This window comes from Dasypus novemcinctus, chromosome 5 (genome assembly GCF_030445035.2).
Source record: "Dasypus novemcinctus isolate mDasNov1 chromosome 5, mDasNov1.1.hap2, whole genome shotgun sequence".
Classification (NCBI taxonomy): Eukaryota; Metazoa; Chordata; class Mammalia; order Cingulata; family Dasypodidae; genus Dasypus; species Dasypus novemcinctus.
The window spans coordinates 134,054,870-134,199,048 of record NC_080677.1 but is presented as its reverse complement, the minus strand read 5'-3'; the positions used below and the strand labels follow the sequence as shown (position 1 = coordinate 134,199,048).

The window sequence follows — 144,179 nt, the reverse complement described above, 5'->3', positions numbered from 1 at the left end:
TACATACCTGGTGTTTAATCCAACCTGTCTGAAACCCAAGTAGGCTTTCTGTCCATTATGAAGGAGGTTGCTCTTGCACTGCCCTATAAAAAAGGAGAGAAACAGAAGGCAGAGTCCCTTTCTGGAATGCCAGTAAGTCCAGAGTGACCTGACTCAAGAATGTCCATGCAGGGATAAGAGACGGGGGACAGTAGACCCCAAGAAACCAACTATATTGTGTGATAGAGAATTCTCCCCAAGCCATGTTACATGACAGTATGGCTGAGGATTCAACACATGTCTTCCTACCAAGTTAACTTTAAGTTTCTTTAGGAAAGGAACTAAATTCTATAATGTATCAATGCTCCATGCTCTGCAAATTGAGAATAAATCTGAAATACACATCTTGCATTCTCCCCCAGATTCTCATATGAATGAAACCCTCATATCCCACAGTCACACCTACTACTGAGGATAATAAAATATAAATAATGCATTACAGTATTTAAAACAATATTTCCTATTTTTCATTATTTGTTTCTCCCAATCCAATGGGATTAATAGGGCAGGTAGAGATGTACCCATTTTAAAAATAAGGAAATTGGGGCTCAAGGAGGATAAGTGACTTGCTTAAATTTGCAGTTAGTAACTGATGGAGCCAGGACTCAAATCCAGGTCTTGTGACTTTGGACTAAAATTCCTTTCCATTTTATATTCTGCTTTATTCCCTCATGTATGAATCTGTAAACCATTAGTTCACTGCTTCTGTGTTTAATCTCCCTTTATAAATCAAGAGTAAAAGCTTTGCAAAAAGTTTCGATTCACTTACGTTTCAGCCTGAATAAAATGCTTCACCAAGGCTTACATTTCAAATTCACTGTGCTCTACCACTTGAGTAGATTTCTTCCATTATACTCAACAAGTCGACCATGTAATTGATCAGTGGCTATTACTCTCTGGAGGATTATAGTGCCATCATATTTGGGGAGTACAGTTATACTTTAGTTTTCATTTTAAGTATTTAAATAGAAAAAGTTGTGACATTTGAACATAAAAAAATCTTTAAATTAAAATCTGAAATTGTGTTCAGTTCTTATTTTTTATATCTGGTATTAATGCAACTCTCCATTCCCACCCCAGTTCTTTGGGTAGGATCTTTTTCTAGAAAAATATAATAATTTAAGTATGAAATCCTCTTTCATACTATCAGGGACTCAACATTGTCCCTACTTGGCAGAAGGACACAGAGTTGTATCATGGATGAGCAATAAATACCTAGATGTCTTCTGATTTGCTCATGCACACAGAGGTAGACTTGGAAAAATAAAGGATAGTTGTAAAGAAAACCTAAAATTCCAGATTTGAATAACTTCATGCAGTTATGGAAAGTAAGCAATTACCAATTAGCAAGCTGCCATCCCTCCTCCTAACAACACTCTGTATATTTGAAGTGCTTTCTGGTTTTATAATGTGATCCCATCTTTGTCATCACCACAACCTACTGCAAAAGTAATGGCACATGTTGCTCATTTCAAAGGTGTTCAAAATATCAGCCCAAGATGTAGAGTTACTAAATTATGGAACATCTCAGACAATCAGGCTTTAATACCAAAGTTCTTTTCTGCTATATTCTATTGTGTCTTAGGTCAGGTTCTCCCAGAAAGAGACCCCTAGCTGAGGGTTTGGGCACCAGTGACTTATTAAGGAAGTGCTCCCAGGAGAGACCATTAAGATTGTTGAGAAAGGAAGAGAGAAAAGAGGAAGAAGCCAAGTAAGGGTGTGATTTTAGGCTGAGTCCCAGCCTCAGCCTGATCTCATGGGGAGTCCTAGATTATTACCCAGCTCTAGAATACTAACCTTTTGTACTTGCCACACCAAGTCATTGGCCCTAGATTGCCCTGAGGGAATGTGAACTCCCAGGCACCTCTGGCTCTCTGTAGGGTAATGCAGTACCTAGTCCAAGGGCTAGACTCTGAAGGAGTCACAACCATGAGCCATTTGCTGCTAGGTTTGCCAGATAAAATGCCGACTGTCCAGTTAAATTTGAATTCAGACACACAATACTTTTTTGGGACATACTTCTACTAAAAAATATTTGTTATTTATCCAAAATTCAAGTTTATTTGGATGTCTTGTATTTTTCTTTGCTGAATCTGGCAACCCTATTTTGCTGCAAACCTAACAGACTTAGGAGATTTGGGAGCACTGTACTGGCAAAGAGAAAAGGAGGGGTTCTGGATATGGTACCAAGAATGTCCACCACCAGGCTCTTCTTAAGGTTCCATATTGCCTTGCTATGTCAATTTATTTCATCTCTCAATGCTTTTTGGCATCCATAAATTCTCTAGACTGACCAGGGTACCCTGAATGACAAAGTCTAGAGATGGCCTGTTTTACCTCTCCTAAGAACAAAACTTGCTATCTAATGCCGTAATCCCATTCTTCAAGGTCAACACCCACCTTTTCCATGCAGCTCTCCCTGTCCACTTAAGCAAGAAAGTCTCCATTGAGGGTGTTCATTCTCTTTTTCATTCAACATTTAGTGATCGCCTACTTGATACAAGGATTTCACAGGGGATAAAACATTCTACAAGGTGTGATTTCAGTCTTCTTTTTGAGGGCAATTTGTTGCAGGAAATTGGCTTACCCGTTCCTTACTGTAAATGTTACACCTGTTCTATTGTAGATGTTGCAGTTGTTAGATGTTGCAGTTGTTCCCTATTATTGTAGATGATGTTGCAGTTCTAATAGCAAGCAGCTGCTTGGTAGTTTCCAATAAATACAAGGTGGAAACTAGGGTCAAGTCTTGCAGTTCCAGAAGCTGCGAGCCCCCTGGTCCCATCTTTATCTCCTCTCTTGTGTCTCTCTCTCTCTGTACCTTTATTTCATTAAGTTCTGCATTGCCTTCCCTTCAAGCACACCTATGTCTGAGCTGGTTCTCAGCAGCAATTTTTTTTTTTTTAAATCACTGTGCTGTAAGGTAAGTTTTTTGCAGGGTACAATGGGAATACAGAGTATGGTGATGGGCTTTTTGGGTTTGGATCGGAGAAAAGCAATGAATGAGAGGGATTTATTTAAGACAGTGAAGACTAAAATCACCTGGGAATATTTTAAATATACATTCCTGGGATCTTCTAATCAGCCAGGTTCAGAGACTATTGATATAAGATGAAACCCATATTTTGTTCGTATGTTGGATACCACGGTAGTAGAGGAGAAAGAGAAGTATGGGGGAAAGATAACTAGTTTTGGACAAGCAATTCAGTCATCACCAATCTGCCTGCAGCTTCTCAGGGGGGCCTCTGAGCCCTATGTGTTTCATCCTACCCTACTGCTTGCTCATAGGTTGCAATTGCTGTGAGAGGGCATGGCTCACATACTTTAAGTGATATGTTCCCAGAAAGTTATACTTAACACAAGTTGAATCAACTTTTAAATTCAGTTTAGCTTTTTTTAAGTGAATTCTCAGAGAAACACTCCATCAAAATTAAAATCATCTCCTAATTTTGTTTTTTAATATATTGTTGAGCTATAGCCAACAGTTCTTCTATTTGCCAGTTAGAATCTGAAAAACTCTTTGTTGTTCTGAAGTAAAAGTAATATTCAAAGGAGTTCAAACTATAAAAATCTATGTAAAAATGAGATAAGTTACACAACTCTGGATGTTTAGACTTAGTTTCCTGTGCTTGTTTTTCAGTTTTCTTAGATTTGTGTCTGGTTTAGCAGGCAGTTGCAGGGCCCAGTGTGTACCCCTGTAGTTTCATTTGTCTCAAGGTAGTAGTCAGCCCTCAGAGTCCCCACCCTGGGAGTCCCCCTTCATATGCTATGCTTTGCCAAAACACTCTTTGGACTTTGTTCTAAAGAAGGATTACTATGTCTTATACTATTTTATATAATTCTAATTTAATGCCACCATAAACTCAGATGCCTTCTGCAAAAAGTATGTATATATATATTTTTTACTGTGACTACGTGGTTTATCTTTTCAGTTGAAACTGTATCAAAGTTTTTAGACATTCAAAGAATTTAAATATTCTATATTTCCATATAATACAGTAGAGCAATGTCCTTTGCTACCTCTTCTGCCCTAAAACCAATCAAATCTAAGAAGAACATAAATAAGAAAGGGAAATCTCATCTTGATGAAATTGAGAAGCATCTCTGCTTTACCACAATACACGAAGAAGGCTGCTGTGCTCAATGAAAACTGGACAAGAGGAAGAGATATCCAGCCAACAGATACTGTCTTTGCAGATCTCAACATGGTAGAAAATTTTCACACACAAAAAAGATGTACCACACACCCTGAGGGTAAAACCAATAATCCTTTGTTCAGAGATCTTGGTGCTTGGCTAGCTACAAAAGCCTCCCTGAATCCATTTTGAAGCCAGAGTATTAGAAGAATTAATGGTGGATGAGGAAATGTGTAGACAGACCATTTTTACTAGAAGAAAGCTGCTGCCCTGGCCAACACAGTAGATAAGAAACCATGCATGACAGTTAACACCAGGCAGCTCAGGAGCACTCCAAGTCCATCACGACATAGCTCTGCCCACACACACACAACGTCCACGATGAGATAGGAAGGAAATGATCACTGGCTGAAGTTATACTCTCACAGACCATCTGTGAGATGTCTCAAATTCTTAGTCCCTTACTATAAACCAGAACTAGGATTAATTCCAAAGCGCACAGAATGGGGCCTTGGTTGTAAAAAAGACCTTCTGGGCATCAGTATAATGCCTCCTTTACCCTGTTTACAGCCTTTACCTGAGTCATCAGTCCTCATTAATCCTCATGATGATTCATTATTTGATGGTCACCCAAATCTCAGCACCTTTTCTCAGATTACTCAAAGGACAATCATCACTACCATGGCATATTAAACAGAAAGAAACTACTTTTTGTAGTAGACTTAACAAAAGAAATTCACCCAGATGAAGTCAAATTAGAAAGGGAAAAACAGGGAAGCAGACTTGGCCCAATGGATGGGGCATCCACCTACCGCATGGGAGGTCCACGGTTCAAACCCCGGTGCTCCTTGACTCATGGAGCTGGCCCATGCACAGTGCTGATGCATGCAAGGAGTGCCCTTCCACACAGGGGTGTCCCCCACATAGGGTAGCCCCATGCACAATGAGTGCGCCCCATATGGAGAGTCGCCCAGCACAAAAGAAAGTGCAGCCTGCCCAAGAATGGTGCTGCACACATGGAGAGCTGACACAACAAGATGACACAACAAAGGGGAGACGTAGATTCCTGGTGCTGCTGATGGGATGGAGGCAATCACAGAGGAACACACAGTGGATGGACACAGAGAGCAGACAACCGGGGAGGGGGGGGGAAGAGGAGGAAAGGGGAGAGAAATAAATAAAAAAATAAATAAACCTTTAAAAAAAAAGAAAGGGAAAAACAAATACATGTTTTTTAAATACATGTTAATTAAAATTTTAATGGACTGAACAAACTTGAAGAATCTGATTGGCAAATAAAAACATACCATGGGACTTCTGAAAAGATGGGTCAGAGTAGGCAGGCAGGGTTCAACTCTCTCACAAAAACAATGGAGAAAGAGCAAAAAGCTAGTTGAGGGATCTGCTTTGGGGGTCAGCAAACCAGAACAGAGTTGCACAACACCCAGAAGGGCGAGGGACAGAAAGATGAAAAACATGAATGAGTTACTAAACCCCCACAGCAGCAGGATATGAAACCCTTCCCCCACCCTCAAGATTCACAGCCTGGATATAACCCATAGCTCACTGCAGCCAACTAAGAGGGGAATAGCTATCTTCCTCCTTAAGAAGAAGGAGGATGTGGCAGAGGGTGGAGAGTGGTTTCTCTTCAGTGAATTTGACCAGCAAAGGCCAGTTTGAATCTCATCTCCAGCGTGACAGAAGCAATAGCAAGAAGAGATTTGTCAGCAAGTACCTTCTGATGGTCAGCCAGGAAGCTGCAAGGAGTAAAACTGCTTTTAAGTCTCTCTTGTCCTGAATCCCTGGGAGAATATCTGTGCCCCATCAGTAGGTCCCTGACCCTATTTGATAACTTAAGCTGGGCAATTTTTAAGACTCAGAATAGTTTGAACCAAAAATCAGAGAAGAGCCATGAAACAAAACCACTAGGCAAGAGAGTAAAATTGACTATCAGAGTAAATTCACCAGCATATTCAGATGCCTAGACATCAGCAAAAAATTGCAAGTCATACTAAGAACCAAGAGGGGATGGAATAACCAAAGGAACAAACCAAATATCCCGATAGGATACAAGATTTAAAACAACTAATCAATAATAATCACACTAAACTCCTAAATCAATTCAAAGAGTTGAAGGAAAATATGACTAAAGAGCTAATAGATATTAAGAAAACACTGGGGAAGCAAAAAGAACAATCTGAAAAACTGCAAAGAAATGTGACAGAGCTTATGGGAATGAAAAACACAACGGATGAGATTTACAGTGTAAACTGTAATCCATGCAGAGCAACAGTGCTCCACAATCAATGTATTTACCAAATGCAATGAATGTGCCACAATGATGAAAGAGATTGTTGATATGAGAGGAGTGGGGCAGGGTGGGATGTGGAGTATATGGGAACCTCTTACATTTTTTAATGTAACATTTCTTGTGACCTATTTATCTTTTTTAAAAAAGGTAATTAAAAATTTTTTTAAAGAAAAAAATAAAAATGCATTTGAGGCATATAATAAATTTGAATTGATTGAAGACAGAGTTAGTGATATCAAAGACTGAACAACTGAACTTGAAAACACAGTAGACCAGAAAGAGGGGGAAATGGGGAGGGGGGAATGGATCAGGGTCTCTGGGAATTGAGTGAAAACACACAAATATATGTGTTATCAGTGTCCCAGGAGAAGATAATGAAAAGGGGCAGAAAGAATACTTGAAAAAATAATGGCCAAAAATTTTCCAATCCTTATGAAAGACATAAATGACAATATCCAAGGACAATGCACTCCAAATAGAATAAATCTGAATAGACCTACTAAAAGGCAACCACTGTTTAGAATGACAAATATCAGAGAAAAGAGAGGATTCTGAAAGCAGCAAGAGAAAAGCAAAGCATCATATACAAAGGAACTTCAATAAGACTAAGTGTTGACCTCTCATCAGAAACTATGTGAATGAGAAAACAGTGGTATGATGTATTTAAGGTACTAAAAGAGCAAAACTGTCAGCCAAGAATTCTGTATCTGTAAAGCTGTTCTTCAAAAAGGAAGGTGAGATTAGAGTCTTCACAGACAATCAAAAATTGAGAGAGTATATTACCAGAAGACCAGATCTACAAGAGATACTAAAGGGAGTACTGTAGGCTGAAAGGAAAAAAACAAGTGTAGAAATGAAGATTATTAGAAAGGGTAATTTAAAGGGTAAAAAGACAGACAATAGTAAAGTATGACAACAGAAAGTCAAAGGATAAAATGGATGAAGTAAGAAATGCCTTTATAGTACTAATATTGCATGTTAATGGGTTGAATTCCCCAATAAAAAGACACAGACTGACAGAATGGATTAAAAAAAATATGAGCTATCTATATGCCATCAACAAGAGACTCACCTCAGATGTAAGGCTGCAACCAGGTTGAAAGTGAATGTTTGTGAAAAGATGTTCCATGCAAATAGTAACTAAAAAAGGTCTGGAGTAGTGGTACTAATATTGGACAAAATAGATTTTAAATGTGAAGCTGTTAAAAGGGATGAAGAAGGTCATTACATATTAATAAAAGTGGCAATTCACCAAGAAGAAATAACTATAATAAATATTTATGCACCCAACCTGAAGTTGGTTCTTTGAGAAGATCAGCAAAATCGACAAACTTTTAGCTAGAGTCATAAAGAAATAAAGAAAAAAGATGCAAATAAATAAAATCAGAAATAAGAGAGAGGATATTACCACTGACACTGCAGAAATAAGAGAGATTATAATAGGATACTATGAACAATGTACACCAAAAATCTTGACAATGTAGATGAAATGGACAAATTCCTAGAAATACACAAACCACCTATACTGACCCTAGAAGAAATAGAAGACCTCAACAGACCAATCACAAGTAGAGATTTAAACAGTCATCAAAAACGTCCAAAAGATGAAAAGCCCAGGACCAGATGGCTTCACAGGAGAATTCTACCAATTACTCAGAGACAATCTAAAACAAATCTTGCTCAAACTCTTCCCAAAAAATTGAACAAGAAATAATGCTACCAAACTCACCCTATAAAGGCAATATCACCCTAATACCAAAACCATATAAAGATACTGCCAAAACAGAAAATTACAGACCAATATCCCAAATGAATAAAGATGCAAAAATCCTCAACAAAATACTTGCAAACCTAATCCAAAAGCACATTAAAAGAATTATACACCATCATCAAGTGGGTTTCATCTAAGGTACGCAAGGATGATTCAACAGAAAAAATTAATTAGTGTAATAAACCACATTAGTCAATTGAAGAAGAAAAGTCACATGATTACATCGACCGTAGCAGATAAAGTGTTTGACAAAATACATCATCTTTTCTTGATAAAAACACTCCAAATGATAGGAATAGAAGAAAGGTTTCTTAACATGATAAAGCACATATATGAAAAACCCTCAGCATTGTACAGAAACAAATGACTGAAAGCTTTTCCCACTGAAATTAGGAGCAAGACAAGAATGCCCACTGTCACAATGTTTTTCAATATTGCACTAGAAGTTCTAGTTAGAGCAATTAATCTAGATAAAGAAATAAAGCTCCCCAAATAAAAAGGGAGAAGTAAAACCTTTGTTATTTGCTGATCATATGCTTATATCTAGGAAACCCTGAAAATTCAACAACATAGCTACTAGAATTAATAGATGAGTTCATAAAAGGGGTGGGGTACAAGAATAGTATGCCAAAATAATTAGTATATCTATATACTACTGAGAGCAATCTGAGGAGAAAATCAGAAAAAGAAAATCCACTTATAATAAGAACTATAAGAATAAAACATTTAGGAATAACTTAACCAAGGACCTAAAGAACCTGTATTCAGAAAACTACAAAGCACTGCTAAGAGAAGCCAAAGAAGACAAATAAATGGTAGGGCATTCCATATTCACAGACTGAAAGACTAAATGTCATTAAGACATCAATTCTACCCAAACAGATTTACAGAAACAACACAATCCCAATAAAAATCCCAAAAGCCTTTTTTTGCAAAAATGGGAAAGCCAATTACCAAATTTATTTGGAAGGGTAAGTGGTCTGAACAACCAGAAACATATTAAATAGGAAGAATGAAGTTGGAGGACTACCACTTCCAGACTTTAAAGCATATTACTTAGCTACAATGGTTAAAAAGAAATGGTTAAAAAGAAAAACAGCATGGTACTGGCATAAAGGTAGACATATCCATATCAGCAGTGGAACCAAATCAAGATCTCAAGTAGAACAGCCCATTATGGTCAAATGTCTTCTGACAAAGCTGTCAAGCCCATATAGCTGGGCCAGAACAGAACAGGCTATTCAACAAATGGTGCTGGGAGAACTGTATATCCAAATCTAAAAGAAAGGATGAGGACCCCTATCTCACACCTTATACAAAAATTTAACTCAAAATGGATCAAGTACCTAAATATAAAAGTTACAATCATTAAACTCCTAGAAGAATATAGGAAAATATCTTCAAGATCTTGTAGGTAGTAGTTTTTTGAACTTTACACACAAAGCACAAGCAACAAAAGAAAAAAATAGATAACTGGGATCTCCTCAAAATTCAACAATTTTGTTCCTCAAAAGACTTTATCAGAAAGTAAAAAAGCAGCCTACACAATATGGGAGAAAATATTTGGAAACTACATATCCAATAAAGGTTTGATATCCATGTTATATAAAGAGAGCATGCAACTCAATGCAATGATAAAAAGATAAGCAACTAAATTTTAAAATGGGCAAAAGATTTGAATAGACATTTTCCAAAGAGGAAATACCAATAGCCCAAAAGCACATGAAAAAATGTTCAACATCACTAGCTATTTGGGAAATGGAGATCAAAACTACAACTAGATACCATTTCACACCTCATATTAATAGAACGGCCATTATTAAAAAAAAAAACAGAAAACTGTAAGTTCTGGAAAGGATGTGGAGGTAAGAAACACTCCTTCACTGTTGGTGGAAATATAGAATAGTGCAGGCTCTGTGGAAGACAGTTTTGCAGCACCACAAGAAGCTGAATATAGAATTGCAGTATGATCCAATAATACTATCCCTAGAAATATATTCAGAACTGAAAGTAAGGTTGTGAACTGATATTTGCACACCAATATTCATAGCAGCAGTATTCACCATTGCGAAAAGATGGAAGGAACCCAAGTGTCCAGCAAACAATGAATAGATAAACCAAATGTGGTATGTACTAAAATGGAATATTATTCAACTGTAGAGTGAAGGTTACTAGGAAATAGACTGTGGGTTGAGAATGAGAGTTGATGTTTAACGTATATAGCATTATTAATAAGGTTAATTGTAAAAGTGTTGAAATTAATAGAGTATATGGTAACACATTATAGTGAATATAACTAGCACTGCTAATTATAAATATGATTGTGGCTGAAATGGATAGTCTGTCTGTGGATGTAAATGTCAGTTGAAAGGAAGCTAGAGAATAATCCAGGGACTGTATAACAGTGATTTCAGTGGTGGATGAATACTGTGGTTAATTGCATAAATATAAGAATGATCTACCTTTATAAAGTGCTAAGAATATGGTGATACATGGGAAAATTACAACTAATGTAACTTATAGACTACAGTTAACAGTATTATTGTAATATTTTATAGCAATGGCAGGACCATATTTCAATCATAAGGGACAAGAATAGGAGGGTATAAGCGGGTATGGGATATTTTACTTTTGGAGTAATGAAAACACTTTAAAAATGACTGAGGTGAGTAGGAAGTAAGATGGTGGCTGACTGAGCTTGCCTTTCAGTCTCTCCTGGGAAGAGGCAGCTGGGCGCCGCTGGAGGTTCTCCAAGAACAGGCTTTTTCGGGATTTTTGCAGGGCAGGAAGTGTCTGAACATCGATTTGGAGGGAAGGTGCTACAGGGAACACTTCACAGTTGCTGGGTTTTCTCATCCTCCACTCCCTCATTTCTGTGTGAACTGATTTAGACTACCTACACTCTCCCCTTTCCCCTACATCTTGATATCTGCCATCATCTACTGTCTCTCCTATATTCCACCTCCCACCTCCCTTTCTTTGATCCATAAAGTGTCTAACTCTTAATTTCTAATACCTTTGTTTTGTCTTCTGTCTGTTATCCACTCCTGAAACTATTACCTTTCTTTTCTCTTTCCCTCTCTCACGAAAACAATAGCTTTCTAGCTCATACCATATTCCTCCCATATTCACTCATCTACCTCATAATAGGTACTCTACCTACTGCTATAACTCTACACAATTTACATGAATTTAACCGCCATCCTCCCAGATCTCATATTCTTGCTTTGTTAACATATATCACCAATACTACTTTACACTTTTCCCTTGCTTACACAGTTGCCTTTCCCCGGCACTAATACTTTCCTTTAAAGTGAACTTAACCAGCAACAAGAAATTAGAATAAGAAGAACAAAGGGACAAAGAGAAGATATAACACTTATGCAAAAACAACAGCTAATTAATATCCAAGACTAGACAAAGAAGCTAAGGAGCTGATTAAACCTGTCAAGATAAAATGATGACGAGATAACAACAAAAATCTACAAACCAAACCAGTATTAAGGAAAACATGGCTGAATCCAATCAACAAACTAAAAATCAGGAAGGGGAGCAGAACTTCGCACAAGCAATGAAAGATCTCAGAACATTTATCACCGACAAATGAAAGAGGTTAACAACATGAAGACAACACTTGGAGGGGAAATTGCAGACATATGCAAAAACATAACAGATATGATGGGAATGAACTCCACAGTTCAAGAAATCAAAAATACACTTGCAGCAAATATCAGCAGACTAGAAGAGGCAGAGCAGAGAATTAGTGATGTGGAAGACAGTACATCAGAAATCAAACAGATAGTAGAAGGGGTCGATAAAAAGATAGAAAAAATCCAGCTAGGACTTAGGGACCTGAATGACAATGCAAAATGCTCAAACATACATAGTATAGGCATTCCAGAAGGAGAAGAAAAGGGAAAGGGGTCAGAAGGAGTGTTGCAGGAAATAATGGCTGAAAACTTCCCAAATCTACTGAAAGAGACAGATGTACATATCCAAGAAGCACAGCACACTCCAATAGCATAAACCCCAACAGGCCCACCCCAAGACATATACTTGTCAAATTATCCAATTCTCAAGACAAAGAGAAAATCCTAAAAGCAGCAAGAGAAAGGAAAACCATCACATACAAGGGAAACTCCATAAGATTAAGTGCTGATTTCTCATCTGAAACCATGGAGGCAAGAAGGCAGTGGTATGATATAGTCAAGGTACTAAAGGAAAAAAATTTCCAACCAAGAATACTCTATCCAGCTAAACTAGCATTCAAACATGATGGAGAGTTCAAAATATTCACAGATAAACAGAAACTGAAAGAGTATACCAACAAGAAACCTCCTCTTCAAGAAATTCTAAAGGGAGTTCTGCAGGAAGAAAGGAAAAAACTGGACAGGCAAAGTTGGAGGAGAGTATAAGAGCAACAAAAAAAGACAAAAATAGAAGGGAAAAAATACAAACAAAATATCACAAACCCAAATCCAATCAAAATATGGCTAACACAAAAAAATTCCTTGAAAATAATAACACTGAATGTCAACGGATTAAACTCACCTATCAAAAGATTCAGACTGGGACATTGGATAAGGAAATATGACCCATCCGTATGCTGTCTACAAGAGACACATCTTAGACCCAGAGACGCATGGAGATTGAAAGTGAATGGCTGGAAAACAATCAGACAAGCAAACAATAACCAAAAAAAGGCAGGAGTAGCTATATTAATATCAGACAAAATAGACTTTAAATGTGAAACAATTGCAAGAGACAAAGAAGGATACTACATTTTAGTGAAAGGGAAAATCTGTCAAGAAAATCGAACAATCATAAATATTTATGTTCCTAACAAGGGTGCCCCTAAATACATGAGGCAAACGCTGGAAAAACTAAGTGAAACAATAGATACATCTACAATTATAGTGGGGGATTTTAATACACCACTATCAACTCTGGAAAGAACATCTCAAAAGAGAATCACTAAAGAAACAAAACATTTGAACAGTATATTAGAGGAGCTGGATCTAATAGACATATATAGATCATTACACCCAAACACAGCAGGATATACATTTTTCTCAAGCGCACATGCATCATTCTCCAAGATAGACCATATGCTAGGCCACAAAGAAAGGCTGAATGAATTTAGAAAGATTGAAATCATACAAAACAATATCTCTGACCACAGTGGAGTCAAGCTGGAAATTTGCAAGGGACAGAGGCCCAGATTTCACACCACGATTTGGAAATTAAACAGCACACTCTTAGAAAAACAGTGGGTCAAAGAGGAAATCTCAAAAGAAATCAATGACTACCTTGAAACAAATGATAATGGTAACACAACATACCAAAATTTATGGGATGCAGCAAAAGCAGTACTGAGAGGGAAATTTATAGCCATAAATTCATATATCAAAAAAGAAGAAAGAGCAAAAATTGAAGAGCTAACTGCACATTTGAAGGAATTAGAAAAACAAAAACAAAGTAACCCAACAGGAAGAAGAAGGAAGGATATAACAAAGATAAGAGCAGAACTAAATGAAATAGAAAATAAGAAAGCACTTGAAAAGATAAACAAGACCAAGAGCTGGTTCTTCAAGAAGATCAACAAAATTGACAAACCTTTAGCGAGACTAACAAAGAAAAAAAGAGAGAAGATGCAAATACACAAAATAAGAAATGAGAAAAGCGATATCATCACCGACCCCACAGAAATAAAGACTATCATAAGAGGATACTTTGAAAAACTATATTCCAACAAAAATGACAATTTAGAGGAAATGGACAAATTCCTGGAAACACATAAGCAACCCATATTGATGAAAGAAGAAATTCATGATCTTAACAAACCAATCACAAGCAGAGAGATAGAATCAGTCATTAAAAACCTCCCAACTAAGAAGAGCCCAGGGCCAGACAGCTTCACAGGTGAATTCTACAAAACATTCCGGAAAGAACTAACACCAATCCTGCTGAAACTATTCCAAAAAATCGAAACAGAAGGAACATTGCCTAACTCCTTCTATGATGCCAACATTACCCTAGTACCAAAGCCAAACAAAGACACCACAAGAAAGGAAAATTACAGACCAATTTCTCTAATGAACCTAGACACAAAAATACTTAACAAAACACTTGCTAATCATATTCAACAACACATTAAACAAATTATACACCACGACCAAGTGAGCTTTATTCCAGATATGCAAGGATGGTTCAACATAAGAAAATCAATCAACATAATACACCATATAAGCAGATTGAAGGAAAAAAATCACATGATTATATCTATAGATGCAGAAAAATCATTTGACAAAATACAGCACCCTTTCTTGATAAAAACACTCCAAAAGATTGGAATACAAGGAAATTTTTGAACATGATAAAGAGTATATATGAAAAACCTACAGCCAACATTGTTTACAATGGAGAAATCCCAAAATCCTTCCCTCTAAACTCAGGAACAAGACAAGGATGCCCATTGTCTCCGCTCCTATTTAACATTGTCTTAGAAGTACTTGCTCGAGCACTGAGGCAAGAACCAGATATAAAAGGCATTCAAATTGGAAAGGAAGAAGTCAAAATGTCATTATTTGCAGATGACATGATCCTATACATAGAAAACCCTGAGAGATCTACAAAAAAGCTTCTAGAACTCATAAATGAGTTTAGTAAATTCACAGGTTATAAGATCAATGCGCAAAAATCAGTAGCATTTCTGTACACCAATAATGAGCAAGATCAGGAGGAAATCAAGAAACAAATACCATTCACAATAGTAAATAAAAAAATCAAATACTTGGGAATAAACTTAACTAAAGAGGTAAAAAACTTATACACCGAGAACTATACAAGACTGTTCAAGGAAATCAAAGAAGACCTAAATAAATGGAAGAATATTCCTTGTTCATGGATAGGAAGACTGAATATTATTAAGATGTCTGTCCTACCAAAACTGATCTACACATTCAATGCAATCCCAATAAAAATCAACACAGCCTTCTTTAAGGAACTAGAAAAACTAACTATGAAATTTATTTGGAAAGGAAAGAGGCCCTGAATAGCCAAAGACATATTGAAAAAGAAAAATGAAATTGGAGGAATCACACTACCAGACTTCCAAACATACTATAAAGCTACAGTAGTGAAAACAGCATGGTATTGGCATAAGGAGAGACACACAGACCAATGGAATCAAATTGAAAGCTCTGATATAGAACCTCACATATATAGCCATATAATATTCAATAAAGCCACCAAACCCTCTCAACTGGGAGAGAGTGGCCTATTCAACAAATGGTGCCTGGAGAACTGGATATCCATATGTAGAAGAATGAAAGAGGATTACCATCTCACACCTTATACAAAGATCAACTGAAGATGGATCAAAGACCTAAATATAAGAGCCAAGACCATAAAAACCTTGGAAAGCAGTGTAGGGAAACATCTACAGGACCTTGTAATAGGAAATGGATTCATGAATATAACACCAAAAGCACGAGCAGCAAAAGAACTAATAGATAAATGGGACTTCCTCAAAATTAAAGCCTTCTGCACCTCAAAGGAGTTTGTCAAGAAAGTAAAAAGGGAGCCCACACAGTGGGAGAAAATATTTGGCAACCATATATCTGATAAGAAACTTATAACTTGCATATATAAAGAACTCCTATTTCTTGAAAATAAAAAGATAAACAACCCATTTAAAAAATGGGAAAAAGATTTAAATAGACACTTCTCTAAAGAAGAAATACAAATGGCTAAAAAGCACATGAAAAAATGCTCCAAATCTCTAGCTATCAGGGAAATGCAAATCAAAACTACAGTGAGATACCTTTTTACTCCCATAAGATTTGCAGCTATGAGAAAAACAGAAGAATACAAATGCTGGAGAGGATATGAAGAAAGGGGAACATTCATCCACTGCTCATGGGAATACAGGATTCAACCATTCTGGAGGACAGTTTGGCAGTTTCTCAAAAAACTAACCATAGATTTGCCATATGACCCAGCAATACCACTGCTGGGTATATACCCAGCAGAACTGAAAACAAGGACACAAACCGATGTATGTACACCAGTGTTCATAGCAGCATTGTTCACTATTGCCAAAAGTTGGAATCAACCCAAATGCCCATCAACAGATGAATGGATCAATAAAATGTGGTACATACACACAATGGAATACTACTCGGCTGTAAGAACAAATACACTACAAACACATGTGATAACATGGATGAATCTTGAGAATCTTATGTTGAGTGAAGCAACCCAGGCATTGAAGGACAAATACTACATGACCTCAATGATATGAAATAAGCAAGCTGCCTCAGAGAGCTAGAGACTGAACAATAGGCTTACAGGAAATCGGGGGGTGGAGGAAGGATGTGAGCCAACGTCTGCAGGGGTGGAATTTATGATGAGCTGGCAGTAAGTATGAACACAAAGAAGAGATAAAATGGGGGCAAGGGGTTGCCTTTGGGTGGGGCTATGCGGGTTTGAGGGGGGCTGGGGATGGGCGGATGGGTAATATTGCCCAAAAAGTGGGGGGAGGAAGGGGTAGCATACGAACATAGGAGAGTGTCAGGTGTTGGTTGAGAGTAAAATGCTGAGAAAATCGTATCAAAATATAATTAAGAGGGTTACTTGTTTAGGATGCTCGAAGGGGATGGTCTGATGCGGGACAGGCTCCTGGGAAATGTCTGAATGCTCATTTTCCCAGAGTGGGTGGTACCATTGGGTAGAGACCCAAGTAGTGAGAGTGGGGGTGGACCCACATCCTGGGGAGGACTAATGCCATCAAATAGAGGGAACCGTATCTCTCGAGAGAAAGGGTGGCTCCCAGGGCATTGGGGCAGTTGAGCAAGTTGGGCCCTGAACACTGTTGCAAGTGTCTCTGGACGTGGCTCCTTGGGAAATGGAGGTTGGCTGTCACTGTGGGCACCAAGGGGATGGGAAAATGGATGTTAAATGTGTGAAAGCAAAGTAAATGTGGGGTAAGAGAGGAGTTTCACGAGAGTGCACAGGGGTGGATATAAAACATGTAATATTACACCATAAACATATAGGGGACGACAGACTAATAATGTAAACCATAATGTAAAACATAGGATAACTAAAAATTTAGAAAACTGTATATCCTAAAGTATGGACCACAATGTAAGCGCGGATGTGGCCTTGTTTGAAAGCTATTGTCTCAGAGTCTGTACATCACTTTAAGTAAATATGATATGAATAAGTTATAAGAATATCACTGTGGAAGGGAAAAGGTTCTATGGTGGATGTGTGGGAGTACTGTATATTGTATATATGAATTGCTGTGGTCTAGGGCTCCTGTGAAGAGAAGTTCAATAATTAGGAAAAAAAAGAAAAAGAAAAAGATAGGATGTAGAATTTTTCCAAGTCAACACGTATTCTGTACCTGACCTTTAAACCCATTGCCTTATCCCATTTTGTTAGTAAGGGATCCTGACATTATATTGGGCTTCAATTTTCGGGAGGTTTTGGATCACAGAGTGGTTCAGCAGTGGCAGCGGAGGAATACTGGTATAGGACACTATTGACAGGTGATATAGGGCTGACAGGGAGCTATACAGGGCATATGTCCTGGGTGCATGGTAATGTTTGGATATACTCATCGTGGCAACAATTAAAAACTAAAGCTGGGGGGGGGGTACTGGGTTCCTGGCCGCCGGGGGTGCTCTGTCGTGGCCCCTAGGGGAGCAACGGCAGTCCCCCAGGTGCAACAGTAAGGACCAGGAAGGAATGAGGGTCCAACAGTGAGAGCATGATACTAATGACTATGCTTGTGAGCCTATATGCCTGAAATAAGAACAAGGCCTAGAGCAGCACTGTGCCTGGGAATTTCCTCCTGACAGCCTTCATGTTACTCAAATGTGGCCAGTCTCAAAGCCAAACTCAGTATGTAAATGCAATGCCTTCCCCCCAGCGTGAGACATGACACCCGGGGATGAGCCTCCCTGGCACCGAGGGATCACTACCAAGTACCAACTGATGATGCAACTGGAAAATGACCTTGAATTAAAGGTTCAATGCGGATCAGCAGAATATCACTGTCTACATATAATAACATGACTTTAAATTGCTGTTTGACCTAATGTAAGGGGGAAATGGAAAGGAGAAATGAGTTTATATGGCTACGAGTCTCTAAAAAAGAGTATGGAGGCTTTCAGAAGGATTGCCCTTAAGCACAACTGAGCAGAGTCTAAGAGACAGATAAAGTAGATACAACCCCAGGTATTCGTTCCTTTGAGGGCTAAAGAGACCCACGGGTTCTATGGTCATGGCAGATGGGGTTTACTGCCATGGCAGATGGCCCTTCTTTGGAGCTGGTGTTTCTGCATGATGGAGCTGGACTCAGATGAGATCTCTTTGCACAAGACTTTCATGCTACTTTACTGGAAATGTAGTTGGTGTTGGGGTTTAAGATATACTTAGGGGATTTGAATCTCTGGACTGACAATATGATAGCCAGGCCCTGAGCCCCAACAGACTTCAGCTCCTACAATCTGATTTATTGGACTCACCTCACTCAGCTTAGATGGAGTTGAAGAAGGACAACCACCACACCATGGAGTCTAGAGGGCCTACAACTGAAAGCAAGAGGATTGCATCCAGTATCCATGTGGAATCTGAGCCTCCTCTTGACATAGAGGTGCAACGGACACAACCAATCCACAGAGAAAAGGTGGCATTGGAGTGGGGAAAGTGGACATGGTGGCTGATGGATATGGGGAATGGCAGGAAGAGATGAGAGGTGGAGGCGCCTTTGGGACTTAGAGTTGCCCTGGATGGTGCTTCAGGGACAATCACCGGACATTGTAAATCCTCCCAGGGCCCACTGGATGGAATGTGGGAGAGTATGGGCCATGATGTAGACCATTGACCATGGGGTGCAGAGATGCCCAGAGATGTACTTACCAGGTGCAATGGATGAGTCATGATGATGGGAGTGAGGGTTGCTGGGGGGGGAGTGGTGGGGTGCGGGTGGTAAGGTTGAATGGGACCTCATTTTTTTTAATGTAATATTTTTACAAAATCAATAAAAAATAAAAATGACTGAGGTGATGACAACACAACTGTGTAATGAAAATGAGAGCCACTGAGTATACACTTTGAATGGACTGTACAACACATGGGACAGTATAACACAGGGAAACCAGGGATGGATGATGGACTATGGTTAACAGAATAAATATGAGAATGTTCTCTCGTGAAGTATAACAAGTACATAATACTAATACAGGTATTAATAATCAGGTGAATTGGGAGAAAAACACACCAAATATAAGATATAGGCTAGAGTTAGTCACAATATTTTAAAGATGCTCTTTCATAGTTGTAACAAATGTTTCACAACAATGCAAGTTGTCAGTTATAGGGTGCTATATAGGAGCCCTGTATGATGATAGGTATAAAATGATGATATTGATAAAATAATGTTTGATGTTGATTTTTTTTACCAAATCAAAAGTCCAAATAAATTATCTTTATTCTGTACATATCATCCAACCAGTCAGTTTAGGCACTGCCTCCTCAGAGGTACTCTCCCTCCGATATTTTTTTGCACCACAGAATCCTGCTCTTTTCCTTCCTAATACTTCATCACAATTCAAAATCAGTTTCATTTGGTGTAATTTAACATGTCTTTTATCCAGGGTACATAAAAATGTTTGGATAATTTCATAGTGGTTACAATTAAAAACAACAACTGAGGGAGTGCTGAGTTACTAGCAAGTGGAGCTCTATCACAATTCCTAAAGGAACAACAACAATCCCCCAAGTGCAACGCCAAAGACCAAAAAAGAAGGAAGGTCCAACAATGAGCCCTTGATACTAATGACTGTACTTGTGAGCCTGTGCACCTGCAGCTCCTGCAGGGTGCCTAAGAGTTACCTCCTGAGAGCCTCCGTGTTGCTCAAATGTGGCCATTCTCGAAGCCAAACTCAGCATGTAAATGTGTTGCCTTCCCCCCAGCGTGGGACATGACTCCCAGGGATGAGCCTCACTGGCGCCAAGAGATTACTACCAAGTACCAGCTAATGATGTAACTAGAAAATGACCTCGAATAAAAGGGTCAACTCAGACCAGCAGAATATCTCAATCTACATATAATACCAGGAATTAAAAATGCTTTTTGACCTGAATAAAAGGGGGAAATGGAAAGGACAAATGAGTTTATATAGCTATGAGTCTCCAAAAAGAGCTGGGAGGTTATCAGAGGGTCACCTTTATGCACACCTGAGCAGAGTCCCAGAGACAGATAAAGTAGATACAACCCCAGGTATTGGTTCTTCTAAGGGCTACAGAGACCCACAGGTTCTATGGTCATGGCAGATGGAGTTCAGTGCCATGTCAGTTGGCCCTACTTTGGAATTTTTGTTTCTGTGTGATGGAGCTGGACTCAGATGTGATTTTTGTCCACAAGCCTCTCCTGTTACTTTTACCGGAACTGTAATTGGTGCTGGGGTTTAATGTATACCCAGGGGACCTGAATCTCAGGACTGACCATGTGATAGCCAGGCCCTGAGCCTCAACAGACTTGCAACCCCTACACTCTGGTTTATTGGACTTACCCCACTCAGCTAACATGGAGGTGAAGAAGGTCAACCCCCACACCAGGGAGCCGAGGGTGCCTACAACTGAAAGCAGGAGAATTGCATCCAGCATCCATGTGGAATATAAACCCCCTCTTGATATAGATGTGGAGTAGAAACAACCTTTCTAAGGTCCACAGAATGGAGGAATAGAATATGGAATAGAGTGGACTTACTGATATTCTATTCATGAACTATTGTGATTAGTAATCAAAGAAAATGTGGCATTGGTGCGGAGAAAGTGGCCATGGTGGCTGCTGAGGGTAGGGAGTGGGAAGAAGAGATGTGATGTGGGGGCGTTTTCGGGACTTGGAGTTGTCCTGGGTGGGGCTGCAGAGACAATTACCAGACATTGTATGTCTTCCCATGGCCCAATGGGTGGACTATGGGAGAGTGTGGGTTATGATGTGGACCATTGACCATGAGGTGCAGCAGTGCTCAGAGATGTATTCACTAAATGCAATGAATGTCTCATGATGATGGAGAAGGTTGTTGTTATGGGGGGAGGAGTGGGATGAGGGGGGTGGGGGTTATATGGGACCTCATATTTTTTTAATATAATGTAAAAAAATAAAAAATAAAAATAAAAAAAATCAGTTTCTTTAATGTACGTAAGTGCTTATTGCCAACTTCTCCTCTACACTGTGAGTGCCATGATGAATGGGACCATACCTGGTTTGTTCAACCCTGTATTCCCAGAAAAGTTTCAATAAATCAATGAATGGAGCTCATGGCTGATTGCACCAATATCCAGTGATGGACAGGGAGAACTAGGACAGAAGCGCCAGCCCTGTGCTATCAACAGCAAGACAACAACTGGGATTGACTCTGTTCAAGTCAAGCAGCCAGGTACGGTTCGTAGCTTTGACCCCTTTGTTGGTTATTATTTTCCTTACTACCTATGTTCTTTTTAGAAAATTCAAAAATTCTTACTTTGTTCCCCAATAAATCTACACACTGTGTGCCAGTCTCAGCAAACTTTCCTGGCTGCTTAAGAAGCCAAAGCACTACCAACTAACAACTCCTCCTTTCTCCACTTTCCTCCTGGCTTCTACTTCTGTCACCATTCTCCCAAATAGGGGCGCTTTATTTTCTCTAGTCCTACCTAACGGGAAATGTCAAATAATTTTTGTAATAAGCAATCACATATTTGCCCTCAAGTGTAAGGCGAAGAGATATTTCTCACCAATGTTTAGTCATACCACCTATGTAAGCAATCAGCAAGCAGATATCCAAATAATGTGGACGTTTATAAGAGAACCACAAATGGAAAGCATTCATCCAAAAGTTGCTTAAACATGGTAGGCACCAGTGATAGAACGGCCCAGCACCCGTCATTCTCTACCTGTGTGTCTTTGCTAACTTTTTAAAATATTCATCACATCTGACATTTTATAACTATTTACCTGTTTATTTTCTCTCTAACTGTCCACTAAAATATGTATGCTCTATTAGAGTGAGGACGTTGTATTCACTGTTAGATGAATAGCACCTGGTATACAGTGGCGTTAATACATTTTTAAAATAAGAATAGGAATAAAGGATAGGAAAAAAATAAATACCAGAGTCTTCTCTTTATGGAGTTAAGATTTAGCAGGGAAGACAGACAAGTAATTAAGTAATTATTTGAGTACTCAATGGTGATAATTTTCTTTATCTCTCCTTTTGAAGCAATGTAGTCATATGAAAAGCTATTTAAATTTCTAGTAGTATCTTTAATTTTATTTAAGAGATAACTGTGTAATGACTGTCAGAAATTGCACTGTGCAGAGAAAGAGTAGACTAACCTCCAGGCCCTGACAGAGTCTATTACCTTAAAATGGCACATGAAATATAGTTAATAATAAAATCTGCTATCCAAAAGCTGATTATCAAGGGAAAATAGAGGAAAAACTGATCCACCAATGGTTGTAAAGTGTGTTTTTAAAATGGAGAACTATTAGGGAAGAGACAGCAATACCAAAGTAGTTATTAAACGAAAAGGGTCAGTGATCTGTGGATTATTGAGAATAAGAATAACTCTGCACACGTCCCCATAGCGTCAGAGAATGCCAGGGTACTAAGGCTAGCACAACCCTTAATGTTCTAAAGAAGAGCCTCAGGCTTCAAAACTAAAACTCAATATATTTTTGTTTAATAGTTCTTCATTTCAGAGAAGTTGTTCTGTCCAAATTATTATAATTAGAAGTTTGGGTTCTTAAAGATGTTGGTTAATATCTATAAACAAAGTATCAATATATTTATACCTAATAATCTGCTGCAAATGAGATTAGGCAAACTGAAATCAGAAAACAATAGGAGAACCAGTTTAGTTTCCTTGGTGGCTCAAATAAATCCCATGCGATGGTTTGGGATAAACAATGGGAATTTATTAGCTCATGGTTTTAAGGCTAAAATAAAGCCCAATTCAAGGTGGCATCAAGGTGATGCTTTCTCCCCAAACACTGTCCTCTTCTGGGACTGGCTGCCAGTGATCCTTCTCCTGGGCTCCTCTGTCACAAGGCAATGCACACAGTAGCCTCTCTTGGCCTTTCTGTTCTCTTCCAGGTCCTGCTGAATTTCATTTTCTGGCAGCTCCCTCATAGGGTTTCCCTCTATCTCTCTGAATTTCATTCCACTTATAAAGGACTCCAGTAGGACTAAGACCCATCCTGAAAGAGGTGGGCCACAACTTAACTGAAGTAACCTCTTAAAAGGTCCTCCTTACAATGGAGTCATACCCATAGGAATGGGTTAGGCTTAAGAACATGTTTTTCTGGGGTACATATATCTTCAAACCATGACAAGAACCTCTAGTCTTAGGTGAGAGTCCACAATCTTAAGAGCCCTGCTATTAAGGTGATACTACATCCACTCTCTGGCCAAGCAACTCAGGACTTTTTTCCTTCCTAATTGTTGGTCCCTATTGATAATGCTATTGTTCCATCATCAGTCCTCACTTTCTTTCACTATTCTTTCTCTAACCTTTCTTCTTTTTCCTTCACCTCTCTTTATCTACTGATTTTTTTTCTTGCACAATGAGAATTACATTAAATTTGTTAAACCACCATGCTTAGCTTTTATGGATGCCCACAAACATTCAATACATAACCTGCCTTCCAAAGAAATTACAGGTAGTCCTCTGACTGAGGAGTGGATTTTAAATGCAGCTAAGGAGATAGTCTATAGATAAAGGGGACAGAGGACACACAGAAATTGGAAAGAAAATCTCTAATTCCCCAAGTCTCTTTCCAGGACCTGGGAGATGAAACTTTCAAAAGTAAGTGCTTATTTATTAAAGAGCTTTCTGCAATAATGGCATAACATTTGTCTCATTCTAAAAGACACTGAAATTAATATAGTCACATTATTTGTGGTCTCTTCTGTGTGGGATGAATATAGATACCTATAAATCTTTTAGACATGACCAGACAGCGTCAATAAACTTGAATGATGGTACAGCACTAACATAATTAAGAAGAATTAATCCCATAGACTCTGCTGCAACGATAGGTGTGTTGTCCATAAGAGCCTTGTCAGCACTTCAAATATTTCTCCACTGACAAAGATTGGACATTTGGGAAGACTAAATATATATTGTCAGACACAGCCTGACAAAATCTAGTAAGATGATTCAACCTCCCCACCTTGGGAGAAAATAAAAAGTCTGTTAGGAAAGCAGAGGGGGAGGCAAAGCTTATCTCCCCATAACCCAAAAGTCAAAGAAAGGTTAATTTCATAAATATAGCTAAGCAAGAAGTGACCCAGAGTGACTCTACTGTGTGAACAAAACAGTCTAGAACATGATACTTAATTTTGTGATCTGCTGAATAGAGTCAGGTCCCAAATTATTTCAGTATATGAGGAGATAAGGCATTTTTACCAGAATGTCAGTCAAATACATCCCTAAACACACCCTTTAGTTCCGCTGATATTTTTTCATACCAAGACTTTCTTGATGAAGGAAGCATCATATTGATTTACATTTTGGCATAGTGCCTTATCTCATCAAGGACTGGTAATAAACAATTTCCTGCATGCAAATATCAGCCTCTGTGCACCATGAGATCTAACCTATAATATTCCCCTACCTACAGGAAAATGAAGAAGTTCTCACTGAAGTAGAAATAATGTGGCATGGCATTCAAGATCCTCCCTGATAGAGCCTAACACATCTTTCCAAACTTATTGCCCACCATGGTCTCCACACTACCTAGTACCCTTCCCTGGGCATCATTCTAAACTATATCTTCTACTTGCTTGCCTGCTTTTGCCTGCCAAAGCTGCTCCCCATGCCTATTTATACTTAACAAAATTCCACACATTTTCAAATTCTCCCTCACAGGCCACCTGCTCCATGGAATCTTCCTAGACACTCTTATATATTCAGGTATATGTACCTATAAGAGATACACAGTAATATTTGTTATTTTCTGGTTTTGCTTTTCATTTGTTTGGAAAGGGACCTGAGATGAGAATGTGTGTTATACATTCTACAGTTCATTCTACAAGTTGCTTTCTTACCTATTTCTTCTAAAAGATATTTCCATTTTTATATTGGTATAGAGAGCTGCCACACTTTATTTCAACTGTGGCATATACTTCCTGGTACAGGTATACCACAGTTTAGACATTTCCTCATGGCGGACTTTTGTATTCCTTCCTATTTCTGCTATAGCACACAATGCTGCTATTAATCTCCCTGCACCTAACTCTGTGCACATGTGTAAATGGTCCTCCAGGGTAGATAAGTAACAGGATTCCTCTTTTCTGCATTTAAATCAATACTGTCAAATTGCCCTTAAAGCAGCTGTACTAATTTATTCACTCACCGGCATGTAAGTCCTCACCTGGAATATGCCCACCCCACTCCTATCTTGATCCTTTTTCTCCACCTCACACACTGCATTCCAAATCTTGAGCCCTGCCACACTTGGCCAGGTACTTGCCTGCCTCAGCCTCTGAGAGCTATCCTGCCAGCCTCACCTCTGCCTGGGGCTCTGCAAAAACCATCCCAACCCTCTACCTCAGCCTGGAATTGCTCCAAAACTTGAATGTCACTAAAATATAAATCCCATGAGGGCAGAAACTTGGTCTGTTTTGTTCACCACTGAACTCCCAGAGCCTAGAACACTGCCTGAGACACACACAAAGACTGCTCATAATTTTGAATGTCTACTGCCAGTAGTATATTAATTCCAACTTTTCAACTACAACTAGACCACCCAAGTGATCAATCATTTATGATTGAACCCAACTGAAGGATAATTGTGAACCTAAAGAGAATCTAACCACACACCACACATACACACACTGAAAGTTCAGTTTCCCCATCAATTCTGAGCACTTATTTGCTCACATTCTGATGTTTGCGCCCCCTCATGAATGTCCACTGCCTATGACCCCTTTGTTTGCCAATACACTCTATAGAAGCCTTCCCTACCCAGATTTCAAATTTTTCTTTCCCCAGCTGCAAATTTCATAGGAGAAGATAATGTTGCAGCCACATTCACCTCACTTGTGCCAGAGACACCACACAGGGTTGCATGCAGATAGGATAATTCCCCTCCTCTAGTCTGTCATACTCTATCGTCTGCTCCCAAAGCACTCCCTCTTGCCCAAAGTCTCAACTTTTTTCATAACAACTACAACTTCACCTCTCCCCTGCAGCCTATGTGTGTTGAGGGTATTGTAGGAGAGGGTGGTAAACAGGTGAGGAGTTGGTACCTGTAAGATCTCTAGACCATGTTCCTGGGACAGACACCCAATGTTCATGTCCCTGCATGCAAGTCTTACCCCACATCAGTCCAGAACCTAATTCTAGATTAGTATCTTCCTCTTTATCTCTTGCCAGAAACACTGAGGTCCAATCATCACAATATGCCTTACCTAAACAAGGATGCTGACAACTGTCAACAAGGGCACTTGGCTAAGTTTGGATACTTTTGATGAAAGGAATCACTCTTTCATATAATGCTCAATCAAAATATGCCTAAATGATGCGTGAAACTTAGCAGGTGATTAATCAATATTTATTAAGAAATGAATGAATATGCATGAAGAGTTGTGGTATTTTTTGAGAACTAAACAAGGGAGAAAAGAGGATTTTTGTAAAGCTCTTGTCCCCCTGAGGTAAGAGTGAGGGGTGAAAAAGACCATGAGAAAAAGAAAAGACTGTGAGACCCTGGGCAAAAATAATGCTGCCCCAAGTGGACCACCTGAAGTGAAAGACAAACTTTCTAGCATCTTCCCTGTTCCCATCCCAACGTACAATTGCACATTTCTTGTGGGGCCTCAGGCTGACCACCAGCAGAGAACTGTACCCACAGACCCTGAGAAGGTGATGGTCCAGCAGAGCAGTGTGACTCAGAGCAGCTTTGGTAATACATTTCATCCATTACAAGGATGACTGCTACACCAACGAGAGTTCAAGAGGGAAACCTCAGCAGGCAGGCGAGGTCTCCCTGTGGGGGTAACGGGTGGGATGGGGGGAGGTAGTGGTACAGAGATAAAGTCCCTCATAGAGTAGCTAAGAGGCATCTATTTGGACATTAATGTTAAAGAGCTGCCTTGGTATTAACAAGCTGGTAAATCATGGACCTTTAGGTGACACATACAAATAATAGCCCTTTAGGGAAACGGACTTGGCCCAGTGGTTAGGGCGTCCGTCTACCACATGGGAGGTCCGCGGTTCAAACCCCGGGCCTCCTTGACCCGTGTGGAGCTGGCCCATGCGCAGTGCTGATGCACGCAAGGAGTGCCCTGCCATGCAGGGGTGTCCCCCGTGTAGGGGAGCCCAAAGCGCAAGGAGTGCACCCGTAAGGAGAGCCGCCCTGCGCGAAAGAAAGTGCAGCCTGCCCAGGAATGGCGCCGCCCACACTTCCCGTGCTGCTGACGCACAACAGAAGCGGACAAAGAAACAAGACACAGCAAATAGACACAGAGAACAGACAACGGAGGGAGGAAGGGGAATTAAATAAATAAATAAATCTTTTAAAAATAATAATAATAATAATAATAGCCTTTTAGAGTGTGACCACTCAAAGTGTGGTCCCAGGCCAAGAACAAAGGCATCTCCTGAGCTTGTTAGAAATACAAAATTTTTGTTTCTACCCCAGACCTATAAAATCATAATCTGCATGTCAACAAAATGTCTAGGTGATTCATATGTACATTAAAGTTTGAGAAAATCTGCTTTAAAAAGTACATGTTCTCTCATGGAGCTCAGTAGTGATTAGGGAGTTTATTTTTAAACTATCATTAAAAAGTGAAGAAGAAAGTACATTCTGCTTAAAAATAATAATAATAGATTATATTCCTTAAAAGCTAGAGATGGATTGTTGCAGGCATGCCTTGAATTCTGTATCTGTAGCAAAAGCTGTTTTCTCCACAGAATTGTTTGTGTAGGTTCAAAAACATTTACCTAAAACCTAACCGCATTTTCGTAACTTATCCTGGACCCTGGTGTGTTAATCTGGCCAAATAGGAAGGCAGAAAGCTTTCAGAAACATTGTGTAGCTACCCTGATGTATTTAGGAACAACTTGTCACTTATTCCTTCAAAAAAGAAATGCCTTTTCTGAATAGATTTGATTGAGAGCTTTCCTTACTGGTGAAAATGAATGAACTTTCAATATGTATTTCCCTTCCTCCCTAGTTCAGCTATTAGTGTCCTTAAGACCTCTTTTGGAATATTTCTTTTAAAAAACGTGAGAGGTTTGGGTACCTATGAAGAAGGGCTTAACGAATTTAGAGGTGGGGAAAGGATTTCAATAGCATCCAAAATCTAGGAATACTTTGGGATATGTGCATATATATCACAAACATCACATTAAACCATGAGTATTTAAGAGTCCATGTCAGAGAATCCAAATAAGGAGAGTTCTGTCTAAGTTGGGATGAACATGGGCCGTGCAAGTCCACACCGGGCCAGGCAAACGAACAAGCAGTCAGTGAGGCAGCTTGGGCAATCAGTCATCTCTAAACCTTGATGCAGACCAGAAATAAGAATGCCATCCAGCTGGAGAAGAGGCAGAAGGGGAACAAAACACACACCACTGCACAAGATCAAGGCAGTCCACTCACTCCTCTCCTACTCACGGAGGGGTCATTCCACAGCAGAACATTCCCAGAACACAATATCTAACAATTGGTTGAAGGAAGGGAGGAACAGAGTAGCACCATGAATGCCATCATTTGCAGAATCCCAAAGGTGAATGTTCACCAGTTAATAGAAGGTTTTACAAGCATAGGCAATAGGCATAACCGAGCCAATGTTGGAAATCAGGGAAGTATATCTTTTTATAAATCCCAACTCACTACCCATTCCCTCCTTTGTACATCTATTTTCCTCAATCCTTGCATCCCAGAGCACTGCATGCAGACTGCCAACCCAGCTCCCCAGTAAGAAACACTCTACAAGAGTTTACATCAAGGTGGGAAGAGAAAACTCAAGTGGCAAACAGTCACAGAAATAATAATAGCTGACATTTGTTGAGCACTAATCTAAATATTCTGATTTTATTAGCTCATTCAATCCTCACAACACCACTGTAGGATGATATAGCCCATTCTCCTCATATTACTGATGAGGAAACTAAAGCACAGAGAGGCAAGAACTTGCCAAAGGTCACAAAGCTATTAAGTAGTGGAACTAGGAAACACAATCACTGCTCAAAACCACGACACTATACCATGTGATGAAGAGATAATGACAACGAATTGTATAAGAGGTTCAAAATTGGGAGATTATGGGTGGTAGTGTCAGAAAATTTGGAGGACCTAAGATCGGAGCTCAGCTTAATGTGAGTTGCTTTATGTACTTCTCTTTAAGTCTCATCTTCTTCAGCTGCACTTTGAGCAATAGACCTTTTGTCCCTCTCCTCCCCTAGAATGAGAACTTTTTGAGTGCTAGGACAAATCTTTAGTTATTTTTATGCTCCACATGTGCCCAGCACAAAGGCCTCAGTAACTGTTTAAAAATGAACTAGATAAGTCATCTGAAAATAGGAACCAAAATGTGCCCTAACAAGTTTTATTTTCAAGTCCCTTTAGCTTCCTTCTAGTAGCCTGCAGTTTCTCTTGCCTCTCAGCTGCTTGCATTTTTCCACTTGATATAAAGAGATGAATAAAGAGAAAGAGAGAAGAAACCACCTGTGTGAAGAGTGAGAAATGGAGATAATTTGGGGGGTGGGGGGAATGGGACTAGGGAAGAGTGGCTAAACTGTGTGCCTGAAATATGAACCCTGCCTAGAGCTGCAGGGTGCCTAAGAGTTACCTCCTAAGAGCCTCCATGTTGCTCAAATGTGGCCACTCTCGAAGCCAAACTCAGCATGTAAATGCATTACTTTCCCCCCAGCGTGGGACCTGACTCCTGGGGATGAGCCTCCCTGGAACCGAGGGATTAGTACCAAGCACCAGCTGATGATATAACTAAAAAAAGACCTTGAATAAAAGGGTCAACTCAGACCAGCCGAATATCTCAGCCTACATGTAATATCAGGTGTTAAAAATTGCTTTTTGACCTTGAATAAAAAGGGGAAATGGAAAGGACAAAAGAGTTTATATGGCTATGAGTCTCCAAAAAACTTGGGAGGTCAACAGAGGGGTAACACTTACACACGCCTCAGCAGGGTACCAGAGACACCAAAGTAGATACAACCCCAGGCACTGGTTCCCCTGAGGGCTACAGATGGCAGATGGCTCTGGAGTTCAGTGCCATGTTAGCTGGCCCTCCTTTGGAGTTTGTGTTCTTGAGCGTGATGGACTTGGACTCAGATGTGACATTTCTACACGACTCTTCTTCCACTTTTACTGAACCTGTGGTCAGCACTGGGGTTGGTGTATATTCAGGAGACCTGAATCTCTGGACTGTCCATGTGACAGCCAGGCCCTGAGCCTGAGCAGACTTGCAACTCCTACCCTCTGGGTTATTGGACTTACCCTGGCCAGCTAACAGGGAGATGAAGAAGGTCAACCACCACATCAGGGAGCCAAGAGTGCCTACATCTTCAAGCAGGAGAATTGCATCCATCATCCATGTGGAATCTAAGGCCCTTTTCAATATAGAGGTGGAGTGTATATTACCATCCCAGGGTCCATAGGATGAAAGAATAGAGTATGGATTAGAGTGTACTTACTGATTTTGTACTATGGAACTATTGTGATTAGTAATGGAAGAAATTTTAGCACTGATGTGGAGAAAGTGGCCACAGTAGCTGCTGAGGGTAGGGAGAGGGATGAAGAGATATGATGTGGGGGCATATTCAGGACTTGGAGTTGTCCTGGGTGGTACTTCAGGGACAGATGCTGGACATTGTATGTCCTGCCATGGCCCATTTGGTGGACTGGGGGAGAGTGTAAACTACAATGTAAACCATTATCCATGTGGTGCAGCAGTGCTCCCAAATGTATTCACCAAATGTAGTGAATGTCCCATGATGATGGAAGAGGTTGTTGATATGGGAGGAGTGGGGTGAAGGGGTGTGGGGGTATATGGGAACCTCTTATATTTTTTTAATGTAACATTAAAAAAGAATAAAGAGAGAGAGAAAAAAAGAAACATAGTACAAAGTCCTAAATGCATTAGAAAGGCTCACAATTAACCCACACACACTTCTGGGGATCACCACATTCTGATCAAATTTAGGCTTCTCAACATTTAGGGGATTCTGGTATAATGAAGTATAGGCATGACATGCCTGAAGAAGGCAGTGTCCACAGCAATGAAACCACTTCACTTTCAAGAGAATAAAAGGTCCAATTTAGAAGCCAAAGTCAGTTTCGAAGGCAGAAGAAAGTACACTTACTTTTAGTGTTAATGATCACCTTTTTAAAGCTAGGATTGAAACAACCTAGAAAACGTAAGTGTTTACCCCCAATGAACAAATTTTGCTTTTAACATGTCTATAGAGGAAAACTTAGAAGGGGAAAAATGTTCCTCTCCTGTCTGTCTTGTTGGGCCTCTTTTCTGACCTTCATAGTCTTCAACTTTTTTTGTAGAACAGTTAACCAATATAGTGGCAGATTAATCAGAACCAAATCAATCCTGAATGAGTCAAGTTTCTCCTCCTGTTCTCCCCTTTCAGAGCAAGGAATCAAAATGTATAAAATACAGGGATCATAAAATAATGTGTTTTTTAAAATTCCATGACTCAGAGTCTATTCCTGTCCAAGCTCTGTTCAGATACATCAATTTTCTGTTGTTTTTTCTGCCCACTTCTCATACTTGCAGAGTTATGCTCTTACTATCTTCCCCAAATACTTGGAATTTCATCTTTATAGGTCCAGATCCAACTAGGCTCTGTGCTCCTCTAATACACATCTTGTTACTAACAATGGCCAACAAGATCTGGTCCATAGTAACAGCTTTATTGTGTATTGACATGAACATTCTGGCCTCAGCACACATAAATTTTGATCTTCAACAATAATAACTTGCTCCTAAAGGAAAGAAACTCAAGATTCACGATTCTCTCTACTCCAGTCCTGGTCTACACTACTACCAACACCACACTAGGTTCCTGGCCCCATTCTCTCCTCCTCCTTCTGCATCTACATCTAGTTTAAACATACTTTTTAAACTGGCGATCAGTCAAGACAAGGATGGAAGGCTTTTTTTCCCAATGAAAGTTTTCCAAAAGACAGTAGAAGAAATGAAAAAGACACAGCAACACCTACATTTATGTATATATCTTTCAGATCCAAAATTAACAGCTGACCAGCTCACCTGGCAGAGCTTAGTAAACACTACCGTCCCTGAATCCCTTTCACGAGTCATCTCTATGCTGTTTGTATATAAAAGGCTGATTGTGGCCACTTGTTAAAGTGGTCCAGGGAAGATCTGTTCTTTCCCCCTCTATTAAAGTAATGTCCCATTTCAGTCTCTTGGTCTCAAACCTCCATTGTGCCCAGCATCTCTTTCTTCATCCTTTCTCATTCTGTTTAAAGCATGTGCTGCTTTGTATGCTTCCAACCCCTTCCTGCTTCCTGACTGAGGAGCACCTTCCCCCTCTCCATTCCTGACTCTGAGGTCTTCTACTTGGATTCAGGTTAATGGTTCTTCACCCATGTGATACAAAGAAAGAAACAGCTCTGTCCCAGGTCCCTTCATTCCACACTGGATGATTTAAGTCTTAAAATTATGTAGCAATTTGTCCCTAGCAAAGACTTAGGGGCAGAGGTCCCTGCCATTACTCATCTACTTTCTGGCTCTTGACAAGGAGATCTCCAGTTCAGAATGAAGACCCTGAGGCTCTGAAACTTTCTCATTTATCAAAAATAAATCCCATCCACTTTAGTGGTTAGGGCTTATTAAAGAAGAAAAGGTAGCTCATAGACTTTTATTAGCTTTTTATTTTAAAACAATTTCAAATTCACAGGGAAGTTACAAAAATATACAGACTTTCAGTATTATACTCCCTAGCCATACTCACATTTACCAACTTTTAATATTGTGTCACATTTACCATATCATTCCATCTACCTATCTTCTATCCATCTATCTATCTATTATCAGTCTAGTTATCTATTTTCCAAACATCATGGTCCTTTATCATTTAATACTTCCAGATATATTTTCTAAGAAAAAGGATATTTACTTCTGCGACCACATTAAGTGCAATTATCAAGCTAAGAAAAGTTGACACTGATACAAAGGATAGAGTTAATAATCGAATTTTTTCAATTGTCTAAATAAGTTACTTTGAGACCTTTCTCCACCATTAATAGATCCAGTACAGGATCATGTATTGCATTTAACTGTCATTATTTCTTTAGTCTTTCTGTATTTTTTAATGTGGTAATGTATATACAACATAAAATTTCCCATCTCAATCATTCCCAAGCATACAATTCAGTGAAATGAATCACATTCACAATATTGTGTTACCATCATTAACATCCATTTCTGAAAAATTTCCGTCACCCCAAATAGATATTCTGTACATTTTAAGCATTAAGTAAATGCTGATTAATGTAAGTGGAGTCATACAATATCTGTACTTTAGTGTCTGGGTTATTTCACTCAACATCATGTCTTCAAGGTTGATCCATGCTGTCACATGTATCAGAACTTTATTCCTTTTTACTGCTAAATAATATGCCATTGTATGTATAAACCGCATTTTGTTTAGCCATTCATTTTTGGATGGATACTTGGGTTGCTTTCACCCTTTGGCTATTGTGACTAATGCTGCTAAGAACACTTATGTACAAATCTCCTTCAAGTCTGTGTTTTCAATTCTTTTGGGTATATACTTCCAAGTGGCATTAACAGGTCATATGATGTTTCTACGTTCACTTTTTTTAAAAGTGTTTTGCACAGCACCTGTACCATTTTACTTTTCCACAAACAACATATGAGGGTTCCTGTTTCTTCCAAATCCTCACCAACACCTATTATTTTTCCATTTTCAAAATAATAGCCATTCTAGTGAGTATGAAATGCTCCTTCATTGTGGTTTGTTTGCTTTTTTTAAAGATTTTTTTAAATTTCTTTCCCCTCCCCCCTCCCACCCCATTGTCTGCTCTCTGTGTCCATTCACTGTGTGTTCTTCTGTGTCCACCTGCATTCTTGTCAGAGGCATCAGGGATCTGTGTCTCTTTCTGTTGTGTCATCTTGCTGAGTCAGCTCTCCATGTGTGCAGTGCCACTTTTGGGCAGGCTGCACTTTTTTTGCATGAGGTGGCTCTCCTTGAGGGGCACTCCTTATGTGTGGGGCTCCCCTACACACAGGGCACCACTGTGTGGCATGGCGCTCCTTGCACACATCAGCACTGTATGTGGGCCAGCTCACCACATGGGCCAGGAGACCCTGGGTTTGAACCCTGGACCTCCTATGTGGTAGGCAGATGCTCTATCAGTTGAGCCAAATCTGTTTCCCCCTCATTGTGGTTTTGATATCTGTAAGTTGTCTTTTCACTTTTTTGATGATATCCTTTGATGCACAAAAGTTAATTTTGATGAAGTTCAAGTAATCTATTTTTTTCTTTTGCTGCTCATGTTTGTGGTATAAAGTGCAAGAATTCTTTGCCTAACACAAAGTCAGGTAGACATTTCTCTGTTTTCTTCTAAGAGTTTCATAGTTTTAGCTCATATAGAGATAACTGACATATTTTGAGTAAAATTTTTGTATATGGTATGAGATAAGAGTTCATTTTCATTTTTTCATATGTGGATATTTGTTGAAGGGACTATTCTTTCCCTGCTGAGTGGACTTGTCAAAATTCACCTGGCCAAATATGTGTAAGTTCATTTCTGAACTCTCAATTTTATTCCATTGGTCAATATGTCTATCCCTGTACAAGAACCACACAGTTTCGATTTTATACTAGGTTTTGAAATCAGGAAATGTAAGTCCTCCGGCTTTCTTCTTCTTTTCCAAGATGGTTTTAGCTATTCAGGGTCTCTGAACTTCCAAATGAATTGGGTGATTAGCATTTCCATTTCTGCAATGAGGACTCTTGGAATTTTGTCTTAGATTGCACTGAATCTGTAAATCACTTTTAGTAGTATTGACATCTTAAGGAAAGCAAGGTTTCCAATCCAAGGGCATGGGATTTCTTTCATTTGTTTAGATCTTCTTTAATTTCTTTCAGTAATGATATGTAAATTTCCATATATAATTCCTATACACCCCTGATTAAGTTTATTCCTATATATGTTATTCTTTCAATTGCTATTGACAATGGAAATGTTTTCTTGACATCCTTTCTTAATTGTTAACTGGCATATAAAAATAAAACTGATTTTTGAGTGTTGATTTTTATATCTTACCACTTTGCAGAATTTATGTGTAAGTTCTAGTAGCATTCTTGAAGATTCTTTGGAATTTTCTATACATAGGACCATGTCATCTGCCAAATGGATAGTTTTACTTCTTCCTTTCCAGTTTTGATACCTTCTGTGACAGTTCGAATTTTGTGAATCCCAGAAAAATTTGTTCTTGAACTAAGCTATTCCTGTGGGTTGGAGGCCCTTTGATTGCATTAAATTCAGTCAAGGGATCTTTGATTAGATCACTTGATTAGATTGCTTTAAGGCTTTTGATTGGACTGTGTCAGTGAGGCATTACCAGGATTGGGTCTGTGCCCTGTTACTAAAGACATATTAACAGAGACACAATGAAGGAAAACAGACACACTGAAAAGGGAGCTCTCCATTTTGACCCAGCCGTGAGAGAGAGAACTCCAGTTTTGCCTATAGCTGCAGAAAGACAGAGAAGCCCTGAAAGTCTCAAGAAGACAAGGTCCAGAGAAAGATGCCTGATCACCCACAGCTCTGCTCAAGAAGAAAGTAAAAAGAGACCAGCAGACCCACCATCTTGCCCCACCACATGGCAGAACTCCAGGATCTGCTAGCAGTCAATCTTTTGTGAGTACTCCTGTTTTGGGTTCTATACACTTCCTGTTCTCTCAGCCAGGAATACTATTCCTCCAAACATGACTTGCTCCCTTACTTCCATCAGCCTCAATTCAAACGTCATTTATGCACACACTTTCCTGATTACTCTATTTAAACAGCAATCCCTCCCCACACTAGCTCTCCCTAAGTTCTTTCTGTTCTTTATTCTTCTTTGTTTGTTTTCTGTTTCTCTCTTTCCACTAGAACATAAGTACTACAAGGGAAAAGAATGTTTTTATCACCCTTGTGTTTCTAGCACATAAATAGTACATGTTATGTAGTGGGAGTAAACAGAATCTGTAGAAAGAATAAATTAATTATTCTAATTATTGATTTAATTTAAAAAATCAATGAACATATTTCAGTTAATCAAAGTATTGACCTAGTTCAAATTCTTTTTCAATACAAGAATAAATATTTTTATATATTCTGTCACTGGAAGTATTATAAAGAAAGATATTAACATGATATGCAGAGGGAAAGCAGCTTCTTTTATAGGACAACTTGAGCAATATTAGTTCATTTATTTTCCAAAATTATCTGAGCTATTAAGATGCTTGAAAGGTTAACTTTGTGCTTGGTATCGTCTATCTATCTATCCATCCCTGCTCTACCAGTCTGTTCTTATATATCAATTTCCTTTACTAGAAATAATTCCCTTGATGGTAACCACTTTGATCCAGATTGCACCAATCTGAAAGGAAAATATCCCCATGATGGGAAACAAGAAGGCATTTGTATTTGCTTAATATGGCTCATAAGCTGTTGTGCAAGAATAAGGCATAGTCATATATCTAAAATATGGTTACTTGGAAGAAGGCTTTGGAAGAAAAAACATGAGTAGTAAGTTCTAGGCAGCCACAACTGGAGGAGAATGAAAGAGAAAAAAATAGTATGCACTGGAAAGATGCAAGAAGTACTTTCAGGTTTGAATATTTATTTTCTCGTTGATAAGGATGGGTCAAATAGGAGAACTAATATGAAATCTAGTAAAAAAGGAATAGGACAGACTGCAGTTGGGGGAGATGAAATTAAACACAAGTCCAGTATATTCAGTGGGTTATGGAAGGATATATAATGTTCAGCATCTGTCCCTGCAATATCATTTAGAACTCCAAGTCCTGAAAATGCCCCCACATCACATCCCTGCTTCCCTCTCCCTTCCCTCAGCATCTACTATGGCCACTTTCTCCAAATCAATGCTACAGTTTCTTCCATTACTAGTCACTATAATTCTATAGTAGAATATTGGTAAGTCCACTCTAATCCATATTTTATTCCTCCATCCCATGGACCCTGGGATGGTGATATCCATTCCACCTCTATATCGAGAGGAGGCTTAGACCCACATTGTCGATGTATGTGATTCTCCTGCTTGCGGTTGTAGGCACTCCCAGTTCCCTAGTATAGACTGTCCTCCCCCATTGGGAGCCACCAATTCTCTCAAGAGACACAATTTCCTCTGTTTGAGAACATCAGCCTCCCGAGGTTGTGGGTACCCCTTCCCACTCACCGTATGGGTCTCCAACCAGTGATATAACACACTATGACAAGTTGAGCACTCACACACTCCCTAGAAGCCTGCCCCTGTGCAGGATGTTCCCCCTTAATCACCTTAAACATGTAATCCTTCCTTATTATATTTTCTAAGGAGTTTTCTCAAAAATATGGAATGCTTCACGAATTTGCATGTCATCCTTGAGCAGGGTCCATGCTAATCTTCACTATATCATTCCAATTTTAGTATATGTGCTGCCAAAGCAAGCACCCAATTGACTATTCTTCAAGTTTTCTCGGGAATTTTTCTAGGTCTGCAGATAACCTCATCTAAAGAAGCTAGGACCTTTCATACTGATTCTCACCTGCCTTGTTCTTCAGTTGCCTCCTTCTGTGTTTGATTTATTCTTTCCAGTTGGAAGAAGACAGAAGCAAAAGACACCTTAGGCTATTTTGTTCTCTGCCATCTGGATAAGCCACAGGTCTGTCCTTTTTTATTACTCATTTCGCTTCAAATACAGGTTTTCCTTTAAAAGCATTTTTGTTATAAATTTTCATAAACATTTTTGCCCTCACTAACTCTGCTTTTGTAAACTTCAAATCTCTCAGATTTATCCTAGATTTTGTGTCCCTTCCTCTACACATGAATATATGCTATTGAAATTTTTGTTTCATCTAAAAACATCTAATGATGTAACTAGAAAAAGACCTTGAATAAAAGGGTCAACCCTGACCAGCAGAATATCTCAGCCTACATGTAATATAAGGTGTTAAAAACTGCTTTTTGACCTTGAATAAAAGGGGGAAATGGAAAGGACAAATGAGTTTATATGGCTATGAGTCTTCAAAAAAGAGTTGGGAGGTCATCAGAGGGGTAACACTTATGCACACCTCAGCAGGGTACCACAGACAGTCAAAGTAGATAGAAACCCACATACTGGTTCTCCTAAGGATGACAGAGACCCACAGGTTCTATGGTCATGGCAGATGGCTCTGGAGTTCAGTGCCATGTCAGTTGGCCCTACTTTGGAGTTTGTGTTCCTGAGTGTGATGGAGTTGGACTCACATATGACGTTTCTACACATGCCTCTTCTGTTACTTTTACCGGACCTGTGGTTGGCATGAGGGTTGGTGTATACTCAGGAGACCTGAATCTCTGGACTGTCCATGTGACAGCCAGGCCCTGAGCCTCAGCAGACTTGCAACTTCTACACTCTGGTTTATTGGGCTTACCCTGACCAGCTAACAGGGAGGTGAATATCAACCACCACACCAAGGAGCCAAGAGTGCCTACAACTGCAAGAAGGAGAATTGCATCCACCATCCATGTGGAATCTAAGCCCCCTCTTGATGTAGAGGAGGACTGGACATAACCACCCCGGGGTCCACAGGATGGAGGAATAGAGTATGGATTAGAGTGAACTTACTGGTGTTCTGCTGGAGAACTATTGTGATTAGTAAGGGAAGGAATTGTAATATTGATGTGGAGAAAGTGGCCACAGTAGCTGCTGATGGTAGGAAGAGGGAAGAAGAGATGTGATGTGGGGGCATTTTCAGGATTTGGAGTTGTCCTGCGTGGTATTGCAGAGATAGATGCTGGACATTGTATGTCCTGCCATGGCCTACTGGGTGGAATGGGGGAGAGTGTAGGCTACAATGTAGACCAATGTCCATGTGGTGCAGCAGCGCTCCAAAATGTATTCATCAGGTGAAAATGTATTTACCAGGTGCAGTGAATGTGCCACGATGGTGGAAGAGATTGTTGATGTGGAAGGAGTGGGGTGGGGGTGTGGGGGATATACGGGGACCTCATATTTTTTTAATGTAACATTTAAAAGAAAATAAAGAAAAAAACATCTAAATGTTTTCTCTAAATATGCTTTCCTTTTCTTGCTTTTTAGGATCAATAATAATTTTTAAAACACTTCTTCATCATACATGTGTTTGAAAATGTATATACTTTCTCTAATTTTCTAATGAATTGAGAATTATTATTCTTATTTTACAGAGAAGAAAACTGGAAGGGCACAGAGCTAGGAGTTAAGATGAAATATGATTCTAATACCATGTTTCCTATCACAACTATATTGTCAGAATTTAAGGTTTCTTTAAGTTTTCTTTCCTCTTGAAGTATATTTTATTAAGTCTCTGACCTAGTGATCATACCCATCTTTTTCTTGAGCTTGGAGTCTGCTCTCCTAAGATCTAGGGCAGTTGACTGACAAGGCCCTTATTTGGCTTTTATGAATTTCACAAAGACACAGGCAATTTTCCCCAGGTTCTCTCTGCTCTCAGTGAACTCATAATTTATTCCAGAATAGCATTTCTGCTCACTGTCTCCTCTTCTTTCTGAACAATGGAAAATACAGCAATGTGAGCCAAAAATCAACACATTTAAAGTCACAATCACAATGAACAACTTTGTATTATAATAACAGACCAAAATTCACCTTGGAAGAAAAATCCCAAAACCCCTATACAAGACTTTCAGAAGTCATTTATCTCCCTGGAGGACACTTGAAATGGACACTGCTACCCAACATCCATCCTGTCCTTCTGCCTTTCCTATACAACCATGGTTTGTGCCAGTCACCATGCCCTACACACACACTACATGCAATGATCCTGATTCCATTCCCCAGTAGACTATTATAGGGCTAGAGGTATAGACATAACACAAGATGCCCCAAAACAGACTGAAGCAAAGAATTTATTTCATGATTGGGTGAGAAATCTCTCATGGTCTCATTCTCTAATTATTCTCCTTTCCCTCATCCCCACTGGATGGGAAAAAGGTAAGCAAGCAATCACAAATGTCACGGATAAATATCTTGTGACCTTAGGCAGAAGAAAGGAGAGTCTGAAAAACTGACTGAGCCCTTTATGACATAATTCATCTTTAAACCTCTGATTGTACTATACCTAGAGACTGCCCTTCCTTCCTATGACCTCCAATATATGAGAAAATAGATTTCCTTGATGTTTAAGCCATTATAAATTGGAGTTTTTAATCACTTGCAGTCAAGGTTATCCTAGCTGATATAGTTTTCTCTTCAAGACAGTTTCTAGACCCCAAGGAAAATATATCCTACTCTTTCATGATAAAATATTTTCATTTCTCCTTAGGTAGTGAAGCCTACAATTAAATAAAAGAAGATTCTCATTCTGGTAAGCAACTGATACCAGAATATCTCAATTTTTTTTCTCCAAAGCATTATCCGTTAGAGGGGAGTTACCTTTATTTGGGGACAGAATCAGAATCAGCTCACCACAATCACAAAATTTCAATGAAATCCCAAGTTTTAATGTAAAATTCATGAATGACTTATATTCTACTCCATGATAGCTAACATAAAAGACTGTTTTTCCCCCAAACCTTTGAGGAAATCTGGTCATCCAAGAAGATATGGTTTTGAGAACTCTTCTACCATACTGTCACATATTTCCAGGATCTATCCACCTCAGTTGGAGGATCAGAAGCCAAACAGAAATCAAGGCCAGAGTTTAGTCACTGGGTCAGACTTTTGGGGCTTTGCCTTCACTTCACACCACAGCTACAGGGAAAGAAAGGCAGCTAACCATTACACTTCTAAATATTAGAATTTATATAGGGCTTCACACTTTCACAATGCTTTAAAATATATTATTTTCCTGAATTTTCATTACAAATCTATGAGGTATATGATTATTGTTCCCATTTTACACAAAAATATCTTAAGATCTGTCCAAGTGTCTTGCCTGCGATCACAGATATTAGAACTAAGGTGCAAATCCAGGTTTTCTAATTTTGGAATCCATGCTTTTCTCCATTAAAGCATGCTGCTTGTCAATATTTTTTGGTGGGAAGGGACTGTAAATGGGCATTTCCCCCAAACGACAAAACTGAGTATTAGAAAAATGTAAGTGGTATCATTTTCTCAGTGCTCCAGAGCTGGTAAATAGTGAATCCAGGTTTCATACCCAGGACTAACTCATTTAAAACCCTACAATGTGTCTACTGACTAAGGGACCCAAGGTCTCATAATATGGCAAGCAGATATTGTGCCAGGCACCACTCTAAATACTTTGTGCATTATTAACTCCATGAATTATAACCATCATCATCATGTTAGAGACAAGAAGCTGAGATGCAAAATGATTGAATAGCTTGCCCAAGGTCACATGACTAGTTAATGACAGTGCTAAGATTTAAACTTAGACACTCTGGCTCCAAAGTCAGTGTTCTCAGCCACTATACATGCCCTCATTGAAAACAAATAAGTGGCAGAGCAGTCAGAAAACTTGAGTCTTGACTTCCAGCTCAAAGCAGACATTTCTATCTCGTTAATATTGGTATCTCCAGCATGTAGAACAGATTGGATGGACAGGCAGATGGATGGACAAAAGACACAGAAAAGCATACTTTATACAACCTTATTGTTTCATATGAAGTAATGCCTATAGAAGCACCTACCATCTGTATAACATAATAGAGATGCTAAAATGAAGACACTGTCAGTTTCCTTTCCCTCTACCACTGACCAGTAGTGTGAAATTTCCTTCATCATTAAATATCTCTAGGACATTTCCTCATAAATGACTTGTAATGTCCCTTCCAGTCCATGATTTTCTCTAGTTACTCTAATTCCTGTAGCACTATAATCTTTTCATCACAAAACATATACTCTTTCATATTGTTGGATACCCTTTGTATGTAGATATCTTGCCTCTTCAAAAGAATTTGAAGATTCTTTAAGGACTGACTACTATTATTCTCCCAAGCAAACAACTGCTATGACCACCTTATTATTATAGCTCTCCAAGCAAACTACTACTACGACCACCATTTATTGAGCATATATTATATACCAAACACTGGACTATGTGTTTATATGTAAATAGTCAATAAATGTTGGCTAAATAAGTAAACTCATAAGCCAATTATCCTGTGAAATGACTATGATTATGCCACTTTGTAAGTGCAGAAATTGAGGTTTATACAAGTTAACTTGCTCAAAGTCAATCAACTAATACGTGTTAGAGTCTGGACTCAAATTCAAGCCAGTCTGATGGCAGAGCCACAACCTGTGCTATCTCCCACTGTTTGGTAAAGTCTGATGATAATATTATAGCTGTCTCAGCTCCTTTTATTCAGCTACTTGCAGACTAAGTCTCAATGGCACCTGCATATGTGTAAGTATGGTGGTGGAAGGGGTGAAAGTGAAATGGGGAGAGATTATGTCTTTTACTGAGATGTCACTTACCTAATGGTAAAAATATTAATCCACCACTTGTCTTCTTTCCCTCTTGCCCATCAAATCATGCCAAAACAAAGCTTATTCATACATTTTTAAATATTCATTCTTGGATTTTTTTGAATTAATAATAAGATAATAATTACCTGGCTCCACACTTGTGAGAGAGTTCTGTGTAGGTGCAGTCTCAATCACATCATTAGTCACCAGAAATATCATTAAATCTCATTTGTCATTCTTCCATGACATGACAAACTCTAATATATTTAAAGCACATTCATGGCAAAGGAGACTGTCTTCTTCCTTCAGAGGGTGTACAAGCAAAATTCTCCCCACCCTACTACTTTGCCAGTGCACACCTTCACTACCAGATGGCAACCCACTTCATTGCATGGAATAAGTCAAGAACTACTTGTGTGCTCTACAAAAATCATAAAACTTGAAGAGCTGAAAAGGACTTGAGAGACCATTCAGCCTACTCCACATTAAACATATAAAAACCCTAATTAATGGGGTATTTAAAATAAGACTATGAACCAGAGCTTAGTAAACAGCTCTACAGACCTGAGCCAGTGTCAGATGGGAGAGAGACACATGCAGGGACAGCCAGAAGCACAGCATCCCCATCCATCACCTCTCAACCATGCTTTGCCTCAGCATGGCCCTTCCACCATCCTTCGTACCACAGACCTCTGGAGATCCTGACCTAGGTGTTGCAACTCATTTTTTGACTTCTCTCCTCAGATGACTCCACCTGCTATGGAACTGAAAATGATAAATAACTTGACATATACTGAATTCCTCAGGCCATTGCTTCTCAAAGAATTGGGAAAAGAGCAACCAGGATATGAGACAACTTCCCCTCTGGGCTTGAAAGGCAAGGCTGGAAAGAGTTGGCATCCAATTGTGTGGAAAGGAAGAGGTGGATGGGTATTCCCAGATTGCCTTTAGTTGCTAACCCAGTAAAGAGCACCATGGGGCAGAAAGGAGTCACTCTCCAGACGGCATTAATTGCTGCTCTGGAGGAGTTAGACTTGTAGAAGCAAAGCCCAATAAAAAACCAGAGAGATTAGAAAAGTGGTACAAACATTTTTTAACAATTCAGTTGTGGAGCAGCTCAGATTAATTTAATGAAACACCATCTATATTGACCACTGCAGTATTTACTGGGCCACCTAAATGAGTTTAAGATGAATGCCCAGGGATTCTTTAAGACAACATTTAAGATCTGCCTCTAATACTAATAATAATTCCCAAGTCTTAATGTTGCCAATAACTTCAACTTTCCCCTAAGTTATAGGAGCAGAGCTGCTAGGAAGAACCAATGGATAGACTTAAATTCTATATTCTTTTATTTTTTTGAAGGTTATTTTTAGATGATTTGTGCATAGTGTAGTACCAAACATTAGCCTGCAGGAGAATTTGATGCTCCACAAGAGTATTTATTGGTCCACACTGTTCAACAAGCATTGTGCTAGGTGCTTCTGAGGATACAAAGATGAACAAGACAAACCCACAATGTTAAACAAGTTATAACTGAATAAGGAAGAAAAGACATTTATACAACCAACTAAAACATAAGAAGCAAGGTTTGAACTACCAGGTCAATTCTTCTCTAATTCCAGTTACTTCTACATGCCTTAAATAATGAATTTTTTGTTGTTTTTTGTTTTGTTTTGTTAGAATTTTCTCTAGAGGGGTAACATCAAGTAAAATTGAAAAATAAGCCATGTATTTTATAATCTCTCCTCTATTCTGTCAGTCTCTCCTCTGTGCACACACATTGTTACTTTCAATATAGTCAATCTCAAGGCACTCATGCCACCTAGGAATTGGCCTAACTTAACCCATACTTCTCCTCTCACAATATATCACCCCAAACCTCTCTGGAATCAAGGCTCAGATTAGGTGAATTGCATTCATAATTCAGATTAAAGGTTGATGATTTAATAAAGCAGCTCTCTGCCTTTTCTATACTGTAACATATATGATGATGGTCTCCTAAACACTCACATGAGCTCTAGGAGTAATCCACATCTTCTTATGTGAGAAGTGGTCTTTTTCCCCCTCCATATGAAATCTCTACTCTGTACCCTGCCCTGAGCCTCAGGAAGCTGGCCTCTGTGAGTGCACCAACAGTCTCCTTTGTCCTCTGGTTTCCAGTTGGATTCAACTATAGGAGACTGGGACTGTCAGGAAATTGGAGGGTGGAAGGAAAATGCATTTGAAGTATTTACTCCCTAGGTTCCCTTCTGCTTTGGTTTGAAGCTGTATGTGCCCCCAGAAAAGTATGTTCTTAAAGTTAATCCATTTCTGTGGATGTGGGTCCATTGTAAGAAGGATCTTTTGGTGAGTAGGATCTTAAGTTAAAACCCATGTTATTCTGGGTGGGTCTTAATCCTCTGGCTGGAGTCCTTTATAAAAGAATGAAATTCAGAAAAATAGAAAGGCAAGGAAACAAGAAGCTGAAAGCAGCAAAACCTGAAAGAGAAGGAAAAGACCAGCAGACACCACCATGTGCCTTGCCATGTGACAGAGGGGTCCAAGATCTCCAGCATCCCATCTTCAGGAAGAAAGCATAATATTGATGATACATTGATTTGGACATTTTCATGGCTTCAGAACTGTAAGACTGTAAGCTAATCAATTCCCACAGTTAAAGCAAAGGCATGGGAGTGTGTGTAGCTCCGTGGTTAAGTGTCTCCTTCCCATCTACAAGGTCCTGGGTTCCATCCCCAATACCTCCTAAAAAAATGACATAATGAAACCAAGGCATTTTATGTATCTGCTTTGAGCAGCTAAACATCTTTAAACTAAACCAAAACACCTCCCTACCAAATTGCTATGGAGTTGTTCATATTTCTTTAATGAAAGCTACAGCTCTTGTTAGTCAGTTGTCTCCACAGAGTTCCCTTCTTCAGGTTCAGGCAACTGTTCCCTTCCCTCACACTTTGGCTTTGGGGTAATAATAGCTCATCTAATGCTGCTAAACCCAGCATACTACATGATCTACCGCTGGTGTTCTAAACTATGCCTACACCTTTGTAAATAGACCCTTTATTAAACTCTAGTCAATTTCTAGTTTAAACATTTCATCTCTTTCCTGTCAAATGACTGAAATAATGATTGTGTGCCCCAGGAAAGAAACCCTTGAAACAGGATTCTGGGATTATGTTGATGACATATTTGAGGAATGTATGGATAATCTCCTCACCAGGGAGAAATGAGATACTAGTAACCTGTGGGGTATGCTAGCAATCTATGTACTAAAATTATCACTGCTGATGCCATGGGAAAGTTATGTGGAGAGTAGTGATAAAATAGTGAGGCATGAGCTGGCTACTTCAGACAGCCTTGGAGAGTGAACACAGGAGAAAGAATAAGGCTAGGTATTCCAAACTCAGAATATGAGTGGGAAATCATAATGCCTCAGTGACAGCTCTAAAGAAGTCCTTCATCTCCTGATGGAAAATATAGATAGAGCTAGTAACCAAGCCCATGTCCTTCTTGAAAGGTTTGCAGTTTTAATATCACCAATTAAATTATCATCCTGGTTCTTATGCTAACCTAAGGGTACTGGTGGGAGGATCAATATGAGAAAGAGATATTTGAGTAGCCATAGGCAAAATTGAAAATATGAACCACAAATCCCCTAAACTTCCCTTTCCTTGAGAAGCGGCTCCTTTCCCTCTCTAACCCACTATCTGGGAAATTGGTCTTCCATTCATAAGAGCATTTCAAGGGCCCAGCTTTTCTAGATCTCTCAAGGTTATGCTGATTTTCCTCAGGACCCATCCTAACCACCTCTCATTGCCCATAAGAACAGGTAGATTCTAAGATAGATCATTTGCAGAAGAATAAGACCTGCTCTGGAAGAAGATGGCCTTTACAATGAAGGAGTTGCAGAGCATCCAACTTTTATTAGATGGAATCAGAAAAGCATGAAAGATAAATGAGAATTAAATGTTCTGACATGGGTCCCTTCACCTAGAAGATAGGAGTCAATATCTTTGTTCAAGGATCAGGGAGTAGAGCTAATAGTCTGCAGGGTTGGCTAATTGAAACCTGAACTTGATTAGCCTATAGGCAAGTAGTCTGAAATGCCAAAATTGTCCTGGAATACAGTAGGAGGAGGCCAAAGTTTCAAGGAGATGGAAATGTTGGAATGGATCTATACTTGCTCAAATACCTTTTCTTTTTTTTATTTAATTTTATTTTTTAGTTATCTTTTTTAAAGTTAATAGATCACATAAAACATTACATTAAAAAACATGAGGTTCCCATATACCCCACTCTCCACCCTCACCTCCATAATTTTTATTGTATTTTTTAAAGATACATAGATCACAAAAAATGTTACATTAAAAAATATAGGAAGCGAACTTGGCTCAATGGATAGAGTGTCCACCTACCACATGGGAAGTCCAGGGTTCAAACCCAGGGCCTCCTTGACCCATGTGGAGCTGGCCCATGTGCAGTACTGATGCACGCAAGGAGTGCCCTGCCACGCAGGGGTGTCCCCCGCATAGGGGAGCCCCACACACAAGGAGTGCACCCCATAAAGACAGCTGCCCAGCTCAAAAGAAAGTTCAATCTGTCCAGGTGTGGCAGCCACACACATGGAGAGCTGACACAGCAAGATGATGGGACAAAAAAAGGCACTGTTTCCCAGTGCCGCTGACAAGAATAGAAGTGGACGAAGAAGAACACACAGTGAATGGACACAGAGAACAAGACAACTGGGGCAGCAGGGGGGAAGGGAAGAGAAATAAATAAAAATAAATCTTAAAAATATATATATATATAAAAGAGGTCCCCATATACTCCATACCCATTCCCTCATCCCACTCCTCCCACATCAACAACCTCTTTCATCATTGTGGCACATTCATTGCATTTGGTGAATACATTTTGGGGCACTGCTGCACCACATTGATAATAGTTTACACTGTAGTTTATACTCTCTTCCAGTCCATTCAGTGGGTTATGGCAGGATACATAATGTTCAGCATCTGTCCCTGCAATATCATCTGGGACTACTCCAAATCCCAAAAATGCCTCCATTCTCTTCTTCCCTCTACCTGCCCTTAGAAACTACTGTGGCCACTTTCTCCATATCAATGCTACAATTTCTTCCATTACTAGTCACAATAGTTCTATAGTAGAATATCAGTAAGTCCACTCTAATCCATATTTTATTCCTCCATCCTGTGGACCCTGGAATGGTGATGTCCACTCCACCTCTGTATTGAGAGGGGGCTTAGGTCCCACATGGAAGATGGATGTGATTCTCCTGCTTGCAGTTATAGACTCTCTCGGTTCCCTGGTGTGGTGGTTGAATATCTTCACCTCCCTGTTAGCTGACCTGTTAGCTTCTAACCTCACTCACTAGGAAGATTCAGAAGACATGCCTTTTATCAAGGTATTAAAAAATACATTTGTGAGATGGAAACAGGAAACTTAAATAGCTCTGTGACAGTTTTTCTCTGTAGAATGGAGATAATGTTGGGTTTTCACATAAGGTATTATCAAAAAGAGGGGATTGATGGAAAATTATGCCAATGGAATTTACTGATCTGTTGGGTGCCCAAGCACCAAGAAGCAGCTGGTAATGTGGAAGGTCTGCAGAAGCGTTAAAGACTACCTAAGAGCAACAGTCTACAAAGCTGAGCATGTGCCACTGGATTCAGTCTATGCTTCAAATCAGGGACCAATATATTATGCCTTCTCCACCATAGCTAGAATGCATGAGTTCATGAGTAGAGGAGTTGAGCTGGGAGGGGTCACCCTCCCACTATAATACCAAATCATCCACTGGGTAATTTTTGCTTTCTGCCCAAGACTTTGAATTTAGAGCACTGGGTGATCAAGGGAGTAACACTTCCATAAGGGAAAAAAATCATTGATATAATGATTAGCCCCCTGAGATAGCCCCCTGGACAGTTCAGGACCTTAATACTGTTGAACCAACAAGGAGAGAAAAAAGATCACTGAATAGACCAGGGTAATTACAAAAAGGAAATCAGGTTGCTACTATACAATTAGGGCAAGAAAGACTAGGCTTGGAATCTACAGGACTCACTGGTGTACCTCTTAATTAGTTTTCCAGTAGTTCCCATAAGTAGCAAAATGCATCAACTCAATAAAGACAGGACTTCCAGTAATTAAAATATATAGGAATGAATGCTTAGGTCATACCACCAGGTAAAGAAACTTGGCTATCTTCAGTGCTGGCAGGGAATAAAGATAACATGGAAAGGATGGTGGAAGAAGCCAGCCATGATGCTACCTAATATGGAAACCCCTGGTGGTAGTAAATGTAAATTTTAGCTGACCCAAGTTTTTGTGTCTTCTGTGTTGGGGATATAAATTTTTCACCTGACATGAACAGAAGTGAAAATGGGTGAGTAAATTCTGTTTGCAGTTCTGGATTCGCTCTCCAGTTATTTTCACCCAGTGTATGCCACCAGAGGCTGACCTTTATGGACCACTTTCTGGCTTCTAGTTGGTTGCAGCCAATGGGACTCACTGGCAGAAAACTGGAGAGAAAGAGAGACAGAGAAAGAGAGAGAGAGAGACAGAGAGAGTAGAGTCTTTAGTGAAACTTATTTCCTTGGCTTCCCCTCTTCTAGGTCACCATGAATTCCATGTCCCTATATCAAAAGCCACAACTCTTGTCAGTAAAACCCTCTATACAGCTATTCTCTCTGCATCCTGCCCACTCTTTCCCCTTGTCCTTGATGGTATGCAGTAATAGCTCTCCACTATTGCTAGCCCCAGGGTCCTAAGGTTTCCTAAACCTTGCACACATCTTCTATAAATAATTCCTTTTATTAAATTATCCTCTATTTCCCAGTTTGAATGAAGCTTCTTTTTCCTACAAAGACCTGACCAATACATCTTTCTAATGTATGTTTTTACATAATTAATTTGCAAGCTTCAGTACTTCCTAACAAATTTTTGTTCCATACCTCATAAGTGATAGAGACACTTGATGGTTGAGAACCATCTTAATGATCTAATGTCATAATGGACTTCCCTACTGTGCCAGACATTGGCCTAGATCCTAAGAATATCTGTCTCTTGCTTTAACAGTGTTTGGACAGAACACACTCAGGGACCCCGCCTTCTCCAGACTCAAACCACCCTCCAATTTCCTCTCCAGGTACATTCTTTGAGACCATCTTCTCAGCCATCCCCTGCTTCCAGGATCAGCTAACACTGCTAGCATCTCATTGTGACCAACCACAAGCTCACAAATCCATTAGAATTATTCTGCCTAGGTGGAGGCCTCTGTTGACCACTTAATCAACCTGAATCAGCAGGCCTTCTACACTTACCTTTCTCTGGGCTTCTATTTCAACCACAACAATGTGACCCTGGAAGGCATAGATCATTTCTTCTGCAATTTGCTGAAGGAGAAATGTGAGGGCACCCAGAATCTCTTGAAGATGCAAAACCAGCATAGAGGCTGCACTCTCTTCCAGGATGTACAAAAGTGGTTCCAATATGAATGGAGTAAAATTCTGACACCATGGAAGTCTCATGGTCCTGGATAAGAACCTGAACCAGGCCATCTTGGATCTACATTTCCAGGCTTCTGGCCACATGGACCCTCATCTCTGTGACTTTATGGAAAGCTATTTCTAGGCAAGAAGTAAAATTTATCAAGATGGTAGGCTGGCTGACCCACAGGATTTGCTGGGCAAATATCTCTTTGAAAGTCTCACCTTTCAGCACAACTAGGAGCCTCTGAACCCACTGGTCTTGGGAAGGGGGGCCTTCTGCATTCCCTTGGAATCCAGGCTTCTGCCTGAGTCCCTCCTTCCAGCAGGAGGCATCTTTTTATCCAACCACCTGCAGCCCTCAAACAAGCTGGGGACCAGAGGTAAACAATAAGCTTTTTCATGGCAAAAAAAAAAAAAAAAAAAAAAACAACAACAACTAAAAAATCACTTCTTCCCCAAAAAAGCTTACACCAATATTAGCTATATGTTATAATAGAAATGAGCACAGAGTTCCACAGAGCAGAGTGAATGGAGCAATTCATAACTGGTCAAGCCTAGAAGGGTAGTGCAGAGTGAGTGAAAACTGAACCAAATTTTCAAGAATGAGCAGAAGCCCAGGGAATGAGCAGGAAATATGAGAATAGGGAACCACTACCAGAACAAAGGAAGATGGAAGAAGAAGAGGGAATATATTGGAAGCAGAAGGTCCTTCCCAGAAGACCCACAACATTTCATTCAGATCTTGGTGAACACTAATTTGGAGCTGATGAAAGTCTATCAGGTTTTTCTGCCAACCCAAACAAAAGGAAGAATATCTGTGCTAGCTGAGTAACCCCACATCAACATCTTTCCCCCAAATAGTGGGCATGAGAAGGGAATAACCTCAAACACACCTTTTAAGTTTCAATATTCAACTTCTTTTATCTTTTGAGTTTTTGCAGCAAATATTAATTCTTGTGGCTTTTCAAATGAACCCAAAATATTAGACATGTGTCAAGGCCATCTTAAGTACTCTAAATGGTTTTTCCCTGCAGAAAATGATCTGTCACCAGCCTGGGAAAGTGGCCCAGGAACAGATAGATCAGCAAGGCAATAATTCTCTGTGCAGCCTCACAAAGCCATCTCGTGGCCACAAAAAGATAGAGTGATAATGTGCAAAGAATGTGTGATAATTCTCCAGTTGTCACTAGGCTCACCGGTGGATAGTAAGAGCAAAGACTGGGAGATGTATGGAGTGTGTCTGATGGGCAGAAATGTAGGTGCTAATAATGTGCATCTGTGTCAGGTGGCAACACGGGGATTTGATGGAGAGTCATTTGTTCAGGGGCCTGTTTAATCCTCTGCCAGCACATTACCATATTTAAATAGTTTTAATCTGGCTTCATCACTCTGATTAAAACTGCCGACAAGGGTAGAAAGGACTACATTACAGAATGAAGCATGGCTAATTCTGTGAATATAAATTGGTTTACGGTGGCAGGGCAGACCAGGCGGATGTGTAACTGGAGAGTGTAACCACCTTTCCTTCCCAGGTGGGAATTTATGGAGTCAGACCTGCATCACATTGACAGAGTTCATGTTTCCCAGGCATTATCATCACACCAGTGTCTCACATAGCACATTTTGAAAATCCTATATAATTTACAAATACTGAACATTTTTACTTGATAATTATGCTGCCATACTATTAGTTCGTAGTTTTTGAGATGCTTTCTTGTACATTATTTCATGTTTTCTTCTTACACATACAAAAAAAGAGCCAAGTGCTGTAGTTCCATTTGACTAATCAGAGAACAGAGGCTCAAAAAGCATACTAACTTTCCCAAATTCAAATATCACTTCCTCCTATACCTTCTTCCCTTCTATTTTTTTCTTCTTCATCTTCATGATAAAAATGTTCATCTTCATTATTGCTCACATCTGCCTTTAATTAAACACTTCTTGTGTGCCATGCATTGTACTAGATACCTTATAGAAAATGCTATTACTTTTTCAATAAACTAGGATGTGCGTATCATTATCCCCTTATACAAGTGGTGGAATTGAGACTATAAAATGTAAGTATCTTGCCTAGCTAGTCACACACATAGCTAGTGTCAGAACCAACATTATAATTTATGCCTCACAAGACCAAAAACTGTCATTTCCATTTTTAAAAAAGTTTTATCCAAATATACTACATTCTTTCTCATACACTCTCATTTTTATAGCCATGATTATCATCAGTCTCTCCCTAATGAGGTGACTAGGGGAGTTGCACTATTATCTCTATGTATCAGTCACAGTGATAGATAGATATATATAGATATAGATATTATATGTACAAGGAGATTTTAAGAAGTTGACTTATATGACCATGGGGTCTGGCAAGTCTGAAATCAGTAAGGCAGGCTAGTAGATTGCAAACCCAGGCAGGAAATGATGTTGCAGTCATGAGTTCAGAATCTATAGGGCAGCTGGCAGGCTGGAAATTCATGCTGGGTTTTATGCTCCAGTCTTAAGGCAGAATTTCTTCATCTCCAGGAAACTTCAGTTTTTTCCTCCTAAGGCCTTCAACAACAGGATGAGGCCCATCCACATTATGGAGGGTCTTTACTTAAAGTCAACTGACTGTTGATGTTAACGACTTCTGCAAAACTCCTTCATAGCAGCACCTTGATTGGAGATTGATTAAATAACTGGGTACTTCTTCCTAGCTAAGTTGACACATAAAACAAACCATCACATTCTACATAAAAGATGAGACAATTAAAGGACAGAGTTAATAAGTACCAGCAAGTCACACAGAAAGTCTTGAGTAGATATCAGCAAATTCCCACAGAAAACCCAGTGTTATTCTCATTGGCTTATACTATTTTGGCTTTGTGACTTTTCTCCAAAGTGCAGATAACCAGAGAAGGGGAAGCAGAAGAAGAAACTGGAAAGGTTTTGTTGGGGATATTAAAATGAATGAAACAGATATGGTCCCTGCTTTCATGAATAAAAGAATCCAATGGAGTTGACAAAAATTTAGTGTGAAAACAAGAGAAAATAATAATAATACTTCCAAGCAATGATTAAATTAACTTTAGAGGCAACAAGTAGATTTGTAAAATGAAACCTGCAGAAAGATTGGCTTCAGTGGTCAGATCCCTTGAAAGAAAAGTGGGTACAATTAAAACACTTTTAAATAAGTGAAGTAGTTAGATCTCCTCTATCTTACTCCTCTGTCAACCATTGCCTATTATTTTTCCTCCTGGAAAAGCTTGGGAAAAATCTACCAATAATAGCCTAATGAGCCAGAGTTGGCCCTAGAAGAATTGGTAAATTGACAAACATATCTTCAATCCTTCAACCTCTATTCTAATTCCCCCAACCCCATTCCTGTGTCATATGAGCTATGCTTTATGACTCTCTTCCCCCTTCCCCAAACTTGCTCTCAGGAAAGGATTATCACATGATGAATAAATCACTAGACTATGACTCAAAAATCTAGATGATGTACCAATTGTGTCAAGTCACTTTAAACTTCTCTGATATTAGACTTTTGGGATTTTTAAAAAATATAATACTATCTTCCATCTATTCATGACAAGTTTGTAGTGAAAATTATTTTTAAAAATAATAATAGGAAAGTACGTTGATAAAATATAAAATGCTGCATGAGAGCACTCATAACAATATCTGACACACAATGGATACCCCATATATGGTAAAATGTCTTTATAAAATGGCCACCAAGGTCCTTCAAGTCTCTCAAATCCTAGGGTTCTATGGTTCTTGGTACTTCCTTCCCATGGCAACTGTTATGTGATAGGGATGAACCTTTGGGTGGGCTCAACACTCCTTGACAATAGCAAGGGAGAGAGAATGTAATCAAGGGAATGAGCTGCCACCATTTCTTGTAACTCAAGCCAAGTCATAAAAAGCCACCATGCCAGGGGGATGAATTCTACTATCTTCCAGTCCTGGAAGTCTTTCTGAGGAGGAGTAGCCACCAAGTAGAACTGATGACATAATGTTGCTTTATCAACATTTAAATTATTCATACAGACTATAATAACAGAAGGAATAGATCTACATACACCAAGAACTTGCCAAGCTTGCAAGAATTGTGTCATAACTTTTATCTTCAAGTCTCTAGCTGAGATCTCATCCATTTTCTACCATACATAGCCCTCCCAAGTCTCCTCTGACTTTCCTCCAAAATGGAACAATGAGAAGTTTATCCAAACCTTGCTGCTTCTCCTGAGTTTCGATGCTGTATCCATGAGATGGGAATTTAACCCTCAAGGCTTTAGGAGGGTTTTTTTGCCATTGCTTATCACAAATTATTAACATGCAGAGGGGCCCAATGGTTGGAGTAACCAGGAGAGGGCTATGTTCAGTTCAGTCTCAAATGAAGATTCTACTCCACTTGGTCACATTCTTTTGGAATGTAAACTCCAAAACCATCTCCTCATGTCTTGTTAGATTTTTCCTTCTGTTCCTCCTGAATTCATGGACTTAAAATTTTATCTACTAACTAAACTAAATATATATTCTTCCTCTGAAGAAACAGATTGCCTTCCATTTCAGTACAATCTAATAAGAAATCAGGGTGAGAGGAAATGCAAGGATGAAACTAGATTGTAAAAGCAAGTTGCTTTTATCAGCCTGTCTTTTTATTAGTAGGATTAATTTATAAGATATAACCTATCTACAGTCAAGTGCACAAATCTTAAGAAGATATTTTGATGACTCTCCCCGTATAAATGTATACAAGCATGTTTCATATACATATACTCTACCCTTCCCAGTTAATATCCTCCCACAGTGGTAACCACTATACTGACTTCTATCCCTATAAAATAGTTTGACCTGTTCTTAAACTTCATACCAACAGAATCGCATAGTGTGTACTCTTTTGTTTGGCTTCTCTGGCTCATCATTTTGTCTTTGAGATTCATCCATGTTGTTGTGTGTATAGCAGTAGTTTATCTTTCTTATTGTAGTAGTCTATTGCATATTTTATCCTTTGATCTTTTGGGGGACATTTGGGTACTTTCTGAATTTTGGCTGTTATAAAGAGTGCTGCTAGCCTTCTTGTACATATACATATCCTTTGGTGGATATAGGCAATCATTTTCTTTTTGGCATATACCTAGGAGTAAAACTGCTGAGTCATAGGGTATGTGAGGCTTTAATAGACACTACCAATTTTGCATTTCCACCAGCAATGTATGCAAGTTCCATTTGTCCTCAACCTTGTCAACACTTGACATTATTAGTTTTTACATTTTAACCATTATTGTGGGTGTAAGCATATGTATTTGTGACTTTAGGTTGCATTTTCCTTATGGGTAATAATGTTTAATGCTTTTCCATATTCTTAATCACCATTATACATTCTCTTTTGTGAACTACTTGCTTTTCTCTATTGCCTATTTTTAACTGTGTTATCTTTCTCTTGTTGATTGGAGGAGACCTCTTGGCATATTCCAGATATGAGTCCTCTATCAGATGTATGTATTATGAATATCTCCTCCCTATTTGTAATTTGTCTAATCACTATCTTAAAGGTGCCTTTTGATGGTCCACAGTTTTAAATTGTAATGAAGTCCAATTTATTGTGTTCCTGAGTGAGATGGAGTTGGACTCAGATGCAACCTTTCCATACATGCCTCTTCTGTCACCTTTACTGAACCTGTCGTTGGCACTGGGGTTGGTGTATACCCAGGAGACTTGACTCTCTGGACTGGCCATGTGCCTGCTGGACTCTGAGCTTCAGCAGAGTTGCAACTCTTACTCTCCGGTTCATTGGACTTACCCAGGTCAGCTAACAAGGAGGTGAAGATGGTCAACCACCACACCAGGGAACCGAGAGCACCGTAAACTCCAAGCAGAAGAATTGCATCCATCAACCATGTGGGTCTAAGCCCCCTCTTGATATAGAGGTGGAGTGGACATCACCATCCAAGGGTCCATAGGGTGGAGGAATAAAATATGGATTAGAGTGGACTTACTGATATTCTACTATAGAATTATTGTGACTAGCAATGGAAGAAATTGTAACATTGATGTGGAGAAAGTGGCCACAGTAGTTGCTGAGGGCAGGGAAAGGGAAGAAGAGATGTGAGGTGGCGGCATTTTCAGGACTTGAAATTGTCCTAAATGATATTGCGGGGACAGATACTGGACATTATATATCCTGCCATAACCCACTGAATATACTGGGAGAGAGTGTAAACCACAATGTAAACTATAATGCATGCGAGGCAGCACTGCTCCAAAATGTATTCACCAAATGCAGTGAATGTGCCACAATGATGAAAAAGGTTGTTGATGTGGGAGGAGGAGTGGGGGGGGGGAGGTGGGATATGTGGGAACCTTTTATATTTTTTAATGTGACATCTTTCATGATCTATATATCTCAAAAAAAACAATAAAAAATCAATTCTGTATTTTATAGTTGTGCTTTTGGTGTTTTGTTTAAGAATTTGTCTACCCCTGGGTCATGAAAATATTCATGATATGAATATTTGATATGATATGATATGATATGGGGGCATTTTCAGGACTTGGCGTTGTCCTGAATGATATTGCAGGGACAGATGCAGGACATTATATATCCTGCCATAAGCCACTGAATGGACTGGAAGAGAGTGTAAACTACAATATAAACTATAACCCATGCTGTGTAGCAGTGTTCCAAAATGTACTCATCAAATGCAATGAATATATCACACTGATGAAAGAATTTGGTGATGTGGAAGGAATGGGGGTGTGGGGAGTGGGGGTATATGGGATTCTCTTACGTTTTTTAATGTAACATTTTATATGATCTATGTATCTTTAAAAAAAATTTTTAATCTATTAAAATAAAGGGATGGGGAAGGAGAAGTTCATATGAAGATAACTGGGAATCAGTAATGCAAGCCAAAGGACTGAACCTATAGTTCCTGAGGGCAGGTAGGGAGAAGAAACCACAAGATTATACCAAGAAATAAGCATGCATCCTGGAAGCATCACAGGCTTCTTATATTATTGTTTTCTCTGGAAACAGAGTTACAGACAATCAAAGGTCTTACTGGAATTTCATCTTTCCATCAATATCATAGTACTGTTGTTAACCCTAGGACACACTTCACTGGAGTATAACAATAGTAGAGCAATTCCATTAGAAATTGTGGCGTTTAGGGAAAAGGTTAGCCAATGGGACTAAAAGCCAGGACAGTGTTTCATTAGAACTATTGTTCTCTTGCTGGTGTGGATATCAGGAATGTCCCTCCTGATGTGGAAGTCAGGAACTTCCTGAAGATTTTACCCAGTCCTTCCTATTAATACTATTCCTATGTGTACAGCAGAGGACCAATAAGATGGCTATTTTACTCCTCCACATCTCCACATCTCAGAAGCTTTTGAAATGAAATAAGAACCAGATATTACTTCAACTAAGTATTCACAAGCCTACGTTATATAGTAGTTTGAGATAACCTCCTTTTATTTTACTGAAGAAGCAAAAACTTCCAAAATATAAGTGGTTTAACACAACAAAAATGTATTTGCCCTTCCTATCAAATCCTCTCTGATGTGGACAACAATCCAGGGCAACTGTCCTCCATGCAGTGACTCAGAAATCTAGGATACTTCAATCTCATTGCTTCACCAACTCAACACAAGACCTCCATGTTCTTGATTGAGGAGAAAGACAGAAAAACTGAAGAATTATGTGAAGACTTTTTACTTTCTTAGCCTGGAAGTGATACGTGTCGCTTGGTTTGCATTTCATTAGCTAGCTGGTCATATGGCCCTGTCTAACTGCAGGAGTCTGGGGGCTAAAGTCTTCCATGAACCTGTGAAGAAAAGAACTGGATATTGTTGAATACTAGCCATGCTACCACAGTCAAGTTGTCAGTCAACACCAGCATAGCCAAATACTGCATGCCATGTAATATAAGACCCACAAGTTTGCTGCCACCTACACAATTTAACAAAGTAAAACCCCTCCCATTGTAAAAGTCATGTCTTGCTCTCATGAAGCATTTAAGACACCTGAAATGAACCTCTCCTTCCACAAGTTTCCTCCTCCTCCCATTTTCTTTTAATTTATTATTATTCTGTTTGTTTAGGCCAGGAGAATGTCACTTAGTCTCTGGATAGAATGTGGTTTCCTTCTGTAATAACTGTAGCCCAGAAAATGGATGTATCAATCAAAATCCCCAATTTAAACTACTTCAAGTCCAAGTCCTCTATGAACCAATGTCAAGGCCCCTTCCATTTAGAACTGTATGATGCAGTTAACCTCAATACCATTAGGGCACACCCTTTTAGATTCTCAAAACTAATATTAAAACAGTGCTTAAAAGATTGAAAAAATTATATACTCCAACAAATTAAGGAGACCCCTTGCCTTCCTTTTATGAATATTCTGTAAGATTTATATCTGCAATTTCAAAAACCTAGTGAGATTTGAAGAGCACCAGGGTCACTAAAGAAACAAAGGCATGTAGTAACTTAATAATGACTATGGTAGACAGCAGACTATGCAAACAGAGTTGGTGAGTTACTCTGATCATCCCTGGACTCATCTGTATCATTCTTCTTGGACCCCACTTCAATGAAGCAAGAATGAACCACACAATAGACTGTAATGTAAATATATTTTTTGAGGGAAAACTGAAGAAGGGACATATTTGGTGAGGTTCCACAGAAAGTCTCAGGTAATTGTGGAATGAAGATCTCCAAATGCCACTGATCATAGCTGAACCCTTTAGTTGTACCACTGTGAAAAAAAGAATGGCAACTCCTTTCCCAGAACCTGCTATTTTCCATTCTCCTGCATTTCACTCATTGCTGCTTTCAAAGGAGATGATGCCTTGGAGCTTTTTAAAATGCCAGATTATTGCTATAAAATGTAATGCAATACAAAGACAGATCAAATTTATGGAATGCCTTTTATGAGAATATCCCAAAGGGCTTTCTGTAATGGCTATAAAAGTGTGAAACACATTGTGGAACAGATTTAATTTTTAAAACAGCTGAACATATATATTAATGATTTACCATTATTATTCCTCATCAGAGGTCTTTAGGAATACTAATAAAATGACTCTACCTACGATTATTTCCATCCAAGTGTTTCTTCGTGAAATTCAATCTGATCTTATAGCATGTAATTGGCCAATCAAAATAATGTTCTGGGAGGGGAAAAAAACAGCATAGAATTGTTTCAGCCAAAGAGCCATCTAGTTTTGTCATTAGTTTTCTCCTCATTCCTTCACCACCTGCTCAGCCTTCACCTGTTTCACTGGGCTTGGATTTGCTTACAATTACGCACTGCCTGAAGAACATTAGAGTAATATAAATTTGATGAAAATTTGTCTGCCCTCAGATTCTTGCTAGACAAGGCAGGTAAATCTAAGCTTACAGTGTAATTTTCCATATCCAAATTCTATCCACTCTTTAAGATATGATTCAAGTCCCTATCCTTACCTGGTGGAAATTTTTATTCTATCCACAGTATGTATACCACCCATTCCCCATTATTTCACTGCCATACAGATTGGGTGTAACCAACTTCATGCCCAGCTCCAAAGAGGAGCCCTGCCTGATCTCCTAATAAGGTTAATAACATCTCTCTTGCCTAGACTCTCAGTGTATAGCGTTTCCCCACTATAAGCATTGCCTCAGATATGATCCAAAGAGAGTGCAGGTCAAGACTTTTGTTTAATAAGTTTGAGAAGCTACACTCTCTCCTGCTGAATATAAACAAGGAAATGTGTTTCTCTGATTGCTACTGGCAGCTATTTTGCATGTATGAGGAAAACCGACCTGAACACAGAACCCAAGTTGGAGGTGGGCAAAGTCAAGACAAACACAGAGAAAGAGAGATAGAAATCTGTTAGTCTTTAAACCCATCGCTATATGCCATTTCCTAGTAAGGTACCCTGACATTATATTGGGCTTCAAATTTCAGGGAGTTCTGGATCACAGAGTGGTTCAACAATGGCAATGGAGGGATACTGGTATAGGATACCATTGACAGGTGATATATGGCTGACAGGGAGCTGTACAGAACATATGTCCAGGGTGCATGGTAATGTTTGGATATACTCATAGTGGCAACAATTAAAAACCACAGCAGGGCGGGTACTGGGTTCCTGGCCAGTGGTGCTCTGTCATGGTCCCTAGGGGAGCAGCGACAGTCTCCCAGGTGCAGCGGCGGGGACCGGGAGGGAGTGAGGGTTCAACAGTGAGGCCCCTGATGCTAATGACTATGCTTGTGAGCTGATAAGCCTTAAATAAGAACAAGGCCTAGAGCAGCATTGTACCTGGGAATTTCTTCCTGTCAGCCTTCATGTTACTCAAATGTGGCCAGTCTCGAAGCCAAACTCAGAATGTAAATGCAATGCCTTCCCCCCAGCGTGGGACATGACACCCGGGGATGAGCCTCCCTGGCACCGAGGGACCACTATCAACTACCAACTGATGATGCAACTGGAAAATGACCTTATACGGAAGGTTCAATGCGGATCAGCAGAATATCCCTGTCTACATAAAATAACATGACTTTAAAATGCTGTTTGACCTAATGTAAGGGGGAAATGGAAAGGAGAAATGAGTTTATATGGCTACAAGTCTCTAAAAAAGAGTCTGGAGGCTGGCAGAAGGATTGCCGTTATGCACAACTGAGCAGAGTCTGAGAGACAGATAAAGCAGATACAACCCCCAGGTATTGGTTACTTTGAGGGCTAAAGAGACCCATGGGAGTTATGGTCATGGCCGATGGGGTTAACTACCAGGGCAGATGGCCCCTCTTTGGAAATGGTGTTTATATGTGATGAATCTGGACTCAGATGGGATCTCTCTTCATAAGACTTTCATGCTAATGTGCTGGAGGTGCAGTTAGTGTTGGGGTTTAAGATATATTTAGGGGATTTGAATCTCTGGACTGACAATGTGATAGCCAGGTCCTGAGCCTCAACAGACTCCAGCACCTACAATCTGATTCATTGGACTCACCACACTCAGCTAAGATGGAGTTGAAGAAGGACAACCACCACACCATGGAGCCTAGAGTGATTACAACTGAAAGTGGGAGGATTGCATCCAGCATCCATGTGGAATCTGAGCCTCCTCTTGACATAGAGGTGCAATGGACACAACCAATCCAATGTCCACATAGAAAAGGTGGCATTGGATTGGGAAAAGTGGACATGGTGGCTGATGGGTATGGGGAAAGGCAGGAAGAGATGAGAGGTGGAGGCGTCTTTGGGACATGGAGCTGCCCTGGATGGTGCTTCAAGGGCAATCACCGGACATTGTAAATCCTCACAGGGCCCACTGGATGGAATGGGGAAGAGTATGGGCTATGATGTGGACCATTGACCATGAGGTGCAGAGGTGACCAAAGATGTACTAACCAAATGCAATGGATGTGTCATGATGATGGGAATGAGTGTTGCTGGGTGGGGGAGAGGTGGGGTGGGGGTGGTGGGGTTGAATGGGACCTCATATATATATATTTTTTTTTAATGTAATACTATTACAAAGTCAATAAAAATAATAATAAATAAAAAGAAATCTGTTAGAACCATACCTAAAGCCCAATCTGCTTCTGGATTTCTTTTTCCATTTACATGACTCAATAAATTCATTAGATTGTTTAAATGGGTTTGCATTGAAATTTCTATTATTTGTCACCAAAATAGTCCTGACTAATCATCATCCATTGAATGCTGCAATGTTAGACATATGGGCAAATGAATAAATGTGGGCTGGGATAATTACATAGTTGTAGGACTGATCCTCTCCCCCCATAACACTGAAGGTGGCCAGCTGTCTAGTGTCCAAATGGCAATGACAAATTCAGGCCCAAGTGAATTAGATGTGTTCAACGGGTCAGATATCATGAACAGGGACACAGAATCCAGATATTTTAAGTAGTGGCACCATTTTGAAAATACTTAGATGATCTTGAGTGAGATTTCAGATTGTCTGCATTAACTCCAACCAACAAATCACCTCAGACAGATTAGATATTGGACCTAAGATAGTAAAGAAAATTTGTGCACAACTGATAGTAAGGATGTGATTCATTTGAACCTGCTTGTCTTGTTACAATATTTGTCAAAAACTGCAGGAGGTTGAGCCTTCAGGGTGAATGCATTTGTGCCCACAGCTGATCAATAATAGAGATGGCAGGAGCTTCAATTCAAGAAGCTTTTAGTAGGCAGTTAGGCTATGTGGAGGATACAGAAATGAACAAATGAAGAAGATATCAGTCTTAAGAAGTGTATTAATGGGTTTCTGGTTTTGGACAAAAAGAAAAAAGAAAAAAAGAAACTCAGAGGCAACCAGATCAAAGAATTAGAGCCTCCATCCTTCAGTACATAAAAAAATCAATAAGTAAAAGTTTTGGGTGACCCTCTCAATCGAAGCAAAGCAGACATCATCATCCCAAAATCCTCAAGATTAAGGAATGAACAAACATAAAGGGGGAATGCAAACATGAACAGTAGACTTATTATTATTCTAGTAATGGAAAAACTTGTAACATTAATAGGAAGACAGCAGTTACTAGAGGTTCCAAGGTGAGGGGAAGGGAAGAATAGGTGGAACATGGGGCATTTTAGGGACATTGGATTTATTCTGCATGATATTGCAATGACAGATACAGGCCATTATACATTTTGTCAAAATCCATAAAATTGTATAGTGCGAAGTGTGAACAATAATTTAAACTACAGACCAAGTTCAGTAGCAATGCCTCAAACATTTTTCATCAATTAAAACAAATACACCACACTAATGTAAGATGTGGGGAAAATGTAAGAGGGGGAAGGGTGGGGTATATGGGAATCGCCTATATTTTTTAAGTAACTTCTGTAATCTGAAACTTCTTTAAAAATAAAGTTTAGGGAAACGGACTTTGGCCCAGTGGTTAGGGCGTCCGTCTACCACATGGGAGGTCCACGGTTCAAACCCCGGGCCTCCTTGACCAGTGTGGAGCTGGCCCATGCGCAGTGCTGATGCGCGCAAGGAGTGCCCTGCCACGCAGGGGTGTCCCCCTCGTAGGGGAGCCCCACGCGCAAGGAGTGCACCTGTAGGGAGAGCCGCCCAGCGCAAAAGAAATTGCAGCCTGCCCAGGAATGGCGCTGCCCACACTTCCCGTGCCGCTGACGACAACAGAAGCAGACAAAGAAACAAGATGCAGCAAAAAGACAGAAAACAGACAACTGGGGGAGGGGAGGGGAATTAAATAAATAAAAATAAATCTTTAAAAAATAATAATAATAAAGTTTAAAACCTAATTAATAAAATAAAAATCTGGGGTGGGAAAGAAGAATCAGACAAAAAAGAAAAAAGGACAGGTCATGACTTCATGCTTTAAGCCTTGAAAAATGACAGCTAAGGGAGAAAAATAAAAAACAATACTCTAAGTAGAAAAATGAACATTTGGCTCAAGCTGTAAAAATCCTTACTAATAACAACACAGTGTATGAGTTAGAGTTCTATCAGATGTGAGTGATAGAGCATAAGAAGAGTATTACAGGAATTAGATCTCAGGCAGTTGTGGAAGCTAGTTGAGCAGTCTGTGAATGGTTGCTGTCTCTGCATATGGTGTTGGGCCTGAGGTCAGCAGGGCCAAGCAGGAGGAAAAGCTAGACATCAAATGAGGAAAAGCAAGAGCAAATGGGAATCCAGGCTGTCTCACATCACCTCTACTCGCAACGATACGGGGACCTGCAGGAGAAGATGGTGGCCTTTGCCATGGAGCTGCACATGCTCCTGGCCCAGGACATGGAGAAGCTGAAAGTGGAGCTCTGGTGAGAGCTGGAGGAGCTGTAGGCTGGGGCAAAATCTCCACAACTCGAAGGTGAGCCAGGAGCTCAGAGACGTGTGTGGGCTCCATCAGCACCTGCCCCAGGCTGACCTTCAGAGCATATAAATGACCGCTGTTTCACTTCCACCTTTCAAATCTCTCCCAATTTTCTCTTCTGGTCAGTCCTAACCTGGAAACATATTGGGAAGGGAAAGCAACGAAATGTATTTCCACCATCACTAAATTGTACAAAGCTGTCACAGACATGTTCAGCGATCAAGAACTCAAAGAAAAGGTAAGACAGTGCTGTAAGATTAAAAAAAAAAAAGAGATGGCCAAGCTCAGGAAATAAATATAGGACAAAATAATGCCTTTTCATGCACAGGCAAGAAGTATCGCAAGACAGGAAATAGGATTATGTCTATTCTCTATCTCATTTATAACTCCTGAAATACCTAACACAAAGCTGGTCACAAGTAGGTCATCTGTGTGTACCAGTTAACAAAATAAGAATCTCTCTCTCAATTGAATTGCTTTGTCTAAACAAGAGGCCTTCTGGTACATATCTCCTCCTTCTGCTTCCTATTATATTGACTTGTGTGTGCTGCCTATCTCTCTACAATGTTAATCCCCTTTAGGGCAGGGTTACTGTCACATTCAAGTTTGTATCACCCCACCCACATCCTCACCACTTCATTGTTCTGGATCCAATTGTTATTACAAGCTGACTCCATTTGGGGTTGCCACCTAAAATATAATAGGGCAAAGGAGAGTTTCTACAACATCATAAACCTTTGCTTATAGAAGAGTCAAGATACTGAAAAAGAGCCAGGTAAGGAGTTGGGAGATCCATAGTATGAACTCTGACTCTGACTTGATGTGTGATCTTTGACAAGTCGCTCTGCTCCTCTGAGACTCAGTTGGACAATTGAGTACTTTCCATCCCTTTCTGCTCTGAAGTTCTTTGATTCCACAATTTTAAGCTCTTTAGTAGAAGGACACTCAGGCAAGTCTAGCAGAGGCCTTTTCTTCATCCCAGTGGAGTCTCATTGCCCTGACTCTGAATTTTATGGTGGCCATAAATACAAAACAGAATCAGCATTGCCTTGAGTACTTGTCACCGAGGAACTTTTCCTCTGTCATATTTTCATATTGCCCTTTTCCCTTCTCTCCAGTTTCATAATCCTGTAACTTTCCTTGGCACACCACTCCCTTGATATTCTCTAGCAAAATGTCAGTGCTGCTTGCTTTACAAAATTCATGTATCTCCTTTAACAGAGATGGAACAGACAGCATAGCAATAGAAAGTACTCAGAATGAGTGGGCAAGGAGCATGTGAGAAGAATATCCCTTTGTTGGTTCTTCCTACTTACCTTCTAGTTCCTTTTTGGTTTTATCTCCATGTCTAAGGATAAAAAGAAACGTGATTTCAGAAGACAAAAGACCTGGGTTCTGTTCATTGCTCAGCCTGAAGCAAGTCAGTTAAGCTCTCTACTGGTCAAATCTATAAAATGAAATTTTGTGCTGGAGTTATTTCTAAAATCCCTCCCAGCTTTTATATTTGATCATTTATGGGCTGCAAAACCACAGAAGCTTAATCATTTTTGATGGACCTCATTAATACAAATGAAGGGAAAGAATCTGGTATTTTATGAAAAAAAGCCAAGTGGCCAGTGCACTGCTCTACTCTGGTGATGAGTGTGGGATCCCAGGGAGGGGAAAGCTCCTTATTGCTTAATCCCTATCTCTCCAACAAGCCACACAGAAAATCCTTTAATCAAAGCTAATAAGCTCAGCTAAGCTTCAGAATAGGGCTGAGAAATAACTAATGTGTTTTCTGTCCATCCAAATTTATTCACACAGTTTCCTTTGTAAATGTGTTCCCAGGTGATATCAGGAATAAACAATGATGTAGAAAAGCAAATATAAATCATGAGAGATCAGTGTTGGATGACAGCCTATGGAAACCACTTGAGCAAAGTTAGCCAAGGAGGTCATCCTGCTGTCCCTTGGGACTAGGGCTGATCTTATTAAGGATTATGGGGAAGGGATTGTCGGGGGGCCCCATCCTAGGTGTGAGCAGGTAGGAAATCAGGGCTGTTTAGCAGGGCCCAGGAGAGAGAGATCAGGGAAGCTAAAGCAGGAATATAGGTAAGGGGACAATGTAGAAAATGGTGACAGAAACAGAAATCTAGATGCCAACAAGAGGTACACACAGATCCAGGACCCAGCCAGAGACAGAAGCCCTCCAAAATAGAATCTTAATCTCACTCCATCATCTATCTCCTCTTCTTTAACCTCTCCTAGCATTTAAACACATTAAACTCTCTCCCATCCATGTAAAACCCCAAGTCAAAAGCCTAAGAATCTTTCTTGCCCCTGTTTTACCTCCCACCCCACAGTTTCCAATTAATCGCCAAACTAATTAACACCTCTCCTGTCTTCGCCTTCCCTCCCACTCATTGCTTTAACTCCCAGCCTAGTTCTGGAGATTATCTTCTACATAGGGCAGCACTACAGATGCTGTATTGGCAGTAAGAAACTATAAAGAAACCTGCTTTAATCTCCCAATCTAGTCAGCCAATGATACAGAACTGTGCAGAAGTAGGTGGCCACATAGAGAACTAGTAAATACATGCCCTTATCGAGGCTTTTTCCCTACTCTAGTTTCCCTACGGGACATGACGCTACCCGGTGACGGTCTTCACTCAGGTAACGAAGGTTAAGCCAGAATTGCAGGGAAATAAAGTCAAAGCTTATACTCAGAACACAAATCATGACTCAGGAAAAACTTTTACAAACTATCTGTTCATCAGTTCAAGTGAATATTTATACTCTTGGGGCTTTCTGGATCCCTAGTCCAACATGAGCTTCAGAAAGGTCATAGAGGAGAAAGGAATCCAACGCAGTCACTGTGAATGCATTCTTCAGTGTATCTCTGCCCTTGTGCTTATTCAGCATCACAGAACAGAGCCTATGGACTCCTGCTTCCTAGCTGGGCTTCTTACCTCTGGTCTGACCAAATCCAAATCTCCCTACACTGTGGCAAGAGTATTCTTTCCAAAACATAAGTGTTAATGTGGAGACTTAAAGGCTATGGAGACAACTCACAGCCAAGAACAAAAAGGTTCTAGAAAATCCCACTGCTGAATTAGATGAAAAGGGCAGTTCATCAGATTGTTTTGGGGTAAACACAGTGCCCTGATTCATATGAAGAAAATGGAAGAAGGGGAAGGGGGTCCTCTTTAGAGGAAAGCAGTGTTTAGGGGGTAAAAATCCCCCTCTCCTACCCCTCCAAGTGGAAATCTTTGGCAGATTCGCCCATCCCACATGATTGGTGGGGTTGTTGGACCTGTCCCTCCCTACTTAGAGTCAGTCATTTGCACAGAATCACAGGGCTAGTAAATGCTACACAGGAATGCTAACTGCTCCAAACGGAATAAGTCACAGGGAAAGTCTTTGGCTCTCCCGTACAAGTTTGATCCACAATAGTCCAATTCTTATTATCCTCGCAATCAGTGTTCACTATTATTTTTTCACACTTTGGTACATTTTACAGTTTTTCTTCTGCCTGAAATATGCATCTCTAATATGCATTCTCTGGAAATAAAAATTAATTACATCTGACAAGATGAAGATTCTCTCCTTTCTCTTGACATGAGAAGTTTGAAGTTACCAGATCATTCCTTAAGGTATAATGAGGGAAGCGGATTTGGCTCAACTGATAGAGCATCTGCCTACCACATGGGAAGTCCAGGGTTCAAACTCAGGGCCTCCTGACCTGTGTGATGAGCTGGCCCACATGCAGTGCTGATAAGCACAAGGAGTGCCATGCCACATAGGGGTGTCCCCCACATAGGGGAGCCCCATGCACAAGGAGTGCACCCCATAAGGAGAGCTGCCCCATGTGAAAAAAAAAGTGCAGCCTGCCCAGGAGTAGCGCCGCACACACGGAGAGCTGACGCAGCAAGGTGATGCACCAGAAAAGAGACACAGATTCCCAGGGCCACTGACAAGAATACAAGCAGACACAGAAGAACACACAGTGAATGGACACAGAGCACAGACAACTGGGGGAGGGAGGGGAAGAGGGCAGGGAAGGGGAGAGAAATAAATAAAAAATAAAAAATCTTAAAAAAAGAAAAAGAAAAAAGGTATAATGAGACTCTTGCTACATCCACTAATGAACAGTGGACAGTGATGGGGGCATGAAGTCTGAAGATCCTTTATCACATGACAATGTTCACCAAAAAGAAGCAACTTCAGAATATTCTTTCTTAAAAAGCCAAATATATAGAATGATTTGCTAGTTGAAGTCAGCCAACTTTTGTCATTGGCCACCCCAAGGCTGGTACCATAGCTGCACATATAAAGTAGCTGTTGGCTGAGGTAGAGACTACACATCAGCCCAATAGTGTGGATGCCAGCTCACCAAGGCAGAACTCTCCACTGCCACTGCCGTTGTACATTCTGTCAGCAATAGAGACAAATGCTTAGCTCCCAATATGACACCACTCCTTGAGGAGATCAACCGGATGCTTGGTGCAGTAATGTCTACCATCCCTCAGTGGTGTGATATTGTTTTTTATATTTTTATTTTGGTCAGGGGAAGTAAGTTTCCATTAGTTTGGCTTTCCCCACAACAATAACTCTCACCCAAAAGGACAAGGTACAAATGTAGAGGTTCTGTCAATTGCTACATGTATTAGTAAGAGAAAGAAGTGCTGATACAAAATACCAGATGTTGGTTGGTTTTTATAAAGGGTATTTATTTGGGGTAGAAGCTTACAGTCACCAGGCCATAAAGCACAAGTTTCCTCCCTCACTAAAGTTTATTGCCATGTGTTGGAGCAAGATGGCATGCCAATGTCTATAAGGGTTCAGGTTTCCTGGGTTATTCTCTTCCCAGGGCTTGCCTCTCTCCAGGCTCAGCTGCTCTGTTAGCTCCACAAGGCCAGCTGTAGAGTATTAGGCAAATGGCTTGTTTCTTCTCCCAGGGCCTTCTCTATTTCCTCACAACCAAGCTCCTCTGTGTGCTTACTTCCTGGGGCTCCAGCTCAAGACTCCAACCTCCCTTCTCTGCACTGCAGTTTCTCTGTGAGTCCCTACCAACTCAACATCCTACTGACATGGCTCAACCAAAGCTTTAACCATAATTTAATCAAGTAAAAGTAAAACTTCTGAATCCAATACATTCTAATATGCCTGGTGAACAGACCAGTTTATAAACATAATCCAATATCTATTTTTGGAATTCATAAGCCATATCAAACTGCTACACTATACATGCATAGTTCAGTTTCAAATTCAAGGACAGGAAAAATAACCACCAGTGAATTCAAAATTTAGTGAATTCATTGTTAGCCAATGTGGACCAGGACTCCATTAATTAATTGGTCCCCATATGCCCATTCTAACAGGAGTAGGAGGGCACATGATGATACTTTGGACTCACAGGTGTCAATGTCAGCCCAAGTCCTGTGAACAAGAGTCCCAAAACATTTAGGTATTTCCCTTTACCAAGTGAATGGTTACCTTAGTAAATGGCCATATGTCCCTTTGGAGAAGAACTAAGGAAATCAGTTTAACATCACAGGGGCCTTCTTCCTGGTTCTGGTCTCTCTTTCAGATAGTAGTTCTAGGTCAAAAATCTGGTTCAGCTTCCTTGAATTATTTTGGTTATATATATGTGGCATTCCCTTGTGGGCCACTCATCTATCTTGCCTTTAAAAATGCCAAATTCTGCTAATCAGCTCCATAATTCTTTGCAGGTCAGGCCCTCCTGGCTGCCATTCCAATCCTGCTGCTTATTAAAATAATTGTGCCCACCTTGCTCCTGACACTTTAGCATCACCACCTGGTCCCTAATATTTCAGGATCCTATCATCCCCATTGCAATCAGGCAACTTTGCTACCACGAGTCAGGCCTACAGAGGACAGCCACCACTAAGTAAGGATGAATTCAAGAGTTCCCAAGTTTAAAGGGTGTGTCTGTGTGTGTGTATATGTGTCTATGTGTGAGAGGAGGATGGGGGTGATACTGGGAGAGTGATGACTGCAAATGGAATAATCTTGCAGTCACCCAGAGATGAGAAACTATGAATATTCAGGAATCTTCAAATCAATCAGTAAGTCTAGATTGGAGGCTAGGACCCCCTCTCACTGTACATTCTTTAGTTGCTCTTGTAAATGGAGTGTACAGCAGAGAGATCTGAGGCTAATTGTACATCCTTTAGGACTTACTTTAGCTATCACCTCTCCTGGGAAACATTCTTGACCCCCAAGGCTGGGTTGGAATTTCCTCTCATATGATACCTTTACAAGATTCTATTATGACGCTTATCACACTTGTACTATAATTACTTATATACTTGTCTACCTGAGTAAAAACTATGCCTTAGGTCCTAATTGTATCCCCAGAATCTAGGCCAATAACCTAACTACAGTAGATGATAAACAAATATTTGTTGGTGCAGTGATCTGAATGGTATGCACAGTGCAAGGATCGTGAACTTTCTTTCATACTGTGGAGGGTGGTCTCAGCCTCCTTACCTTACTGTTTTCCTCCCTTATTGGACTCTCAGTCTCCCTCCCCAACAGATGTCCAGGACTGACACAGCTGCCCCAGAACGGCTAGCTGATCCAATAAATGTTTATGGATTGTAAAATGCTGTTGACTGAATGTGCTACCTTCCCAAGGTATTTGCCATTTAAAAGGGGGTTGTAATGAGAAAGCTAGAAAATGAAGTTCTCTAATGTTATGTTTCTCTAAAGAGTGAGCTATATGAGCAAATTATCTGAACTTTTATACTACCAGCCCTGATTCACCCCTCCTATCTCCACCCCAGATCAGAGAGCAAAGCACCTAATTGGAAAAGCACATCAGATATGTAATACTATCAATTGTTCTTTTTATGCCTGGAGAAAAGATGACATTACCTCTGGGTCTTATTGTCTTCAACTGTAATGTGGAAGTCACAATAGTAATTACCTCATAAGATTGTTAGATGTATTAAATTAGATTATGCACCTAAAAGAGCTTAACAGAATGCATGACACCTCTCACATGCTAAAAATGTTCACTGTATTTTTGTTATGAGACAAATCATAGTCAAATGCAGCTCAAAAATCAAAACTCCCTTCTGGCCAACCCCATGGAAGTTCCATACTGGTTCCCAAGAGGTTTGGGAAGCAGAGGAGCATGAACCCTGCACCTTACCCTGTCTGTAGCCCCTGATGGCTCTTCCACTAAGAAGTTTCTCTTCTGAAGCATCGAGTCCAAGCAGTCCTGAGCAGGGACATGGCCTGAGCAGGGACATGAATATGCACAGGGACGATGGCCTCCCTCTCAGGTCTCAGAACCCCAGAACTTCCTACTAAAGTAGAGGTTCTTAACCAGGCTTTTTTCCAGGGATCCCCAAGAGATCCATGGAAAGATTTCAGGGGGTCTGTGAGCTTGAATTGCAAAAAGCAACTCATTATCTTTATTTTCTCTGGCCTCTGATTGAAATCTAGCATTTCCTTCACTTATGAATGCATGCAATAAATAAATTGCAGTAGTATTCACTTCACCTGACAGTCAAAGAGATCCATGGGATAAAAAAAGTTAAGAACCCCTGCACTAAGGAAAGGCTAGTGAAGCCTCAGAACAGGAAGACAAATCTTTCTGTCACTATAATGTCAGCTTCTATACTGCTTGGTTGAAGAGTACCAAAATCTTCCATTTTTAGGCTTTTTTGTTTTAGTCTACTCAATAACTAATTTGGGAACACACTTTGATTGTTTTATAACAGATTCTCCTCTGCTTGAAAAGAAAGAAATTGAAAAACCACCCTAAATAAAGTCTACAAGATGGTTACATGTTTGAACTATCTGTATCTCTCTGTTTCGTTCTCTATAAATTCATCTCTCATTCCCAATAACTCATTTCTCCTCTCAGACATACTTTATCCATCTTCTCAAAGTATTTAATAACAGAGATCAAGGGGTCAAGCCATTGATGTATCTTATACCAGTGCTGAAACACTATTGATGAGCAAGCCCATTGGTATTTTAGTAATTATATTCCCTTCTATGAGGGTTAGGCTATTTTCTACTTCTGAATTCTGCTCTGTAGTATAAAATGTCATAACCAAGGCTGAGAGTATTTGGAAACCTTCAGGGTTGATGTCAACGTGGGGTTGTGTTTCCATTTGTGTATCACACCAGTGGAATGAAGGCTTACAAACAGTTTGGAAACCTTCTTATACTCTTATAGAGCCCCTGGATGGCCAGCTTTAACCATGATTAATGTACTCACTTAAACGGGATGTTTTCACTCCTCTGACTGTCAATCATTCATTTTCCAAGGCCTCTGTGTTTAGGGCAATGTCAGGTATAACTATTACAATCCTGGTTTCCCGACACATTCTAGGGCTTTAAACTTCGGTCCACTCAAAGTTATTAAGGCACCAAAGCCACGTTAATGGCAGCTTTAACTCGTGATCTGCTTTTCCTGTATGCCACATGCAACCACGTGCCAGAGCAGAGAGGTTAAGTGTCTGGCACTTTCTTTCTCTCTCTGCGATCACAGTCAGAAACAGAGATTCATGGCAGCCATTTTGGGCTCTTGTTGCATCATTTGTCATGAAAATGAGGTATTAGAATTTCAGCACCTAATATACTTTGTGAGTTATAGTGCAGAGTAGAGCTGCTCCTTTGGTATTTCCGATAATATGTAGCTTTGTCAAAGGCTGATGGCAAACAATTAGTTCAAAAGTGCCTTGGAAAAGCACACTCTTCCTGTCAAAACGGCTTACATTGTGGAAAAAGTTACTATCAGTCAAAATGGCACATAATGAGAAAGTCACATACCTAAAGGAAGCCATTTTAACCCTTCCAAAGTAACCCATCTGAATAAGCGATAGCAGCCTAGTCTGTGACCCCATGGCTATGGATGCCCCACTCAGTCCTATGCTCCTGAGGAGAAAGAAGCAGTCTAAATTGAGCTATTAGGAAGATTCTGCAAAGCACATCTGCCACAAAGTGTCTCCTTCCCCACCCAACATTGTGCTCGAAATGCCCACCATTAGGTTTATTTTTTAAAAGCCATCTGGATAAAGATGTATTTAACTAAATTAAGTATCTACTCTCCAAGGGAAGGATACTATATTCACCAGTGGTGTGGCTCATTTGAAATGAGAGACTGGGGCCAATAGAAAGCCATAGGGTAGAAGATTTTAATTCAACTCAAGCCCAGAATGGAAAGGGTTGTCAAGAGCTCTCTGCCACTGAAAGTATTCAGATAAAGGCTAAATGGTCCTCTTCCTACAATGGATGGAAATTTGGACCAGATGGCAGTAAGGTTCCTTCTGACTCAGATATTCTTTGATTTTATCATTAACTAGGAACAGAGAGAACAAGGGGACTCTCTCCTTTTCTTTAAAAAGTAACTACATTCTAATAATATTAGAGATTACTGGTCAGAGAAACCCAGATTCTGGTCTTGATTGCATAGATTTCCATGTCACTTCTTTAGAGTTTCCCAGAGGTTTTTCTCAATCTCTCAAATCCCTTCCTATTCTGATATTTTACAATTCTCTGAGCCTGGATAAATCAGATAGAGTCCTTCTGGTTACATTAGAATGGCAAATAAAAACACAGCTCCGGGGTGACAAAGAGCCCATTCTAATTGATTGGTGGCAACTGCTTGGAGCACTGGTTCAAAGAAGGATTCTTAGGTCAAGTCCAGAGATAAGTGAGAAACACTTCCATAAATAATTAGGGGCTGGAATAGGGGAATGTTGACAATAAGCTGCATATTTGACCTCCCTGCAGAAGACTCTTAAAAACTCTACTTTTCCAGTTTCCTCTATCACACATGATTAATGACCCAAGACTTGCCATATGTTAAAATTTTTCTGAGCAGGGCCTGGCATACAAAAGCAAGCCACTTAGCTAAGGAATAAATGTGGACAGATGTAGCATGACAAGCTGTGAAGTGAGAAAGAATTAAAGTGCAGTCTTATTTCACATCTACTCACTACACACTTCAATTGCATTTTATCTTTTATGGGGCAAATGACATACAACCATTTTGGTGACTTGAAAAGGCTTCATGGAAAAAACTCTCATATAAATTAAGAGTTGGGAAGCAGATGTGGCTCAAGTGATAGAGCTTCCATCTACCACATGGGAGAACCCAGGTTCGATCCCTGGGGCCTCCTGGTGAAAAAGAAGAAGAGAAAGCATGCCCACACAGTGAGCCAGTGCCCACACCCATGCCCATGTGGTGAGTCAGTGCCCTCACAAGTGAGTCCCGCAGCAAGAGGACGATGCATCAAAAGAGAGACGGGGGGGAGTCAAGGTGAAGTGCAGCAGAAACCAGGAACTAAGGTGGCGCAATTGATAGGGAAACTCTCTCCACATCAGATGTCCCCAGGATTAAATCCTGGTGAATTCTAGAGGAGAAAAAATGAGAAGACCAAATGAGGGGTAGATACAGAATATCACACAGCAAATGTAGAAAGACAGCAAAAACAGCAGGGCAGGGGGAGGGGAGAGGAAGAGGGGAATAAATAGAGAGAGAAAGAAAGAAAGAAAGAAAGAAAGAAAGAAAGAAAGAAAGAAAGAAAGAAAGAAAGAAAGAAAGAAAGAAAGAAAGAAAGAAAGAAAGAAAGAAAGAAAGAAAGAAAGAAAGAAAGAAAGAAAGAAAGATTAAGGGTTTATTGTACAAAACCTTTCCTACAGTAAAGGAATGTTTAAAGCACAAACTGAAATAAGATTTATAAAAGTGATTTCAAAGTTACAAAGTTGTGCACCTTTAATTCATCATTAATATTATTAATAATAATCTGCCCTTCATTTCTTCAAAAATGATATATAAACACATTTTGAAAGAGAAAATGTTAATCAAACAAGTTGCCTTAACGTTAAGAAGGTTCATAGAGATTTAATGTTTGAAGGAACAAATATAAATTAGATAAAATGAAAGAACAAGGAATCCCTGGGATGTATACCATATATCCTCCATTTGTCTTTTACCTCCTTTTTCTTTTAGTAAATCTTTTTTTCTAAATTTCTAAAATAATGCAAGGTTTCAGAATGAAGAAATAGGCTTAATAGATGACTACAAGCCATTAAATCATTCCCTTGAATATCAAGCAGCAGCCACAGTTGACAAAACCAACTCTTGATGAACCCAGGCAATGAAAACTCTTAAGACTCAAGAGAAAGCATGATTGGCAGAAAATATAGATTTGATCCCAGAGTAGAAACATGAGATTTGGCAACTACAGTGACTGTTCCCCAAGCATAAGTTAAATTTTAAAATTCCTTGACTTTGGCTGATGTAAGTCACTCCTGGCCTGAACATAAAGGACATAAAAATTAGCTCAAAATCTGCCTACTGTGGTGCTTGAGAAAGCTTAGAAACAGCACTGCTCTACAGCACTGTAGGAAGATTGTATGATACATTCAGCCAGGGAGGACATCACTGCAATACCAGCTTCTAACGTTCTGTGAAGCCTCAGGAAAATCTTATCTCTCTGCTTCCTCCACTAGAAAGTGATGGTGATAATTACCGATTTCCCAGGCAAGTTTCTGAGTTTCCATGCATTTATGGTTGTAAATAGGAAGAATTTCAACAAATAAACCTAAAAGTAACAGTAACGAACATTTAGTAAGCAATCATGCTAAGATATTGTTATAATCACTTTACAAGCATAATCTCATTTAATGTCACAACAACCTATGAGGAAGATACTGTATCTTTATTTTACACATTTAAAAATAGAAGGTTTAAGAATTTGACCAAGGTTATTAGCTAGTAAATGCCCAAGGCAAAATATGACTCCAAATGTTCTGACTCCAGAGTCTGTGGTCTAACCCTCCCTCTCCCATCCCCTTTGGCATGGTTTGGCTCACTTTGGGAACATTGCCCACATGATTTTAGCTCAGTGGAACTTGTATAGGACTTCTGACCCACTCTGACACTCTTCTCTGGCCAGTGTTCATTAGGCAGCTCCCCAGGGTCCTTAACTTCCCTTCCTCTCACTTTTTCAAAACCAATTTATATTTCTTCAAAGCTCTGCTTTGGCATCTTAGGATGCAAAGATTTATCAATGGCTTTGAAATACCTTAATCTTCCAAGAAAAATTTGCATATTTGTAGACTTCCTGAAGCTAAATGTCTCTAGTTAACCAGAGGAATTATCTTTAATTAACAGAATATCAGGCACCATTATTCATGAGCTTGGATGCAGATTCGTCCCAGAGAGCCTGTAGAAAGGAATGTAGCCTGGTGACACCTTGATTTTGGCCCAGTGAGACTTATATTGGACTTCTGACCTACAGAAACAGTGAGATAATGCACTTGTATTGCTTTAAGCAGCTAAGTTTGTAGTAATTTGTTGCAGGAACAATAGAAAATGAATACAGCCCCCATAGACAGTAGGAAAACCCAGGCCCTAAGCCACCAGCTCAGAGCCTCAGCATTAAACTCTAGTTTTTACCTATCGCTCTCTGATCTCCCAATAGTTCCATTCAAGTATCTCTGTCTTGTCCCCAGACTTACTTCCCTGTGCAATAGCTCTGTTATTTCAGGACCAAGATCATGCTCCCTGCAAGGTAGGTAGAGTTCTCTCTTTTGTACAAGTAAAAAAAAGGAGACTCACGGTCAAACAGCTCAAAGAGGCAGAGCCATGATTCAATGCTAGATCAATCTTCCAGAAATCCCTTTCTCCTCCCACCCTTTCCATCCTCTACTTCTCATGAAAGGAGAGCACTTTAATATGTGTAGAAACTATGAGGAATTCCTGTTATAGAGATGAGTCATTTCCATTCATCTAGCATCATTTTATTCATTGTCATCCAAAGAAAAGAACTTCCATGGAGAAGAGATGTAGCAAAGGCAGACAAAATCTCAGTACCCCAGGAGCATTTCATCAAACAAAATGAAATGAGCATTTTCATCCCTAAAAATATCCAAGACCAAGTTTCCAGCAGGGCCAGTTTCCCAGCCAAGTGCTAAAGTTCCACAATCCTCCATTCACCTTCTTTCTTACCTTTGTAATGATTTTTTTTAAATCCCCTGCCCCTCGCTTGTGTGGTAAAGTACAGTGATTAAAAGTCCCATTTCCTTGGTTCAAATCCCTGCTCTGCTGCTTCTTACTTTGTAACCTCAAGCACATAAACTTCCTTATATGAGGATACAACAGTACTGCCCTCACAGGTTGTCCTGAGCATTAATGAGTCAATATATATAAAGCACATAGAATAGTGCCAGCATATATACTATGCACTTGCTATTAAAAGGCAGGACAGTGGTAGATTGGGTAACTTTGAAGTGAGAAAGCATACCTTTGTTTGCCATGTCACTTTTCTCCTCACTTTCCACTCATTTTTGCGTGAGGTCACTAGAAACCAGCCAAGACTCACAGGTCAAAAGTCAGGATATTGCCATCAAATTTTAGGTTATTTTGAAGAAAGTGAGGTCCAGCTGGTGAAATGACTTATCCAAGTTACATATCTCATGATAAAGAGGGAGGAGGAGGGGGTACTGGTTTGGAACCCATACCTCCTGATAACCACTCTACTTCTTCAGTCCATCCCATTTTGATACTGAGTCTTTGACTCATGGAAAAATGAAGAAAAATATTGGAGTGAATGTGATTTAAAACCTTAAAGAATATGATGGCATAACCAGTTGCTTCCCATCACTGGTGATAGGAGATTGCAGCAAGAGGGTTTCAATTAAACCTGAACAGAAGAAACTGCTTTTTCCTGGGCACCTACTAGATGTTCCAATTCTATTGACTCTATTCCAGTAGAGGAGAAGCCCATTCAGCCACAGAGGCTCATCCTCAACTGTTTTAAAGAACAGGTTTTATCTGAATTGCTCTGAGGCAGTGAGTGGTGATAAGAGTGAATCATTGTTATGCCACCATTCTCACATTGATCAAATTATTTCCCTCAGAAAAGGCCAAGAAACTATATAATGTTCTGCTGATGCCTGGGGAAGGCTGACCCTCATCAACTCCCTGTAGCAGCTTGAGTGGAAAAATAGCAAAGGTGCAGAGGCAGCCATAGGAAATTGTGTGCCTGCCTACTCCATGTGACCCATTGGCTGTGAAATGGGATTACCTGCCCTTATCCTAGTTCCTCCATCCTCACCATGCCCACTGAAAGATTTCCTGCCCAAGCTACCTCTCTCTCTGGGATGCCATGATAACTAAGTTCCCATCACTAAACTCAGTGTTAGTTGGCCTTTTAGAGATGTGTGATTTAACCAAACCAAAACATAATATAGGAAGTACAGGAGATTCTGGCAAGATGGCATAGGCTTAGGTGAGCTCACCTCACATCTCACAAAGCTTCTAGGGCTTATAAATGAGCTCAGTAAAGTCACAGGTTATAAGATAAATGCACAAAAATCAGTAGCATCTCTGTACACCAATAATGAGCAATCTGAGGAGGAAATCAAGAAAAAAATCCATTTACAATAGCAAGTAAAATAATCAAATACCTAGGAATAAATTTAACTATAGATGAAAACTACACAGTACTGTTAAAGGAAATTAAAGAAGACTTGAATAAATGGAATAAATCCCCTGTTTATGGATACGAAGAAACAACATTAAGATCTCTCTCCTACCCAAACTGATCTATAGATTTAATGCAATCCCAATAGAAATTACCATAGCATTTTTTACTGAATTGGAAAAACTATGAAATTTATCTGTAAGGGCAAGAGGATCCAAATCGCCAAAGACATATTGAAAAAGAAAAATGAAATCAGTGGAATCACAGAACTTGACTTTAAAACATAATACAAAGTTACAGTGGTCAAAATTGCACAAGTATAGACATACTGACCAAAGGAGCTGAACTGAGAATTCTGACATAAACCTTCACAAATACAGTCAACTCATCTTCAACAAAGCCACCAAACCCATTAAACTGGCAGAGAATGGCCTATTCAACAAATGGTGCTTGGAGAACTGGATATCCATATGCAAAATAATGAGACAGGAACACCATCTCACTCCTTATACAAAAATTAACTCAAGATGGATCAAAGATTTAAATATAAGAGGCAAGACCATAAAGACCTTTTTTTTAACAAATCAATTTTATTGATACATATTAATAAAGCATAAATCCATCCAAAATGTATAATCAATGATATTCAGTATAATCACATAATTGCATACTCATCAATTCAATCAGTTTTAGAGCATTTTTATTATTCCCATAATAATAAAAAAAAAGCCAACCAAACAAATCTCATCGACTCTCAATCTCTCTATGCTTTCTATGCTGTATATAGCTGCAATTCCATTTCCTTTTCTCTAGCTTATTTGTATCTATATTTTTTCTTTTTTAATTAAAGTTAATAGACCACAAGGAATGTTATATTAAAAAAAAAATAAAAAAACAAAAAACAGAAGAGGTTCCCATATAACCTACTCCCCACCCCCCACCACATCATTTTTGTAAATTGTATTCTTTTGAACATATATACATCACACAAAAAAAAGTTGTATTAAAAATATGAGGTTCCTGTATACCCCCCATCCCCCCACCCCACTCCTCCCACACCAACAACCTCCCTCATCATTGTGGAACACTTATCACACTTTGTGAACACATTTTGGGGCACTGCTGCACTACACAGATAATAATTTACCCTGTAGCTTGCACTCTCCCCCAGTATATTAAGTGGGTTATGGCAGGATATATAAAGTCCAGCATCTTACCCTACAATATCGTTAAGTACAACTCAAAATCCCAAAATGCCTCCACATCACATCTCTTCTACCCTCTCCCTGCCCTCAGCAACTACTGTGGCCACTTTCCACCTTGATGCTAAAATTTCTTCTATTACTCATTACAATAGTTTTATAATGGAATACCAGTAAGTCCACTCTTGTCCATATTTTATTCCTCCATTCTGTGGACCCTGGGATGGTGATGTCCTCTCCACTTCTAGATCAAGAGGAGGCTTAGATTCCACATGGATAATGAATGCAATTCCTCTGCTTGAAGTTGTAGGTGCTCTTGATTCCCTGATGTGGTGGCTGACCATCTTCACCTCCCTGTTAGCTGACCTGGGTAAGACCAAAGAACCAGAGAGTAGGAGTTGCCACTCTGCTGAGGCTCAGAGCCCAGCTGGCACATGGGCAGTCCAGAGATTCAAGTCCCCTGAGTATAGCGCCAACCACAGATTCAGTAAAAGTGACAGAAGAGGCATGTGTAGAAAAGTCACATCTGAGTCCAGCTCCATCGCACTCAGGGGCACAAATTCCAAAGAAGGGCCCTCTGACATAGCACAGAGCTCCAAATCCATCTGCCATGGCTATATACCCTGTGGATCTCCATAGCCTTCAGAAGAACCAGTACCTAGGGTTGCATCTACTTTGGCTTTTTCTGAGGTCCTGCTGAGGTGTGCATAAGCACAACCCCTCTGATGACCTCCCAACTCTTTTTGGAAGACTCTTAGCCATATAAACTCATTTGTCTTTGCCATTTCCCCCTTTTATTCAAGGCCAAAGAGTAGTTTTTAACACTTTATCCAAAATGTAGGCTGAGATATTCTTCTGGTCTGAGTTGACCCTTTTATTCAAGGTCTCTTTCTAGTTGCTTCTCCACTTAGTGATTGGTAGTAATCCCTCAGTGCCAGGGAGGCTCATCCCCAGGAATCATGTCCCACATTGAGGAGAGGGTAATGCATTTACATACTGAGTTTGGCTTAGAAAGTGGCCACATTTGAGCAACATGGAGGCTCTCAGGAGGTAACTCTTAGGCACCCTATAGCTCTAGGCTTAGTTCATATTTCAGGCACACAGGCTCCTAATCATAGTCATCAGTATCAAGGGCTCATTATTGGACCATCCTTCCTTGTTGATCTTTGCCGTTGCACTTGGGGATTATTGTTCCATTGGAGAATGTGACAGAGCTTCAAGACCATAAAGACCTTAGATGATAATGCAGGGAAGCATCTACAGGATCTTGTAATAGGAAATGGTTTCATGAACCTCACACCAAAAGCATGAACAGTGAAAGAAAAACAGATAAATGGGCCCCCCTCAAAATTAAAAACTTTTGCACCTCAAAGGAGTTTGTCAAGAAAGTAAAAAGGCAGCCTACTCATTGGGAGAAAATATTTGGTAACCATATATCTGAGAGGAGCCTGATAGCCTGCATACATTAAAAAAAAAAATCCTACCTCAAAAATAAGAAGACAAACAACCTATTTTTTAAATGGGCAAGAGATTTGAACAGACACTTCTCCAAAGAAGAAATACAAATGGCTAAAAAGCTCAACGTCACTAGCTATTAGGGAAATGCAAATCAAAACTACAATAAGACACCATCTTAAACCCATTAGACTGGTGGCTATTAAAAAAACAGAAGACTACAAGTGTTGGGGAGGATGTGAAGGAAGGGGAACCCTCATCCACTGCTGGTGGGAATGTAGAATGGTGCAGCCATTGTGGAAGACAGTATGGTGGTTCCTCTGAAAACTAACCATAGAACTGCCATATGATCCAGCAATTCCACTGCTGGGTATATACCCTAAAGAATTGAAAGCAAGGACATGAACAGATATATGCACACCAATGTTCATAGTGGCATTATGCACTATTGCCAAAAGTTGGAATCAACCCAAATGCCCTTCAACAAATGAACAGATAAACAAATTGTGGTATATACATATAAATGGAATATTACTCAGCTGTAAGAAGAAATACAGTATTAATACATGGGATAACAAGCATTAATCTTGAGGACCTTATGTAGAGTGAAGCAAGCCAGGCACTGAAGGACAAATATTACATGACCTTACTGATATGAATTAAGCAAATTGGTCAGACTCACAGTGCTAGAGTCTGGAAGATTTGTTGACTGGAAATAGAAAGGGAGAAGAAGGTTGTGAGCCAACGCCTGTATGGGCAAAATCTATGATAAAGTGAAAGTATGTAGTTATGCAGTGGAGTGGCATGACAGTGGTGCAGTACAGGTATGTCAGGGGATTGGGATATGGAGGATCTGTCCAAGGAACTGGGGGGAAGGGTTGGGGGATGGAGCAGGTGAACACTGGGAATTGGTGGGTACATGGTTGATACTACAATGCTGGAAATGTTTTTTTGGCAATAGGGTAAGGTAGGGTTACTATTTAGGCCTTTGGATGTGGGGGGCATTCAGGACAGTGAGCACCTGGGGCAATCTCCTAGGGAATGTGTGAGTGTTCATCTTGACATAGTGTATTATATCAGTGAGTGGAGACCCACGTAATGAGCAGGAAGATGTTGGACTCCCATCCTGGGGAGGCCTGCTGTGTTCTCAAATAGAGGGGCAGGAGTCTCTCAAGAGCATAGGCAGTGCCCAATAGGGAGGACACACCTGTGTGTCAAACCCTCAGTGTTGTTGCAAGTAACTACAAATCTGGGCCTGTAAGGAATGAAGTCTGGTGGTTGCCCTGGATCCAAAGGGTTAGGGGAGGGAGGAATAAAATAAATGGAACAGGCAGCATTTTGAGGGTGATGGAAGTGTTCTACATGATCTTTTAATGATGCATACAGGCCATATTAAGTTTCATCAAAATTTATAAAAGCGTATGGTCCAAAATGTAAACCATAATGTAAACCATGACCATGGTTGGTAGCTATGTTTCAATATTTGTACATCAGTTGTAACAAATGTACCATCCACATGTAAAATATTATTAATAGGGGAAGGGGGGAAAAGGGAAGGATGTTGAGTATATGGGAGTCCCCTGTTTCTGTATGTGACTTTGCTGAGACCTAAAACTTCTTTGAAGACAAAATGAAAAAAGTAAAACACTGGGGAAATAATTGGAAGAAAAAGTCACTATACATACATGACAACAGATCTTACAATGATGAAAGGCAAAATGTCAAAAACATTTATTTTTCATTATTTTTTATTATCCAAAATTTTTTTATTTTTGTATTTTGTTTCTTATTTTTAAAACTATCATTATTATTCCATTTTCATACTAATTGTATTTGACTATTTTATTGGCTTTATTTTTGAAGAGGTTTTGGATCACGGAAGGGTTACAACTGTGGCAGGGGAGGATCATTTGTGTGGGGTGCCTGTGATGGGGAATACAAGGGAGGAGGTTCATCTGAGCATACATATAAGGCATATAAATGTGTTTACAACTCCATGGAGAATTGTCACAGTGGGTGGACATTCACATAATAACTGAAAGAATATCGAATTCCCATCCTGGAGAGCTCTGCCACATTCTCTAATGGAATAGCAGCAAGTGCAGGGCAATGACTAGTGAAGAAGCATAATCCATTAATGGGCCCTTGATATTGACTTATGAGCCTTTACTCTTGATATTGCAACTTAGCCTAGTGCTGTAGGGTGCTTAAGAGTTACCTTCTGAGAGCCTCCATGTTGTTCAAATGTGGCCTCTCTCTAAGCCAAACTCAGCATATAAATGCAATAACTCCCCACCACCACCACACGTGGGCTATAACTACCAGGGATGAGCCTCCCTGGCCCTGAGGGATTACTACCAAGCACCAACTAGCAATGCAACTGGAAAAAGACCTTGACCAAAAGAGGGAAAAGGTAAAGACAAATGAGTTTATATGGTTAAGAGACTTAAAAAAGTGATTTGGAAGGTCATTCCAGAGATTATGCTTATGCACATTCACTGACTGCCAAATAAGACACTACTCCAAATAGTGGGGCCCTTGGGGGCTCTGGAGACATCCAGGCACTATGGTCAGGACAGGTAGCTCAGGAGCTTGGTGCCTTGTCAGTGGGCCCTACTTTGGAATTTATGCTCCCCAATGTGAAAGAGTTGAACTTAGTTGTGGTTTCCCTACACATAGCTCTTCTGTCCTTCTATTTGAACCTATAATTAGTACTAGAGTTGGTAGGTGTACATCCAAGAGACTTAAATCTGTGGGCTACCCATGTGCCACCTGGGCCCTGAATCTCAACAGAGTTGCAACATCTACTCTCCAGTTCATTGGTCTCACCCAGAACAACTAACAAGGAGGTGATGATGGACAACTACCATACCAAGGAACTGAGAGAGTCTACAACTGCAAGCAAGAGAGTTCCATCGATCAGCCCTATGGAATTGCTCTTAATTAGAAGTGGAGAGGACATAACCATTCTAGAATCCTCAGGATTGGGGAATGAACTATGGTCTAGAGTGGACTTACTGGTATTCAACTAAAGACTTTTTGTGATTCTAGTAATGGAAGAAATTATATTATTGATGTGGATGTAGTGGCCACTCAAGGTTCTGAGGTCAGGGAGAGGGAAAACAGGTGTAATACCGGGACATTGTTGGGATTTGGAATTGTCCTGAATGACATTGCAACAACAGATTCAGGCCATTATATTCCTGCCATAACCTACAGAATTGTGTGGGAGAGAGTGTAAACTGCAATGTAAATATAATCCATGCTTAGTGGCAATGCTCCAAAACGTGTTCATCAATTGCAATGAATGTACCACACTAATGGAAGATGTTGTTAATGGGGGTAAATGTGGGTGGTGCAGTTGGCAGGACATATGGGAATCCCCTATATTTTTTATGCAACATTTATGTAATCTAAATACGTTTTTAAAAATAAAAATAAAAAATCTTTAAAAAAACAAAACAAAACATAATATACCTGAGGAAAAGAAACACACTGGCAACCAATGAAAAAAAAATTTTTAGGATTAATTAAGTTCTTTTTTTTTAATTTTTACTTCAGAAACTTTGTATATAAGTTTTGGTAGCACATTATTGTAAATAATTGTAAATAATTATTTATTGTAATTAATACCACTGAATTATATATGAAAATAGTTAAAAGGGGTAAATTTTCCATTGTGTATATGTTACAACAATGAATTTTTTTTTTAAATGTTAGATGTAAATTTTTAAATTATGTCTTTCTCTTTCATCAACCCACTGCTCTCTCTCCTGCCCCAAGGGCAATTACCGTGATGAATTTGCATGTATCTTTCAAGTCAATAATTTAATATTTTTACTACACATAATATTTGTATGTTTTTAAAAGTTACATAAATATTAACAACTGTACATATCACTCTGCAATTTGGTACATATAATTCACCATACAAATATTATTAATAAATGAATTAAATCTCTTAATTTTTATTGTGAATATTAAGTTCTTGGATTTTTTTTATTGACTTTGTAATAATATTACATTAAAAATACATATGTGAGGACCCATTCATCCCCACCCCCCCACCCCCCCTCTCCCCCCCCAACAACACTTGTTCCCATCATCATGACACATCCATTGGATTTGGTAAGTACATCTTTGGGCACCTCTGCACCTCATAGACAATGGTCCACATCATGGCCCATACTCTCCTCCATTCCATCCAGTGGGCCCTGTGAGGATTTACAGTGTCCGGTGATTATCTCTGAAGCACCATCCAGGGCAGCTCCATGTCCCAAAGACGCCTCCACCTCTCATATCTTCCTGCCTTTCCCCATACCCATCGTCCACCATGTCCACTTTTCCCAATCCAATGCCACCTCTTCTATGGGGACATTGGATTGGTTGTGTCCATTGCACCTCTATGTCAAGAGGAGGCTCAGATTCCACATGGATGCTGGATGCAACCCGCCCATTTTCAGTTGTAATCACTCTAGGCTCCATGGTGTGGTGGTTGTCTTTCTTCAACTCCATCTTAGCTGAGTGTGGTAAGTCCAATAAATCAGATTGTAGGTGCTGGAGTCTGTTGAGGCTCAGGACCTGGCTATCACATTGTCAGTCCAGAGATTCAAATCCCCTAAATATATCTTAAACCCCAACATTAACTGCACCTCCAGCACATTAGCATGAAAGTCTTATGAAGGGAGATCCCATCTGAGTCCAGATTCATCACACATAAACACCATTTCCAAAGAGGGGCCATCTGCCCTGGTAGTTAACCCCATCGGCCATGACCATAACTCCCATGGGTCTCTTTAGCCTTCAAAGGAACCAATATCTGGGGGTTGTATCTGCTTTATCTGTCTCTCTGACTCTGCTCAGTTGTGCATGAGGGCAATCCTTCTGCCAGCCTCCAGACTCTTTTTTAGAAACTCGTAGCCATATAAACTCATTTCTCCTTTCCATTTCCCCCTTACTTTAGGTCAAACAGCATTTTAAAGTCATGTTATTTTATGTAGACATGGATATTCTGCTGATCCGCATTGAACCTTCCGTATAAGGTCCTTTTCCAGTTGCATCATCAGTTGGTAGTTGATAGTGGTCCCTCGTTGCCAGGGAGGCTCATCCCCGGGTGTCATGTCCCACGCTGGGGGGAAGGCATTGCATTTACATGCTGAGTTTGGCTTCGAGACTGGCCACATTTGAGTAACATGAAGGCTGACAGGAGGAAATTCCCAGGCACAATGTTGCTCTAGGCCTTGTTCTTATTTTAGGTTTATCAGCTCACTAGCATAGTCATTAGCATCAGGGGCTCACTGTTGAACCCTCACTCCCTCCCGGTCCCCGCCGCTGTACCTGGGAGACTGTCACTGCTCCCCTAGGGACCACGACAGAGCACCACTGGCCAGGAACCCAGTACCCCCCCTGCTGTGGTTTTTAATTGTTGCCACTATGAGTATATCCAAACATTACCATGCACCCTGGACATATGTTCTGTACAGCTCCCTGTCAGCCATATATCACCTGTCATTGGTATCCCATACCAGTATCCCTCCATTGCCATTGTTGAAACACTCTGTGATCCAGAACTCCCCAAAATTTGAAGCCCAATATAATGTCATGGTCCCTTACTAGGGAATGGCATATAGCGATGGGTTTAAAGGATAGATAAAGAACTTGGATAAAGTTAGATAAAGAACTTAGATAAAGAATGTTGACTTGAAAAAATTCCACATCCTATCTTTTTTTTTTTCCCCCCCCTAATTATTCAGCTTTTCTTCACAGGAGTCCTAGACCACAGCAATGCATATATATAATATACAGCACTCCCACACATCCACCAGAAAACCTTTTCCCTTCCACAGTGATACTCTTACGCCCTATTCATATCATATTTACTTAAAGTGATGTACAGAGTCTGAGACATTAGCTTTCTAACAAGGTGACATCTGTGCTTACATTATGGTGCATACTTTAGGATACACAGTTCTTTACATTGTTAGTTATCCTATGTTTTACATTATGGTTTACATTATCAGTCTGTCATCTCCTATATGTTATGGTGTAATATTACATGTTTTATATCCCTCCTTGTGTACTCTCAAGAAACTCCTCTCTTACCCCCCATTTACTTTGGTTCCACACATTTAACGTCCATTTTCCCTTCCACCTTGGTGCCCACAGTGACAGCCAACCTCCGTTTCCTGAGGAGCCACTTCCAGAGATAGATGGAATAGTGTTCAGGGCCTAACTTGCTCAACTGCCCCAATGCCCTGGGAGCCACCCTTTCTCTCGAGGGATACAGTTCCCTCTACTTGATGGCATTAGTCCTCCCCAGGATGTGGGTCCACCCCCACTCTCACTACTTGGGATTCTACCCCATGGTGTCACCCACTCTGGCAGAATGAGCATTTAGACATTCCCCAGGAGCCCGTCCTGCATCAGACCCTCCCCTCCGAGCATTCTAAACAGGTAACCCTCTTTATTATATTTTGATATGATTTTCTCGGCATTTTACTCTCCACCAACTCCTGACCCTCTCCTGTGTTCGTATGCTACCCCTCCCTCCCCCCACTTTTGGGCAACGTTACCCATCCGTCCCTCCCCAGCCGCCCTCAAACCCGCAAAGCCCCAACCAAAGGCAACCCCTTGCCCCCCTTTTATCTCTTCTTTGTGTTCATACTTACCACCATCTCGTCTTAAATTCCACCCCTGCAGACATCGGCTCATATCCTTCCTCCACCTTCCGATTTCCTGTAAGCCTATCGTTCAGTCTCTTGCTATCTAGGGCAGCTTGTTTATTTCATATCATTGAGGTCATGTAGTATTTGTCCTTCAATGTCTGGGTTGCTTCACTCAACATAAGGTTCTCAAGATTCATCCATGTTATTACATGTGTTTGTAGTGTGTTTGTTCTTACAGCCGAGTAGTATTCCATTGTGTGTATATACCACATTTTATTGATCCACTCATCTGTTGATGGGCATTTGGGTTGATTCCAACTTTTGGCAATAGTGAACAATGCTGCTATGAACATTGGTGTGCATATATTGGTTTGTGTCCTTGTTTTCAGTTCTGCTGGGTATATACCCAGCAGTGGTATTGCTGGGTCATATGGCAAATCTATGGCTAGTTTTTTGAGAAACCGCCATACTGTCCTCCAGAATGGTTGGATCCTTCTGCATTCCCACCAGCAGTGGATGAGTGTTCCCCTTCCTTCACATCCTCTCCAGCACTTGTATTCTTCTGTTTTTTTCATAGCTGCCAATCTTATGGGTGTAAGATGGTATCTCATTGTAGTTTTGAGTTGCATTTCCCTGATAACTAGAGATTTGGAACATTTTTTCATGTGCTTTCTTGCCATTTGTATTTCTTCTTTGGAGAAGTGTCTGTTTAAGTCTTTTTCCCATTTTTTAAATGGGTTGTTTATCTTTTTATTTTCAAGATATAGGAGTTCTTTATATATGCAAGTTATAAGTTTCTTATCAGATATATGATTGCCAAATATTTTCTCCCACTGTGTGGGCTCCCTTTTTACTTTCTTGACAAACTCCTTTGAGGTGCAGAAGGCTTTAATTTTGAGAAGTCCCATTTATCTATTAGTTCTTTTGCTGCTCGTGCTTTTGGTGAGATATTCATAAATCCATTTCCTTTTACAAGGTCCTGTAGCTGTTTCCCTACACTGCTTTCTAAGGTTTTTATGGTCTTGGCTCTTATATTTAGGTCTTTGATCCATCTTTAGTTGATCTTTGTATAAGGTGTGAGATGGTAATCCTCTTTCATTCTTCTACATATGGTTATCCAGTTCTCCAGACACCATTTGTTGAATAGGCCACTCTCTCCCAGTTGAGAGAGTTTGGTGGCTTTATCGAATATTATGTGGCTGTATATGTGAGGTTCTATATCAGAGCTTTCAATTCGATTCCATTGGTCTATGTGTCTTTCCTTATGCCAATACCATGCTGTTTTCACCACCATAGCTTTATAGTATGTTTTGAAGTCAGGTAGTGTGATTCCTCCAATTTCATTTTTCTTTTTCAGTATGTCTTTGGCTATTCGGGGTCTCTTTCCTTTCCAAATAAATTTCATAGTTTTTCTAGTTCCTTAAAGAAGGCTGCGTTGATTTTTATTGGGATTGCATTGAATGTGTAGATCAGTTTTGGTAGGATAGACATCTTAATAATGTTCAGTCTTCCTATCCATGAACAAGGAATAGTCTTCCATTTATTTAGGTCTTCTTTGATTTCCTTGAACAATCTTGTATAGTTCTCGTTGTATAAGTTCTTTACCTCTTTAATTAAATTTATTCCTAAGTATTTGATTTTTTTATTTACTATTGTGAATGGTATTTGTTTCTTGATTTCCTCCTGATCTTGCTCATTATTGGTGTACAGAAATGCTACTGATTTTTGCGCATTGATATTATAACCTGCGACTTTACTAAACTCAATTATGAGTTCTAGAATCTTCGTTGTAGATCTCTCAGGGTTTTCTATGTATAGGATCATGTCATCTGCAAATAATGAAATTTTGACTTCTTCTTTTCCAATTTGAATGCCTTTTATTTCTGGTTCTTGCCTCAGTGCTCGAGCAAGTACTTCTAAGACAATGTTAAATAGGAGCGGAGACAGTGGGCATCCTTGTCTTGTTCCTGAGTTTAGAGGGAAGGAGTCTAGGATTTCTCCATTGTAAACAATATTGGCTTTAGGTTTTTCATATATACTCTTTATCATGTTCAAAAAATTCCCTTGTATTCCAATCTTTTGGAGTGTTTTTATCAAGAAAGGGTGCTGTATTTTGTCAAATGCTTTTTCTGCATCAATAGATATAATCATGTGATTTTTTTCCTTCAATCTATTTATATGGTGTATTACGTTGATTGATTTTCTTATGTTGAACCATCCTTGCATACCTGGGATGAATCCCACTTGGTCGTGGTGTATAATACGTTTAATGTGTTGTTGAATACGATTAGCAAGTATTTTGTTAAGTATTTTTGCGTCTAGGTTCATTAGAGAAATTGGTCTGTAATTTTCCTTTCTTGTGATGTCTTTGTTTGGCTTTGGTACTAGGGTAATGTTGGCACCATAGAAGGAGTTGGGTAATGTTCTTTCTGTTTCGATGTTTTGGAATAGTTTCAGCAGGATTGGTGTCAGTTCTTTCCGGAATGTTTTGTAGAATTCACCTGTGAAGCCATCTGGCCCTGGGCTCTTCTTAGTTGGGAGATTTTTAATAACTGATTCTATCTCTCTGCTTGTGATTGGTTTGTTAAGATCATCAATTTCTTCTTTTGTCAATATGGGCTGCTTATGTGTTTCTAGGAATTTGTCCATTTCCTCTAGATTGTCATTTTTGTTGGAATATAGTTTTTCAAAATATCCTCTTATGATAGTCTTTATTTCTGTGGGGTCAGTGGTGATATCGCCTTTCTCATTTCTTATTTTGTGTATTTGCATCTTCTCTCTTTTTTTCTGTGTTAGTGTTGCTAAAGGTTTGTCAATTTTGTTAATCTTCTCAAAAAACCAGCTCTTGGTCTTGTTTATCTGTTCAAGTGCTTTCTTATTTTCTATTTTATTTAGTTCTGCTCTTATCTTTGTTATTTCCTTCCTTCTTCTTCCTGTTGGGTTACTTTGTTGTTGTTTTTCTAATTCCTTCAAATGTGCAGTTAGTTCTTCAATTTTTGCTCTTTCTTCTTTTTTGATATATGAATTTATGGCTATAAACTTCCCTCTCAGTACTGCTTTTGCTGCATCCCAAAATTTTGGTATGTTGTGTTATCATTATCATTTGTTTCAAGGTAGTCATTGATTTCTTTTGAGATTTCCTCTTTGACCCACTGTTTTTCTAAGAGTGTCCTGTTTAATTTCCAAATCATGGTGTGAAATCTGGGCTTCTGTCCCTTGCAAATCTCCAGCTTGACTCCACTGTGGTCAGAGATAATGTTTTGTATGATTTCAATCTTTCTGAATTCGTTCAGCCTTTCTTTGTGGCCTAGCATATGATCTATCTTGGAGAATGATCCATGTGCGCTTGAGAAAAATGTATATCCTGCTGTGTTTGGGTGTAGCGATCTATATATGTCTATTAGATCGAGCTCCTCTAATATACTATTCAGATGTTTTGTTTCTTTGGTGTTTCTCTTTTGAGATGTTCTGTCCAGAGTTGATAGTGGTGTATTAAAATCCCCCACTATAACTGTAGATGTATCTATTCTTTCACTTAGTTTTTCCAGTGTTTGCCTGACGTATTTAGAGGCACCCTTGTTAGGGGCATAGATATTTATGATTGTTCAATCTTCTTGACAGATTTTCCTTTCACTAAAATGTAGTATCCTTCTTTGTCTCTCACAATTGTTTCACATTTAAAGTCTATTTTGTCTGATATTAATATAGCTACTCCTGCCTTTTTTTGGTTATTGTTAGCTTGTATGATTGTTTTCCAGCCATTCACTTTCAATCTCCATGCGTCTCTGGGTCTAAGATGTGTCTCTTGTAGACAGCATATGGATGGGTCATATTTCCTTATCCAATGTCCCAGTCTGAATCTTTTGATAGGTGAGTTTAATCCGTTGACATTCAGTGTTATTACTATCAAGGAATTATTTGTGTTAGCCATATTTTGATTGGATTTGTGTTTGTCATATTTTGTTTGTATATTTTTTTTTGTCTTTTTTGTTGTTGTTGTTGGTCTTATACTCTCCTCCAACTTTGCCTTTCCTGTTTTTTCCTTTCTTCCTGCAGAACTCCCTTTAGAATTTCTTGAAGGGGAGGTTTCTTGTTGGTATACTCTTTCAGTTTCTGTCTGTCTGCGAATATTTTGAACTCTCCATCATGTTTGAATGCTAGTTTAGCTGGATAGAGTATTCTTGGTTGGAAATTTTTTTCCTTTAGTACCTTGACTATATCATACCACTGTCTTCTTGCCTCCATGGTTTCAGAAGAGAAATCAGCACTTAATCTAATTGAGCTTCCCTTGTATGTGATGGTTTTCTTTTCTCTTGCTACTTTTAGGATTTTCTCTTTGTCTTGAGCATTGGATAATTTGATAAGTATATGTCTTGGGGTGGGCCTGTTGGGGTTTATGACTTGTGGAGTGCGCTGTGCTTCTTGGATATGTACATCTGTCTCTTTCAGTAGATTTGGGAAGTTTTCAGCCATTATTTCCTGCAACACTCCTTCTGACCCCTTTCCCTTCTCTTCACCTTCTGGAATGCCTATAATACGTATGTTTGAGCGTTTTGCATTGTCATTCAGGTCCCTAAATCCTAATTGGATTTTTTCTATCTTCTTATTGACCCCTTCTACTATCTGTTTGATTTCTGAGGTACTGTCTTCCACATCACTAATTCTCTGCTCTGTCTCTTCTAGTCTGCTGATATTTGCTGCAAGTGTATTTTTGATTTCTTGAACTGTGGTGTTCATTCCCATCATATCTGTTATGTTTTTGCGTATGTCTGCAATTTCCCCTCCAAGTGATGTCTTCATGTTGTTAACCTCTTTCATTACTGCATCAAATTTGTCGGTGATGAATGTTCTGAGTTCTTTCATTGCTTGTGCCAAGTTTTGCTCCCCTTCGTGATTATTGGTTTGTTGATTGGATTCAGCCATGTTTTCCTGATTATTGGTTTGGTTTGTAGATTTTTGTTGCTTTCTGGTCATCTCTTTATTTTGACGAATTTAATCAGTTCCTTAGCTTCTTTGTCTGCTCTTGGAGGTTAATTAGTTGTTATTTTTGCATAGGTGTTATATCTTCTCTTTGTCACTTTTTTCTTCTTATTCTAGTTACTTGTTGTTGGTTAAGTTCACTTTAGAGGAAAGTATTAGTGTTGGGGAAAGGCAATTGTGTAAGCAAGGGAAAAGTGTAAAGTAGTATTGATGATGTATGTTAACAAAGCAAGAATATGAGATCTGGGAGGATGGAGGTTAGATTCATGTAGATTGTATAGAGTTATAGCTGTAGGTAGAGTACCTTTTATGAAGTAGATGACTGAATATGGAAGGAATATGGTATGAACTACAAAGCTATTGTTTTCATGAGAGAGGGAAAAAGAAAAGAAAGGTAATAGTTTCAAGAGTGGATAACAGACAGAAAACAGAACAAAGGTATTAGAAATTAAGAGTTAGACACTTTGTGGATCAAAGAACGGGAGGTGGAGGGTGGAATATAGGAGAGACAGTAGATGATAGTGGATATCAAGATGCAGGGGAAGGGGGATAGTATAGGTAGCCTAAATCAGTTCACACAGAAATGAGGCAGTGGAGGATGGGAAAACCCAGCAAATGTGAGGTGTTCCCTGTAGCACCTATTGTGTACTTGAATTAAAATAAAATAAGTGGAAAATGAGGGACAAGAGAGAAAGTGAAAACCGCAAAAAAAACTAATTATAATAAAGAGAAAAAGAAAGACAAGAAGAAAGGAAGAAAGAAAAAGAGGATGGGCAAACGGTGGGGAACAGATAGGGGGAAGAGAGATACAGGTATACACGTGTCACAATTGCAACACTATATAAAACAACAACCAAAAAAACCCTAAATAACTGTATAAAAAAAAGGACTTTGGGGGACACGCTAGGAGAAAAGACTAGGGGATAATGCAATATTAGCAATCAGGGCGTCAAAAAGAGTAAAAAATAAGATAAAGTGAAAATAAAAACAAAACAATATGAACCAATAAAGATAAAACGCAAACGTTAAGGTCCAGGGCACTCAAGGACCCCAGGTAGACCCCAGGGCGTGATGGATTCAGGGGTGGAAAGTCTGAGACACTGAAGACTCAAGAGGTGTGAGTTTGGGGTGTGGACCGCCAGAGTCCAGGGGACCCAGACCTGGCAACCTCAAATCTGGTCCACAGAAAGCTTAGGAGCCCCGCAGTGCAACACAGCCCTCAGGGATCCCCATAGCTGGGTGCCAGCCCCGTGGGGGAAGCCAGGTCCGTGAACTCTATATTGAATGTCTGATCCCTGCAATTCACCTACTCCTCAGGGTTTCAGCTTTTGGACAGCTCCCTCCCTGTGTTCCCACGCAACAGCCACTTGAGGGCGCCTCTACACCACAGCCAGTTCAATGACCCAGAACCCAAGCCCCGCCGGGTGGGGTGGGCTTCAGCTGGAAACGCCGAAAACAGACTCTAAGATCCGAAATCCCAAACTTCGCACAATATTCCCCAATCGGCTTCCAGACGTGTCCTCCTCCCTCACTGCACCCTACAACAGTCTCCCAATTGTGTCCCCTTATTGCCCAAAATCCAATTCCATTGCAGATCGGCAGCCGGACCTGTGGGGATGGGGCTCCAGGCGGAAGCGCTACCCCCCCTGTCCGGCAACCAAAACGTCCCCCGCTTCACAACAAAACACCGTCTGTCTCCCCAAATCGATCTGCAAAGGAGTCTTGTCCCAACAACCCCTCACCAGCCAGCCCAGTATCCGCGAATTTCTCAGCACCGCAAAGCCTCCAGAAAAAGGAAAAAAAAACAAAAACCCTGGCCGCCACGGCTCCGGAGCTGCAGGAGCGCCCGATACCGCGGCTCTGCCCACCCAAGGAGGGAACTTCCCGCACCCAGCTGGGACCTCCGTTTATATATTATAGACGTATCCTCTCTGTTACCTTCCCACCGAATTGACATCCAGACACCTTCCAACCAGCAAAAATCCCCGAAACAGAGCGGTCCCAAAGAGCCTTCAACGCTGCCCAGCCGCCCCCTGCAGAGACACTACCAGGCAAGCTCACACAGCCACCATCTTGCCCGGAAGTCGCAGTTCTTGGACATTTTAATGCCATACTTTTTTCCCCTGAATTCATCAATATGTTTGTTCCTCTACTAGTTTTGGCAGTTATGCATTTTACTTCTTGCCTGTCATTGGTTCTCTTACATGTTTAATATGCATATTTAGCAAAGTCTAAAACTAATCAATATACCTAGCATCCAAAATATATAATTGTCATAAAACTCATATCTTTAATCTCCTGCTTGCTACCTTCCATGGCTTTTATTCAGTATTTTAATACTACTTTTTTATTCCCAAATAATTTTTTCTCTTATATATATAATATGTTTATCATTGTTTTTACTCTAGTTATTTTTGTGCAAACCACTCCTTCCTTCTGGAACAGTTACTTCTTATTGATTTACAAACTCTAGTAGTTTTTCAGCTAGAATTTGTGAAAACCAAACTTTCATTTCCATGGCTGAAAATCTCTTTACCCTCCCTCATTCTTAAATGATAGTTTAGCTGGGTATAAATTTATTTTTTTTTTAAATCATTCAGCACTTCAAAGATGTTTTCTTTTCTTCAAGCATCTACTGTTGCTAATGGGAATTCTGCTTACAATATAATTGTTTTTTCCTTTGTAGACTCTAAAAATGTTCTCTTTGATGATCTAGAATTTTACTATGAAGTATTTAGGTGTAGACTTTTTATTTATCCTGTTTTGGACTTAGTATGTTTCATCAATCTAATAAGTTGGGCATATATTCAATAGAAATATAGAATATTTCTATATAAAAATAGAAAATTCTCCAAAATTATCTTTTCAAGTATTTCTTCTGTCCATTGTTTCTATTCATGCATTATGGAACTATTAGAAATATGTTATATTTTTCACTGGATCCTCCACTCTTCATGTTTTCAGCTTTCTATATCTCTGGGCTACATTATGGATGATTTCCTCAGATCTATTTTCTAATTTACACTTTTTTAAACAACTGACCATTACTCGTTGATCAGCTTAACTGTCAACTATCCGCTTGACATTTTTAACATTTTTTGTTTCTAGAATTTCTTTTTGGTTATTTTTAAAAGTAAGCCTATTATGTTTTATGAAATCATTTCTCGCTTTATGGTTCTATTCTTTATCTATTTTAATATTTAAAATGTGTATTTTAAAGATTCTTTTACATTCTATGATGCAAATCTTCTTTCATGCTTGCTGATTTTTCCTAAAACAATTATTTGTTTTTAACTATTTACATAAACAATTTTCCTAAAACAGTTATTTGTTTTTAACTATTTACATAAACTTATATCAGTATTGACTGTTTTCTGTGGGTACCTTGTGTACCCTGAGATATAGAATACCCACATAGGGGGGTATATGTTTGCCTCTTGGAGATCTATGGATTTTACCTATCCATCACCAGTTTTTATGTTACTGTCTCAATTTAGAATCTCTGATCCATGTGCTGGTATAGTATGAATCCAGATACTCATATCTGTGCACAGTGAAGTATAGAGTTTCTTTTCCATCTCTGATACCAAACAAATGTCAGGTATTCTTGCATCTTCCCTGTGTCAATAGACAAGAGATTTTATGGTCTTAGTTCACATATGGGAAAGTTTTTGTGAATCCTGGATTTATGCAGGTAGCTAACTTCTAGTCCTCATTCATACTGACCATGGCCCCAACTTCCCATCTATGCAAGTGTTAAGATCCATCCATTAATAGTCAAGACAACATTATGGTATTGAGCTTTCTTTTTTTCTGGAACCTCAAAATTTCTCTTTCTTGATGTCTAACTCAGCTCTTTATATTCAGCTTTGCAGTTGTCATCATTATTGCTTAATGATGCATTGCAAATATTGCAAACACTATTTCTAGGTGTTTGAAATGAAAGAGGACATTTCCAATGTCAGCTCAGTCAGCCATGTTGACCTAAAGTCATTCTCATTAAACATTAGCACCCACTATGACCAATAGAGAACACATTCCTTGTTAGTTCTTCATTAGAATAAAAGTATTAGGAAAAGTCTGGAGCAAGAATCTCTAATCAGTATGTTGACTTTAAGCAATAAGAGTCACAGCTTTACCTGACAGAATTTAAAGCCAATAGGCTACCTCTCTAGCACTATTTGCTGACATTTCCATCTAATTTGATTTAAAAAGCATTCACTGGGATACTTTAGTGTTCAAGTTTTGTTGGGGCTCTAAAAATAAACAAAATAAGTTATGGATAATAAGGTAAGTATAAATAATTAAACCCTAAGAAAAAATGTATTTAAAACTGAAAGCAAGAGACTGTTGCATGAGTACTGAAGAGGGAGACTGGATTTTAGCTAAGAAGCTAGAAAAAGTAACATGGAAGATGACAGGCCCTTTGAGGTTGGTTGGATTGTAACTCCTTAAATGCATGGAAGATCAAATAAACAAAATATAAAATAAAACATAAGATAAAAATAAAATAACTGCAAAGAAATGGAAGTGGAAAAAAGAATGGTTCAGGGAACAGAGGAAAGTTTGGTTTGACTGGTGCAAAAGGTCTGCAATAGAAAAATATGAGGCTTAAAATGAAGACCCCTTAATAATTAAATGAATACCTTATGTGATAGTAATTGTGCTTCCAGTTTCTGTTGCTTTACATAATATATAATGGCAAAGAACTATGGATTTGATAATATTCTAAATTTATAGTTTACTGATCACCACAGCATCCTTCAGCATGTTTTTTAAGTTGGTTAAATATAGGTAAAACAATTATTCAAAGTAAAACAATGCTTGGATCTGTTGCAAGAACCCCTCAGCCTGCAAGCTGGGAATACAGTTTTAGGATGTACTAAAATCTACCCCAAGTTTCCAATAGCCCTGTGTTCCCCGTCAGAGGATTTGGCCTGTTAAATCAATGGCTAGAATTCCAGGCAGCTGCACAGAGCAATTTTTAAGCAGAGCATCTTACTTCTATCATATCATTCAGCATGTACTGCCAGCATTTATAGCCTTTGCTTCCTTCCCTCCACATCAGGGGAAGGGATAAGAAAAGTAAAATAAAAAGAACAGGAAATTGCTTTGGTATCCATAAACAGATAGAAGGTGGGAAGAAGGTGAAAGAAACAAAACAGAGTTTTGGTTTACTCCTCATAAAGAACATTCCCTACCCTGTCACACTATTACAAGTCAGGACCAAAGGTCACAACTCTCCTCTCCATTGATTCCTTTATTCACTACCTCTCCAAATGACCCTTTCCCATCCTCTCTCCTCCCAGCAATACAAACACACACACAAGCATACCCTACTGACTCGAGAAATGCTTGGATAGACTGAATAAAAGTAAAACTAATTATAGTCACTTATGAGCTGCTTATCATTCATGCCTAATTACCAAGTAGCAAAATAACCATGGTGCACATAATTAATTACAAGTTGATTAGCTTAATTGTAAATTTTATTTAATATCAATACTGAAATTTAATATTAATTCAGCCTTCATTCTCTGGAGTGCTGTGGTTACTGAAAGGATAAGGAAGAGCTATTGACTGGGCAAAGTTGCATCCAAAGTGTCTTAGTTTGCCAAAGAACTGCCAATGCAAAGTGCAAGAAATGGATTAACTTTTACAATGGGAATTTTATTTAGGGTAAAACTTACAGTTCAAGGGGATGAAATGTCCAAATCAGAAATTCTTCCTCACCAGTTAGTGACTGATGATTCTGATGTCCTGCCATGTGGCAAAGATGGCAGTCGATTTCTGCTGAGGTTCCTGCCTTTATCCCCAGAAACTACCATCTCTTGGAGCTCAGCTGTGGACAACTAGGCATAGGGTTTGTCTCTTTCCTGGCCTCCTCTCTTAGTCTTGGCTGCTCCACTTTTCTGCCAAGTTCAGTTGTGACCTATGAGGCATTTGGCTCACCTCTTCAGCCTTGAGCTGCAACATGGGGCCAGCTTCTTGGGGGCTTTGTGCTTAAGCTTTGGCTGCTAGCAGTCCTTGAGTCCTCTCTCACTTGGAAGGGTCAAAAATGGTGACTTCCGTGGTCTGTGCGTGTCTCTCTCTGTGTCTCCATTTATATATAGCTCCAGTAAGAGGGCAGAGACTCAACCTGAGTCAGGCCTCCCTGATGGTCCAATAAGAAAAGGGCCCCACACCCACAGGAATGGATTAATTCAAGAACATATCTTTTTCTTTTGGGGGTTCTAAAGGGGTTAAATGCATTCTGGAGTTGGGAAACAAAGCCAGAGGAAGCAGGTGGACACAAGAACAGTGAAGGGGAATGGAGCTCATTCTACACGAGTGATGGAATATGAGCAAATGAAAGTTGACAGGGACCTGAATGGGACATAAGTACAGCTAGGGGCACCTGAGCAACAGGTATATATTTAAGCAACTGAAGGTAATATTGGATTAATGGGATAAATTAAGTGCACTTGCAAAGATTTGGAGATAGCAGATGAATCCTTCAATGATCAAAACAAGAAAGTTGGGATGGGGATAGGGTAAGCTAACAAAAGTCAAAAAATTTTAAAGTTTGACTTTAATGAAACAGCCAGTTTAAGGAATTTTATCACAGACATTGACTAGTCCAAGGTGAAGCAACCTACAGTTGAGGAAAGACCAGAATGGGTCAGGCAAGGGGTCATTTATACACCATTATGAGTTCTCTTCTCATCCCTTCAAATTAGCTTGACTTCCTTTCTCCTCCAGCCCTCCTCCCTAATTGCCTATCTCGGTTCTGTTTATAGTGGCCTTTAACACTAAGGCACAATGATCTCACACCAGATTGCTAAGCAAGAAATCAGAGTCAGTTGATAAAGAGCAAATTAAAATTTAATAAGAAAGGCATAAAACTGAACCTGAGAAATAAATGTCTTTGAACATTTATCCGAAAAAATGTTATGTTTAAAAATGATTCTCATTTGCTATTTTGAACCATGTTGGGTTAAAAAAAAATTGTACTGTTATAGCAAGATGAACACAATGAATAGTTAACATTATATTCTAAACCTTCAAATAGATGATGTAATTTTATTCCCACAGCAGCTCAGTAGGTCAAAGCCTATAACTTGGAGGTGGAGTTTGAACCGACTGAGTCTCGGGCTGAGCACACAGCTCTCAAGGCATTCTCGAGTGACAGGGAGCCACACCATCACGCTGAGGCCCATATTTTCCAGGACTGCTTAGCACTAATCCATATGTCTTTCCCATACAGTTGGCAGCTGCTGTATGGCTTTAGATGGCAAGTGGCAAGAGTGATTAATCATGACAGTGCACCTCCTGATCACATTTTAATAAAATCATAAATCAATACTGACAGTGAGCTAAGTCCCCAAGAAGTCACAAGCAGTGCCACACGAACAAGTGCCAAGCCAGCAGGTGTGTCAAAGGCATCATGGACACCTGTGCGTACACGACAGTCCAGCAGACAAGGCCCCCTGTAGGAAAAGTGCCTGGAATCAATAATGACATGACTCACAGAGGACAAAACCCATTCCTCTAATCCTGTGTTTGTCTGGAAATCCAAAACTATAGTTTATATTATAAAACCTGGTTTAAGGTTTATAGTCAGCTAGTAAGCACCTGAACAGCTGTACCTATTGATAAAATCTTGAAATATTTCCATGGCAGATGAAAATATCTACTGCCTCAAACCCCCAAGTGACTTTGTCCCCCTCCCCCCGACCACTCAGCCCCCTTATCCCTGGTCCTGTTCACCTCACCACCACCCAGCAACTGATCCAGGAGGGGCTCCGGGAACCTGCTTTCCTGCTAAGGCTGGCCTCTGTTCTGATTGGTGGGTGCCCCTGCTGTCCTTACAGTTCATGTTTTTAATCTCACCCCTATCTGTGCTGCTTTAATTTATATTAGGCAAATGAGAACAGACCATCCTAAAAAGATGCAGACTGGAACAAAAAAAAGTTGATTCTGACATATGACTATGCCTATAGATGGATTTTCCTTGAACCCCTTAGAAAAGTCAATTCACCAGCTCCAAAATTATAATCTTTTGAACAAACACAGTTTCCTTTATATTTCTAGAATTAAACTGGCTTGGGAGTTAAGACATGTGTAGAAGAGATGATTTTCTGTCTGTCTCTTGGCATTTGATATTCCCCAGGTCCTGCCTTCTGTCCTCTTGAAAAAAATTTCAAAGATAATATAAGCTATATACATAATTCAAAAAAATTAATATAATGCCTTACTGTACTAAAAGAGATATAAAAACAAAATAATGTATAATAAAAATAATAAGTGCTTCTTGCTTGCTGACCTCAAAAGTAGAAATAAATTGCTGACCTCAAAAGTAGAAATAAATAAATTGTATTGTCTTGAACATACATATAGAGAATAACATAGGACTACAGAAAAATAAGATCAGAAGCCATTCCATATAAGTACAGAAAAACAAGAGAGAAGTAAAGGTGGACACAAGCATAAAATTCAGTAAAGTCAGTAGATATTAAAACCACGCAAAAATACTCTGTATATAAAATTAAGTTAGGTTCTATGCTCACAAATTATAAAGAAGTTTTCAACCCTTATGAATGAACTGTGAAAGTTATGTGGAATAAGAACAATTCTTTCTTGTACAGTACTATGATGAACACAGAACGGCATCCTTGGATTTCACCATCTAAACACTATAACAATCGCTTTGTAATGGCAACCAGAAATGCTCCCATAAATTTCCAAAGTAACCCTCTAGGGCAGTATTAGCCCCAGTGTGAATGTCTACTCTAAAAGGACACCTTCCTGGTGACATACTTGCTTGAGTGTGTCAGGTCTATCAAAGGGCTTGGTACAAGGGGAAACTCAGCCCCTAGGCTCCTGCTCTTTACTATGGATATTGAGGAATAAGGGAAAAAAGGAGGCCAAAGTCCGGGATTAGTTTTAAGCTTTATCAATTTGAATAGTGATACAGCCAGACAGCAAGAGCCCATTGTGTGCACGTCCTCCCATCTCCATGGTCAATGACATCACATTTGCAGTTTGAAATCAACCACATGGGAGTTTTTATGCTGAGTAAATCAAGGCATCTATTTTTTTTTTAATCTGGAAAATTGGCTATTAAACATTTACCAGCATACCACTAGGTGCAGCACATTACTGTAAACAAGTAAGAGAGAAGAAAGAGAATGTTTTATGAGAAGAAGGTGAATTCAACTTTAGACATTTTGAGTCTGAGGAATGACAATGTGTAAATACCTAGTTTGTCTAAAATTCACTTAGGAAAACAGAAATTCTAGCTAGACGATTCATATTTTCTTATGTTCTAGAGTGTGGAATGATTGCCCTGGCCCAATTTTGGGGACATTGAGTGCTGGAGATCTACCCCTGCTCTGTTCTCATGGCTAGAAGAGATCTTTGGGAAGCAGCTGAGTAGTAGGAGAAAAAGGAACGAGCAGTTTATAAATGAAGCAAATCCCACCCTCATATTAATAGAAAAGTCTGTCCATTCCCAAGTGTGATGTGGGCTATGAGTGGGAAGCTCAGAGATAACCTCTTCAGAGATAACCTTAACCTAAACTGTCTGTCCTGACTTGTGGGTGTGGAAGAGTAAGAGGCTGCAGTCCTGCCCTTGGTGACCATGGCAACGACTCCAGTCCCAGGAAACAGTTAAGCAATGCAAACTCATAAACTTTAAATATTCAAGGAAAATGCAAACCAAATGTGCTAAAAGCTTATATAGAATGTATAAAGTCCATGCTAAATGCTTACCTAGGATGTGGAAGATATATGCTAATTCAAACCTATTGAGCACTGAAACAAAGAACGATTTAGCCCTTCCTCTGTATAAAAGGAATTCAAAATTCTTGTTCGGAGCTCCGGTTTGAAACAGAAAGCTCCCGAGTCTGCCCAGCCGTCAATAAACCATTTTTCCTTCTCAAAATCATTCCTGAGTCCTGGCCTTTCTATACACAAATAATTGAACCTCTCACAACTGCTACAACATTTTAGGATTCTTATTTTGTGATTACTGTTTTCTTTCAAAACTGCCCTAACAAAGCACTTTGTTCAATGTCTGGCACATAGTAGGCTCTTAAAGAAGTTCTTCTGAATGAATGAATGCCCTAGGTATTTATGCTGTCCAGAGTTCACCAAGATAAAGAAAACTACAAGCATGCATGGAGCAAAAGCACGCTATGTTCCCACTACCTCCACTCACTCTTAATTGTCAAGCTCTGGACCCCACCAGACCAAGCAGCACCCTCCAGCAGCAGCAGAATGAGACCTTCTGGATTGATCTGGAAGCCTCCAGGCCACACAACTCAGAGTGGCTCCGCGAAGGAGTTGCACCTTAATGAAGTTCCCTTTGTAGTACACATTCATCATTGTCTTTGACTGAGGCTGCACTTACCATTGGGAGAATATTAACAGGAACACATTAAGTGCTAGTGTAAATTAAAAGCCAAATCATTCTATAATCAAATAGTCATTATTCCAAAAGAACTTACTCACTGGGAACACTTTTATCAGTATTTATTGCCCTATTATATTATAATGGGCAATTTAATAATAAAAAAATACATTATGTTGATTAGAATCTAGTATTCTACTAGATTGTAGAGGTCTTGTGTATATTTTTATTCATTCAATAATTTATTCCTCACCACTCTACTTTTATCTTACACTGATCTGTGGGAACACTTAAAAGCACATAGACATATTACCCTCTCTACTAGGGAAAAATGCATGGGGATTCACTGAATCTGTTTAAAATAAGGAATTATTCTTTGCTATACTTGTAAAAATCAAACATTACTACTTAACTGCACCTCCTATTTTCTGCCATTGGGTACATAGAGGTGAAGAATTAAAGAGAAAATGGAAATGGGGGTAAAGGATAAAAGAGGAGAAAGGAAGTAAGGAAGAGGGAAAGGGAACAGGGAGGGAGGAGCTTCAAAGCAAACACACTAGAGCTCTAGTTCTGGACAATAGGGCATAAAAGAAGGAAGGGGGGAGCACATCATCTGCTCTCCCATATAATCCCTATCAGCACTCCCTCCCAAAACCACCTTGCAAGGGAGTTCAGGCCAAACTGCAAAGTCTGAGGAGCAATTCCCACAAGATTACTCTCCCTTCAAACACCAGCCACAAGTCTGCATATTCCCAATACCACTTCAAATCAGCTGGTTACAAATTCAGGGGCTCCCACTACTGCTGTGAGGGTCAATAACTCACTAGGACAACTCACAGAATTCACTCGATTGACTATACTTACTATTGCAGTTTTATTGTAGCAAAAGTATACAAACTAGAACCAACCAAAGGAAGAGATGCACAGGATGAGGTCTGGGAGGATTCCAAATGGAAGTTTCCATTGTCCTCAAGGACTTTTACTTTCAGAATCAATGTGTAGCAATATGGGCAAAGTATTGCCAACCTAGGATGCTCACCTGCATTTTGAGCTTCATTTTCCAGAGTTTTTATTGAGACTTCATTATGTAGGGACAACTGATTGATTCATTGATTGATTGACCGACACCTTGTTGAACTCAACCTCTAGCTCCCCTTCCCTTCCTCACCTGGCTCAAAGCCCCAACACTCTCATCACATGGTTGGTCTTTTGGTTATGGCTGGTCCCCTCATGGAGTCATTATTATCCTAAACTTTGCGGAAGCCCACCAGGAGTCAACTTGTTAGCATAAACTGCCTAGTGTAGCACCATGAAAGCAAAGGCTTTTTGTCACTTGAAAAATTCCAAGGGTTTAGAAGTTATCCTCCAGGAGCCAGGACAAAAGCCAGAACTCTCTTGGAAAGCCAAATTTCTTACTACACACACCCCTAAATAAATGCATAAACTAAGCAAAACCAGTAGGCTTGTGAAGAAAACATAGCTCTAAAGCATGCTGCAATCTTTCTAACCTGACTCCCTCTCCTAAACCTCTAAGCACAATTCTCCCACTGCTGAAAACCTAATTCTCATACAAATAGACAGTGAGTCTGCATCAAAGTTTTATTTAACTCATTAATGAGAAAACCCATAGAATCAAAGAGCTGATTCAATAAGGATATGAAAAATTGAAATATATACAATCAGTAGGAAAGGAATGTTGAAATGATTATTGAGTTACTTCAAAAAAAAAAAAAACCTGGTTAATGTTCTATAAGTCAATAAAACCATAATCTTTGAGGTTTTCTTCTCTGCTAGTCAGGAAAAATCAGAATACTTCATCAGTTTTCTACAAATTAACCTCTAATTTTAAACAGTTGTAAAATATTTGGGTCCTAATCAACTGTTAGCCAAACACAATTACGTTCCTCAGGAGCATCAGATGACCCCCAGGTGGGCTTATTAGGAAATGTTTGGACATGATATTCAAAGGTCATGGAACCAACTTTTGCCTTGTTTTCAGGTTTTAGATTATTTTTCCTTGAAAATCCTCCTATTTAAAAATCCTAGACAAACAACCTAATTTTAAAATGGGCAAATGACTTGAATAGAAGATATAAACGGACAGAAAGCACCTGAAAAGATGCTCAACATCATTAGTCATCAGGGAAAAGCAAATCAAAACCACAATGAGATATCACTTCGTGCCCATTAGAATGGCTACTATTTTTAAAATGGAAAAAAGCAATGTTGAATGTGATTAAAAGGGGAAACGTTAGATTGTCTTTATGTAATGATAACTTTTTTAAGTCCATGGGCCCATACCATACAATGAACCTTAATTTAAACCGTGACCTATAGATAATAGCACAAGTACAAAAATGTGCTATCATCAATTTTAATAAATACTCGATACCAATGCAAGGTGTTGGTGGAATGATAGATGGGAATGCATCTATTTTGTGCTTGATTGTCCGTAAACCCACAACTACTCTAATAAAGAAAAAAGAAAAAGAAAAAAAAATCCTAGTGTCTATGATTCTCACATAGCAGCCAACTTCAAAGAAAACTATTAATCAATCTGGTCTTCAATGTCCCAGTCCTGAACAACCAACTCCCTTTTCCATCCCCCCCAAAAAATATCCATTCTTTATTAATTATCCTGTGCTGCTTAACAAATTACTACAAATTTAACAGCTTAAAACAATAACATGTATTACCTCACAGTCTCCATGGGTCAGGAATATGGGCTTGACTTAACCGGTACCTCTGTTTCAGTCTCTCACAAGGTTGCAGTAAAGATTTCATCCAGGGCTGAGGTCTCACGTAAGGCTCAACTCCACTTGCAAACTTACATGGTTGGTGACAGGACTCAGTTGCTTGCCAGCTGTCAGACTGAGGACCTCAGCTCTTTGCTGGCCCGGCTGAAGGCCTCCTTTACTTTCTTGTCCTGTGGCTTCTCCTTATGGCAGTTTACTTCATCACAGCCATCAAGGGAGAGCATCTGCTAGCAAGGCAGAAGCTACAGTCTTATGATACATCATGCAAAAGGACAGCCCATCCTTCTACTGGTTAGAAGCAAGTTCCAAATCCTACCCACACTCAAGGAGAGTGGATTACACAAGGTTTCAATACCAGGAAGGGGGGATAAATGGGGGTCATCTTAGAGTCTGACGGCCACACCTTCCATCGTGGGAACTCCAAGGATTGAAAAGTTTTACTTATTTTAATTTAGACCACTAATGGCACAGAAAAAAAAACCCTAGTCTGCAGAGTAAATGTATTCACTCGATGGCATCCCACCACACCCCTCCCTGTCCCTTCATTTCATTCTTGGTTGAAGGCCTATAGATCTTTAAAGAGGACAAACCCAAAAATGAGGCTGCAGCACAGCTGGGCCTCAATTATAAAGGCTCTTGTTCACACTTCATGCCAGGTCCTGATCTAAGTGCTGAGAACATGAAGATTAATAAGACACAGTGCCTGTTCCTAAGCGGCCAAATTACAGACTTCATGCCAAGGGACAGAATGGTCTGTAGACACTGGGGAATAACAAGATTTGTTTTAAAAGGAGAATTTGGGTGGAAATGTGTAGCCTGGGGACTATAGCAGTTTCATCTTTTTGTGATTATTGGGAATCTTATTCCTGTAATCAAGCCAACGTCCCTGAAGCCAGAAGTTTTGCCAGAAGCAACTGGCAGGCTGAAAGAGTGAGTGTTTATTCATCAGATTCCCTCATGGGCCAGGAAGAGCAAAGCAGAGCCCTGAACAACAGCGCCCTCTCCCTTTCTGTCACCTTCTGTGGTGTCACTGCCCTACTCAGCATGAGTATTGGGGAAAGCTGGCATGCCCGTAGGCACAGCAAATCTCTGAAAAGACACATGCATGCCAGTAAAGACTCAGTAGCAGACTAGGTGCCAGGAGATATGATATCTGTCCCTCTCTCCAAAATGACTTATAATAATGAAATTGTTGGAGCCAAGTGGGAAAGAAGTCATTTAGTCCAACCCCAGTCATACGAATGAGAAATGGATGTGCTCAGAGAGGAGAAGTAATTTGTCCAAGGTCACCCAGCTTTTATAGCAGAGATTTATCTATAAGCCAGTTCTCCAGGCTCCAAGTCCAGGCTACTTTCCACATTTTTATGATTGTAGATGAGTCACTCATCCTTGCCTCAGCCCCAATTTCCCTATTACTTAAATTAATATAATAGTTTTACTGTACACCTCATATGCACTGGGATCTACACATGGCACCATAAAGAAATAAAATATTGTGGTTATACTACAAATTGAACCTTTGTAACATTCCCACTTTCAAAAACTAAATGACTATAATCACCTCTAAGCTGCCTCTAGTCTCTCGTCCAAGAAAATCCCACACGTGAACCTGTACTTCTTTCTTTCCTGCCAGAGTTCATTTACTTTTGTCTCTTCATGTCTCTTTCTCCTCTCATACTCTTTCATTTTCCTTCCTGGTTCATACTTCTGTTTCTCTCACTAACTACTCACAATATAAATGTGAAGACTGATTTTAGTTATTTTTATATTTCCAACTTTTAATTTTAAAAACAGGGAAGCAAAATGTTTTAATTTTATCTCTCTCTAAAACATTTCTAGATTATTTTTACACATAAGTCAGTTTATATTACAAATAAAAGTTTTAATTTATTATTTATTCCCTGAGGTTTAATCATACTCAACAGAAAAGAAGGCTCCAATTCAGCTTCTAATTAAAAAAAGAAAAGCACAAAGTTGCTTATTACAGAGCATGAATGCATATATCAGATAATTCACTGCAATCATTTATTTATACAATACACAACTATATATTAATTGACTACTATTAAGGTCAAAAGCTTATCAGGCAAATGAGTCTTACTTTCAGTAAGCAGCCTGCCTTTTTGGAAACAGAATTGTCTAGAATACCCCTTATGTCTCTAGGAAAGCCTAATTCATTTAATGATAAGTAACACAACTGCAATGGAACAGTTGAAAATAGTGACCTAATACTTCATATGCAATTGTTAAGTCATAAGAATTGCCTTAGGAAGGAAGACCATCAAGAGGAAATGCAGTAACTCAGGAAGAGACAGTGAGCTGATAAGAAAAAGATGAAGCATCACTGGTCAAGAATCAGGAAATAAGTTGGAAAAAAAAAATCATCACAGAAATGATGGAATAAGAACAGGGGAATATATAAAATAGTATAACTATTAAGTGATATGGGGGATAAAAATTGCATAAGTAAACAGAATAGCAACAAAGACTGGGTTTTAAAAGGCTAGGGCAACTATGATATCTGTATAAAACAGAAAAAAGAGAACCAATACATGCATAATTGGATTTTTTATAAAAGAAAATCAAAATAATGGAACAAATTAAAGATATAATTCAAAAACTCTTTCCTGAAATAAAGATTTTTATACTCATTTAAAAGAAACCAGGAAGCAGACTTGGCCCAGTGGTCATGGCAGCTATCTACACATGGGAGGTCCATGGTTCAAACCCCGGGCCTCCTTGACCTATATGTAGCTGGCCCACACACAGTGCTGATGCAAGCAAGGAATGCCGTGCCACGCAGGGGTGTCCCCCGCATAGAGGAGCCCCATGCGCAAGGAGTGTGCCCCATAAGGAGAGCCGCCCAGCGCAACAGAAAGTGCAGCCTGCCCAGGAATGGTGCTGCACACATGGAGAGCTGACACAACAAGATGACGCAACAAAAAGAAAACACAGATTCCTGTTCCGCTGACAACAACAGAAGCAGACAAAGAAGACAACGCAGCAAATAGACAGAGAACAGACAACCGGGGAGGGGGGTCGGGGAAAGGGGAGATAAATAAATAAATAAATAAAAGAAACCAAATGCACCAGGAAAAATTGGCCCAGAATTGTTGCAAAGCAGGGACTCAAACAGATATTTGCACATCAATGCTACACATACATTATTTTACGTTATTGAACTTCAAAGATAAAGAATCCTTTGGGCAGCCAGAAAAAAGATAAAGTCACTTATGGAAAAGAAATCAGGCTTGCCTCAGCAAATTTCAAAGTCAGAAGATAATGTAATAATATATACAAGATCTTCAAGTAAAAAGAGTGTAAATCAAGTAGTCTATATCCAGCCAGCTGATCCTTCACTTACAAAAACTACAGAGAAAAGTTTTTACAAAAAAATAATTCAAATATTGTTCTTATGCATTTTCCTTGAGAAACTACTAGAAATATGAATTTGAGCTAACCATAAGACTGATTAGGAAAACAAAAGCAAACAGACTAATGAGTAGTCTGGACTTTATTTATTTAATAGTAGAATAAAGTCTAAAACAAACATAAGAACTAGTAACAAAACAGAATATAAACATTTTGTTCCCAGTGATGCAGAAATGATGCAACTAACACACACACACACAGAGGAAGAAGAAAGAAGGTAGGAGAGAAAAGTATGCTAACTGCCTTGCCTGTGATAGCTGTGATTCAAAGAATATCATCAGTCAGGAAAGACACTTATTACCACCTCCAGGGCAGAAATCTCACCATGTGGAGGGTAGGAAGAGCATAAAAATGCCCGCCACCAAAAACAGCAGGAAAGGGGTCCCAACAAGCTCCATGGTTTGCAGGTGTCAGGATGGCCAACAAAAGCAAAACTCAGCACATGCACTGGATGGAATAAAGTTTACTCACATAGAGAAGAGACAAAAACACGGTCAGCTTCACTAATGGGCACTGGCACCCCATAGACAATGAGTCTCATTCGGTTGCTCATTCAGGAAGATGTTCTACATGCACCCCTTTTCTGCTTGTACCATAATGAAAGGACTCCATTCACTCTCCTCTGGGAACAGAAATCACAGCAGGAATGGGCCAGTGGCCATTAAACTTACATACTTTAGCCAGTGAATGTTTACCTATGTTTTGGGCAAAAGGGAAAGGAGTGTGCCAGCAGGCCACTATCTGCTAGGGGATGTGTAGCAGATAACGCACACCAAGAAAGGAGTTAACCCCCATCTATCATCCAGTCCTAAGAGCCATGCTAATGCTTTCAGTCTTGAGCACAGGATTTATCTGAGGGTCACAGGAAAAGGTGAACAGTTGCCTATCAAAAATATCGTTTAAAGCTAACAGATCAAGCAACAGAAAAAACACAAAGATAAATACAAACACTAAGATAGATAATATTAACTATAATTTGGTGGCAAGGACATGGAGGAAGAATAAAAACTATGAACATTTCGACTTTTGAGAGGGAACAAGAAAATAATAGACTAATGGTATTTTATGGAGTTACAATTATAAAGACAATCATTAGAGCAAATAAAAATCTTCCTGCCAGAAGAACTTCACAAAACAAAATACAAATCACATAGCAAAAGGATTTTAAAAACAACATAAAAATAAATTGCCCAAATGTCCATCAACAGGAAAATGGATAAACTATGGTATATTCATACAATGGAAATAGTAATAAAAAGGAGAAAACTACTGTTACATGTAACAAGTGACTCAAAAGCATGATGATGAACAAAGCAAGATACAAAAGAGTCTATGATTCCATTAATATGAAGTTCTAGAAAAGACACAACTAAATTAAAGTGAAAAATATAAGAATAGTATTTTTTTCTTGTCAAGGAGATAAGGATTAACTATGAAAGGCCTCAGGGGAACTTTCTGAGTATAGAGAAATTATTTACAGGGATGTGGGTTTTGTGGATGTATACATTTACAAAAGCTTGTTGACTTAATATTTGCACATTTCAATGTATGTATATTTTACCTCAAGGAAAGAATGGCAAAAGAAATAATGATTAATATTGAGTTGCCAAGTGGGAAACATGTAGAGGTATGAATGACACAAGAATGGCAGAATGTTGGTAATTGTTGAAGCTGGGGGTGGATATGTGGGAGTTCATTATAACATTCTGTTTACTTTGTGTATGTTTGAAATTTTCTACAATGAAACAGTTTCCAAAAATCACAAAAACAGAAAACATAATGTGAAATATTATGACAGACCTGAGACCAAATATATTTGTCATAGCTTTCATTAGATGTAGGTCCTGTTGTTATTGCTATTATTACACACACACACAAACATGTATTCTTGAGAAGAATTCTGCTACTCTCCCCTATTGCTAATGTTAAACCTGCTGCAAAAATTTCTGGTGTTTTATAATATTTTTTTCCTGTCACCCTACTCATCCTTTAAAAGTTAGCTCTCCAAGAGACATTCCTAATCTTACTCTCCACCCCATCTGGCAACTTTTCCTTTGTTATGCCATTTAGTCTCCATGCTCCCCAGACTACACAAGTCTGGGACTAAAGTCACGGTCCTACTACAGTATAAATATTGCTTTCCTGGCTCTGTAGGACCTCAAGTTCCCTTTGAAAGTCTCTGACAACTGTCTCCAGGAATCCCCAGGGCATGTCTCACAAGTGATCAGAAACATTTCTCACAGCTACCATCTTGAATTAATCATCCTTCTTTGCTGCTCTGGACCCTCCCAATGAGGTCTGCTCCTCAACTTTCCATTCACACTAGGCTTCCATGAAGAAGAGAAACTAGGTCTCGCTTCTGTCTGATCCAAATTGCCTTTTCCCTCTGATCCAAAAGCATCTCAACTCTCTCCCTTAGGACAAATTCTTTTACCATGGACTTCTCAGTGTTTTGCCCTGACCAAACCAGGTATTCTTCAGACCTGCTGAGACTTCCTGTATCTCAGTAAACTCTGTTTATAGTTCATGTCTATGTTGTGATCTCTGTTACACTTCTAATCGAATCCTCATCATACCATACTGAAATTACTAACCTACTATGTGTCTCCCCAACCAAATATAATAATTTGGTACCCCATGGTGAATACATGGTCTATGTTTGATAAATACTTATTGAATTAATTAATTAATATAGTTCCCAGAAAGATGCTGGGGGAAAAAGTAACGGGCTGTCCAAACTCAACCTCATATTTCCTCTTTAATACAGACTTGCCTTGCACTTAAAGTGACTGTCTTGCGGAAAAGTAAATAGTTTGATGCTGTTTTGCTTCTAAGGGTTTATATGCCAAGAACCTTTTATTTTGACTTGACGTAAAAGCATAGGGGACTCTAAAGAGAAATATGCTTAGCTCCTGCCAGTTCTTGGCCTAAATATTTCCCATTTTAAAATCACTCATGATCCCTCAAACAATTTATGTGTTATGGAATTATTAACATATTTTCATGAACATAATTGCTGGACACAGTACAGAGTTATGATAACTTTCTCAACAACTATAATTTTGGAGATGCTTGAAGGATGTGGTACATGTGGGGTTGAGTTTTTGATCGTCATAATTGACATTCATAGCAACCACCAAAATGACGCCTAGCAGTAAAACAACTACATGATGAGAAACTGAAGAAGTAGGTTACTTTATATGATTTTTCTGATTATAAAAGTAGTAACATGTCTACATTATAGAAAATTTGGAAATTATATGTCGGTACAAAAAAAGAAAACGGGCGGTGGTGCTCCTGGCAGCGCATTTCTTGAGCACCACAGTTCTCACAGCAGCGCCAGGACAAGAGCGGTTCCAACTTGTCCACAAAGCTCTCTTTGGTCTCTGTGGTCTCAAGGAGCTGAAGTGCTGAGACTGCCGTGGAGAGAGAAAAGGAACGATACCGTAAACTCTTTTTTGGTTGCCTAAGTTCAGAAACCACAGAAGAACATTTGAGGAACTACCACATGTGGTGATGAGGAATCCTGCAAGTAAAAGAGGAAGGAGATTTGGTTTTGAAACATTTTCACCCATGGTTGAGGTTGATGCTGCGATGACTGGGAGACCTCATTCAATTGATGGAGAGTGGTTGAGCCAAAATGCACTGTAGCAAGAGAGGAATCTAGAAAACTAGTGGCTCACATAATAACTGTAAAGAAGCTGCTAGTGAAATTAAAGAAGATACTGAGGAAGATACTGAGGAATTAAAGAAGATCACTTTAGAGCAAGGTCTTCATCTTTTTTGTTCCATGGACCCCTTTGACAGTCAGGTGAAAATCAAGGAATGTAGCAGTGAATAGTTTTATGACACTCAACTAGCATGGAGTCTAACAACTACTGTAACTGTGAAGTATGGATGAGCATAAGGGATTTTTTGAGATATGCAACTGGTGTAATGTGATATGAAATGAATACTATTACTGTAATTTATTGTATACATTCATAAGTGAAGGAAATGCTAGATTTCAATAAGAGGTCAGAGAAAATAAAGATAATAAGTTGATTTTTTTTCAATTCAAGCTCATGGGTCCCCTGAAATCTTTCCATGGACCCCTTGGGGGTCCGTGGACCTCTGGTTGAGAATCCCTGCCTTAGAGATAACTTTGAGAAATATGAGAAAACTGATACCATTGAGATAATTACTGCTCAGAAGTCTGGAAAGAAAAGAGGCTTTGGCTTTGTTACTTTTGATGATCATGATCCTGTTGATAAAATTGTATTGCAGAAATGTGATACCAACACAGTCCAAGTGTGAGCTCCCATATACCCCTCAACAGTAGCTGGTGTATCTAGACAGGGACTTCATACTCAGGGAGGGGAACCCTTGTTCATCTTCTTCAGGAAAGTACTCTCACCTTGGATCAACAGAAACTTTATTCGGTGTCTCAGCACAAACTACAGCAATGATGACAATAATAAATACCATCTTGGAGTGCCAGAGACTTTATTTGGTTTCTCAGAACAAGGAAAATGATGATGATAATAAATAACCACAGTGGTTACTGATAACATTCTTGATGAATGACGACAAGGTCAACAACAACAATAAAAGAGCGAATAACTCATTTTTTAAAAGTGTTTTGCAGAAATACCATAGCATCAATGGTCATATATAGAAGAAAGAAAGGGTCTCAACAAGAAATGCAGGAAGTCTGAAGTTCTACGCATGGAAGAGGAGGCAACTTTGGTTTTGAGATTCATGTGGTCACTGTGGACATTTTGGAGCAGGTCCAGGAAGGAACTTTAGAGGAGGATCTGATGGATATGGAAACAATGGTGGATTTGGACATAGCTATAATGAGTATGGAAGAGGACCTGGAGGTAGCCTGGTTATGGAGGAGAGAGAGGAGGATATGGTGGTGGAGGGCAACTATGGAGGAGGAAATTATGGGGGTAGAAATTACAATGATTTTGAAAATGATAACCAGCAACCTTCTAACTATGGTCAAATGAAAAATGGTGGTAGCAGGAATGTGGCAGGACCACATTGTGGAGGAAACTGGTCCAGGAGGCAGTGGAATAAGGAGGGAGGGGCGGGTAGTGAGGAGTCAATATGAGGTTCTTCCTATTTGCCATGGTCTTCACTGTATAAATAGGAGAGGATGAGAGCCTAGAGGTAACAGAACAGCTTCAAGTTATGGAAATAATAATGTTAAGGAAACTTTTATTTCAGTCATATATAAATATGCAATGAGACGACAGAAGACACCAGAGCAGATGCAGAGAGCCATTTTGTGAATGAGTTGGATTATTTAATAACATTGCTTTACTGTGGAGGAAAGACTGGGTGGGGGGGGACCTTTGAGATAGTTTCATATCTTTTTAATTGTTTCTTTCTAGTGGTCTTTGTAGGAGTGTGGAAGCATCCCTTCCTTTGATAATGTTAAATTTGTAAGTTTTGTGTGACAGTGAAGTGTGAAACCTTTTTTAAGATTTTTCTCAAAGTTTTTTTTCCTTTTGCCCAGGAGGACCACATACATGGGAAGCAGGCACTCAACCACAGAGCTACATCCTCTCCCCAATAAGAGTTGGGCTTTTTTGTTTATTTGCTTTGTTTTTAGGAAGTACCAGGGATTGAACTCTCTACATGGGAAGCAGATGTTCAACCACTTGAGCTGCATCTGCTCTCTCAAAGTTCTGAAAAGCTATTAGCCAGGATCATGGTATAGTAAGATATAATGCTTTCCTTTTTAAAAAAATTTAAGCATGTGTATAGAATTAAGAAGCTGTTGTACATTTGTAATTTAATAAAATAATTCCAAAGGAATTATTATATATTACCTGCGATAAGCTATATGTGATCTTGAAAAACATATGATTCTCAACAGCCTTGTCAAATGACATTATGTGAAAATATTATGAAGGGCATCTTTATCAATTATGGATACCTCTTAACTAGAATTGGTGTCTGTTTTGCACTCTTGCCTATGTATGAGTATTGAAGATAACCACTATTAATTACTGCTGAATGTCATGCCAGTCTCTTTTTTTTTCTTTTGAGTTCTTTTTCATGGATTTAAGATACAACAAGAAATAGTTTCATATTATTACTTTATTTCCCTTTCTTTGGTTCTTAAATATTTCTCTATTATAAAAATTTTCATAATTGTTGGATAGTATTCCACCATACAATTGTACCAAAATGTACTTAAACATCAGAGAACAGTTTAGATTGGATAGGCAAAGAGGTCTTGTCATTATTTGGGCTAATTTCAGGCATATTAATCCCTGGTTAGATTACAATGCAGTTTACCTACATTTTGAAGGTTTAATCATGCAACAAGTAAATGCTGGTCAAAAGAATGGCCAGATGAAAAAGACTGTCATTACAAATTCATCTGAAGAAAGCCTGAAAATCTAATACTACTTCCTTTCACCCAAGATGTGATCTTGATTATTTGTGTAGCAATAAAACCCAGGAGCTATAAACACTCAGAAGATCCAAAGCAAGGTGTCTTAAGAGATATCGGTCCTAATAAATGGCCACATGCACAAGCACACACCAATTCTCATTATTATTTCTACCATTCATAAAGGACCTGAAACCAAAAAATTATTGGGATCTCCCCTGGTCCAATCACCGTACAATGTCAATTCACAGAAACAATTAACAGGGACTGTATTAGTCAGCCAAAGGGGTGCTGATGCAAAATACCAGAAATTGGTTGGTTTTTATAAAGAATATTTATTTGGGGTAGGAGCTTACAGATACCAGGCCATAAGCATAAGTTACTTTCCTCACCAAAGTCTATTTTTAAGTGTTGGAGCAAGATGGCTGCTGACGTCTGCAAGGGTTCGGGCTTCCTGGGCTCCTCTGGGCTCATCGCTTCTGTTTTCTCCACAAGGTCAGCTGTAGACTATTAGGCGAATGGCTCTGTCTCTCTCCCTGGGGCTTCAGTTTCAGCATCAAACTCCAACATCAAAACTCTAACTTAATGTTAGAGTTTAACATGTTTAAGCCCTCAACTGTCCTTTGCCATGCCTTTTAATGTCCTAATGACATGGCCCAATCAAAGCCCCAATCATAACTCAATCACTCCCAGGTACAAACCAGATTATAAACATAATCCAATATTTTTTGGCATTCATAACCATATCAAACTGCCACAAGACCAAAAGTAATTTTTTTAAAAAGGGGCGGGGGGAGCTTATATTTTTCCTTTGCCCTCATTTCTCCAATTCCTTTACTCTTTACCAATGGCCCCAATTCAGCATCACAAAAACCCAGGTGCTGAATAACACTCCAAATTTTACTTAGAGGACAAGGAGGAGCAGAATATGAATGTCCCCTCCCTGTCACAGTGGCTTCAACAATATTTCCTCATAACGCCATTTTCCAAGGTTGTTGAAAGCAATGCGTTTTTTTAAGATCACCAGGATCACAGGCTGATGTTGCTCGGAGTTGTGCCATGTGCAGCATGGCTCCCAACATTGCCCTAACACCAAGAGCTGAGAAGCCTCTTGGAGATGAACAGTGACACCAGGTTAGGAGTCTGTAGACAAGACCTTCCATCCTATGTCCTAGAATAGCTCAACTTAAAGGAGTGTTTCAAGGCAGTTTTGAAGGAACAGAAAGTCATAGTCACACTGTATATAATAGTATTATTATTAGAATTATTGCTGACCTTAATTGAGACTTATTATGTGCCAGGCATTGGTCTAATCATTTCATTTGGATTAACTCATTTAATCTTCAAAACAATCTTGAGGTGTAGGTGTATCTATTACCTCTTTATAGACACAAAAGCACCCTTTTCCTGAGGAGAAAAAATTTGAAGAACTCTGGTGATACAAATGAGACATTGTGGAAACTACAAGATTGCTGTAAATAATAAAGAAATGGCACCATGTAGGTTTGCACTTGACTTAAGACACATACAGCACCCATAGCCAAAGGCTGAACAAAATTAATTCTTACTGTTATTGCACATGAGGAAAGTATTTGTAAAAGTTCATCTCACCCAAACTTATCAAGGATTCATCATTGATGATATTAGTTTACTCAAAACAAGCCTCACTGTTAAAGGGAATTCTGACTTAAGAAACTTATATGTTCAATGTTTTACAGAAATGCTGTTTTCTAGGGTCCTAGATCTGAACAATTCCATAGTTTCCTATATCATTTTGATACATTCTTGACACGTAAGGTGTCTGAGTGGTAAAAGAGACGTAGGAACCTGAAAAGCCCAGTGACATCTTTCAGAGCATTCAAAATACCCCAAAATATTAATATAAATATAAATAAATGGAATGTATAACAATTATTTTGGTGGTAGATGAGGACTGTGGTTAATAATATAAATATAGGAATGTTCTTCCTCTACAGGGTGTTAAGAATGTGGTGATACATGGGAAAAATACAACTAATGTAATTTATAGACACAGTTAACATTGTAATGTTTTTGGAGCAAAAGTAAAAAGAGGTGCTATATTAATGCTAAAGATTAAAAATATAATATGAGGTTTGATTTTGTGAGATATGAATATGATTAGGCATTTTTTTCTTCTTCATCTTTTTCATTAATAAGGAGAACTTGACTGTATTAGTCACCCAAAGGGGTGCTGATACAAAATACCAGAAATCTGTTGGTATTTATAAAGGGTATTTATTGAGGGGTAGAAGCTTACAATTACCAGCCATAAAGCATAAGTTACTTCCCTCACCAAAGTCTATTGCCACATTGGGACAAGATGGCTGCCAACATTAGCCAGGAGTTCAGACTTCTTGGGTTCCTCTCTTCCTGGGGCTCTGTTTCTCTCTCAGCTCAGTTCCTCTGATTTTGCCACAAGGTCAGCTATAGACTATGAGGCTCTCTAGGTTTTGTTTCTCTCCACATGGCCAGCTATAGACTATCAGTCAACCAGCCCTGTCTCTCTCCCTGGGTTTGATTCTCGCCAGGCTCAGCTGCTCTGCTCCTCTGTGTGCTTACTTCCTGGGCTCCAGCTCAAAATTCCAGCACCAAAACTCCAACATCAAAAACTCCAACTGTTTCCTTTGCCAAGTATTTTATGTGTGAGTCCCCACCCACAAAGGGTCAGAGGCTCAATACCCTACTGACATGGCCGAGTCAAAGCCCAAACTATAATGTAATCACACCCAGGTACAGACCAGTTATCAAACATAATGCAATATCTATTTTTGGCATTCACCAACCATATCAAACTGCTACATTTACTACATCGTTTCATCTGTGCTCATCTGTGTATCTTTCTGAACCCTAGAGGAACAACTGAGTTAATGGTTGGAATTAGATGAGCTAAAAGTGCTGGATGGAACTTTTTAGGAGTAATCCTTCCAAACTTGTTGAACTGTCTTTTTCTGTTATTTTATTTTTTTGAATTTGAAATAAAGTTTGAATTTTTTTAAAAATCCCAAAATCCATTGCCCCCTTTTACCACATTACCAGAATCTGAATTTCATTCAGGAATCCGTCTTTCCTCCAATGGTAATATGCTCCATGGGTGGCTGCAAATTCCAGTGAATTCTGATCATTGTAAACCAATCATAGTAGATCCATTCCCCTTGCCAAAATTAAGCAGGAAATCAACATAATATGGTTTATATTTTAAACAGTGGCTCCAACTACCACGCTGAGAATAGTGTTAAGGACACAGAATGGGAGTAGAGAGTCATATTAGGAATCTGTTGCGGTATTCCAAGTGAGAGATGATGGTGACTTAGAGTAGAGTGAACATGGTAGTAAATATAGAAGTAAATGGATGTATGTTATTGGGCTGCTAATGGATTGGAAGTAAGTACAAGGGAAAGGGAAGAAATAAGCAAGACTCCCAGTTTTCTGACTTTAGAAACTGGGTAAATGATGGGTGCCATTGCCTGAGAGGAGAAAAGATTTGAAGGTGAAATTTAAGTTAGTTTTACTAACAGAAAGTTGAAGATACCTGTTAAAACATTCAAGTGGGGATACATTGCAAAAATAAGCCTGATACTTAGAAGAGAGATTTAGAGTAGAGATATAAATTTAGGAGACATTGTCATACAGATAATATTTAAAGGCACATGAATGGAGAAGATAAATTTAGAATAATGGGGGGTGGAGGGGAGGCACAGGATGGAGCCCAAGAGAGCAGCACTTTAAGAGGTCAGGCAGAGGAAGATAAATTTACAAAATATTGAAATTAAGTGGCTGAAGATGTAAGAGGAAAACCATGCCATCCAGAGAAGCTTCAAGTTGGGCTGTCAGTGAGAATATGAAAATTGGGCTGTAGCTAGAGGGAGATGTGAGGTTGAAAGACTGAGTAAAGATTGAGGGAGAAAGATGAGACTTTCAGGAGAGCAGTGTTGCTGAGAAGTTGAAAAGGGACGAGAAGCAGAACACATGCAGAAGGACCTGACTTTAAGGAGAAGCAGCAGCAGGATCACCAGGGAACTTGTTAGAAATGCAGGATACCACTTCCCACCCCAGTCCTAAATCAGAATCTCTGTTTTAACAAGATACCCAGTGATTCACAGGCACATTACAATTTGGTCAGCACTGCTCTAAGGCACTGCCTCTCAGAAAAGACTTTTATCATGTTGTGTTCAGAGGTTGTTATTAAGGACGACGTTATACCTGAATCATGTGACCCACCCACCCTCTACTTGCCCCGTGCTCAGCGCTGTGGTCTTTTCCTCAGAAATTCATTTTACACCAAGCTATTAATATATCCTAAAGGGTTGGCAAGAAATTAAGCTTCCCAACCATACTGTGCCACCTCCACTGGCAGCATTGATATCAGTCCACAGATTACTATGTCAGTAGTTCATTTCTCAAAGCCTCCTCAATTACCTAGTTTGTGCCATTTACTTCCCCCTGGGACCCCAACTGACACAAATAGCATGGGGCAACTCTAAAGTGGGCAAGCTTCCCCACCCCTCAAGGCTTACTGTGCTGGTGGCCACCTAATGGTCTGTGTATATAGCTGGCCATGAAAAGAAAAATAGGAAATATTTCCTCCTAAGTGACTCCTTCCTCAGATAAGTGAGGACCCTGGAACAGAGGTCTATTTCTTCCCCTTCCCCTCACTTGCATCTCTCCTCTCCCTCCCCTCCCCCAACACACACAAATCCTTTTCTTATCCCATTTCAACTTTACTAAGGAGATGACCCTTTCAATTATTATTCAATAAACATTCATTGAGGATCTGCTATTTAGATGTCAGCTACTATATTATTTGCTGAGGAGAAAATGAGGAATAAGACCAAGTCCCTCTCCACAGGGCTTATATTTTTGAGCATTCAAAATCTAGACTGAGGGAAGCAGATGTGGCTCAACTGATAGAGCATACACCTACCATACAAGAGGTCCAGGGTTCGGTACCCAGGGCCTCCTGGCCCATGTGATGAACTGGCCCACACACAGTGCTGCCATGTGCAAGGAGTGCTGTGCCACACAGGGGTGTCCCCCACATAGGGGTACCCCACATGCAAGGGGTGTGCCCCGCAAGGAGAACCATCCCACGTGAAAAAAGTGCTGCCCGCCCAGGAGTGGCATCACACACACGGAGAGCTAATGAGGCAAGATGATGCAACAAAAGAGACATAGACTCCCGGTGCCACCTGACAAGAATGCAAGCGGACACAGAAGAACACAGTGAATGGTCACAGAGAGCAGACAACGGGGGTGGGAAGGGTGGGGAGGGGAGAGAAATAAATAAAAAATAAATCTCAAAAAAAAAATCTGGACTGAGTCAATTTTTCAATCCAGGACAGGTAGGTGATGGCTCAAATCTGCTAAGATTCTAGGAATATGGTTTTGTGCACACACACAGACACCTAAAGACACACACATAGACACATACACATGCACACACGCACACACACACCCTCCTGACTTCAACCCTACCAAAGACAGCAGTAGCCATACAGGACTCCCAGAGGAATGACTAAATTTCTGATCCACGGTCTGACCTCCTTTAACCTTTTTTTTCTTTCTTTCTCTTTCCTAGCAAATTTCCTTTGTGGCAAAACTCTTCAGAAAGCTTTAAAATTGGAAGTCTTGAGCCAAGTTTGCTGTTGAATCAATCTATCCTACCTCTAAGATTTCTCACAATCCCTGTGTTCTAAGCTGCGTCTGGCCACTAGCAAGCTGTGTGACATTGAAACAAGTCACTTACTTCCATGGGCCTGTTTCCCCTTTTACTAAACAGAGCATTCTGGAATTTTACAAAGAAGGCATGAGGAAGTGAGGCAAAAGAACTATTTTAAAAAGTGTTGAACTCTATACTAATGTATGTTTTAACTTGTAAAAATTTTGTTTGAAAAAATTATTTAAGCTACCAGTGAGTGGGAAATGGTTGATTTTTTTTTCTCCTTCTCTCCCCATCCTGTTTAGTTGTGCTTACACTTTCCCCACATTTCTCAGGAGAACATTCCTTGGGAAAATATCCCACTTCAGTGGGAGGGAATCCTCCTAACAGGTATTAGATCACTTACAGGAAGTTTTGGTATAACTTGCATGACATGAGGAATATACTTCACAACCCGGCCACCCTGTATGAAATATCACCTTTAGAACTTCATCCTCTGATTAGTTAAGTGAAACAACTCACAAGAGGGGTAGCACCAAATGCCATTTACATCTCAGCATGATGGTGGTCAGGAGGTCTTTTTCTTTATTTTCTTTTAAATGTTACATTCAAAAAATATGAGGTCCCGAAATACACCCTCACCCCCACCCCACTCCTCCCAATTCAACAACCTCTTCCATCATTGCAGCACATTCACTGCACCTGGTGAATACATTTTGGAGCACTGCCGCACCACATGGACAGTGGTCTTCATTGTAGTCTACACTTTTCCCCCATTCCACCCAGTGGGCCATGGCAGGACACACAATGTCCAGCATCTTTCCCTGCAGCACTACCCAGGACAACTCCAAATCCTGAAAATGCGCCCACATCATGTCTCTTCTTCCCTCTCCCTACCATCAGCAGCTACTGTGACCACTTTCTCCACATCGATATTACAATTTCTTCCCTTACTAATCACAGTTCCCCAGCAGAACACCAGTAAGTCCACTCTAATCTATACTCTATTCCTCCATCCAGTGGAACCTGGGATGGTTAAGTCCAGTCCCCCTCTACATCAAGAGGGGACTTAGATTCCACATGGATGATGGATTCAATTCTCTTGCTTGCAGTTGTAGGCACTCTTGGCTCCCTGGTATGATGGTTGATCTTCTTCACCTCCCTATTAGCTGGCCAGGGTAAGTCCAAAACCAGAGGGTAGGAGTTGGAAGTCTGCTGAGGCTCAGGGCCTGGCCATCTGCCATGACCATAGAACCTGTGGGTAGGAGGTCTTTTCTAATATAAAAATGGTCCAAAGGCAGATTTAGACAGGAGAAGACAGGGAAAGGAAATTATCAGAAACAAAGGATGAACACAGAGGTAGTATATCCCATATACAAACTACCAGCTTCCTCACAGCATTAATTCTGACCCAGTATAAGAGATGTAAACATTTAAGCCAAATTTGCCATGTTCACAATCCATTCATGTATTCACCATTAAAACATTTGTGCATTTAAACTTTTGCTCAACAATGAATATTTATGTTCTTACTGTGTGCAGGGCACTGTCATAAATAGTGGAAATACATAGAAACAAAAGTATACCCAGCTGTCTGTTTTAATGGAGTTTATAACCATGTGTATGTCAAGGGAAGAGAACCATTGCCGAGTAATCATACAAATAAATATAAGATTACAATTGCAATACGTGTAATAGAACAGCTAAAGGATTGAAATTTGAAAGTTGTGAAGAAATTAACTATGCCATGCAGCATATGTAACCCCTGTTAGTTCTAGTGGAATGAGAGAAGACTCCCTCCAAGCTAGAGACCAAGAGGGGCATGGTGTACATAAGGCTAGAGAGGTTTGGAAGATGTAGGTTCTGATAGGCCCTATATTATCACAGTATAGAGTCTGGCACAGGTTTGTAAACTAATCAATGGTTACAAATAAGTTCACAACTAAGAGCAAGCTACAGTGGCTGATATTTAAAGAAAAGCAGAGAATATGAAGAAAAGACAGATTCTAGAATCAGAATATCTGGATTCCTACCCATTCAACCTTGGACAGGTCACTAACCATCTTGAGCTTCAGTCACCTTATCTTCAAGACTGGACTAATTATACCTCATGGGTTAATTAGTGTGGCTTAGAACAGATAATGTGAAAACATTCCAACTACTCTCTGGGATAAAGTAGGAGCTCAGTGACTATTGGTAGAATCTGAATAGCATCCTTCCACTCTAGAGGAATGTGTCCTACCCACTCACCTTCTCCAGACCTCCTTTTCTCCATGCCACTTCTTGCCACTGGATACTGTCTCTGTGGAAGTTTCTTATGATTGGCAGCTGTGTTTGCCCTTCGAGGACAAAGGACACTGAAACAAGCTCCATATCCTGACATTCAAAGCCAGCTAGTCTGCTCTGACTTCATTTCAAATTTAAAAATAAAAACTAACTTCATCTTAATGAAAAACTGGTCTTTTTTTGTTTCCTCAAAATGCCTTGCTCCTTTCCACCTTTACTAAGTAAGCAAAATGTGTATAGTGCTGTGCATGGCACTATAGGAATAGAAGAGAAATATGAGGATTAGCCCTTGCCTCCAAAGGGCCAGCTAGGGAGCAAAATCACACAGGAAACCAATCGTGATCAATTAAATGCCAAAATGATGGTCCTGATTGATCTCACTACAGAGAAGAATAAAGCCCAAGAAAAAAGGACCAAAGAAGTTCAGGTTGAATTTATGGTAAAGGAGAATGAGATGGGCCACAAAATTCAGGTAAGACTGGAAAAGAGGAAATGGGATAATGTGAAGGCATTTCTGATGAGGCAAAGACAAAGATGTATACATTATCTTAGATTGTCAAAGGGGCCAGTAAGAAGAATGGCCTAACCATAAAAGATGAGATATAGAAATATAAGAGGGGGTAGGAAGAGTGAAGCTAGATTTGTGGGAGGTCACACAAGCCTGTCAGAAGCTTACTGATTTCTTCTTCACCCATCCAATCACTTCCCTTATGTGTTAAGGCCTTTTGGTTGGAAGTAATAAAAGATGACTCTGACAAACTGAATCAAAATAGAGCATTTATTGGAAGGATAGCAGCCATCTTCTCCAGGGCACTATCATCAAGATGTTTCAGCTCCAATAACCTCGATCTCTGTGTCTTACCATCCAAGGGTCAAGTTCCCAGGTATTTGAAAATGATTTTCCTGGCTGAAGAATGATGCTTTCCCCCAAATCTGTCAGCAATAGAAGGTATGTAAGTTAGAAAAGGAATGGTCAGAAGGCATGAGTCACTAAGGCTCTTTGAGACAGTTTCTAAAGAATAAGTAATTTGAGGGAATTGGCAAATAGCCCCATTTAGTGTCTGGTACACCTTCCTGAAGAGTTCAACTCAAGTCCAACTTTCTATTTAGACATTTTGGCAATTCCAACTCGTACTGATCTTCCTACTCAGAATTATGAAAGAGGAAAAACCTTAGTTTTGGGTAATGAGAGTGAGGGAACTAATCTGTAGGGAAAGAATAAGCCTGGTCTTTTAGAGATAAATTCCCCTTTACCTGCACACTAAATAGTAGTTTTCTGAGAACCAGCCCAAAAGGAACCAAAACTCAATATGGGCATTAGGATACACCCCCTTCTCTAGTGGCATTTCTCTCCTTGGGCTGATAAGAACTGTCTCTTAGTGTAAGTGCATAACATGGCTGGTCCTGAACCTAACTGGTTTTGTCTAAATCTCAGATCCCTGCTGACTTCTCAGGTTTAATGCCCTCATCACCAGAGTACTAAGTACAACAGTCCCCAGCAGAGAAAACCAATGTCATTTCCCAGTAGTTTTCTGATTCTGAAATAGCATTATTTCCAATAAGTCATAAAAAGCATTTGAAATATGACTGAAGAAATACTAAGAACTACTTTCTAAGCAAGGCAGTAGTAAAGAGGAGAAAAATATAAAAATAAAAATAACTTGCATTTTTATAGAATCATGTATCTTTCGAAGTGCTTTACCTGGGATGTCTTATTTTACCTTCAGCATAACTATAGCAGATAGGTGAGAGTAGAGATTATCATCCTACTTATTTCACAAATCAGAAAATTGAGGATCAGAGAGATCTAATAGAGTGAATTTCTCAAGATCATAAAGGAAATTATTAAAAGAAATGGAACCATAACTCTCTCTTTCTGACTCATAGGTCTACAGTCCTTTCTCTAGACCAGATGACCCTTTGTAATTGCTAATACTTGAATCATTGAGAATGAAAAAAGCAATATCTTATTATATCCTTGCCTTGATTTTGTCATTTTCCAGCAATCTTCAATAAAAATATTATGAATCCCTGAGATGCAATACCATTTTATACAAAATTGGTTCTTAAATTCTAAGGACCAACACAGACATATATACTGATGCTGCATTTCCACCCACCTACTGTACCTAAGGAAAAAAGCAAAACCCGAACTCAGTAAAATATGGCAAGATATTGGAAGATATACAGGTACATGGGTAAGAGACCTAAATTGGCCCATCAGCACTGATAGTAATATTGAGAGAACAAGCATAAAGTGTTCAAAACTCACCCCTTTTTGATTTCCCTGTAATATTCCAGCTCCTTGATACATAATATAATAATTAATTGATACATGTTTTAAAATGAAAAAAAATAGGTGTTCCCTGTCAAGAATCCAATGGAAAACCCAAAAGACCAGGTAAAGTCAAAGAAAACCCACAAGGAAGTAATGAAGAACCCTGTAAAATAGCAGAAAGCTTTATCATCCCTAGTCCTAAAGAGGCAGGGGGAGGGAACAGTTACTGAACCTAAATAGAGAACTGTACTACAGGAGAAATGACTTGTTATAGAGAAATGAAGAGGATACAGTAAAATAAATAACCTAATCACTTTCTTCTTCTCTCACCTTCTAATCTTCTCCCTTGGCTTCCCAATAGCTGAACTTACCTTGAAGACATAGGGTATGGTTGGTATTTTTTACAAACTCACCACAATTATTCACCTCTTTCAATGCAACTTGGAAGCTTCTAAATCTGGGAAGAACTTGTGATTTCCTTTGGCCAACTGAACACAATGGAAGGGATGCTTGGGCAGTCTGAACCTAGTTGTCAAGAGGCCTTCCATGCTTTCTCTCACTCTCTCTCCCTCACTCTCAAAAACCCTTCCCAATTCCATATGAGTAATTCCAGACTATCCATCCAGAGTATGAAAGGTGAAAAACCACCAAATAGTCAGTCTAGTTGATCAGCCACAGCCCTAGAGATTTGAGACAACTCAACCAAAAACATCAATGCTGCCACCCTGACCCAGAGAACAGTACATAAGAATAAGTGAATCCTGCAAAGCCTGGACCAGATCATCAATTCTACCAAGCATACTCATAGACTCACAAGCAATGATAAATGCTTGTTATTTAAGCCATTAAGAGACAGGGTGGTTTGTTATCCAGCAGTCACTGACTAATTAAGAAATAGGTTCCAGAAGTGAAACATTGGTCATCCTGTGCAGCTGTTTATTGAGTATCTCCAGTGCTCTGGATGCCTTCTAGTTAACATTTAAGAGGGATACAAAAGTCTTCACTCTTTATTCTCATTCTAAGGGGTCCATAAACCTAACCTATGTCCAAGCCATTTTTCTCCATATTCTGACCAACCAGCCAACCTGTTATCCACTTCATATGAATCAATGTAGAACCTTACTTTCAGCCATTTCTCCTTCTTTGTAAATTGAACAAATAGAGGAACTTTCCAAAGTTACACTCATGTAAACATCTTCTTCTCTCCTTATCTCCTTATCAATGGAAGCCCCACAGTTGGAATGGGGCTGTAACGCAACAGCTATCTACTAGTACATATTGTACAGACCTATCCAACAGGATTGTTTTTTCCCTCTTCTGTTAATGCACTCAATCTCATATCACCAGTAGTGACAATTTGAGGAATAATGATGTTACAGTTAACAGTGTCCCATTTTCTCACCACAAGGAAATTACCTGGACATTCATCAAAGATGTGAGCACTCAATTCCAGGATCCCATTGGGGGATTCTCATTTTTCTGGGGATGGGGGGAAGGGAGAGTTTACCAACTACTGTACCAGTCAAGATGCTGACCAGAAACAGATAACATATCCAAAAAGTAATGAAAAGAACTTATTGAAAGAGTTTCCCCAAAGTTGTTGGCAAGGTTAAGGGAAATTAACAAAGGAGGATGAATTAGTCCAGGACTGACAACATTATGACACTAATAACAGTCCTAGCTTTAAATGGAAAGGGAAGATGGTGGTTATCAGAACCTAGTGAGAGCTTTAACTATAAAAAAAGGCAGTGGTCCTCGGTGGAGAAAGGAAAACACTGCCAAACTGCAGCCTAGCAAAGAATGACTCCAGGGATCAAAGACTGAATCAAGAAACTTGTCTCTGTTCACCGTCCCAGAACTTAACCTGGCAGGCAGAAGCAGCTTGTGGACAGCTAAAGCTGTGTACAAAGCAATTAAGTCAAAGTGGACTAGGCCAAAGGATTACCTACTATACGAAAACTTATCTATACTCTGTTCCTTCCCTTCACAGTCTAGCTCTACTGGGAAAATAAGTCAACGAACTCATGTCCTGGTACAAACTCTGGCCCCCCTTCCAGAGATTCTGATTCAATTGATTTGGAATAGAGCCTGGCAACAATTTTTTAGTTTCCTCCAATGTCTCTAATCTACAGCCAGGGTTGGTAATAAGTCTCTGCCTTGGTTTACAGACAATAAAAGGGTGGAATCATGCCTTAACTGTATAACACCAGAGCCGAACCCAGAACCTCACAAAATTATCACTCAATAAAAGTTTGCCGAACCGAAAATCATCTGTGAAATGTCTTCTAAAAGAACAGAGTTAGAGGACTTTCACTTCCTGACTTTAAAACATATTACTTAGCTACAGTGGTAAAAACAGCATGGTACTGGCATAAGGACAGACAGATTGACCAAAGGAACAGAACTGAGAACTCAGAAATTGACTCTCACATCTACAGTAGAGTGATTTTTGTCAAGGCTGTTAAGCCCACTCAGCTGGGCCAGAACAATCTATTCAACAAATGGTGCTGGGAGAACTGGATAGCCATATCCAAAAGTAAGAAAGAAGACCCCTTTCTCACACCTTTCACAGAAATTAACTCAAAGTAGATCAAGGACTTAAATATAAAAATAAGAACCATAAAACTACTAAAAGAAAATGTAGGAAAACATCTTCAAGATCTTGTGGTAGGCAGAAATTTCTTAAACCTTATGCCCAAAGCATATGCAACAAAAGAAAAAGTAGATAAATGGAACTCCTCAAAATTCAACACTTTTGCACCTCAAAGAATTTTGTCAAAAGGGCAAAAAGGCAGCCAACTCAATGGGAGAAAATATTTGGCAATCACATATCTGATAAGGATTTAATAGTCATGAAATATAAGGATATCATACAACTCAACAATAAAAAGACAAAGTATCCAATTAAAAAATGGGCAAAAGACTTGATAAGGCAACTGTATAAAGAAGAAATACAAGTGTTAAAGAAAAATATGAAAAAATGTTCAACATCACTAGCAATTAGGGAAGTGCAAATCAAAATACCGATAAGATATCATTTCACATCAATTAGATTGGCCGCTATTAAAAATTTGGAAAACTGTAAATGTTGGAGAGCATGTGGAGAAATGGGAACACTTATTCATTGCCAATAGGAATGTAGAATGGTACAGCCACTGTACGGCTACTATGGAGAACTATTTGGCAGTTCTTAAGGAAGTTGAATATATACTTGCCATGAGACCCATCAATACTATTGCTAGCTATATAACCAGAAGAACTGAGAGCAGTGACATGAATAGATACCTGCACACCAATGTTCATAACAATTTATTCATGATAGCCAAAAGTTGGAAGCAACCCAGGTGTCCATCAACTGAAGAATGGATAAACAAATTATGGAGTATACACTTGATGGGATATTATGCAGCAGTAAGAATAAATAAAGTTGTGAAACATATAACAGCATGGATGAACCTGGAGGACATTATATTGAGTGAAGCAAGCGAGACACAAAAGGACAAATACTGCATGATTGCCCTATTATGAACTAAATATATTGTATGAAATATAAATATATTATGTGAAAGAGGAATATGAGTAGAATTGCATCTATAAGACCGTTTTTCTTTGAAACTGAACAAATGTATGTTAATACTACAAAATGTTACTATCGGAGAAAAACAAAAAAACCATTGTACTAGGTGAAGGAGACCAGACAGAGAATACTACATATTGTACGATTCCACTTATATAAAATGTAAATATAAATCAATTTATGAAGATGAAATGAGATTAGTGATTATGTAGGTCTGAGGAAGGAATGCTAAGGGATATGGAGTCTTTCTTTTTGGAGTAATGAAATTCAAAAAATTTTGAGATGATGAATGGACAGCATTGTGATTCTTCTAAAAGTCACTGATTATACACTTTGGATAGAATAGCCAGAAACAGCAGTTATGTACAGTGGGGGAAGCATAAAGAGATTGAAAAGTGAGAAATTTTCTTGTTTGTTTTTTATTATTATTATTAAAATAATGAAAATAATTATGATTGAATTGATGAACACACAACTATGTGATTATACTAAATATCATGGGTTGTATACTTTGAAGGCTTTATTAATATATATCAATAAATTTCATTTGTTTAAAAAAAATAAGGAATTTCCATATACCTCACCTCCTCTCCCTCCCATACTTTTCCCCATTAACAACATCTTTCATTATTGCAGTATATTTGTTACAGTCCATGAACACATATTTAAGTATTGGTACTAACCATGGTCTATAGTTTTCATTATGTTTTACACTGTGCACCACAGAATTTTATAGGTTTCAACAAACTGTATAATGGCTTATATCCTTCATTGCAATGTCATGCAGAACAATTCCAATGTCCCCAAAATGCCCCCATGTTACACCTATTCTTCCTCTCCCTCATTTCAGAACCTCTGGTGACCACTGCCTTTATATCAATGTCACAAGTTCTTCCATTACTAGAATAATAATAATTCTACTTTAGTTCATAGTTGCATTCCCCCGTTGTTTGTCCCTGAATCTTGAGGATTTGGGGATGGTGATGCACACTTTTCACCTAGGGCATGACTTTATGGACTATGAATGTGTACAAGTGGTCACGGGGTGTGGTCTAGGTGAGTGGAAACCCACACAATAACCAAAAGAATATTGAATTCCCATCCTGGGGATTCCTGCTTCATTATCTACTAGAGAGGCAAGAATCCCTAGAGTACATGGGCAGTGCCTAGTGAAGGAGCACACACCAAAACACCAGGCCCTTGATATTGATGGTTGTACTTACAAACCTCATTCTTGTGAAATCGAAACTTAGCCTAGGATTATACATTGCCAGAGCTACCTCCTGAAATCCTCTTTGTTGCAAAAATGTGACATCTCTCTAAGCCAAACCCAGCATGTAAACTCACTACCTTTCCCCTGGTATGGGACATAACTCCCAGGATTAAGCCTCCCTGGCACCAAGGAATTAATACCAAACACCAACTAGTGGTGTATTTGGAAAAATACCTTGACAAAAGGGGGAAATATTAAATACAAATGAGTTTTTAATGGCTAAGAAATTTCAAAGTGAATCAGGAGCTCATTCTAGAGATAATGCTTATGCACATTGTATTAGTCAAAGGGATGCTGATGCAAAATACCAGAAATCTGTTGGCTTTCACAAAGGGCATTTATTTAGATAGAAGCTTACAGTTACCAGAGCATAAAGTGTAACTTACTTCCCTCACAAAATTCTGTTGCCATATGTTGGAGCAAGATGGCTGCCAATGTCTACAAGGGTCCAGGCTTCCTCTTCCTCCTAAGGCTCCATGGTCCCAGCTTCTTCCAATATCAGCTGTAGGCTGAGATAACTCTTGTCTCTCTCCTGGGGCTTGTTCCTCTCTGGGCTCAACTGATCTGGGCTATCCACCCAAGACCAGCTGTAGACTATCAGATGAAATGCTCATCTCTCTTCCCCAGGCCTCTGCCACGTCTAATGGAGCTTTATTTCTTTCTTCACATATCTGTTTCTCTGTGTGTTTACTTCCAGGGTGCGGCGGCTTGCTCGGTCGGTAGAGGTGGGGTCTGGCTGTGGACGAGGGGTCGGTCCCACTTGGGACGAGGGGTCGGTCCCGCTTGGGACGAGGGGTCGGTCCCACTTGGGACGAGGGGTCGGGCCGGCAGCAGATGAGGGATCGGTCTCACAGGGGTTGCGCGGTTTGGCTGATGGGGTCGCCTGGAGAAGCAGGCGACGAACTGGGGACAAGGGAGGCCAGGCCCTTGTCGGGGGCTCTCAGGACTGGAGGGTGCACGGCAGAAGAACTACCGCGGAGACGAGGTAAACACGCAGGTCCAACTTTATTGAGGGAGAGGCAACAGTTTTATAGGGGCTGGGGAAGGCTGATTGGTCGAAGCCATGCCCTGTTCTGATTGGTTGCTGGAGAAAGGTCAGTGGGCGGTACTGGATGGGGGAGGGGTGGTGGTTAGGGATTAGCTGTCGCTATTGCTGGGGGAAGTGGCAGGGTTTAGTGATTGGTGGCTGCTGTTGCTGGGGTGGGGGGCAGACTGGAGTTTCCCGCCCACGCCTGGCTGTTGCTGCTGTCGGGGGGAGGGAAAAGGGCAGACTGGATTTTTCCGCCCTGCGCCTGCGCAGGGAGAAAGAAGAAGAAGGGTGCCGCCCCACAGGCATCGTGTGGCGCCATCCGGGAGGAGGGGCGGCCACGGAAGCATGGCTGCCGAGAAGGGGAGACCCGAGGGCACTCTGCGCCCATGCCGAGCTTCCTTCAGGGGTGGCGGTGAGTCCGACCAGCCACCCTATTATGGGGGCAGCGACTTGGCCTGCCGCGGCTGCTCCCCCACCAGGCCAGCAAACCACACTTCAGCCCGAGGGGTGACCGCACCAGGGGTTCCAATATCAAAACTCTACTGTCTCCTCTGCCATGTAATTTTTTCTGTGAATGCTGAAATCCTTTTCCCTTTTTCTAATTTTCATTTATTTCTCTCTTCTTCCCCCCAGTTTGTCTGTTCTCTGTGTCCATTTGCTGTGTGTTCTTTTTTGTCTGCTTCTGTTGTCAGTGGCATGGGAATCTGGGTCTCTTTTTGTTGTGTCATCTTGCTGCGTCAGCTCTCCATGTGTGCGGCACCATTCCTGGGCAGGCTGGACTCTCTTTTGTGCTGGACGGCTCTTCCCACAGGGTGCACTCTTTGCACGGGGGGCTCCCCTATGTGGGGGGCACCCCTGTGTGGCACAGCACTCCCTGTGTGCATCAGCACTGAGCGTGGGCTAGCTCCACACAGGTCAAGGAGGTCTGGGATTTGAACCACAGGCCTCCCAGGTGGTAGACACCCTATCCACTGGGCCAAGTCCGCTTCCCCACTTCCCCTTTTAAGTCATTCAACTGATTTGATAATATGTCTCTCATTGCTAACAGCAATCTCCCTGGTTGATCGTAAATGTAATCAGTCATTATGCAGTAAACTCACTGATGACTAAAGCCCATAAATGTCCATGTAATACAATTAGCCCAGTGCTTGTTTGAACAAATAACTGGGCACAATTACCTGGCTGAGTTGACACATTAACCATCACACACATCTTAGGAGGATCTCACTGACTGCCATAGTAAACAGTACCTCAAGTAGGGGGGCTCCTGAGGGGTCTAGAGACATCTGGACACTATAGGCAGGGAAGATGGTTCCAGGAATTCAGCAACCTGTCAGTGGGCCTTACTTTGGAATATATGCTAACCTATCCCTGCAATGTATTGGACTTGGACTCATTTATGATTTTCCTATACATGGTTCTTATGCCCCTTTTATCTGAACCTGTAATTAGCACCATACTGTTTAAATATGTGTTTAAGAGACTTAAATCTTCCAACTGTCCATATGCCAGTTAAGCCCTGCATCTCAGGAGAGTTGCAGCCAACACCCACTCCCCAGTTCATCAGACTCACCCAGACAACTAACAAAAGGATGATGATGGACAATGCTTATCCCAAAAAGCAGAGAGTACCTACAACCACAAGCAAGAGAGTGCCATCATCTGCCCCACGGGATCTAAGTCTCCTCTCAATCAGAAGCAGAGTGGGTATCACCATGTCTTATTCTTGAGGCACCAATAACAGCTCAAGAAGTGTTGAATGAGAGAATGAGCAACCAAGTGAGTGAGTGAATCCTTACAAAAATATGTATAATATTTAAAAGAACCTGGATGGATGGATAACCTGAAAACAGAAACAGACAGAAAATCCACCCTCTTATACAAAATGGATTAATGTTCAAAACATGATGTTAATGATTTAAAAAAACAATGTATATAAAACAGTTTTAGAAGTTGAAAATGTGGTATCCCTGTATTTCCATGACTCTGATGGCCATGTGCTAGCTTTGTGACTTCACACAATCCCCTTAGCCTCTCTCAACTTTAATTTTCTTATCTTAAAAAAATAATTTAAAATTTTTAAGTTAAAAACATGCCTTCCTTTCTTATTGGACAAGAACAAAAGGCTTTAATAGCATATAGGAAAAGGGAAGTGGATGTGGTTCAAGCAGTTGGGCTCCTGTTTACCATTTAGGAGGTCCAGGGTTCGATGCCCAGGGCCTCCTAGGGAAGGCAAGCTGGCCCATGTGGCGAGCTGGTCCATGCAGAGTGCCAGCCCACTCAGGAGTGCCACCCCATGCAGGAATGCCACCCTGGGAAGGAATGCTGTCCCTCACAGGGGTGCCAGCCAATGCAGAGAGCTGGCACAGCAAGATGGCACAACAAAAAGAGACACAGAGGAGAGACAATAAGAGACATAGCAGAACAGAGAGCTGAGGTGGCACAAGAAAATGATTGCCTCTCTTCCACTTCATAAGGTCCCAGGATTGGTTCCCGGAGCCACCTAAATGAGAATACAAGCAGACACAGAAGAGCACACAGCAAATGACACAAAAAGCAGATAACAGGGGGTGGGGACGGGGAGAAATAAATAAATAAATCTTTTTAAAAATATAGTATATAGAAAAATGTTTTGCAAACCAGCAAATAGTACATGTCTACTAATTATCATTAAACTCCATAATGTAAGTAGCAGTTTGATGTAGTTATGAATTCCAAAAAGAGATATTGGATTATGTTTGTAATCTTGTCTGTACCCAGGTGTGATTACATTATGATTAGGGCTTTGATCGGGCCACGTCATTAGGGCATTGAGTCCCCACCCCTTGGTGAGTGCAGACTCAGCGATAAAAGGCATGGTAAAGGATAGAGTTGGAGCTTTTGATGCGAAGGTTTTTGATGTTGGAGTTTAATGCTGAAGCCTTAAGCTGGAGCCCCAGGAAGTAAGCACACAGAGGAAAGAGAAGCAAAACCCAGGAAGGGAGGAACACAGGAAGCCTGAACCCTCACAGATATCGGCAGCCATCTTGGTCCAACACATGAAAATAGACTTTGGTGAGGGAAGTAACTTATGCTTTATGACCTGGTGTCTGTAAGCTCCTACCCCAAATAAACGCTTTTTGTAAAAACCAACCAATTTCTGGAATTTTGCATCACCACCACTTTGGCTGACTAATACAATGTAAGTATTAAAAGACCCAGGAGAAACCCTAATGTAATGAGGGTCTGTCAATATTTCTGTCATCACTGCAGGGACCACTTCTCACCTCTTAGTTCCTTGCATTATATAGTGCAGTAATATTCACATTGTAAGCATTAATTAGTAGCCACTGATATGCTGTTTAATGAAATTAAAAATGAGGTAAAGATTTGTATCTCTATTTAATTTAATTTAATGAAATTAAGGAAACAAAAGCAGTCTCACTAACAGACAAATTGAATCTATAAACATGTGGAAAGCTTTTTTAAATCTACAATTCACAGTGAAGGAAATTTTAGCCATATTCTATACAGATTCATCATCCATGATTTAGATTCAATTAGTAATCTATTGAGTATATGTATGTGCAGGTGGGTGCATAAATTGAATTAAAATAAATTGAAACCTCTTAATTTCAACCTTAATGTTATTATAAAAAATAGAAATCAGATAAAGCACAAGGACTATCTGCATCCAGACTTCTGTGTTGTTTTATTTCTTCCTTAGATTAAATGAGGTCATGCAAAGGTTATTATGTTTAGTTCATACCATGCAGATACATGTTAGGATCTATAATAGGCATCTACAGCAGACTCTAACATAGCTTCCACTGTGAATTCCTTTCTCCCTCCTGCTCTAAACCCTTCCATGTGTCACTCCTGCATCAGTTAAGCCCAGTCTTACCAAGGGGAAATTCAAAAGCTTCCATACTTTGCTTCTTCCACCACCTTTTTGAGCTTTGCTTGATGGGATGATTGACTGATTGACTGATTGGGTTAGAATTAGAGACCTTATGAGAAAAGCACCAACTCCCAAGAACACTCACATGTCACCATTTAAAGGCTGACAGAAAAATTGACCCAAAGGTAATTTCCAAGAGCTTTCACTTTCAAAAGCAAACAGCCTATAAAAGCAGATTTATTTTGCCAACCACAATAATAGATATTGTGCATCAGCAGTTTATCAGAGGGGGAGATGCGATTTTCTTGTGACCTTGTTCAAGACCCCATTAAATTGGTGGCAAACCCACAAATGTTAAAGCATAGGGCTTTACAACTGCCCTGACTGTTCCTGCCAGGATGATATTGTTTCCTTCAAGTTATCACTCCCCTCAATGACTGTTTCAGGGGAAGAATCCAAATCATGCAGAAAGGAACAAGAGTCAGACCCTGGAGAAGGTATTCAGCTAAATCAACATGTCCTTGTTCCCAGTTTCCATGCTCACCAGTCTTTCCTGTACTTGCTTCCAGATTCATCTTCTTAACAAAGTTTTCTAATAATGTGGCTTATTTATGTAATGTCTTATTCCACCATTCAATAGTCTCCATTACCTGGTCACATTCCAGCCCCCTCTTTCATGACGCAGGAACCCTCAGCTTCAATCAAAGTAGCCTCATCCTTGTACACCCAACGTGTCTCACGCTTTTTTTAGCTCATGCCTCTCTATCTGCTTGGTATCCCTCTTTCACCTTTCCTTCCCCTACTGAAATCATATAAATAAGTGGACTGTTGGATATTCCTTATTGATCCTCAACCCCATCCTCCCCTTCTAAGACATCCCTGTACCCCAGAGGCTAAAAGACTAGAAACGACAATTTCCAGACTCTCTTGCCAGTAGGATTCCAATTTGATTCCTTCAGTGAAGGGTGCTTGTGCAGAATTTGGGAGGCATTAAGAAAAAGGAAAAAAAAACAGTATGCAGGTTCTTAGAATTTCCAGGCGAACAACAGTGGGATTTTTATGTCAACTCTCATTGGTGCTATAACTTAGATTATTAGCTGTACCTGCGAGCTTCTCTGGGCATCCTTCTGAGACTCTTCCACTTGAGTGTTACAGGAGGTGAGATTTCCTGCAATCTCTACATTTCTGGATTTCCCGAAAATACTCTCCTTGGCCTTCACTTCCTCAGTCTTCCACCACTTGTTTAAGACTATAATTTATATTAAGTCTCTTCATTCTCTAAATATATAAAGTGTGTGCATCTGTCTTCTGGCTGATCCTGAAGCCATGCCAAGAATGGATTTCTTATAAAAAGTTGTAAAAGGGTCATTTCTGTGCACAGGATGACTTTGGGACAGAATGAGCTCCTGAAGACAAAAAGCTGGTCTGAGAGAGCCTGAGTCCTAAAAATTAGCAAGAATCTTGTAGATGGGTGTTTTGTCCATACCCCTTTCCTCAACACCTAGATCCTTGATGCTGTCCCAGTTTACTCAGTTGTCTTTTGAGGGAACACTATACAATTTTACCCTGACTGTTGTCCACCCTAATCTGATCATTATTCCATGTTATATAGTGCTAAACATTTTTCCTTCTTGCAGAAAACTTCTGGGAATGATAACCTAATCCAAAAAGAATGAGTTTTTAGAAGACATTTCAACACAGCTTCAGCTAATGAGAGATACTTAGTGACAGAGAACATTTTGGTATCCACTTTATGGATAGGCAATGCTTAAGAATAAATTATTACAAAATTTTTAAAAGAGACAGTATTAACTATGAAAGCAACTAACTAAAGCATTAGGGAACTCCAACAAGCAATATTCATTCAAATGTCACTCCCCACATACACACACACACACAGAGCCCCAGAAAACTCCATTTGGTGACTTTCTATATGAGTGACAAAATCCTTTCACCAGAAGAACATTTCTTGCAGTTATTTTCCATGTGAATCTTATTCTTTAGGGAGGCCTGTTCTCCCCAAACTTTGTGGTAACTTATTTCATCTTGATAAAATCAAGGCATTTCTGAAATCCCAAAATCTCTGCTGACCACATTATAAGATGCTGATGGTAATCTATATGCCTCCAGGCCAACTATTTCCCCAATCTATATTGTATGGAAGATTTGCTATGAAAAATACATATATGAATTCATCCAGATAATTTTGGAAAACGCTGCCTATTCCATCTCCTTTGCAGATTTACAAAGTACATCACCAAAATAAAGTCTATGGAATCTGGCAGTAAAGAAACCCTTTTAACTTCATTTACTCTAATCTCCAAGTTTTTCTGAGCAACAGATTCTCAAAGGTTCCTGTGAAAGAGTGATTCAAAGGATGCTTACCTGGGGAACTCTTCTCTAGAGCAAATATGGACAAGGTTTTCTAAACCCCAGTGTCCTGAGTCATCTGACTCCCAAACATCTAATAAATATTCCTCCAGAAGAGGAGAGACTAATCTGTATATTTTAAATTTTATGACTGATCTCTACAAATTGCAGACAGCTTCTCCTGCGCCTCTATACCAGTAATCTGCACTTAGACTAGATGCTTTCAAGACAGGCCATCCATTCAACCCCATCTTCTTCCTCTCACCTCACAGAGAAGTTGATTTTCATCTCTAGACTGTCAAGAAACTGGCCAAGGGAAGTAGATTTGGCCCAATGGATAGGCATCTGCCTACCACATGAGAGGTCCAAGTTTCAAACCCAGGGCCTCCTGACCCATGTGATGAGCTGGCCCACGTGCAGTGCTGATGCATGCAAGGAGTGCCCTGTCACGCAGCGGTGTCCCCAGTGTAGGGGAGCCCTAAATGCAAAGAGTGCTCCCTGTAAGGAGAGCCTTCCAGTGCAAAAAAAAAAGCACAGCCTGCCCAGGAATGGCGCTGCACACATGGAGAGCTGACGCAGTAAGATGATGCAACAAAACACACAGATTCCGAGTGCCACTGACAGGAATCCAAGCGGACACAAGAAGAACACACGGCAAATGGACACAGAGAGCAGACAACCGGGGGTGGAGTGGGTAAAGGGAGAGAAATAAATAAAAAATAAATCTTTAAAAAAAAAGAAAGAAAGAAACTGGTCAAAAGCCCACAAGATATAATTATAGAGTTAATACTATATATAGCATGGAGGTGCCACATATCATTATAAATGCTTTACATATATTAATCCTCATGTAAACCTTATAAATTATGTATGTATGCTGATCTTCATTTTACAAATTAAGAATGTAAAGCTCAGAGAAAAAATAACTTGCCGTAAGTCACACATATAGAAAGGGGCAGGACTGGGATTGCCTCAGGCAGTCTGCCCTCAGACCTGTGTTCCTAACCACCAAACTATGCTTACCGGTCTTTATGCTTCCATCAATCACCTTTTCTCCCCAGCTTTACTGAAGTATTTACATACAATATAATTCACCCATTTTAAGTGTTCAGTTTTGTGAGTTTTGACAAATGCATAGTCATAAAATCACAACAATCAACATATAGAACACTTTCACCTCCCCTAAAATTCCCTCATGCTTCTTTGCAGTCAACCCTTAGCCTGATCCCCAGACCAAGGCAAACCCAATCTTCTTTCTGTCACTACAGATTTGTCTGTCCTAGAATTTCTTACAAATGGAATCATGCAGTACTTTGCGTGTTGGGCTTCTTTCATTTAGCATAAAACTTTTGACCTTCATCCTTGTTGTTGCAGTGTATCAGTACTGCTTTCTTTTTTATTGCCAGGTCATATTCCATTGTATAGCTATATCACAATTTGTTTATTATGTTCACTGTTGAAAAACTTTCAGATTGTTTCCAGTTGTGGCTATTATAAACAAAGCTGCTATGAACGTTCACATACAAGTCTTTGTGTAGACACATCTTTTCATAAGAAATAGTGGTTCATATGATATGTGAGTTTTAGCTTTGAAAGAAACCACCAGACTCTTTTCCAAAGTGTCTGTACCATTTTCCATTCCACCAGCAATGTATGAGAGTTCCAGTTGCTCCACAACCTCACCAACACTTAGTATTGTTAGTCTTTTTAATTTTAGTCATTCTAGATGGTGAGTGATATATTTCATTATGGTTTTACTTTGCATTTCCCTGATAACTAGCGATGTTGAACATTTTTTCATATGCTTATTGGGCATTCCCACATCTTTGGTATAGAAATTGTTCAAATCCCTTGTCCATTTCATTGGGTTGTTTTAGTTTTAATTATTGAGTTATAAGAGTTCTAAATAAAAGCTCTTTGTCAAATAAATATTTTGAAGTCTTGATTTACCTTTCATTTTCTTAACTACCTTTCTATGCAGTTGATTTTATCAACTTTTTTCTTGTATAGTTCATACTTTGTGTGTCCTGTTTAAGAAATCTTTGCCCAACCCAATATAACAAATATTTTCTCCTATGCTTTCTTCTAGAAGTTTGTCTAGTTTTGTTCTTATGATTAAATCTCAATCATTTTTTAATACATTCAGCCACATATACATAAACATACACATCCATAGACACAAGAAAATTTTAGAAAGAACTTCACATATCACAATTGCCCTGATCACAGCAGCCCACTGATGACAGCACCTCTCTATACAAATCTGCAGCAATCTCTGCTGAGTACACAGTTTTCTTTCCTTTTGCAAGTCTCTTCAATCCAGGTAAATGAAAAATAGATGATGATGATGATGATAAATAGATATAGCGAACAGAGATGATAGATAGATAAATAATAGATAGATAAAACAAAATTATATTCAATATGAGTTTTTTCCACAAAATCATTCCCCACTCCACTCCTTATCCCAAGAGTATGGTGAGAGTCAATGGATTCTTAGTGTTCTTTGAAGAAAAGACCTTAGGAAATAAGATAGCAAGGGACAGGGTAGGTATAGAAAACATGGTGTTAAGACTTTAAATGTACAGAGTTTTACTTAGGATAATGGAAACATATTGGTAATGGATGGAGGTGACACAAGCACAACGTTGTGAACATACTTAACAGCAGTGAATTATATATTTGAATATGGTTAGAAGGGGAAATTGTAGACTGTATGTATGTTACTAGAATAATTTTTTTTAAATCCATGGAACTGCACAACACAGTGAACCCTAAGTTAAACCATGGACTATAGTTAAATAGTACAATTATAAAAAGGTGCCTTCATCAATTGGAATAAATGTACCACGCTAATGCCATGCAAGGTGTTAATAATAGAGTGAGATAGGGGGTCCTGTATTTTATGCATGATTGTTCTGTAAACCCACAACTTCTCCAATTAAATAAAAAAGAACTAGGATAACTCCAATTAAACCAGAAGCCATGGATAGAGAGACAGTGAATTCAGTCCTGAATTTATTATATTTAACTTCCACAAGCACCAATAGTATATACAAAATTATTATTTGTGATTTGAGGAGAATTCTAAATTGAGAAGATTGATTTATACGAAATTATCAACACTTTTCTTGGCCATGTGCCTAATCTCTCAGGGGTTTCAAAAACAAGTAGAGACTGGGAAAAAAAAACTGATTATGTAGATAATTTAAGCACAATTCCTTTTTATTAGTTTACCAAAATATACCAATGATGAAATCATGGCACGGGTAATGCACCCCCTCGTCCACCCTGGGTCTGTGCTGTTATAATATTATTATGACCACATGCTTCCCTTGCCCCTTCTTTGCAGCCAGTTTGGGTTAGTCCAGCTAGATTAATCCATTCTTCTTCTTGCTTGGTGGTGCTTGCACATTTCTTACTAATTATGACCAAAATTAACCCTGGAACATAAAGTTCCTTGAAAATGAAATCAAAATAAACTGGGCATCAGGAAGGAGAGCATTAGACCTTAATAAAGAGCAAGAAGTCTGATGAAAATGAGGTCCTAAAACATCCTAGCCCATTCCTCAGAAAGAGAAACCAATTAGCTATAATCATGCCCAGGCTGGAGATCATCATACAGCAGACCCTACCCCAAATCAAACTTTTTTTTTTAATTCTACTCAATTTATTCATTTTTCAAAAAGATATTACATTAAAAAAATATGAGGTACCCATTCGCCCCCACCCCACCACTCCCCCCCCCCAATAACATTCTCCCCTATCATCATGTCATATCCATTGCATCTGGTGAGTACATCTCTGGGCATCGCTGCACCCCATGTCCCGTGTTCCACACCATAGCCCACACTTTCCCACGTTCCATCCAGTGGGCCATTGGAGGATATACAACATCCAGCAATTGTCCCTGGGGCACCACCCAGGACAACTCCAAGTCCCGAGAATGCATCCACATCTCTTCTCTTCCTCCCCTTCCCTGCACCCAGCAGCCACCATGGCCACTTTTTCCACATCAATGCCCCATTTTCTCGATTATTAACCACAATAGTTCATGAATAGAATATCATTAAGTCCACTCTGATCCTTACTGTATTCCTCTTTCCTGTGGACCTTGGCTTGGCTGTGTCCATTCCACATCTATGTCAAGAGGGGGTTTAGATTCCACATGGATATTGGATGCAATCCTCCTGCTTTCACTTGTAGGCACTCTAGGCTCCACGGTGTGATGGTTGACATTCTTCAACTCCATGTTAGCTGAGTGGAGTAAGTCCAATAAATCAGACTGTAGGAGCTGTAGTCTGTTGAGGTCAGGGCCTGGCTATCATATTGTCAGTCCAGAGATTCAAATCCCCTAGATATATCTTAAGCCCCAGCACCAACTACAATTCCAGTAAAGTAGCATGAAAGTCTTGTGAAAAGAGATCCCATCTGAGTCCAGCTGCATCACACAGAAACACCAGCTCCAAAGAAGGGCCAACTGACATGGCTGTAAACCCCATCTGCCATGACCATAGAACCTGTGGGTCTCTTTAGCCCTCAAAAGGACCAATACCTGGGGTTGTATCTACTTTATCTGTCTCTTAGACTCTGCTCTGGTGTGCATAAGGGCAATCCTTCTGAAAACCTCCAGACTCTTTTTTAGAGACTCATAGCCATATAAACTCATTTATCCTTTCCATTTCCCCCTTACTTTAGGTCAAACAGCATTTTAAACTCCTGTTATTATATGTAGACAGGGATATTCTGCTGGTCCACGTTGAGCCTTTAATTCAAGGTTCTTTTCTAGTTGCATCATAAGCTGGTACTTGGTAGTGATCCCTCGGCGCCAGGGAGGCTCATTCCCGGGTGTCATGTCCCACGCTGGTGGGAAGACATTGCATTTACATGCTGAGTTTGGCTTCGAGACTGGCCACATTTGAGTAACACGGAGGCTGTCAGGAGGGAACTCCTAGGCACAGTGATGCTCTAGGCCTTGTTCTTATTTCAGGCGTATAGGCTCACAAGCATAGTCATTAGTATCAGGGGCTCACTGTTGGACCTTCATTCCTTCCTGATCCTTACTGTTGCACCTGAGGGACTGCCGCTGCTCCCCTAGGGACCATGACAGAGCCCCCCCCCCCCAGCCAGTAACCCAGTATCCCCCCAGCTGTTGTTTTTAATTGTTTCCACTATGAGTATATCTAAACATTTCCATGCCGCCTGGACATATGCCCTGTATAACTCCCTGTCAACCATATATCACCTGTCCATTACATCCCATACCAGTATTCCTCCGCTGCCATTGTTGAACCACTCTGTGATCCAAAACTTCCTGAAAAGTGAAGCCCAATATAATGTCAGGTTCCCTTACTAGTAAAATGGAATATAGCAATGAGTTTAAAGGTTAGATATAGAATACATATTGCCCAGATCAAACTTAAAGCCTCAGAGTTTCTCTAAGTCAGTGGGCCAGATTTGAGCAGGTGCTCCTGTCTCCTTATTTGGTTGCCAAATAATAAAATTTTTTTCTCGAAATCCTGGTGTCATAGCATTAACTTTTCTGTGCATCAGACAGCAAACCCACCCATTTACAAGGTTACAGGTCCTGTCTTCAACTTAAATGACTGAAGTACTTCTAATCAAGATCTAAAACAGAAGGCTGGACATGTACACTAAGACTTTCAATCCAAGGCATATATGCAAAGTTTCTTCCATTTGAATTGCCCCTAGACTCTAGCTATTTAAAATATTATCAGCATCACTGTA

The 144,179-nt window shown here is 39.7% G+C and overlaps 1 non-coding gene and 1 pseudogene across 1 annotated transcript; one reads left to right on the top strand and one right to left on the bottom strand.

Moving 5' to 3' along the window:
- Positions 1-37,903: 37,903 nt before the first annotated feature.
- LOC111764772 (U6 spliceosomal RNA) lies at positions 37,904-38,010 on the bottom strand. Its single transcript, XR_002797297.1, has one exon. It is a non-coding gene; the product is annotated as a U6 spliceosomal RNA (small nuclear RNA).
- A 26,127-nt stretch (positions 38,011-64,137) lies between these two features.
- On the top strand, positions 64,138-114,767 carry LOC131278433 (heterogeneous nuclear ribonucleoproteins A2/B1-like; annotated as a pseudogene).
- Positions 114,768-144,179: the final 29,412 nt, after the last annotated feature.